Genomic DNA, 144,179 nt, shown 5'->3' on the forward strand with positions numbered 1-144,179 from the left:
TGGATGTCGGCCATCACAGAAGAGAGACCCTTGTGATCTCTCAGTTTTATACCGAGTATGACGTATACGGGATAGAATGTTCTGTTGGTCAGTTTGGGGTCACTTGTCCTGTTCGTCCCTCCCTGAAGGTGCGACCCTTCTTTGTCTTTCACTTAAGGCACCCCACCAGCTCCAGGGAACTCCGAAATTTCATAAGGAGATGTTCTAATGATAGTGAACTATATTTAGACACTTTTCTTTGTATTTACTTTCCTACTGACTGGAATAAAAGAATTTGCAAAAATTTGAGAAGTCTAATGATTTTCTCTGCATTATAGTCCAAGCTTCCAACTTAATACCTCTGTAATACACCGAAGAAAGCGTATACTGAACTCTGTCACATCTAAAGCTATCTAGCCTACTAGCAAAACATCCTACAGAAGTGCATTCTACCTACGCTTACAGAAATGAGTGAAGCTTTTATTCTAAAAATTTTTGTTCAAAACTAGAGTTCAATTAACATACTATTATATTTCTGTAAAGTTAAGTAGAAAACCCTGTAAAGAAAACATTAGTTAAATATGAGCAAGTAGATTAAAATTAGCAATAATTAGTCCAGTGAACTTACTAACATTAACTCACTTTTTCTTAGTGTCAGTTTCATGCTTCTCTTTCTTTTCCTTACTGTTCTCTCCATTCTGTTGTGTTTGGTTGATGTCCTGAGTTTCAGATCCTCCATTTAGTGTCTTTGCACCTTTAAAATGAAGGGGAAAGAATCAGCACTGCGGGAAGCAAGAAAAGCAAAATTCTGTCACTTCCAACACTACAAATATTTTTCTTATAAGCTTGAAATCTACCTGCTGAAGCTATATATAAAAGCAAGAAGAGATATTATGATGACTTTTTAGAATTCAGTATACCTCAATCTCATAAACTGTGTTATTTAAATAAAATAAGCAAACATATAAAATATTGCCGAAGGCTACAGTTTCAAGGTAATTCACAACATATTTTAAGACAAACTCAAGAACACTGGAAAATTAACTTGAGAATTTTTAAGTGTATGACAGTTAACCTGAAGTGATCAGCATATATTTCAAGAGTGGCTAGGCAAGAGGCAGTCCTGGGCCAGAGTTGTAGGAGGAAGCAGCCACTCTTTAATATCCCTTAACAATTTGAACTTGGCTCACAAAGTACTGGAGATTGGATGTAAATGCGAAACTAAAAATTAACTGTGAGGCTAACTGAAATAAATATTTTATTTAAAACACCCCATAAAGTATTAACCATGGACACTCATTCAGTTATTATACTCGTAAAAGTACGCCAACTGAATTGACCTCAGTGTTAATCTTCTTCCTTCCCTACTCCCATGATACAACTTGGAGGATAACTGCAATATAATTGGTTACTAAATAAATCCTACTGTACGATAAAGTTCATTAAAAAATATGGCACAAACATAGCTGGTAACACTTCAGCCTCTGTGGTACTATAGTGAAGTCACCTGGGAAGAGTGGGATGAAGTACACTAACACCTACCTGTTAGATCTTTTTCCTTTTCTATTTTTTTAGTTGGACCTTTCTTCCAATGTTCTTTGGGCTTTTTGGTTTCCTCATGCTGCTTCTGCTCAGCAAGTGATTTATTTAGTACCTGTGAAAGAACAGAATCTCCTTCTCCAACTAGAAACATGGTCTTGAACTTGTTATAGAGCATTGTAGACTTTTCCATGATAACTTGGCTAACTTTGAACTTCCGTATCTGAAAATGAAAAGGTAAAACAGTCAACTCCACTTTATATATATACAGACCTACTTAATCTCATTAAGTGCTATATAAAATTCTTAACTCATAGAATCATAAAATCATAGAATCATAGAATAGTTTGGGTTGGAAGGGACCTCAAAGATCATCTAGTTCCAGCCCCCCTGCCATGGGCAGGTACACGTCCCACTAGATCAGGCTGCTCAAGGCCCCATCCAACCTGACCTTGAACACCTCCAGGGATAGGGCATCCACAACTTCCATGGGCAACCTGTGCTGGTGTCTCACCATCCTCATGGTGAAGAAATTCTTCCTTATGTCTAGCCTAAATCTGCCCCTCTCCAGTTTATACCCATTGTCCCTAGTTCTATCACTTCAAGCCTTTGTGAACAGTCCCTCCTCAGCTTTCTTGTAGGCCCCCTTCAGGTACTGGAAGGTTGCTATAAGGTCTTCTGAGAGTCTTCTCTTCTCCAGGCTGAACAAACCCAACTCTCTCAGCCTGTCCTTGCATGGGAGGTGCTCCAACCCTCCGATCATCTTCGTAGCTCTCCTCTGGACCCATTCCAACAGTTCCATATCCTTCTTATGTTGAGGATTCTGGAACTGGAAACAATACTCCAGATGAGGTCTCACAAGAGAGGAACAGAGGGGCAGAATCACCTCCCTTGACCTGCTGGCCACGTTTCTTTGGATGCAGCCCAGGATACGGCTGGCCTTCTGGGCTGCTAGTGTACATTGCTGGCTAATGTCGAGCTTCTCATCAACCAGCACCCCCAAGTCCTTCTCTACAGGGCTGCTCTCAGTCACATCATACCCCATCCTATACTGAAATCGGGGATTGCCCCGACCCAGGTGTAGGACCTTCCACTTGGCCTTGTTGAACCTCATGAGGTTCTCAGAGGCCCACTTCTACAGCCTGTCCAGGTCCCTCTGGATGACATACCATCCTTTCTCTGTGGCAACTGCATCACTCAGCTTGGTGTCATCTGCAAACTCACTCTGGGTGCACTCAATCTCACTGTCAATATCATTGATGAATATATTAAACAGCACCGGTCCCAGTACGGATCCTTGAGGGACATCACTTGTCACAGATCTCCATCTGGACTTTGAGGCATTGACCACTACTCTCGGAATATGACCATCCAATCAGTTTCTTATCCACTGTACCATCCACCCATCAAATCCATATCTCTCAAATTTAGAGAGGAGGATGTTGTGGGGGACTTTGTCACAGTCTTTACAGAAATACAGATAGATCACATCCGTTGGTTTTCCCGTGTCCACTTCTGTGGTTACCCCATCATAGAAAGCCACTAAGTTGGTCATACAGGAATTGTATGTTATGTTTAGACTTGAAGTGAAACACACTCCAAAGTAATAAATGAATTTGATGTCAATTAAAAAAAAAGTTTTCCTTTTGATGTTACTTTAAATGAAGTTGCAAAACTCACCTTCTTTAGAGTTAAAATCATCTCCGTGTGTTTTTGAGCTTGCTGCATTGTGACCTGAAGGGAAGCAAGCTCATCAAGCGCCTCAATACACCTGTTCACATTCTGTATATAAACAAAATTTTTATTTGAAAACATTGTTTAAATGCTAACAACTAATCTTATAAAATCTTCTAAACCAGGGAAGAGTAAGAGTATATCTCTGTGAGCTTTTATTTCAAGGATTTTTACAGTTGAAGGGAATTTGCTATCTGGGGCTCAGCTGACAGAAAAATATTTAAACTGAGCCATTTTTCTGAGGTGAAAATGTTTACATTTGATATGAATTACTTTGAAGTCAGAAATTTTTTATAGAGTTAGGAGTTGGCTGTTTTATTCTTTAGCATGACAGCACAAACTCATAGACTGAGTTGAAACTACTCACTACTACTCATGCTCTTAAATGCAGAAGCCACTGCAGTGTTTGATGTGAGAGTTCTTTGCTTAAACTAGTAGTTTCTCATTACACAAAGAGCCTTCATGAAATAAAAGTACTCTCAGATGCCAAATCCCTTTGAACACTTTTCACACAATAGCACTCTGAGAACAGGTGAGCAATCAAGAAAGAAGTTTTCCAAACCAGGTCTTGCAAATTAAAGAATTCCTTTACTTCTCAAGATATATTGTTTAATAAATCATACTTCAAACCTGAATTGTACGCATGCATCCATGAAAGAAAATACTTACTAGATTATCAATTTTGAGTGAGTTTTTAATTTCTGCATGTATCCTTTGAAGCCTTGAATCCATCGATATTTCTAAAAGTCAGAAATAGAAGGCATGAATATTTAATAATCTCATGAGATATTTTTGTAGAAACATTTCTACATATATGAACTTGAGATACAGAAGGCAAAAATCTATGTGTAGGCAACATATATTAAGTTTTCCTAAGGTGCATTAAGGTAGCAAAAAGCTACATTTAGCTTTTTTCTTTAACTGGACACACAACAACAACATGGATTTACAACTGATCATTTTTCTGCTGTAATATACAACTGTCACCTTCTAGAAGTTAACCCAGATTAAAAGAAAGTTTCAATAAATAGAAAACATTGGGAAAGTGTAGAAGCTTTATGGCATGAGGATTCCTGAATATTAATGCATTGGATTTCAGAGATTTGGACACAGTCATAGTCCAAATCCATCTGAATGAAGTAGTTCACAATGCATGTGCCCTAACAACCAGTAAAGACAAATGAATAAGTTGATTTTTAACTTATAGATGCTAAAGGTATGTATTGGGTTTATGGGGAAGGTTTATGTAGCGGGGGGGGGCTGCAGGGGTAACTTCTTTGAGAAGAGACTGGGGCTGTGCCTGTGCCGGACAGAACTGATTCCAGCCAGCTCTGCAATGGACCCACTGCTGGACAAAGCAGAGCCAATCAGCAAAGCTGATGGTGCATCTGTGAAAATGTATTTAAGAAAGGGTTAAAGAAAATGCACCACAGCAGAGTGTATAAGGAGGGGGGGAAACAAAAAAAAAAAACCAAAGGAAAAAAATCCAAAACAGTGTGAGAAACAATCCTGCAAACACCAAGATCAGTGAAGAAGTAGGATGTGGCAGGTTGACCTTAGCTAGCTGCCAGGCGTCCACCAAGCCACTTTGCCACTCCCTCTCCTCAACAGGACAGTGGAAGAAAGTATGAAAAAAAGTTTGTGGGTCAAGATAAGGACAGGGAGATCACTCAGCAATTACTGGCACAGAAAAAACAGACTCAACTTAGGAAAGATTAATTTATTTTATTGCCAATCAAATCAGAAATTTCAGAGTTCTTTGGCTATGACATCTGCATAAAGTTGCCAAATTAAACTGTTCTGGTCAAACATTCATAAGTATGCTTGAATTTTTACATGCACATTTCTTAAAGTACTTCTTTTGTCAGTGCTCACAGACTGGTTTTGTACAGCAGTATTCATTGAGGGAGGCTATACGGTCAGCAGTGTTCTCCTTAATTTGTTGTGGTTTGAGCTAAAGTAGAATCAGTTTTCTAGCTCCAGCTAAGTCTTGCCTAAGTAACTTCATTTTCTGAAAGTTAACTGCATGTTTTTCAAACAGTGTTTCTCTCTATCAGTGGGGCACTGGTATGCAGAAAGGCCATTGCTTATACTTATTCCTGTAGAAACCAAGGCCATCCTCGAGCTGGTGGGGTGCCTTAAGTGAAAGACAAAGAAGGGTCGCACCTTCAGGGAGGGACGAACAGGACAAGTGACCCCAAACTGACCAACAGAACATTCTATCCCGTATACGTCATACTCGGTATAAAACTGAGAGATCACAAGGGTCTCTCTTCTGTGATGGCCGACATCCAGTGAGGACCCCATCTGTCTGTTTGCCTCTGATCCCGGATCCGTGCATTCCTGAATTCAGTTCCTGTGTCTAGCTCTCTACTGCTGCTGACCCCTTCCCTGACTTGCTCTGCAATGTCTGTGGTGACATAGTCATCGAGAAGTGGGAGGAGCACAATTTCATAGATCTGTATATATTTTATTATTATTATTTTCTTCGTATGGTGAGGCACTGGCACAGGTTGCCCAGGGAAGTTGTGGCTGCCCCATCCCTGGAGGTGTTCAAGGCCAGATTGGATGGGGCCTTGAGCAGCCTGGTCTGGTGAGAGGTGTCCCTTCCCATGGCAGGGGGGTTGGAAGTGGATGAACTTTAAGGTCCCTTCTAACTCAAACCACTTCCCACGTGGTGCATTCCTTCAGGAATGGACTGCTCCAGCATGGATCCCCTGTGGAGCCACAGGTCCTGCCAGAAGACCCGCTCCAGTGTGGGCTTTCCACGGGGTCACAGCTTCCTTTGAGGCACATCCACCTGCTCTGGCATCATGAGGTCCTCCATGGGCTGCAAAGGGACAACCTGCATCACCATGATCTTCACCAGGGGCTGCAGGGGAATCCGGCGCCTGGAGAACCTCCTTCTTCTCCTCCTTCTTCCCTAACCTTGGTGTCTACATTATCGTTTCTCTCTCATTTTTCTCATTGCTCTCTCTCTCACAGCTGCTGTGCAGCATTTTTTACCCTTTCTTAAATATGTTTTTACGGCGATGACACCAACATTGCTGCTGATTGGCTCAGCTTTGGCCAGCGGCGGGTCCATCTTGGAGCCAGCTGGAACTGGCTCTGTCTGACATGGGAGCAGCTCCTGATCTCTTGTCACAGAATCTATCCCTGCAGCTGCCCTCCTCGCCCATCCCTGCTACCAAAACCTTGCCAGGTAAAGCCAGTACAGAGGGGAGGGAGGTGCTTCAGGTGCCAGAGCAGAGAGTCCCTTGCAACCCGTGGAGCGGACCATGCCAGAGCACATATCCACCCTGCAGCCTGTGGAATGCTCATGCTGGAGCAGGCTCCAGCTAGGAACTGCAGCCCACAGGAAGGACTCATATTGGAGTAGGAAAAACTGTGAGGAGGAAGGAGCAGCACAGATAAGTTTAGATATGTACTTCTTTAAAAAAATTCAAGATAGTAAAAAATATCTTGTACTTATATATTTTGTGTATGTGTATATATATGAAGAATATTTCATATTCTTTAAACTAACCTCTCTTCTTCTCCATCCTCTTAACTTCTGATTTCTTACCTTCTTTATTTTGCCTATTAAAACAAGAAAGCATTTTTACAATGCTGTCATCCAAGGTCTCGAATCTTTTTTTTATTGTTATTTTTTAAATGAGATGCCTTGAGGTATTCAAACTGTGTGTAAAAATGCAGAAGTCAAATTCTGTTTTCTTCAAAGACCAAAATAAGATAAATAAATTTATTTATTAAGATACTGCAGATAAGGAATCCTCCAGAATAGCAAGCAGACTGTTTCCCCTTGAAGTAGCAAATGAAAGTCTTATTAAACTGTAAACATTAAGATAAAACTGTGTATGAAACAAATTGACAGAAAGAGAACATTGTAAGGGGACTCGAATTTAAAACTGACATTCAGTAATTATGGGAAAAAGATCGATTATATGGCAAATAAAATAACTGTACTAAAACTACAGAAAAACGTAAGCTATAAATATGCCACAAATTCATAAAATATTTTTATTCAGAAAAAAAACCAAATAAACCCTGTTTATCAAGTCTGCAGTCTTGTTTTATCATAGACTTTAAATCCCTTATTTCAGTTGGTGTATTCCACCATTCTGTAAGTTTTTCCAAATGTCATAAAAATAAGCATCCATTAAATAAAAATCCTGCATGTATATCAGTTTCCAAACTCCTGTCATATTTTATTCAGATGCTGAATCAGGCTTCTGAAAGCTTACAATTATTATAAAATTCTGCAGAATTTTGTAAAATGGGGGAAAATTCAAAGATCAGCCTTTAGCTGAACTCCTTTCTTGAAGTGCAACTTTTTTTTTCTTCAAGTATTCTTCTTGTCAGTCCTCACAGATTGTTTTTGTCCAGCAGTATTTGCTAGAGGAGGCTATACTGTCAGCAGTGTTCTCCTTAGTTTTAGAAGCATGAAAGAGTCTGAGAGACTTGTGGTGTCCAGCATTCCTTTTGGCTTCCTGGAAGCTAAAACTTTGTATATAAATCTGCGGGACATGTTGACTATTAATTGCAACAGGGTAAACTTAAGTTACGTTTTATCTCTTCTTTTAGATGAATGGGAATTTGATTTTGCTCCAGAGGTAGTCTTGGAATTATTGGTTTAAAAAATGTCCTTTGGGAGTTTTCAGCTAAATAATGATAATTGCAAATATTTGTTTTGCCTGGATGTGTGACATACTAAAGGAGTACCTTTTATAAATAAAAGATCAGTGCAGGTTCCAAACCCAAGTTATGCAACACAGCATTGTGCTTAATTGATGAGTTGTTCAAAAGCTTATCTTCTCCCTCTACTCTGTCCTAGTGAGGCCCCATCTGGAGTACTGTGTCCAGTTCTGGGCTCCTCAGCTCAAGAAAGACAAGGAACCATTGCCTAAACTAACGTTAGTTTACAGGCTTTGCAGTAAAAGTCCGCTTGTAAGCTTACCACTCTGACTAAACTGGCACACCTTTCATGCTGAGAAATGCATATGCTGCACATGTAAAAACTCGAACAATCTGCAACCTATATTTCTGTCATGTGAAACTTGCTCACAATTTCATACGTAGTGTTAAGTTGTTTAAAGAAGAGACCATTAAGCAGAGTAAAGATGAGTGAAACATGAATTTACAAGACACTCGTAAGCACTGAGCATTGCATCTGAGCAAATGGTTTGTAAACGTCTCCAGTTCTGTATTTTAAATATTGCTGTAACTTTACTCCATTTGTAAGCTAGAGATATGATGCTTTCATATCTTTTTTAATATGTGCTTGAACAATCTGATCCCATAGCTAATCTTGCTTTGAGTAAAGTTGAACTTAGATGACCTCCTGAGGTCCATTTCAAACTGAATTATTCTATGATTCGGTGCCTCCGAGAAAATAATGTATTCCAAGTGATTGTGCTTAAGAACTACTTCCAAATGTGCCAATAGGCATATATGATGTTTCCTTAATTTATCTTTTTAAAGTTTGGGACGTGTTGAATTATTCATTGGTACTAAGAGAAGCTGTAATTGGTAATGCATGTTAAATCAACAAAAGTCGACGTCTTTTTCTGCAACATTTTTCAACAAGCTTCTTTGTTTCTTTTTACCAACTGAGAGGATAAATAGCTGAGGATGTTGGCTCAAATTTGGCAGTAGACTGTGGAGCAACACAGTTGTACCTGCACAGATTCACATTCTTTAAGCAAGGCTGTGTTTTATGTGCAAAGCACTGAACTGAGTTTGCTTAACAAATATTAATGAGGTAGCTAGCTAGACCAGAAAAATGGAAAATAATTATTACAAAAAAATGAAACAAAAAATTCAATTTATAGCCATTATGCTGACAGAGGAAGTTGCAAGAAAGCAAAAAAAAAACCCAAAAAACTTTCCACATTTTATCAATATTAGATTTTGTGCTTAATAATTAGGCATAATCTAAACTATGCACAGTCACTAAGATAAGCTACTCCTCCTTCCTTTTATTGAAGTGGAGCTCTGTATAGCTCCCTAGATGCAAAAAATATGAAATCTACTTAAAAGTAAAGAAGACTTGGCTCTCATGAGACCCCATTTGGAGTACTGTGTTCAGCTCTGGGGCCCCCAGCAAAAGAAAGACATGGACCTGCTTGAGTGGGTCCACAGGAGGGCCAAGAAGATGATCGGGGCACTTGGAGCTCTACCCCCCACCCCGCCCCCCATGAGGACAGACAGAAAGTTGGGGTTGTTTAGCATGGAGGAGAGGAGAGGAGAGGAGAGGAGAGGAGAGGAGAGGAGAGGAGAGGAGAGGAGAGGAGAGGAGAGGAGAGGAGAGGAGAGGAGAGGAGAGGAGAGGAGAGGAGAGGAGAGGAGAGGAGAGGAGAGGAGAGGAGAGGCCTTATAGTGGCTTTCCAGTACTTAAAGGGGGCCTACAGGAAAGATGGGGAGGGGCTCTTTATCAGGGAGTGTAGTAAGGGGTAACAGTTTAAAGCTGAAAGAGATGTTTTAGATTAGATATTAGGAAGATTTTTTTCTCCCGTGAGGGTGGTGAGGCACTGGCACAGGTTGCCCAGAGAAGTCGTGGATGCTGCCTCCATGGAAGTGTTCAAGGCCAGGTTGGATGGGGCTTTGAGCAACCTGATCTAGTGGAAGGTGTCCCTGCCCATCACAGAGGGGGCGGAACTGGATGATCTTTAAGGTCTCTTCCAATCCAAACCATTCTATGATTCTACAATAACCAAAACACACACGGCAATTTATTGCAGAAATCAAAAAGCTGTCAGATTTACATAATTATATATTAAGAACTGCAGGAACAATAAAAACAATTTAGTGTCTTTGGGCTGTTGTTAAAGTTTAGGTTTGCCCCAAGGAAGAAGTGTGTTTAGGTTTCTAGAGAAAGAATAACTGACAAGGAAGAGACTAAATCGCCTGGAGGAGGGGAGTAAATAAATCTAGATTCTTGTTAAAGGATAGAGAAAAGTTATCATTTTATTGTTATAGATGAAGGGGACCATTTTCTTCTCCTAATTCCCAGAATTTTTACCTTATTCTCCCCCTTCTTCCTTCTTCCCAAGGACTGTGTGAATGGGAACATCTCGAACGGTGGTGGCTTCTTTGCCCACTTATGGAATAGGTCTTGAGAATGGGTCAGATTGATTTCTTCCTGCTGTCCCAACCCCCTAAGTTTCTGACAGGATCTTCTCTCCATGCTAATGCTTGGTTCATTTGGGATAATTTATCTTCTGACTGCAAACTGCTTGCTATTACTCTACTGGCTTTGTAGAGGCAGAGTAGTACAAATCAACTTCTTCCTTGTTCTGTCTTGATAGTATAACTCTGTCCTACTGTTAGGAAATCTAAGTCACTGAAAGACTGGCATCACTTAATTTCCGGATTCAATTTTTCCCATCCTCCCACAATACTACATATTGACTTACAAGAGCTTTTTTATTCTCCACTTAAATGATACTTGGGGAAAAAAGAGACAGAGAGAGGGCACAGAACACAGTGCAAACTAATTGGGAATTTTGTCAGGTTTTGTGCCTCTTAGTTTCAAAGTACTACCACAACATACAGACGCTATGTATTAAAACATACTCACGGCTCAGATTCCTTTTGCTCCTCTTGCTTACACTTTCTTTCTGCCAGTTCTCTCTCATATTGGCCTTGTAACGTGCCTCTTCTATGAGCGCCTTGAAAGTTTCTCCCTCCTCTTTTCTTCTGTTTTTATTTAGGATTTTAGGGTGAGAAGAGAGAAGGAGTCTTTAGATTACTGGACGTCAAAAACATTACTAGTTAAACCTACCTGCTCTAAATGTCTACACGTTATTGCTCTAGTTCGTGAAGCACCCTGATGAGAGTTAGCGTTCTTCTGTAACTAAATCCAAATATTTTATACGAAGAGAGGAAGCTGAATTTTATTAGTGCTTTCTCTCAGATATTCAGAAGAATATCCCAAACACCAAAAACCCCAAGGTCATTCCCAAATGATCAGCTAGAAACAGCTTCCTATCTCTCAAAAATATATTTCACTGACCCCACAGATTCTCAACACTCAGGGAAAAAAATATGCATTCAAGTAAGCATATTAAAAATAAAAAGTATTAGATTTTTTTCCTTTGTAAATATCTAAAAGTTATTGAAAGGATTATTTGACAGAAAGTAATTCTGCAGCTTCGCGTTTCCAAGAAATGTATCTATACTAGCCAGACACAAGGCACCAACACTTAATAGACAAAACTGAAGACCTAGTATTAGCTTTAAGAAATATTTTCATTGAACTACTGTTCTTTACAATAAGTAAGTCAATAAAGAGCACTATACTTTATCATCTTCGTGTTCTCCTTCATCCTCTTCAGAATCAGATGCTGATGCAGAACCCACTTGGGAAGTATTTCTCCTTTTTGGTTCAGTCTCCCTCTTTGCTTCTCTTCTGTCAAATTCCTCCCTCGATTTGTCTTCTTCCTTCTGACTCTCCTCATCTTTTTTCCCTTGTTTTTTTGTCTTTACTTCCAATCCTTTTTTCTTTGTCTTCTCCTCTTCATGAACACTAAAACACAGTAAATTATTTAAGTTTCATATTCATTACCTATACCCAGTTAGTTCAGGTTGAAAGGGGCCTCTGGAAGTTTCTTCTCCAACCCCTTGCTGGGGGTGGGGTAGGAGTGTGTGTGTCAGGCCAAGTTACTCAGGGCTTTCTTCAGTTTGGTCTTGAAAACCTCCGAGGATGGAGACTGGACAACCTCTCTGGGCAACCTGCCCTACTGCTTGACTGTCCTCCGGGTGAAAAAGTATTTCCCTATATCCAATCTTATCCTCCCTTGTTTCAATTTATGCCCATTGCCTCTTATCCTCCCACCATGCACCGTCATGACGAGCCTGGCTCCTTCTTCTTGTAGGTATTAGAAGGCTGTTATTAGATCTCCCCCAAAGCCTTCTCTTCTCCAGGCTGAACAGACTTAGTTCCCTTAGCCCTTCCTCATAGGACATATGTTCCTCTGACCAGCTTGGTGGTCCTCTGCTGAACTCGCTCCAGTTAGTCGGCATCTTTCCTGTACTGGGGGACCCAGGATTCTAGATGTGATATAAGTGCTGAACAGAGGGGGATAATCACTTTTCTCAATCTACTGCTGTGGTGGGTTGACCTTGGCTGATGGCCAGATGCCCACCAAGTTGTTCTGTCACTCCCCCTACTCAGCAGAACAGGGTGAGAAAATAAGATGAAAAACTCATGGGTCGAGATAAAGGTGGTTTAATGAAAGAAAGCAAAGGCCAGCAGGCCACGTCCAGACTCTTCCTGGGTAGTAGGGCCTCAGCACACATAGCAGTTGCTTCAGAAGACAAATGCCTTAATAATGAATGCCCCTCCTCCCCCTCCTTTCTCTTCGCTTGTATTGCTGAGCACGATGCCATATGGTATGCAATATCCCTTTGGATATCCAGTTTGGGTCAGCTGTCGCAGCTATGTCCCTTCCTAACCTCTTGCCCACCAGCCTTTGGGGAGATGGAGGGGGTGGTGTCGAGACAGCCTTGATGCTGCTGAGCACTGCTCAGCAGTAGCCAAAACATTGGTGTGCTATCGACACCGTTATAGCTACAAATGCAAAGCACTATGAGGGCTGCTATGGAGAAAGTTAACTCTATCCCAGCCAGACCCAATACAACTGTGTATGCTCCTGTCCATACAGCCCATGATACTGTTGGCCTCCTTTGCTGCCAGGGCACACTGTTGGCTCATTGTCAGCTTTCTGTCTACCAAGATCCCCAGGTCCTTCTCAGCAGAGCTGCTCTGCAGTCAGTCCCCAGCCTGTACCATTGCCAGGGGCAGGACTTTGCATTTGTGGTGGCTGGATTTCATGAGGTTCTTGTCAACCTGTTCATCCAACCTGTGTAGTTCCCTCTGGATGGCAGCTGTGCCCTCAAGTATATTGACTGCTCTCTCCTCCCCCAAATGGATGCAATCTGCAAACTTTGGGAATGAACTCTATTTCCTTTATGAGGGCTGAAGTTTCGCCAGCCCAGCTGAAGTGCATTTACACCAATGCACGCAGCATGGGCAATAAGAAGGAGGAGTTGGAAGCTGTTGTAGGGCAAGGTGACTACGATGTCGTTGCCATCACGGAAACATGGTGGGATGACTCGTATAACTGCAGTGCAGCCATGGGGGGGGGGGGGGGGGGGGGTAGGAGAGGAGGCAGGGTAGCCCTCTATGTTAGAGAGTGCTTTGATACCCTTGAGCTCAATTACAGTGAGGAAGGGACTGAGTGCCTATGGGTTAAAATCAGAGGAGCCCACAAGAAGGCAGACATTGTGATGGGAGTCTGTTACAGACCACCCAGCCAAGAAGAAGCAGCTGATGAGCTCTTCTATAAACAGCTGGGGATAGTCTCTAGATCGCTACCTCTTGTCCTTGTGGGAGACTTCAGTCTTCTGGATATCTGCTGGAAGTACAATACAGCAGAAAGGAAGCAGTCTAGGAGGTTCCTGGAGTGCATGGAAGACAACTTCCTCACACAACTGGTGAGTGAGCCGACAAGGGAGGGTGCCCTCCTGGACCTGCTGTTTGTGAACAGAGAAGGCCTTGTGGGGGATGTGACGGTTGGAGGACACCTGGGACAAAGTGATCATGAGATGGTAGGGTTTTCAGTTCTAGGTGAGATGAAGAAGGGGATTAGCAAAACAGTCACATTAAACTTCCAGAGGGCAGACTTTGGACTGTTCAGAAGGCTGGTTGGCAAAGGCCCAACTAGAAATCAAATTGGCTAAGTCTGTGAAAGATAATAAAAAATCTTTTTACAAATACATTAACAAGAAAAGGAGGACTAGGGAGAATATTCAGTCCCTATTGGATGCAGAAGGAACAACAGTGACAAGGGATGAGGACAAGGCTGATGTACTCAATGCCAGGAGTACAAACCCAGGAGTTAGAGGAGCAGAATGAGGCTCCCATGATCCAAGAGGTGGCGGTTAGAGACTTGCTTGCCCACCTAGACACCCACAAGTCTATGGGGCTGGATGGGATCCACCCAAGAGTATTAAAGGAGCTGGCGGATGTCCTTTCCAAACCCCTTTCCATCATCTTCCAGCGGTCCTGGCTGACTGGGGAAGTTCCACTGGACTGGAGGCTGGCTGATGTTGTGCCCATCTACAAGAAGGGTTGCAGGGAGGATCCGGGGAACTACAGGCCTGTCAGTCTGACCTCAGTGCCAGGGAAGGTCATGGAACAGGTGATCTTGAGTGCTATCATACAGCACATGCAAGAGAACCGGGTGATCAGGCCCAGTCAACACAGGTTCATGAAAGGCAGGTCCTGCCAAACTAATCTGATCGCCTTCTATAACAAGGGGACCTGCTTACTGGATGAGGGAAAGGCTGTGGATGTAGCCTTCTTGGACTTCAGCAAAGCCTTTGACACAGTTTCTCACAGCATTCTGCTTAGGAAACTGGCTGCCTCTGGCCTGGACAGGCGCACCCTCTCCTGGCTGGAAAACTGGCTGGATGGCTGGGCCCAAAGAGTGGTGGTAAATGGAGTTAATCCCAGCTGGAGGCTGGTCACAAGTGGTGTCCCCCAGGGCTCAGTGCTGGGTCCAGTCCTGTTCAATATCTTTATCAATGACCTGGATGAAGGCATCGAGTGCACCCTTAGCAAGTTTGCAGACGACACTAAGCTGGGAGGAAGTGACAAACTGCTGGAGGGTAGGGAGGCTCTCCAAAGGGATCTGAACAGGCCGGACTGCTGGGCTGAGACCAATGGCCTGAGGTTTAACAAGGCCAAATGCCACGTCCTGCACTTGGGGCACAACAACCCTATGCAGTGCTACAGACTAGGAGATGTCTGGCTAGAAAGCTGCCTAGAGGAGAAGGACCTGGGGGTGTTGGTTGACAGCCGACTGAACATGAGCCAGCAGTGTGCCCAGGTGGCCAAGAAGGCCAATGGCATCGTGACTTGTATCAGAAACAACGTGACCAGCAGGTCCATGGAGGTTACAGTCTCTGTACTCGGCACTGGTGAGACCGCACCTTGAGTACTGTGTTCAGTTCTGGGCCCCTCAGCACAAGAAGGATGTTGAGGCTCTGGAGCGTGTCCAGAGAAGAGCAACGAAGCTGGTGAGGGGGCTGGAGAACAAGTCTTGCAAGGAGCGGCTGAGGGAACTGGGGTTGTTTAGCCTGGAGAAGAGGAGGCTGAGGGGAGACCTTATTACTCTCTACAACAACCTGAAAGGAGGTTGTGGAGAGGAGGGAGCTGGCCTTTTCTCCCAAGTGACAGGGGACAAGACAAGAGGGAATGGCCTCAAGCTCCACCAGGGGAGGTTCAGGCTGGACATCAGGAAAAAATTTTTCACGGAAAGGGTCATTGGGCACTGGAACAGGCTGCCCAGGGAGGTGGTTGATTCACCTTCCCTGGAGGTGTTTAAGGGACGGGTGGATGAGGTGCTGAGGGGCATGGTTTAGGGAGTGTTAGGAATGGTTGGACTCGATGATCCAGTGGGTCCTTTCCAACCTAGTGATTCTATGATTCTATGATTCTATGATTCTAACTTGACGAGAGTGCACTCTGTCGCCTCCTCCAGGTCATTGATAAAGATGTTAAGCAAGACAGATCCCAGGATAGACCCCTGCAGTATTCCACTTGTTGCCAGCCTCTAGGTAGAAAACAACCTATTAACCCCCATCCTCTGAATCCAATCTTCCAACCAGTTTTTTACCCATCTCTTTGTCCACCCACCCCAACTGCAACATCCAGCTTATACTGAGTACTACAAGGAAAATGCTGGGCAGGAACTCAGTAATTCACGACAGTTCATCAAATGCAACCACTTAGTTTACAATAAAGACAGACATTTTATATAAAAAGCCAACTCACATGTTGGTCTCTGAAGGACAAGGTGTTTTCACCAATTTGGGTCTCCCTCTTGGTTTTGGAACCTTTACTTCAGTAGCTAATTATACAAAAAGAACACGTTAGTCTACAGCTACCACCTGTTCCTTATCTAAAAGGATTGTTTCTCATGTCAACACATAGAAGCAACAATTGAGGCAAACTTAGTAGGGTAAATGCTCTATTTTAAAAAAAAATCAACTGTTGGAATTGTGTATCAAAGTTTAATCGATAAAATTTAAAATCTCAACCAACACTTTGGTAATTTAAGATAGCAGTCTAAGAGGTTTAAACCATCTGTTCCTGGGACTTTTCCACCCAGTGTACTCAGGATGGCCCTTCCTCATGTTACACAGCTCATAAAAAAAAAAAAAAAAAAAAAAAAAAAAAGCCTGAAACAAGAGAATAATGAGTGGAATACTAAGATAATAATAAGGGGGGAGAACTTAAGTAGTTTAGTGTGCTAATCTAAACTCAGTCTATTTATTAGTAGTAGTTTTAAGAGCTTCATGGAGCTTCCACCCCTTCCCCTGAGAGTAAATCAGCATCAAGAAATTCTGCCACCACACTGAGGCATACAGCACAGTTCCACATTTTGTCAGTTTCACCATGTTTCAGCGTAAAAGTGAGCTAAATAGTTTATCCTCCTTCTTGATGTTTATACCCTTTGAATTCTGTAAAATGAAAACACTTAGTATGCTGCCACTGTGGACTGAAATTTATGGAACATACTTATCTGTTGTCCCCAGTGAACATATTAACGTGAGAGAATGCTGCACAGTATATCACAGAATAGAATCATAGAATCATAGAATGGTTTGGGTTGGAAGGGACCTTAAAGATCATCCAGTTCCAACCTCCCTGCCATGGGCAGGGTCACCTTCCACTGGATCAGGTTGCTCAAAGCCTCATCCAGCCTAGCCTTAAACACCTCCAGGGATGGGGCAGCCACAACTAGCAACACATTTTCCATAGGGTGACAAACACGTCTAGCGGTGCCAAAGCATCTCTTGTAAAGGTCCTTTCCTGCTCTTACGGACAATAGCCTGTATAAACACAATTAATTTGAAAGATCAATATGATCCCACACAAACTAAAATATTTTGAAAGTTCATTTAATAAATATACTGAAAGTGGGTGGAGCACTAAGGTAATACTTTGTTTCCTCACATCTAGTCTTAAATAGTTTGTCTTGGGAGCTAACTGTGGCTGTGCTTTCTAAAAGTTATTTGCATAATGCTACCAGATGCAGGTGAGTATAAAGTATTAAATTATCTGTTTCCCAGACTAAATGCTCATATAGCATATTTAAGTGCTCCAATAACTTCTCCCATGTCAGCAGTAAAGAAATTTAAAATGTTTCTTTCAAGAATACTTGCAAACTTGCCATAAAAATTACAATTAAATCATTGGTACTTTCACAAACAAGTACTGCAGAACTATTAGGAAAATCTTTTAAATTACAAGCTTCTTCTAATAGCTATGTTTTCTTCTCAGTTGTCTGTCGGTCTACAGAGATTGCCTTTAAACGTCTTTTTAGCAAAATCTCTCCAGCTCTTCACTTGTTTTTACTGTCCTCTGAGCTCTACCTATAGACAGTCTCCCTCTCCCCATTTATTTAAAACTTGTTTTGTGGATATTCTATCACAACTTAAGTAACAATTTTATACATCTTTGATTAATATAAATCTTTGTGAAGCCACAGTGAAACAGAAGTCTTATTGCGTAGTCTGTAAGTTAGCAGAATCCTATGGAGGCTTTCCTAAAGGTGATACTTGCAAGGGGATACAATGATCCTTATTTCAGAGGACCCAGCATAACCATAAACATTTTAAGGCTCTTTATGTGCTAAATTGCTAAATACCTCAGGTTGCCAAGTAGGATCGTTTAGATCTGTGTGCATGTGTACATATATATATATATATATATATGTATGTATATACATGGAATTTTGCACATTAGGACATATTCTGTAATACTCTGGAGATCTGGGGGCAATAAATCCTCCGACAATCTCTATTAAGTTATTTTGTATGGGGAAAAATTAATAAAATTCCTTTCTGTTTAAACTTACCTGCTGGTCTTCCTCTTTTAGGGCTTACTTTTTGAGTCACAGCTACTGCAGTTGCTACCACTGCAGCTTCCACAGCTTCAGCTTGTTTTTTCAGCCTAATTTTAAAAAAGCAATTCACAAATTAAAATCATAGACCTTCTCCCCATAAAGCAGCTATTTCTTACTTACTTCCTAAAATATTGCATAAAATACATTTCTAAACTGCTAAAAAAATAAGCAAACTAGTTTAGTAGAGTGAGGATGCATAAAAATCCCAACAGTTTCTGGATAAAAATTCATAAATATTTGAGACAAAGCACTCTGTTTCATAAGAGGGAAAGTAAACCTTAAATGATTGTTGCAGTGGTCACTGCAAACAACTTGGAGCAATATGCTGCAATCATTCAGGTTTTATAACTCAGTGGAAGAAATCCCATGTTGACTTGAGCTCAGTTGGGGGGGGGGGGGGGGGGGGAGATGGGACACAGTCCTCTCAAGGAGAGAAGCTGGCATCACTAACTGCTTCAGTCTTCCAAATTCATCTGCTGCTGAATGTGATTCTAATCTTATTCCAGGTCAATGAATTTTAAAATAAGACTTATGTCTAAGATTCTTTCTATAGCTATTAATGTTGCTTTATTATTTTTCTAGAACATCAGGTGAAGAGAGAGAGCTTGAAAATCCAAAGGAATCTCTTTGAAAAGAAATGATGACACTGGAGTATTTTTTTTAATACAAAATATAAGTTATTAAGCTTTGCATTTGTAATCTACGGATCAAAAGTTTTAAAAATTTTATAAGCATAGCATTTTAACATTAAATTTTGTGGAATAACAGCGCCTTTACTCTTCATTTGAAAAAGTATTTAAATGCTTTGCTGATGGTTTTATCCAGTATTAATAAGCAATACACATCTCAAAATCCCGTTCAGAAAACAGGAGACAGAGTTAGAGCATGTTTTAATCTGACTTCTGTATGTTTGTCCAGTTAATACCAGGAAAGCATGTAAATAGTTTTTCAACTCCTTAATTGTTTCATCTGTATAAAACTGACCTGTTAGTGTGTAGTTTTTCAACATGTGTCAGGATGGCTTTTTACTGTGCTTTGTACGAGTTGGAAATGTTGTTTTTATAGTGGTTAATGTTAAAGTTTGATTTTGTTCTTGTAAAACGTTGTACCAAGTGATGCTATGTACCAATTTATGCTGCGTGAATTCTCATAGTATGCTTTTGATATTATAGATGTCTTACTAGGAAGAAATCTGGTGTTTTCACTGAACCTGTTGGTGATGCACATTGTTTAGAATACAGTCTTGAATGCTTTTTAAAAAAAAATTAAAGTCTTTAAGAATCAACTTCTTTGCATGAGTTTAATGCTCAAATTGTAGAAAACTGCTGTCAGAAGTGGGATCCGAAGGAAGCTTTGGGCTGTGAAAAGAGGGCTGTAGAGTTGTAGTGCATCCATCCAACAAATGTCTACAACACAGAGACCACTTACAGCTGCCAAATGTGTTTGCCCGAGTGTAATCTTGCAGATCTTGAGGGTGGGCACTTGGGGGTAAGAGTCTGGCAAGAAGTATGTTTAGTACTCCTACTTGAGGTAGGTAGGACATTTTGAAACTTGTTCTAACGTAAGAACGAGGGGACCTGAAAAGTGACTCCCGAACCTCCGTTGCCTGGGTAGGATGAGGAATGGGTGCCTTTGGCTCAGTGCCTGGCTTGGATGAATCCTCTAGTGGCTTGGGAACTGAAACCCAAGCACCCGGTGGGTGCCTTGCTGCTGGCTGGGGTCAACCCACCACATGCCTACAAGGAATGGATGAAAAATGCACCACAATGATGTGGGGGTGCGCCTTTGCATGCTGGCCTCTTTTAGAGTGGAGTTGTAAAGGCCAGATGCGAGTGTGAGAGGCAGAGAGCCAAATAGCTGCACTAGAGCGTGGTAATGGCTTACTTAGCTGGAGTTGCCCCCTTAGTCCAAACTGGGCAATGGAAGAGGAAGGGAACAAAATTATTAATGCAAATGAGGGTGTGGGAGGCAATGACAGTGTCAGGGATCATGGTGGCCCATACACCTCTGGGGGTACATTGGAAGAAGAGGAAGAAACTGAAACCATATTATCTTTACACAGTGCTGATTTCTGAGACTATTGGGTCTGGCCGGGACAGAGTTATCTTTCTCTGTAGCAGCCCTCATAGTGCTGTGCTTTGTATTCATAGCTAGAAAGAGGTTAGGAGGGGACATAGCTTCTGTTGCTGAGCCACGATGTCATATGGTATGGAATATCCCTTTGGTCAGTTGGCATCAGCTGTCCCACCTGTGTCCACTCCCAACCTCTCGCCCACTCTCCAGCCTACTTTGGGGCGGGGTGGGGGGTGTGTTTGGAGAGACAGCCTTGATGCTGCGCAAGCGCTGTTCAGCAACAGCCAACACATTGGTGTGTTATCAACACCATTTTAGCCACAAATGCAAAGCACAGCACTATATGGGTTCTATGAAGAAAGTTAACTCCATCCCAGCCAGACTCAGTATGCCAGCACTCCAGGCTCAAAGCCTGTAGGACCCTCCCTAGATCCAGAGATCTATGGCCGTTCCAATTGCTGATTCTAGGACCCTCACTTGCTCCAGTCTCCAGTAGCTGACACCACAAGCCAGGGGCTCCCACACCCTTGGTCTGACTCCAGTAAATCCACTCACAGAGGTTGTGCCAGTAGGTGGCACTTAGCCCCTGTAGCACACATACACAGGGAGTGAGATAACAGAGAGAGAGAGAGTTAAGAAAAGATTTATTAAGAAGATAGGGCAGACTGTGGTGATCAGGAGCAGGGCTCAGCCAAGTGTACTGACCAGCCCATTTTACATGCGACTGGCTCCTTTTATACCCTTTTACATCTAACCCTCCCTCTTTGTTCCTCCCTGCTCCCCCTTCCCCTGGACATTGTCTCATCAGCTGGAATAGTCCCACTGACCCTCTCCTGGACTGTCTCCTGGACCCACAGGTTTGCATCCTTATCAGTTGCAAAGTCCTGAGTTTGCCTGCAGTTCCTTGATAGCCCATCAATTAGAGTGAGTAACCAGGTTTGTTTCTGATTATTGTCTTTGTTAATGCTAATTGGTCAGATTTAATTTTTTTTCAGACTATGTATATTGCCTCCCTCTCTTTCCTTATCATGCACCTGAAAAAATAAACATTCTCACACCTCACATATCCCTACCAATTAGGGGGACTAACCAAGCTTGTTCTTATCAGACCTTCCCTTATGATATGTTGGTCAGGTTTGTCTCTGTATATTCTTCTTTATGGCTCCTTTGACCAGATACCCTTAAAGGAACAGACATGCTCCTTCCACATATCCCTATAGACACACCTTTGGTACCTCAACTACCTGGTCTCTCGGAGGGAGAGTCAGTAGTAGGACTGCTACTGGCATCGCCTCAATCAGTGCTAGTGGCAACCCAAACAGTACACCGACAGTAATATTGAACCAAAAGGGATTTGCTTGGTCTCATATACAGTCTTGTCAAAGAGATTGAAAGTCAAGGGGTGGTTACTTGAACCCATTGTCCCAGATGTGTCTCCTCCCAACTTCTTGTACATCCCCAGCCTACTCACTCGTGGGGTGGTGTAAGTGTGGACGTCAGGTGTCCACCAAAGCCACTCTATCACTCCCCTCCTCAGCCGGAAAGGGGAGAGAAAAGATAACAAAATGCTCGGGGGTCGAGAAAAGGACAGGGAGAGATCACTCAACCATTATCACCACAGGCAAAACAGGCTCAACTTGGGGATATTAATTCAATTTATTGCCTGTCAAATCAGAGTAGGATAATGAGAAATAAACCCTAAATTTTAAAACACCTTCTCCACACCCTTCTCATCTTCCTGGGCTCAACTTCACTCCCAACTTTTGCTGCCTCCTTACCGTGAGCAATAAGTGTTCAAGGCCAGGTTGGATGAGGCCTTGGGCAGCCTGATCTGGTGGGAAGTGTCCTTGCCCATGGCAGGGGGGTTGGAACTGGATGAACTTTAAGGTCCCTTCCAACTCAAACTATTCTATGATTCTATGATTTCTTCACAAACTGGGGGACCCTCGTGGGTCCCCCACAAGGTCACAAATCCTGCCAGCAAACCTGCTCCAGTGTGGGCTCTTCTCTCTCCATGGTTTCACAGGTCCTGCCTGGAGTCTGCTCCAGCGCAGACTCTCCATGGGGTCACAGCCTCCTTCGGGCACGTCCACCTGCTCTGGCATGGGGCTGCAGGTGGATAGCTGCTCCACCGTTAACCTCCATGACCTGTAGGGGGACAACCGGCCTCACCATGGTCTTCACCACAGGCTGCAGGGCAATCTCTGCTCAGGTTCCTGGAGCACCTCCTCCCCCTCCTTCTTCACTGACCTTGGTGTCTGCAGGGTTCTCAGTCCTCTCTTCTTACTGCTGCTGATGTTGTGCTGGTGGGTTTTGGATTCTTTTTTCCCCTCTTAAATATGTTGTCAAAGAGGCACTACCACCATCAGTAATTGGCTTGGCCTTGGCCAGTGGCAGGTCCGTCTTGGAGTTGGCTGGCATCAGCTCTATCGGACAATCTATTGGGAGTCTTCTAGCAGCTTCTCACAGAAGCCACCCCTGTAGCCCCCCTGCCACACAACCACAATACAGTAGGAAGAAGCAAAGGCCTTGATGCTGTGTAAGTGCTGCTCAGCAGTAACTAAACCATCCCTGCATTGTCAAGAATGTTTTCAACACAAATCCAAAACATAGCCCCATACAAGCTACTATGAAGAAATGTCCCAGCCAAACTCAGTATAGTTAAGAATCTGTTTCTATCTTTTCTGGAAAAAGCAATGTTAACTGACTATTTTGGAATATCACATAGGGATGTGCCCTGATGCAGTCTGATCATGGGTGGCAAGGTGCGTGGGAGAATATGGGCAGGTAGCTAGAGCCGTTTTCAGCTCCGATGGTCTGGGACTTCACTTCCAAACAAGTGTGGAATCTTGATGAAGTAACAGAACACTTGAAAAAAGGATGCCCTGGCTAAGCCAGAGAGACACAACTTCTCACACTATTACTGGGGCCTGGCCTATGCCTAACTGAGCCACTGTGCAGCACCCTCAAGGGGGCGATAGGGTCTCTGGACATTGTGGCTAAACCAGAGACTCAACCCTCAAATATATCAGTCACCTCAGTAGTCAAGAAGAAACAATGGAAAGGGAAGTCACCCCGGTTAGTAAGGGAGGAAGAAGCTACTCCTAAGAGGGAGGAGGAGAGGAAGAATCAGAAAGGCAGAATGTTCTGCAGCAGAGCAGTTGCAAGAACAGGAGGGGGAAGAGACTGAAATCATAAATGAGACAGAAACCACCCAGTCTCTATCCCTGAGTGAGCTGCGAGATATGCAGAAAGATTTTGGCTGTCATCCATGCAAGCAAATTATCACCTGTTTGCTCCGATGCTGGGATATTGGAGCCAACAGTCAGGAAATAGAGGGCAAGGAAGCCCAGCAGCTGGGATCCTTCGCTAGGGACCAGGATATCGACAAAGGGATCAGAAGAGGGGCAACAATCCACAGCCTCTGGAGGCACCCTCTGATGAGCGTGAAAGCAAGGTATCCCCTCAAGGAAGATCTTGTAAACTACCGAGGCAAGTGGTCACCACCAAGGGAAGTATCCAGTATCTGAGGGAATAAGCTGTGGTGGAGGTGATCTACAGCAACCTGGACAATGACCAGGGATCCAAAGCCCCGGATGAAATCCAGTGCACATGATCCACGTGGCAGAAGTTTGTACGGAATGCACCAATGTCATATGGTAATGATGAGCAAAAAAGACAAGGGGGGTTGGGAGTGTTTGCTAGAGCTTGGCGTTGTTCGCCTTGAAGACCTTGGAAATTGATAAGGAAGGAACCAGCTAGCAGAAGTTTACTGATAAATGGACATTGGAATGCAGAAAGCTGGAAAACAACCAGAAGAGACTGCTTGTGCACAGTTCAAGGAAAAAACCTTTTTGTTCATCTCATCAACAGAGACTTCTTACTTCATCCCTAAGACCCCAGCCCACGACCACCAGGAGGCACTACGCAGGCGCAAGACTGCAGCGAACTTTCCAGAACTAATTATAATACAAAGCGGGGAAAGGTTATGAATATGTAGTAGGCGCTTATAACTATGCATGTCTTTACACTGTAAGTAGCTGTTTGTTAAGTCATGCGGTGTGCAAGCTAGGAGGAGAACCCCCTTGCACCCCAGCGCTGGAAATAAACATACCTGCTTTGTAACTCATTTTGGGTTATAGGGTTTGATTCCGCAAAACAATTTGGCACCCCAGATGGGACACCCTCTCTGCCCGGCTGCAGGATCGGTGGGGAGTGGGACATTCTAAGGCACGCCCTGGTAAGCTGTTTCTCTGGAGAATCTCCTATCTCTACCCCATCGCTGCGGGGGGAGAGACGGCCCATCATCGGGCAGACCAGGTAGGTGATATGGTATGATAATTTGGATTTACCTGCAGGGAAGGAGGGGACGAGTCTGTAAATCGTGGATGGGACATCTCACGTGATGATGAAGGGTTAGGGTCACTTTGCTGAGACCCCGTAAGGCCGTGAGGGGGGATATGAATCCCCTACTTGTGCAGGGCGAGGAGGTGGCACTGCCCGCCTCTGGGTAAAATAGCGAATTCACTGCTGTGGTCTGGTATGGGTGCTCCCTGCTGTGATAGCAAAGCACCAGGTAAAATATAATTCCAAGATTCTCGTTAGATGGAGACGCGGAGTGAGGGATTATGGTATAATCCCAAGATTCTCGTAAGGTGGTGAACGCAGAGTGAGGGAATATGGTATTATAGATAGATAATATTATAGTATATGATATTATTATGAATTGGGTACTCCTTGCTGAGGAAGCAGGAGTGCTGCATATGAGGTAGCTATCATCTTCTACACCTGTTGCAAATCTTCAGTATTGGTATCGTGTATATTTTAACATCGTTAAGAGCTCATTTTAAACTTCTCATATGTTGTGGAGTGTTTGTTTGTGGTTTGTTTGATCAGAAAAGGGGCAACAATCCACAGCCTCTGGAGGCAGCTTCTGACGAGTGTGAAAGCAAGGTATCCCCTCAAGGAAGATCTTGTAAACTATCGAGGCAAGAGACAACTACTTTGTGTGTTGTGTATGGACACCCACCATCTTCTGGACCCGCACGGACAAAGAAACACATGCTGCTACATGTGGAGCTCCTAAGGTGGTGACTATCTCTCATCTCTTGCAATTATTTGTCTCTTGTAACTCTTTTATCCTTTCCTGTCTTTTCTCCTTTTTTTCTTTTCTCCTTTTCTCTTTGCAACACGTGCAGCTGCAGCGGGCAGTAGCGGGCGGTTTTGGTTTGATTTTGGGTTTGACTCCAGGAAATATTAGGGCTCTCAGTGCTGTTTCAGGCTCAGTTAAGCAGATTGTTACAGTGCTATGTAATGTTGCCACTGACAGGCTGTTTCGGTCACTTTTGGGGCTGCGGCTTTTCCTGTCTGTGCTCTGTCCTGTGCAGGTTGTTTGATCGTTTGAATCCAGTGTAATCACTTGAATCTAGTGTTTTAAGGGCATGCATCTTATTTAGTAAAGGATATAGCGTACTCCTCTACCTCTGAGTGATTTTTAATTACTCGGGCCCTGTGCTGGGAAAAAAGAACTCACTTCCTTTTAAAGTGGGCCGCGACAAGAAGTATCCTATGTGATGGGTCTGGAGTCTCCATGCATCCTTGGCATAGACTACTTCAGGAGTGGGTACTTCAGAGACCCAAAAGGGTACCAGTGGGCCTTTGGTGTATCTGCCATGAGTATTGAGAAGATTAAACAGGTATCTACCTTTTCCGGCCTCTTAGAGGATCCCTCCATTGTGGGCTTGCTGTGGATCGAAGAACAGCAGGTGTCGACTGCTACCATGATGGCACACAGCAGCAATATCACACCAACCGAGGCTCCCTAGTTCCCATCCATGAGGGTTTTTTGCCATCAACTGGAGAACCAAGGAGTGATCAGAAGACTCGCTCACCCTTTAGTAGTCCCATATGGCCAGTGCAAATGTCTGATGGAGGGTGGAGGCTGACAGTGGACTATAGCGGTCTGAACAAAATCACATTGCCGTTGAGTGCTGCCATATCGAACACGCTAGAACTCCAATATGAACTGGAGTCAAAGGCAGCCAAGTGGTATGCCTCAACTGATATTGCCAATGTGTTTTTCTTGATCCCTTTGGCAGCAGAGTGCAGGCCACAGTTTGCTTTTATGTGGTGGAGGGGTGTCCAGTACACCTGGAAACGACTGCCCCAGGGGTGGAAGCACAGCCCTACCATTTGCCATGGACTGATCCAGACTGCACTGGAACAGGGCACAGCCCCTCAACACCTGAAATACATCGATGACATCATTGTGTGGTGCAACACAGCAGTGGAAGTGTTTGTATTTCCTTCTGAAATATGGTTTTGCCATAAAAGAACGCAAGGTCAAAAGACCCGCACAAGAGATTCAATTTTTAGGAATAAAATGGCAAGATGGGCATCATCATATCCCAATGGATGTGTTCAATAAAATATAAGCTGTGCTCCCACCAGATACCAAAGAATAAAAAGCCCACAAGCTTTCCTAGGCATTGTGGGCTTCTAGGGAATGCATATGCCAGGTTACAGTTAGATTATGTTTTCCCTCTATTGAGTGACCTGAAAGAAGAACAGCCTGCTACACCCTGCCTGAAAAGGAGATACTAGCATCATGTGAAGGGAGTTCGAGTCCATGTTTCACAGTACCCATGTCCGAAAGGGAAGTGCCCCTGAAGAACAAGTCAAAAACCATCAAGTGGACCAAGATGTTCAGATCACCACAATCGACAAAGACCTGGACTGGGAACTATTTGTAGCTCGATGGGCTCATGAAACATCAGGACATATGCGATGAGATGTCACGTATAGTTGGCCAAGAGACAAGGGGTGGACTTGTCTAAAGATTCTATTATACAAATAACAAAGGGCTGAAATTTGTGTGCTAGTGAAAAAGCTAAACAACAAAAAATATTGAGGCATGGAAGATGATATTTAAACCACCAGTTTGGAGATGCGTGGCAAGTAGACTGCATCAGACCTTCGTGCAGGACTCTTAAGGGGCATTGATAGGTCCTAGCCATGGTAGAAATGACTACAGGCTGGCTTGCGACTTACCCAGTGACCTGTCACTGCTAAAAGCACAGTAGTGTTGAAAAACAAATTTTGTGGAGACATGGTACACCTGAAAGAATTGAGTCTGACAATGGCTGTCATTTAAAAAATGAAATTATAAAGTTGGGAATAGCCCAACATGGAATTGTTACCTTTAAAAACTGGTAACACCTTAGTTGGCTAACAAACTCACCACTATTATTAGCAATATTAGTACACAATTAGATCACTGCAAGTAATATTGGGTTACGATTCCATTGCTTATTAGTAGCATCATTATTGATACACAGTTGCGTTAGTATAAAGAAAACTTATTCAACACACGCATAAGTGCTATTAAGTTGCAATTTTATTGCCTTTCCTCCTGCACTTAGTAGTAAGGCACAAGTCTATCCCTCCATACAAGTTTATTCCTTCTTATTCATCCTCCCACACCAAGTCTTCTGGACATAAGGCCTGATGGAGAGTCTAGCAGGTTGTCCAAGGGGGTTCCCTTCAGTGTCCTGGGGAGCTTGGGTCTGCAGGTCAGCTTCATTACCATCTGCAGGCCTCTGCATTTCTACCACTGCAAAATCCCCCAGTTCTTTGTCCTCCATTTGATTTTATACCGTATTCCCCATTTTCTCTTTTCCCAAACACAACTTTTAACCACCCCTGCAATCTCCTTTTCTCCACCCAAACAAACCCATCCCTAATTAGCTTTTCCTCATTGGTCCAAATTCTGTTACATCTGTACCCAAATTTGGTGCTTCCAACACTGTCACCTAGGCAATTTTGTCCTGATATGGTATTATGACATTACCAATACAATTACCTAGATTAAGGTGGCCTTGCATCCCAAGACTCCTGTACTGAGTCTGGCTGGGATGGAGTTAATTATCTTCATAACAGCTTGTATGGTGCTGTGCTTCAGATTTGTGACCAAAACAGTTCTGACAACATACTCATGTTTTAGCTATTGCTGAACAGTGGTTGCATACCGTCAAGGCCTTCTCTGTTTCTCACTCTGCCCACTCTCCCGAGCGCTTGTTTTGTTTTCTTCCTCACTTCTTCCACTGCTCCTTTGCTTATAAATTTTTATCTTGACCCATGAGTTTTCTTGCTTTTACTCTTCTTTTCCACTTCTCCCATCCCACTAGGGGTAGAGGGTAGTGAGCGAGAGAGCAGTTGGTTGTGCGGTGCTTAGCTGCCTACTGAGGTTAACCCACAACAACTCCCTTCTGACTCTACGGTTCATGATGGTTATATTTCATTTTCATTATATGCTTTTCGGACAGAATTATCTTACTTTAGCCTTGATACCCCTACCTACTCCTAATTAAGCACTAGCAGTTTATGTACCAGAGCAACAACATAACCCAGTTAGTGCTCAAATCATACTTCTGCCCTTGAAGAGCTTTCATCACACCTCTGGTTCCCATCAGAGGCCTTAGCTACTTTTGAAGCCTAATATTCCAGCGGGACCTCTTGCTCAAAGCCGGTCAGAACAGTAGTTGAAGATAAGATTCTGATCATGATAGGCCATGATTGGATGGGAAACATGATTGTTTGGGCTGACACTCCGTTAGGGAAAGGGAAAACATATGGGGGGGGGGGAAGTGTTTGCACACAGCATGAGTAATATTACAAAAAAGAGACATTAAATATGTACCTACACACACACTGACGGTAATTAACCCCCTGCAAATCTCATTATATACAGGAAGATGTGAAAAAGACAACCCTGGGAACTACCAACCTGTCAGCCTCATCTCTGTGCTTGGGGAGATCATGGAACAGATTCTCCTAGAAGCTATGCTAAAGCACATGGGGGACGGGGAGGTGATTAATGGCAGACAGCATGGCTTCACCAGAGGCAAGTCTTGTATGACCAACTTAGTGGCTTTCTATGATGGGGTAACCGCAGCAGTGGACACAGGAAAACCAATGGGTGTGATCTATCTGGATTTCTGTAAAGCCTTTGACACGGTCCCCCACAATATCCTTCTCTCTAAACTGGAGAGATATGGATTTGATGGATGGACTGTTTGGTGGACAGGAAATTGGTTGGATGGTCGTAATCAGGGAGTAGTGGTCAAGGGCTCAAAGTCCAGATGGAGGTCCATGACAAGTGGTGTCCCTCAGGGGTCCATACTGGGACCAGTGCTCTTTAATATCTTCATCAATGATATTGACAGAGAAATCGAGTGCACCCACAGCAAGTTTGCAGATGACACCAAGCTAAGTGGTGCAGTTGCCACAGTGAAAGGACGGGATGTCATCCAGAGGGACCTGGACAGGCTGGAGAAGTGGGCCTGTGTGAACCTCATGAGGTTCAACAAGGCCAAGTGCAAGGTCCTACACCAGGGTCGGGGCAATCCCCAATATCAGTACACAATGGGGGAAGGCCAAGTGTATTCTGGGCCGCATCAAAAGAAGCGTGGCCAGCAGGTCGAGGGAGATGATTCTGCCCCTCTATTCCTCTCTTTTGAGACCACATCTGGAATACTGTGTCCAGTTCTGGAATCGTCAACACAAGAAGGATATGGAGCTGTTGGAACAGGTCCAGAGGAGGGCTATAAAGATGATCAGAGGGTTGGAGCACCTCCCATATGATTACAGGCTAAGAGAGTTGGGCTTGTTCAGCCTGGAGAAGAGAAGGCTCTGAGGAGATCTTATAGCGACCTTCCAGTACCTGAAGGGGGCCTACAAGAAAGCTGAGGAGGGACTGTTCACAAAGGCTTGCAGTCATAGGACTAGGGGCAATGGGTATAAACTGGAGAGGGGCAGATTTAGGCTAGACATAAGGAAGAATTTCTTCACCATGAGGATGGTGAGACACCGGCACAGGTTGCCCATGGAAGTTGTGGATACCCCATCCCTGGAGGTGTTCTAGGCCAGGTTGGATGGGGCCTTGGGCAGCCTGATCTGGTGGGATATGTCCCTGCCCATCATAGTGGGGTTGGAACTAGATGATCTTTAAGGTCCTTTCCAACCCAAACTATTCTATGATTTTATGATTCTATGAATAGAAGCCAGAGGGAAGCAGGTAAAAATAAAGTTTGGTATGTCGGCTATATCAGTGAACACAAAGGGCTTCTCACCAGTATGATGACAAGTCTTTGTTGGACCACCAACTTCACAAGCATTTATAAATTTACCCCAAACAATCTAAGATTAAACTTTAGATATGAGACCCTATCTAACTGAAGAAACACAAACCAACACTAGTGAATTAACCTCAGTATTATCTTGGCAAAGAACATGGTGAACCCCACAATTTGTAACATCACCCTTTGATATGTTTACCATAGGCAAGTGGCAAACTTGACTTGGAACAATCCAGTAAGAGAAAGAGTACCACATCGAGTGGGACTGGAATATAAATTGACACAATACTACCTGTGTGCCTTTTATTATAAGGATTCAACATATCATGTTCCCCGAACAAGGCATCCACAGAAGAACTAAAAGAGACATATCAGGTATGCTAGGACTTGGAGAAGTTGCCCTAAACACCATGCATATCCAAGCCCTCCAAGTCCAGCTGCAACTGATTGGACAACTAACCTCTCAGTGCCTTGAGGGGCTAGCTAAAGCTGCTATACGATTAGAAATGGCTCACCTGCAATTGCACTGAATGGAAAGACAGACCCAGGAAGTCATGAAAAACTTATCTAGGACTATTTCTACTGGTATTCAGAATGACTCTTTGGACACTATCTGCAACGGGACACTTTACTAATAATGTACAAGTATGGTTAATCTGTGAAGGAAAACATTGGGATAGCGGAGCCTGTATGTTACATCTTCCTAATACTTCAGCAGAAGTACTTAGCTGTGAGCTGCACACCTAAGATGTGAGCCTAAGATTTAGGTGGAAAATCCAACCTGTGTGGGCTACATACGTCCAAGGTGTGGAATTACCAGTTATAATGGCTGGTCAGTTATGGATGCATAGCTTGACGTCTCCATGGCTATGAAAAGACAGTGAACAAAACAAAATTGTCCCTGTAGACATTTGAAATAGGGTTCTATGCACTAATAATCACTCTTTCACAGAGGCAATAAATTGCCAAACTCCTTCACATGGATACAATTATTGCATAGTAATTAATGCGTGCATTTAGTCTGTCCTGACCTAAACCATGACATTGCCTCTCTTTCTCTCTGCCCCTCCTTTTGCCCTGTCTCTGTCTTTCCCTTCTCTCTCCCCTTCTCTCTCCCTCTCTCTGCTTTCCCTCTCTCTGTCCCTGATGTTAGGGGTTTCTGAATCCAACAGCCTGAGAGAAGCAAGGCTGCCAAAGTTCCATGTCCCCAGGTCCAACCAGTAGGGAGGCTAAGCATGTATTCCCAGTAGGCACACAAACAAACAGAGGTATACAATACAAATAAACATACACACTGGTGTGGCTACCAGACATCCACTCAGCCACTTTCTCACTCCCTCTCCTCAGCAGGACAGGGGGAGAAAATAAGACAGAAAGGCTCATGGGTCGAGATAAGGACAGGAAGATCATTCACCAATTACCATGATGGGCAAAACAGACTTGACTTGGGGAAAAATTTAATTTAATTTGTTGCCAATTAAAAATAGAGTAGTATGGTGAGAAACAAAGATGAAACTAAAACCACCTTCACTCCACCCCTTCTTCCCAGACTCATCTTCACTTCTTTGTTCCTGACTCTTCTACCTCCTGCCCCTACAAGCGGTACAGGGAGGGGGTGGGAAATGGGGAGTTGCGGTCAGTTCATAACAGTTCATCTCTGCCACACATTCCTCATGCTTTTCCCTTGCTCTAGTATGGATCCTTTCTTCAGGGTACAGGAACAGACTACTCCATCAGGGGTTCCCCACAGGCCAGTCATCCTGCTCTGGCATTGTTTTCTCAGCATCTACCACCCTTAAATATGTTTTCGCAGAGGCACTGTAAAGTCATCTGAGTGGTTCAGTACTGGTGCGTAGTTGGTCCATTTTGTCTGTTGCTAAGCCATCTGGAACTGGATAAGACCTACACAGGGCAGTCCATGACCTCCTCCTACACAGGTCATCCCTGCAGCCTGCTTCCAAAACTTTGCCAATTATGTCTGATACATCTCTCCAATCCTTCCCCTATGTGCTATCCCCTCCAATCCTAACCCTCCCCCCAATCCCAAATCCTCCAAGCCCCCCCTTACCCTACCCACCATCCCCTCCAAGGCCAACCCTTAGCCTAACCTCCAAGTTCTTTAACCCCCAAACATACCCCAGCTGTCAAGTCATCCAAGCCCAAAACTTCAACTAATAGCCAACCCCAACTCTTCCTCTACCTACCAACCTCTTCCAAGCCCTAACACATCCCCTAACTGCCAACCCCTCTGGCTCCAACCCTCCTCCTACCCGTGAAGGACATCAAAGCAAGCTCATCAGTCCCTATAAGCATAACTCTTACCTTGCTAGCAAACTCCTCCAAATCCAACCCTTACTTTGCCTGCCAACTCCTCCAAACTCAAAACCTCAAAAGCCCAACTCTTACCCTGTCTACCCAATCTCAACCCCTACCCTATCCACCAAGCCCTGCAAGCTCAACCCATATCCAGACGGTTAAGCTCTCAAAGACCTACCCTTAAACCTAGCTGCTCGCTCCTCTAAGCCCACCCCCTCCAGGCCCATCCCTTAACCCTAAGTACCAAGCATGCTAAACCCAAACTTTACCCTAGCCACCAACCCCCTCTCAGCCCAACCTCTAGCTTAAACCCCAACTCCTCTAACAGCCAACATCTCCAACCACCAACCCTTGTAAGCCCAAGGCCTAGCCAACCCATCAACCCCAACTTTTACCCTTCCTGCCAACTCCTCCAAGCTTGACCCATACCCTTAGCCTAAAATCCAACCACTCTAACACCAACTGAAAGCAGCTCAAACCCAGCCCCCAGACTAACTCCCAACCTCTCTAACACATGGCCTAGTCCAACCACCAAACTCACTAACACCAACACTCTACCCTAAGCGCACTCCTCTAATCAAAACCCTTACCTCAACCACCAACTCTCAGCCTGATCCCCCCAACTCCTTAAACACCAACACTTTACCCAACCCAAATGCCAACCCCTCTTACCCTGACCCTTCCTCTAACCACCAAACCCTCTAAGCCCAATGGTTCCAAGCTCTGTTTCCAATCCTTCCAAGTTTAACCCTTGCCCTGTCTGCCAACCCCTCACCCTGCCTGTCAACCTGTTGAAGCCCAACCTTTTCCCTAACCTCAAATACTCCAAGCCCAACCCTTTCTATGCCTGCCAACTCCTTCAACTCTACCCCTTCCAAGTACAGCCCTTATCCTGCCCACCAACCCCTCTAAGGCCAAACCCAAATAGCCCAACCCTTACCCTTCCCACCAACCCCTCCAAACCCATTAACCATTCCACATCCAACCCCTCAAAGCAAGCCAAACCTCTCCAAGACCATCCCCTTCAAGTCCAATCCACATTCTATCCAATCCCTCCAGCTCTAACCCTTCTCTTACCCATCCATCCCTCCAAGCCAAATCCTTTCCCTGCTCACCAACCCCAACTCATAATCTACCAGCAACTCCTCTAAGACCAACCCTCACTCTGCACACCAACTCCTCCAAGTCGAAACCCTACCCTACCAGCCCACCCCTCTTATGCTCAACCCTTATCCTCCCTGCCAGTCCTTGCCCACTCCAACACAATCTTGCAGTCAAATTCTCTTGAGCACCTACAACACCTTTTGCAGTAAATTCTTGTCACACTCTGACTCAAGCTCTGGGTTCCCCCCCAGCCAAAACTCACTTCTACTGCTAAGCTCTCATCTGAACTGTGCACTTCTTAAGGGCATGCAGACATTGCCCACACCAACGTAAGTCCTCAGAGCTAAATTCTTTTTCCTGCATACGTCTTGCCCTCTACGGCCCATTCTGTTGCACTCTCAACTGCAGCGAAGCACCTTGCTTCCTCTTGTTTGACAGCTGAAACTTCTGTCTACTACTAAGCGCTCATCTCACTTAAAAAGGGCACACAGTCACTGCCCACACCAACACAAGTGTTCACAGCCATTTTCTCTTTCCTGCCTACAACTGCCTTCTGCAGCTAATTCTTTTTGGTGCTCTGACTGAAGCTCCTCACTCACCAGCCAAAACCCATTTTTACCAACATGTTCTCTTGACTGTGCAAGGACCTGCAGACACTGCCCTTGTCAACACAATATGATATTCACAGCCAAATTCTCCTACCTGCCCACACTTCCCCTCTATGGCTCATTCTTGTCACAGTTCAAAACTCTTGTCTTGTAACCAAAACTCTTGTCTTGTAACCAAAACTCTTGTCTTATAACACAAGAACGGGTTGCAAACAGCAAGTGTAGTTGACAAGAGAACTTGACTGTGAGCACTTGTGTTGGTGTGAGCAGTTAGCTGCATGTCTTTGTAAGGGTATATGGAAGGAGCGTGTCTGCTCCTTTAAGGGTATCTGTTCAAAGGAGACATAAACAAGAACATACAGAGACAAACCTGACTAATACACACACTACAGGTATGTTGGACAGAAAAAGAAGATTGAAGAAAATGTCCCTCTTTCTACATCTTTGTCCACTACACATACTTGTACCCTTGTTAGTACTAAAAGTATCAAAACTAGTTCTAGTTCATACTACTGACATGGGGATGGATGCAATTAGTCCAGTTTTATATGAATAAGGTCAGGCTTAGACTTAAAAAGAAAAATCTTAATTAATTTTAAAGAACTTATGAGAGAAGTTTTCAAGCACCTTTTTCATCTGACCAGAGCTGCACACACCTTACAGATAAAATCATCTTGGGCCTGGAAGCCATTTTGAGGTCAAAGAACCAGAAAGCTTGAATGTTTAAAAAGTTCAAGAATGAGATCTCTCTTTCTGAGTGTCATCTGAGAGGTTTTTGTCCCTTTGGGAAGTTAAAAAAAAAAACCACCCACACAATCTTTTGGCTCCTCAGCATCCCAGGTCGGAGGCTGGATTTTTAATAAGATATTATTTAAACTCATTTTTTTCTAAAAATTGAAGTAATTCTCATAAGGACATACAAATGTTGCATCTTTCTGATATTTGGTATGCTAATGATTCATGGCATAGCACACTAAGGCCATGGTTATATCCTCCTACTCATTTCTGCTGCCAGCACTAATGCAAGTTGAATCAGGAAATGGCTTCAACTTAAAATTAGACTTTATCCCACTTTATTTTAGATCAGCTCCCCAATCTGGCTTTCTGTCTGGCTACGTGAGCATTAATACTTGCACAAGAAGTGCAAGCAGCTGGGACCACTGCTTTCAGAAGAAGGCTGGATTTATACTGCGCTGATGTGACTACACAAGCGTAGCCTCATGAAAAGGGGCAGTATTTCAAGTGTTTGATTTGGCATTATGAACACGTTACAGAAATGTTAGGGGAGGGTAAAAAGAGATTTTTTTTCAGTGGTTTGAAAACAATTTATTCCTTAACATTTCTTATTCACACTAAACCAGGAGAAGATGACAGCTCCCTACTTTGCATCAAGTTCAAACACAGAACTGTGAATGGCAAAATGGCCTCTGGAAAAACAGAAGTTCATAGAATCATACAATGGCTTGGGTTGGAAGGGACATTAAAGATCATCCAGTTCAGCCCCCCTGCCAAGGGCAGGAACACCTTCCACCAGACCAGCCAGGTTGCTCAAAGCCCCACCCAATCTGACCCTGAACACCTCCAGGAATGGGGCATCCATGACTTTTCTGGGTAACCTGTGCCAGTGCCTCACCATTCTCATAATGTAGAATTTCTTCCTAAGGTCTAATCTGAATCTCCCCTCTTTCAGCTTAAAACCATTCCCCCTCATCCTATCACTGCACTCCCTGATAAAGAGCCCCTCCCCATCTTTCCTGTAGGCCCCCATTAAGTACTGGAAGGCTGCTGTAAGGTCTCCCCAGAGGCTTCTCCTCTCTAGGCTAAACAAGCCCAACTCTCTCAGCCTCTCCTAAGCTGAGCCTTAAACTGTGTTACTAACAGTGTTTGTTAAGTGTTTTTTCAGGATAATGAGCTAGCTTCATTATGTGGCATCCAGTGACCTTCTCGAGTTTGACATCTCTAACCTGCAGCCTCTGGGCACGAACCATAGAATCATAGAACCATAGAATAGTTTGGGTTGGAAGGGACCTTAAAGATCATCTAGTTCCATCCTCACTACGATGAACAGGGACATATCCCACCAGATCAGGCTGCCCAAGGCTCCATCCAGCCTGGCCTTGAACACCTCCAGGGATGGGGCATCCACAACTTCCATGGGCAACCTGTGCCGGTGTCTCACCATCCTCATGGTGAAGAAATTCTTCCTTATGTCTAGCCTAAATCTGCCCCTCTCCAGTTTATACCCATTGCCCCTAGTCCTATGACTGCAAGCCTTTGTGAACAGTCCCTCCTCAGCTTTCTTGTAGGCCCCCTTCAGGTACTGGAAGGTCACTATAAGATCTCCTCAGAGCCTTCTCTCTTCTCCAGGCTGAACAAGCCCAACTCTCTTAGCCTGTAATCATATGGGAGGTGCTCCAGCCCTCTGATCATCTCTGTAGCCCTCCTCTGGACCTGTTCCAACAGCTCTATATCCTTCTTACAGTGAGGGGCCCAGAAAGGGACACAATACTCCGGATGAGGTCTCACAAGAGAGGAATAGAGGGGCAGAATCATCTCCCTCGACCTGCTGGACTGTCAATAAACACTCCCAAGTCCTTCTCCACCTGGCAGCTTTCTAGCCACTCTTTCCCTAGTTTGTAGCACTGCACAGGGATGTTGTACCCCAAGTGCAGGACCCAGCATTTGGTCTTGTTGAACCTCAGGCCATTGGCCTCGGCCCAGAGGTCCAGCCTGTTCAGATCCCTTTGGAGAGCCTCCCTCCAGCAGATTGTCACTTCCTCCCAGCTTAGTGTCATCTGCAAACTTGCTAAGGGTGCACTCAATGCCTTCATCCAGGTCATTGATAAAGATATTGAACAGGACTGGACCCAGCACTGAGCCCTGGGGGACACCACTTGTGACCAGCCTCCAGCTGGAATTAACTCCATTTACTACCACTCTTTGGGCCCGGCCATCCAGCCAGTTTTCCAGCCAGAGGCAGCCAGTTTCCTAAGCAGAATGCTGTGAGAAACTGTGTCAAAGGCTTTACTGAAGTCCAAGAAGACTACATCCACAGCCTTTCCCTCATCCAGTAAGCGGGTCACCTTGTCATAGAAGGCGATCACGTTAGTTTTGCAGGACTTGCCTTTCATGAACCTGTGTTGACTGGGCCTGATCACCCGGTTCTCTTGCATGTGCTGTATGATAGTGACATATCCCTCCCCCTCTTGAAGCTGCTGAAGAGGGCTGCTGCCTTTTCTGAGTCACGGGGTGGAGAGGGGCCAGACGGAGGTCTGGTGGCCAGTCCACATCAGCATCCATATCAAACCCCACCTGTGCAGCAAGCATGAGTCAGAGAGAATGAGCTATTATGTCTCTGCCACTCGTTTGCCTATCATGATGACTAAACTGGCACCTGGTCATCCCCTCCCTTATCAGATTTACATCATAGATTTCAGAACAGACTCAGAGGTGATCCTCAAAACAAAAGTATTAATAAGATTTCTGAAAAGAAATCTACATGTGTTGTACTTGGGTGATTTAGACTATGAGTTTTTGTGATGGAAACATCCTTATCTATGACCCTGGATTTTCTGGATTCCTACACGGTTGGTGGGGATTAGGCAATCCACTGTGTCCCATACCATCAGGTGTCACTGACCAAAGGAAAGGAGATGGGCCGACTGGTACCTGAGATGTTATCACTCCAGAATGGACTATAAGAGAATGAGAGGAGCAAGGCTTAATCAGAGCTCCCTCTCAGCTGGTCTGAGATCCCCCACCGACATCAACAATCTACAAACACCAAACACCAGAGCATTTTCAGAACATCTAAAGACTTTATCACCATACACTGTACAGGTCGTATGGTCCCTCACAAATCCTCATAAGATGCTCATATTGGTTAGACTTAAGCTTAATATTCTTGACTTAGAATTGTAACATTATAGGTAATAAACTAAATGTTTAAATACAGTTCTGGGTCCTAATCTGTCTCCCTCGGGGTGTGACAGATAGCACTCAAGATCACCTGTTCCATGACCTTCCCTGGCACTGAGGTCAGACTGACAGGCCTGAGTTCCCTGGATCCTCCTTCCGACCCTTCTTGTAAATGGGTGTAATGTCAGCCAGCCTCCAGTCCAGTGGAACTTCCCCAGTCAGCCAGGACTGCTGGTAGATGATGGAAAGGGGTTTGGCAAGCACATCCGCCAGCTCCCTCAATACCCTCGGGTGGATCCCATCTGGCCCCATAGACTTGTGAATGTCTAATTGGCCAAGCAAGTTTTTAACTACCTCCTCTTGGATCGTGGGAGCTTTGCTCTGCTCCTCTAGCTCATGAGGATGTACACACATGGAACAATTTTCCTTACTATTAAAGAATGAAGCAAAGAAGGCATTAAGTACCTTAGCCTTGTCCTCATCCTTTGTCACAGTTGTTCCCTTTGCATTCAATAAAGACTGGATATTCTTCCTGGTCCTCCTTTTACTGTTGATGTATTTGTAGAAAGATTTTTTTACTGTCTTTCATAGAATTGGCCAGTCTGAGTTCTAGTTTCCTCTGCATGATCTCACTTCATCCCTGTAGTCCTCCTGAGGTCCCTGCCCCTTCTTCCAAAGCTCATAGACATTCCTCTTTAATTTGATGTCCACCCAGATCTCTCTACTCAACCAAGCTGGTTTTTTTTTCCATGATGGCTCTTTTTCCGGCACATGGGGATGCTTGCTCTTGTGCTGCCAGGATTTCCTTCTTGAACAGCACCCAGCCCTTAAGGGCTCCCTTGCCCTTAAGGACTGTCTTCCATGGGACTTTTCTGAACAGTCCAAAGTCTGCCCTCTGGAAGTTTAAGGTGGCCGTTCTACTAACCGCCCTCCTCACCTCACCTAGAACTGAGAATTTTGTTTGTAAAAAAGCTCGTCAGCCTCTTCTTCCTGGCTAGGTGATCTGTAACAGACTCCCATCACAATATCTGCCTTCTTGTGGGCTCCTCTGATTTTTACCCACAGACATTCAATCCTGTCATCACCATTATCAAGCTCGAGGGTGTTAAAGCACTCTCTAACATAGAGGGCTACCCCACCACCTCTCCTACCTTTCCTATCCCGCCTGAAGAGTTTATATCCCACCATAGCAGCACTCCAGTTATATGAGTTATATGAATTTTTCATGGAAAGGGTCACTGGGCACTGGAACAGGCTGCCCAGGGAGGTGGTTGAGTCACCTTCCCTGGAGGTGTTTAAGGGACGGGTGGATGAGGTGCTGAGGGGCATGGTTTAGGGAGTGTTAGGAATGGTTGGACTCGATGATCCAGTGAGTCCTTTCCAACCTAGTGATTCTATGATTCTGTTATTCTATGATTCTATGAGTCGTCCCACCACATTTCTGTGATGGCATCTATGTCATAGCCTCCTTAAACAGCATCCCCTCAGGTGGAACCATGATGAATCCTCACACTATTCTTCTTACCCTGAGAGACTGCTATAATGGATGGACACCCACAATCGTGAACTTAAGGAGCTTTTGTGTGGATAAATCATGAATTTGCAATATATATGTATATTTGAAGATATAAGTAGTAATTAACTGAGCATGACGTAAATGGTATGGAATAAGGGGTGGAATGTTTTGGTTTGAGCTAAATTAGAGTCAGTTTTGTGACTAACTCAGTCACCCCAAGTAACTTCACACTGAAAACTAACTGCATGTTTTTGAGACAGTGTTCTTCTCTAAAGTGATAACATAGGGCATTAGTATACAGAAAGGTCAATGCTGGGGGCGCGATCTCAGATATTTTTATATATGTTATTACTTTCTAATTATTTTCAGTATTATTTCATTTCATATAATTTCATTAAAGCTGTAGTTTTAGTTTCCAACCTGCAAGTCTTTTTCCTCTCATTTCCCTCTCCCCTTTCCTTGGGGGAGGGGGGAGTATGGGAGATGCTTCAGCCCTCTGATCATCTTCATGGCTCTCCTCTGGACAAGGATGTCATGTGGGACAGCATCGAATGCTTTGCACAGATCCAGGTACATGATGTCGGTTACTCTTCCCTTATCCACCAATGCTGTAGCCCACTGTAGAAGGCCACCAAATTCTTCAGGCACAATTTACTCTTAGTGAAGCCATGTTGGCTGTCACCAATCATCTCCTTATTTTCTATGTGCCTCAGTGGAGTTTCCAGGAGGACCTGCTCCATGATCTTTCTGTGCACAGAGGTGAGACTGACTGGCCTGTAGCTCCCCGGCTCTTCCTTTTTTCCTGTTTTTAAAAATGGGGGTTATGGTTCCCCTTTTCCAGTCAATGGGGACTTCACCAGACTACCACGACTTCTCAGATATGATGGACAGTGGCTTAGCAACTTCACCCACCAGTTCCCTCAGGGCCCACAGATGCATCTCATCAGGACCCATGAACTTGTGTACCTTCAGGTTCCTTAGATGTTCAAGTTACTACAACCCTTTCAGATTGAGAGGGGAGATGGTGATGATGCACACAGGGGAAGGTAAAAGCACTATAAACTGACACAATCTATTATTAAAGAAATCAGACTACCCCATAAGAAAATATCTTCCAATCCAGACTCTAACAAGTTAAATATATTTTTACCTTTCTCTTCCTTCCTCTTCTGACAACTTTAGGAATGCATATATCATTTTTTTTCATCACATCCTATGAAGATAAGAAAAATTAAAGTGTTTTAGCAAACATAAGATATAGTTCAAATGATCAAGAATTTCTCAGGGAAATTGCATCACTGAAGCTTCTGATATGTGACTGAGGCAAAAAAAGTTCATCACATCAAGACATTTTCTGTTAATAATTATCATTACATTAAAGTTTGCTCTCTGATGATATCTTTAATTCCCATTATCTTCAATGGATGGTATAAATATATCTGAATATATTTGAAACTTTACATTTTAAACCACTCCCAAAACAGTCACAGTGCTAGCTTCTAAGTATCTGAAGATACAGTTGCAATTCAAAGTACAGAGTATTCAAGTTAACTTCTTTAGGTTAAAAAGAGTATCATTCCACATACTTTCCTACTGAGCTTTTCAAATGGGATGTCTTCTTCTTTGACAGTACCCATCTCTCTGTCTTCTGTAGGTAAATTACTATCCTGTTTACTTGATGACTGAAAATGTAAAAATTAACATGGAGTTAGTTCATTTATAGAAAAACTGAAGTGTTGAAAAGAGGAACTCAATTAACAGACTGCTTTGCACTTTCAGTTTAAGTAGTTTATGGCTATATATGCACATTATGGCCTCAAGCTCCGCCAGGGCAGGTTCAGGCTTGACATCAGGAAAAAAATTTCCACAGAAAGGGTCATTGGGCACTGGAATAGGCTGCCCAGGGAGATGGTTGAGTCACCTTCCCTGGAGGTGTTTAAGGGACGGGTGGACGAGGTGCTGAGGGGCATGGTTTAGGGAGTGTTAGGAATGGTTGGACTCGATGACCCAGTGGGTCCTTTCCAACCCAGTGATTCTATGATTCTGTGATTGCTTTTTTAGATAGACGTCAATCCCCCCAAATCAAACATGTTCATTTTCATATATGTGCCTCTTGCTCTCTACATTTCTTTTGTATTTACAGACAGTTGTCAGAATGGGTCAAAAAATATTGCAACAGGCCATGACGGAACTTAAAAAAAATTTATACCAGCACGCATTTTATCCCATTTTATGTTCATGGTAATATCATCACATTTCTCCATATCGGTACTTCTAAATGTTCATACCAATACTAAAATAAAATCATCTGGACAACAGTTTATCTATGTATATGGATAAGAGTCATGGATCAGAACAAGCAAACAATATGAATGTAAAGGTTACAAACAAAATGCAATAGATTACAAACAGGGCATTTAATGGTTTATGAGCTAAAATTCAGTAACACTGATCATCAGTAACTGGATTTTGACAACACTGTGCTTTAAAAACAACAAAACAAAACATCTTTAAAAAAGCTGGGGTTTGGAGTTACATATTTAGATCTACTTTAGAGATATATCTAAGTTTGATGACCTGCAGTATATTGATGACATCACTATGTAAAGAAACACAGTGGAGGAAGTGTTTGAAAAGGGGAGAAAAATAATCCAGGTTCTTTTGAAGCCTGGTTTTTGTTATCAAACAAAGCAAGGTTCAAGAACCTGCACAGGAGATCCAGTTTCTAGGAATAACATGGCAAGATGGGCATCGTCATAACCCAATGGATGTGATCAATAAAATAACAGCTATGTCTCCACCAACTAACAAAAAAGAAAGCTTTCTTAGGTGTCATGGGGTTTTGGAGAATGCATATTCCAAGTTATAGTTTGATCATAAGTCCTCTCTATCGAGTGGCCCGAAATAAGAATGACTTTGAATGGGGCCCTGAACAGCAGCAAGCCTTTGAACAAATTAAACAGGGAACAGTTTGCGCAGTAGCACTTGGGCCAGTCTGGAGAGGACAAGATGTGAAAAAAAATGCTTTATACCTCAGCCAGGGATAACGACCCCACCTGGAGCCTCTGGCAGAAAACACCTGGAGAGACTCTAAGTCAACCTCTAGGGTTTTGGGATCTGAAGCCCACTACACTCCAACTGAAAAAGAAACTTTAGCAGCATATGAAGTAATTCAAGCCGATTCAGAAGTAGTTGGTACTGAAGCACAGCTCCTTTTGGCACCTTGATTGCCTGTGCTCGGCTGGATGTTCAAAGGAAATGTCCCCTCTACACATCAATCAACTGATGCTACATGGAGTAGGTGGGTCGCACTGATAACACAATGAGCTTGAATGGGAAAACCCAACCACCCAGGAATTCTGGAAGTGATCATGGACTGGCCAGAGGGCTGAAACTTCAGAGTGTTGCCAGAGGAGGTGACTCGTGCTGAAGAGGCTCCACTGTATAATAAATTACCAGAAAATGAAAAGCAATATGCCCTGTTCACTGATGAATCCTGTCGTATTGTGGGAAAACATTGAAGGTGAAAAGCTGCTGTTTGGAGTCCTACACAACAAGTCACAGAAACTACCAAAGGACAAGGTGAATCAAGTCAGTTTGGAGAGTTGAAAGCCATCCAGTTGGCTTTAGATATTGCTGAATAAGAAAAATGGCCAGTACTTTATCTCTGTGTTCACTCGCAGATGGTGGCAAATGCCCTGTGGGGGTGGCTACAGCAATAGAAGCAGAGCAACTGGAAGCACAGAGGTAAACCCATCTGGGCTGCTGAATTATGGCAAGATATTTCTGCCCAGGTAGGGAACCTGATTGTAAAAGTACATCACATAGATGCTCGCATATCCAAGAGTTGTGCCACTGAAGAATATCGAAACAATGAGCAGGTGGACCAGGCTGGTAGAATTGAAGCGGCTCAGGTGGGTGTGGACTGAGAACATAAGGGTGAGCTATTTGCAGCCCATGACACATCAAGACATTTAGGAAGGGATGCAACATACAGATGAGCTCATGATCGAGGGGTGGACTTGACTATTGATGCCATTGCACAGGTTATCCATGAATGTCAAACGTGCACCATACTCAAGCCAAGCAGCTGAAACCTTTCGGGTATAGAGGTTGATGGCTAGAATATCAATATGGGGAAGCTTGGCAGATTGATTGTATTACGCTACCATGAACCTGCCATGGCAAGCGCCGTGGAAGCGACTACAGGATGGTTAGAAACATACACTGTGACCCAAGAGGGAAACACCAGTGGAACACATCAAAGGAATCAAGGTGTGTTCCTCCAAGAAGGTGACATGGATGACAGCTGAGCTACTTAATATCTTATTCACCTCAATCTTTATTAGTAAGACCAGTTGTTCTCTGGGTACCCAGCCCCTGAGCTGGAAGGCAGGAGGAGCAGAATGTAGCCCCCATAATCCAAGAGGAAATAAATGGTTAGCGACCTGCTGCACCACCTAGACACGCACACAACCATGAGGCCAGATGAGATCCACCCAAAGAGGCTGAAGGAACTTGCAGAAGTGCTCACTAAGCCAGTTTCCATCATTTATCAGCAGTCTTGGCTAACTGTGGAGGTCCCAGCTGACTGGAGATTAGCAAATATCATGCCCATCTACAGGAAGGGCTGGAAGGAGGATCCGTGGAACTACAGGCCTGTCAGCCGGACCTTGGTTCCAGGCAAGCTTATGGAGCAGATCATTTTGAGTGCCGTCACGTACAGGATAATCAGGTGATCAGGCCCAATCAGCATGGGTTTAGGAAAGGCAGGTCCTACTTAACTAACTGGATCTCCTTCTATGACAGGGTGACCAGCTTAGTAGATGAGGGAAAGTCTGTGGATGTTGTCTACCTAGACTTTAGTAAAGCCTTTGACACTGTTTCCCACAGCATTCTCCTGGAGAAACTGGCTGCTTATAGCTGCTTATGGCTTGGACAGGTGTACTCTTCACTGGGTGAAAATAAAGGATGGATGGCCAGGTCCAAAGAGTTGTGGTGAGTGGAGTTAAATCCATTTGGTGGCTGGTCACAAGTGGTGTTCCCCAGGGCTGAGTATCGGGGCCAGTCCTGTTTAATATATTTATCAATGATCTGGATGAGAGGATCAAGTGCACCTCGAATACTCTGTTCAGTTTTGGCCCCCTCACTCCAAGAATAACATTGAGATATTTGCAAAGGACAATGATGCTGGTGAAGGGTCTGGATTACAAGTTTTATGAGGAGCGGCCGAGGGAACTGGGATTGCTTAGCCTGGAGAAGGGGTGGCTGAAGGGAGACCTTATCGCTCTCTACAACTACCTGAAAGGAGGTTGTAGCTAGGTGGATGTCTCTTCTCCCATGTAACAAGCAATAGAAGAGAGGAAATGGCTTTAAGTTGTGTCAGGGGAGATTTAGACTGGATATTAGGAAATATTACATCAATGAAAGAGTTGTCAAGCATTGGAACAGGCTGCCCAGGGAAGTGGTTGAATTACCATCCCTGGAGGTATTTAAAAGATGTGTAGATGTAGTCTTAGGGGCATCGTTTATTGGTGAATTGGCAGTGTTAGGTTTATGGTTGGACTAATGATCTTAAAGGTCTTTTCCAACCTCAACAATTACATCAATTCTGTGATTCTGTGATTCTCAGATAAGATCCCCTTAGTACATATAAGGAACTGATTGGGAAAAACTGTCTGGGTTATTCCTTCCTCAGGAAAGGTAAACTTGTTTGTGGGACCTGGATAAGTTTGGTAGGCAATGCAGAAGGATGAGGGAGTCCAATGTGTACCTCAAGGTGTTTTAATTCTGGGTGAAAATAATCCATGATTAGTGTTGCATGGGAATTACTATAGCAGGAACCCCTTGTTGCCAGCCAGACTGGGAGCAAGGGGAGGAGTTCATTGCAATGTTAAACCCTATGACCTGGCCCAAAAGGACCAGGGGTGAAGACTGTAATGGATATATCTTTAAACTGCTATAACCCATATTATGAGTTGCATGTTATAGGAAGCACTATAGCAGGAACCACCCAGACCAATGGAGGACGAGCCTCACAAGAAGCAAGTGCAGCAGTGTCCTGACCTGGGCTGGCTTTGCTGCCCAATAACTCCAAACAACACACCACCTCTCCTGTCCTGAGTGACCACCATATCAGATGGAGCCCAAAGTCATGGACCAAATGAACTCAATGGACATTTTCAGACATTTTACAGACTTTTCACCAGGGTGCTCCATAGACTAAGGGAATAATATCTGGGTATTATATCAAAGGATGAAAAGGGGGGCGGAGGTTAATGAAGATGTAAATGGTATGGAATAAGGGACAGAGAATGTGCTGATTTTGGCTGGGATAGAGTTAATTTTCTTCATAGTAGCTGGTAAGGGGCTGTGTTTTGGATTTGTGCTGGTAACAGTGTTACTTATTAGAGGGATGTTTCAGTTATTGCTGATCAGTGCTGACACAGAGTCAAGGCCTTTTCTGCTTCACACACCACCCTGCCAGCATGTAGGTTGGGGGTGCACAGGAAGTTGGGAGGGGACAGCTGATCCCAGCTGACCAAAGGGATATTCCAATACCACATGACATTATGCTCAGCAATTAAAATAGGGGGGGATTTTGGCAGTGGGAACACTGCTTGGGGACTGGCAGGGCATCGGTCAGCTGGTGGTGAGTGATTGTTTTCATTTGCATCTTGGGTTTTATTTTTCTGCCTTTGATATTCTCCTTTTCATTACAATTTATTATTATAATATTTTATTTCAGTAACTAAACTGTTGTTTATCTCAACCCACGAGTTTTCTCACTTTTACCTTTCCAGTTCTCTTCCCCTCACCCTGTTGTGGAGGGAGTGAGAAAGCAGCTGTGTGGTGCTTAGTTGCCAGCTGGTGTTAAACCATGACAGTAATAGAGGGAAGTGGAACACAGGGGGAGTGAGATGGGGATACAGATGTGAGGAGAAAGAGAGAGAGAAAAGAAGAGAGAGAAACAGAGAGGGAGAAGAGGTGAACACAGAGAGAGTGTGTAAGAGAGAAAGATATGGAGTAAGAGAGAAGGAGAAAGAAGAGAGAAGGCAGCAAAAGAGAGGGAGAAAGGACAGGGAAAAGAGGGAGTGAGGAATAAATACAAGGGGAAAAGATAGGGAGAAAACAAAAAAAGATAATGGAACATGAGAGAGAGGTAAAATAGAAAAGAGTGGGAGAGAGAGAAAGAGGGAAGGAAAGATAGAGAAAAGAAGAAGAGGAGGGGGAAAGGAAGAGGGGAGGGGGAAGGGAGAGACAGAGGACAGGGAAAGAGAAGTGGGTAGGCAAAATGAGTTACTGAGACCAAAAAAAAACAGGGTAGGGGGAGGTGGAGGGGAAACAGAGATGGTGGAGAGAGATAGGTGGGGTAGCACAGAGAGAGGAGAGGATAAGACCAAGACAGAGGGAGACTGAGAGTGTGTGATTGTGACAGGAAGGGCGTACAAGTCTGAGAGATGAAGAGGGGGGCAAAAGAGAAAAGGGAGGGGCTAAGAGTCACACATACACACATAGAGACTGAAAGAGTGATCAAGAGAAACAGAGATGCTGAGCCCAAGACAGAGAGAGAATGAAGACAGGTGGGAGAGGAGGGTACCAAGGGGGTGAATAAGAGAGGGTGAGAGAGTTTTCAAAAGGAAGACCAAGAAAGTTGGATGGGTGAAAACGAGAAAGAATCAGAGAGAGGGAGGGAGTCGGGGGAAGAGGGTCAGAGAGAGAAAGTCTGAGACCAAAAGAAGGAAAGGGAGAAGGAGAATGAATGAATGAGAGACAAAGAGACAGAAATGAAGAGAGAGGAGAGAGAGAAAGAGACTGAGATGGAGAGGGGAGGCACCAAGACAGACCAGGTGACACTAAGAGGGAGAGTGTGAGAGAGACCAAGAGCATGTGAGAGAGACCAAGAAAATGATGGAGGGGAACCCGAGACTGAGAATGACAGAGAGAAATTGAAAGACAGGGAAAGAGATCCCAATAGAGAGAGGTGAAGAGAGATAATGTGAGTGAGGGAGAGGTTGAACAAGGGAGAGGTGCTGAGGGAGGCTCTAAGAGAGAGACCAAGAGAGAGTTTGAGCAGTGGGGTAGACCAAGAGACACTGAGCGATGTACCAACAGAGAGAAAGGCAGAGAGACAGAGAGATCAAGAGAGTGAAACCAAGTTACACGGACAGAAAGAGATGGAGAGACCAAGAGAGAGTATAGGGGAGAGACTGACAGGAAGGGAGACACAGAACGAGATCTACTGTGTGAGCGAGACTGAGAAAGAGAGATGGGAAGAAAGAGACTGAGAGGGAGTCTGGGAGAGGGACCAAGAGAGATGGGGTGAGAGATTGAGGGTGAGGGTGGGGGTAGGTGGAGCCTGAGCACAGTGGGGAGAAAAAGAACAAGTGTGGGGAAAGGGAGCATGTGACAGGGAAGTGGAGTAGGGGGGAGACAAGGGAAGATGGAGGGAGACAGGGGAGATGGAGACAGAGAGGCAGAGACACAGAGTGTGAGAGACAGAGTAAAAGCCAGAGGGCAAGGTAAGAGGGGGAGAGAGATTGAGAGAGTAAGACTTCATGTGAGAGAGAGACACCCAGAGAGACTGACATGGAGAGGCAGAGAAAGAGATAGCGGGGCGAGAGCCCAACAGAGAGAGAGAGAACGAGGACCTGAGGGTAAGATATTAGTTTGGTGCAATATAATTGCCATTTTTAATCATCAACTTTAAAGCAGTATATCTCAGCTTAGAATAAAATTTATTAATCGAAATAAGAACCATTAGAATCTATGCATTTTTGCCAACAAGAAACAAGTCTATTTATTCCAGTAGCATAGAATTATGGAGTCCTGGAACCGATGAATTCTTTGAAGGTGTTTTGAGCTGCTGCTTGGCTGTGGAAAACTTTCTTGTGCAGGAAGTTGTCGAGGTGCTTGAAAATGTGATAATCGATGGGAGAGAGGTCTGGTGAGTAAGCTCAATAATGGCCCTTAATTGGTTGTCATCCCCTTTTGAACTCATACAACAAAATAATGTATGTGTAATATGCAAAAGAATAAACAGTGAAAACAAAACCATTAGCATTAATAAGTAGAGCAAATTTCACACTTAAAAACTGTATACTACACGAACACAGTTAAATAAAAGTTTAATCAAAAAGAAGCATCATAGTTGGCAATTATTTTTGCACCAACCAAGGTTGAAATGATAACTAGCTTGTAGTCTACCACCAGCAGGAGACTGTGAAATAGAGCAAGAGAGATGTGGGGGGATGTGACAGGACTAAGATATTGGCCCATGTTACTTGGCAAAGAAAAAGGTTTTAAGAAAGATTTAAAAAGTTAGGAGGAACAAAAGCACTCTTGACAACATTCATCAATGTAGTATCTAAAACTGTTGAGAATTTAACACCTAGAATAAAAGGACACTGATATTCTATAATATAGTAATTTCCAGAAATTAGTCAGGAATAACTGAGATAATACAGATGTGTCACTATTGTCCTCACCTAGTTTTATGCTATTAGAATTAATTAGACCACACATCACAGCAACACCTTAATGAAAAGAGACCACATGCCTCTCTTCCATACTCTATGTATGTATATGAATGTGAGTGCATGTGTACATCACATGAACAGATCTAAAAAAAATAAGGATTTAAATCTAAAGATATTTGTTATACTGTAATACCAGATGCATAGTGAAGTAGAAAGGTTTTCCCTCTCACCCTTGTAGTAGAGACTATATACAGCAGCAATAAACAGCAGACATTTCAAATAAATGCAGTTGTTGAAGTACAATATATTATAAAAGGACACGATCTAGTTTCAGTAGGATTTTAAAACATACATGCTTATGCAAGCCAAAAAAAAAAAAATTTATCGAAATAAACTAGCATATACCAGTTACCAATAGACTTCATGACAGAAGTTTGATAAGACTATGAAAGCCTTTACATGTATTCATATGAAGATTTATAGTAAACTGACTCTTTTAAAAAAATCTATTTAATGAAAGGCTACTCAGCCTAGATAGAATCTAATGTTGTTGTAGATATTTCAGTCATAGTTGTCACAGAGAGAGCCCCACCTGCTCAAGCTATTAAACAGCCTTCAGAAACTGTGAAACAATGCTAAATCTCAACAGTCATTTCCCATTTCACTTAGCTAAAACTGCTGTATAAGTTTTCATTAAGTGTATTCCGATTAAGAAAATTAGATCTGTAAAGTAATTGTTTCACAAATATTTACAGCACCTGAAAAGCACTACAGAAGGACAAAAATGTTATAATGTTCAAGCCTGAAAATGAGAAAAAAGAACAGTCACAACACTGACACACTGCTAATTTAAAGTAATTAATGACTTTTGCAATACATGTTTAAACTTGAAAGATTTTCTGATAAAACAAACCTAAATAATTTAGCCACTCACTTTGGAAATAACAGACTTCTTCCTTTTGGCTTCTTTTTCTTCATTGCCCTCAGCAGACTCTTGACAACTTCCGCAAATAGTTTCTTTGAAAGCACTGTTAACAGCTGGATGGGACTAGAATACAAAAGCATCGGACTTGAAATCTAAATATCTTCCTAAACTAGAGAACAACGATATTACAAGTTACAGTAAAGCCGCAAGAATGTTAAAACATCTTATCTAATTTATTAATTCTCAATTTAAATTGAGAAGTGACAGTATTTTCACTATCCACCTTTCAAGCTCTCATGCGCTAACAGCTGTTTGTATTTAGGTTATAAATACTGAAGAGGAACATTTTCTGAAGTGCAAACATGACTTATCAGGATATTAGGCCAACAGATGAAGTTACACCAGAAATAAATTCCACCGTGGGGTACCTTTTCTAAACATATGGCAAACTTCACAAGTACATTCTTGTATATACCTATAAACATAATCGGCAATTCATCAACAAATACAAGAAATGAAAGTCCACCATTTAAAACTTTTGTACAGTTTATATTTTAAATAATATCAAAAAGCATGTTTAACATTCTTCCTGGCCAAGAAATCCATTTTTTTACATTAGCTGTCAATACTAAGTGAGCACAGAAAGCAGTTATTCTTTTCCTGAAAACATTAGTAGATTAATATTTCAAAAGCCTGAAGAATTAAAGTTAAAGACATGGAAGTAGAGGAGGAGGAGAAGGCAAAATTACTATTTTTAATTAGATTATTTTTATGAATAATGTTCTCATTATTAAATCTTATCTCTTTTTCACAAAACTGGCAGAAATCCCTCAACTCTTAATTTTTTTCCTCCAATTGAGAAAGTGTCTCTAGATTAAAACTTAAGCCACAAGCTCCCTTTTACCCTCCACCTCCCTAAACAATTGCAGTTACCTCTGCAATGTATAAATAATGCCTTTGGAACATTCTAGCTACTTCTGTCAGCTGAACATAAAATTAAGCTCTCAAAGACTTATCAAGATAAAGTATAATTAGTGAAGGGAGTTAAAAATAACAACAATAAAAAAATCTGTGAAATAAAAATTAATCAACCCCTAGTAATGACCAATGTCTTATCCCTTTACTCTAAGCCCATCTCACATCCAAATTAAAAATTCAGTTATTCTGATACCTCAATCTGAATATTCCACTATTAACTTATTCTGCATGTGGCCAGAGTTCTCTATTCAGCCTTCATTTTCTGGACACTGGGGACAGCTACATTGTCTTCCCTGCTACTGTCCCAAAAACTATGCCTCATTGAAGTAGGTACAATATTTTAAAAAAATAGAAGTGTATATGTAGATCAAATAACATCTTTAATATGCATCTTTTCCTCTACAACACAGATAAAATCCTTGCCAGTCTACTCATAACCACATGTAGTTATTACTGCAGTTATTACTGGCTGTACACAGTCCTACTTAGAATAGTGCTAAAAAAATCCATTTTCTTATCTTGGCAGATTGTCCACATCACTTTTCCACTGACACTTCATTCTCCATGAGAAACTGCATGCCTTTAGCTTTCTTTCACTGCCTACTTTCACCCTGTTTCAGACTCCTCCTCATCAGCTACTGAGGTCTCAGCTTCTGCCTCTTCCACTTTCAACCGATTTTGTTTCTTCATATGCTGCTCCCAAAGTGAGCAAAAGCTTCCTCATAAATATCCACAAAATCACACAACTACCTTGCATCAAAATCTTATTTGAACCTATTTACCTTTCCCCACTAAAAAGAAAACAAAACAAAAAAACAGGTTAAATGTTAATTATACCAGATGCAGACATTATGGCCTATCAGGATAATGAACATACTTCCATGTTTTTTATGCTCCCTTCATTCATTGTTTTCTCTTCAGTTGTAAAGGGCTATCATTCTTTTCTGCAGTTGCAGAATGCCATATGCAATAAAGGTTTTTTGTTTATGATAGGGCTGCTGGGTGCTACTGCAGTGTAAACTGAAATTCTTAGAACTTTACTTCACAAGGAAATGGTGAAAAAGTATATTCACTCCTTTATTCCAAATAGGGAAAAGTACACTTCCCTTGTTAATACAGTCTTTCTCCACTGTCATGAGTGGATCAGCATCTTTCTGTATATGTAAGCAGAGAAAATACTCATCCAGAAAAGAATAACTGATCTGCTGGTCTTATTTCTTTAGCCATATTCTCCTTTAAACTAGGCACACAGTAACTAGAGAAGTCTTGTGAAGCAGAGATTACAATGCAAAAAGGATATCTAATAATTCACATGAAAATAATGAGGAACATTCAGAGAGACCAGTTTTTCTTATTAGTATTACAGTATTATCCAGATCCCCTAGATTGTGATAAAGGCCTTTAGTCTTCACAATGTTCTGAACAGGTAAATATAAACAATATAAGCAAGAAGAGGCCAATTTATTTGTCTTTAGAGTAACTTTGGGGCTTCTGATGGATGAATAGCTATAGCTTAAGCCCAAAAGCTTTATCAGGAGAATATGAAACAGGGAATCGCTGACAGACAAGGACTGATTCAAGCAGGCTATGTGACAGTTTTGGTGGTAATAAGATGCAACATTACTTCCAATAAATATAAGAAGGGAGGAAAATACAGTACACTAAGATATCACATAATGAAATGTTGCAGTGATATTTGTGGAGAGCGAATACTTGCAGATTGGAAGGTGTGATGGATGCATCCACTATGAGTGAGTGAATAGGCATCACTGACAAGTAGGCCTGACTGAAATCAGCCTTGCTGTGCAAGCTGCTGATGAGCAAAAGCAGACAGACGGGGTTGGGAATACTCACTGGAACTTGCGCTACTCGTCAGAGACGACCTTGAAGGCTTTGGAAGTTGATAACAAGAGAAAGCCAGCTAGCAGAAGTTTACTGATAAGCAGGCATTGGAATGCAGAAAGCTGGCTACACTTGGTTCAGTAGTTTGAAAACAACCATAAGGGATTGTGCCTGCGCACAGTTCAAGGAGAAAAAATTCATCCCGAGGAAGACTTCTTACTTCATCCCTGAGACCCCGGCCCATGACCACCAGGAGGCACTACGCAGGCACAAGACTGGAGCAAACCTTCCAGAACCAATTATAATATGAAGCGGGTAAAAGTTATGAATATGTAGTAGGCACTTATAACTATGCATGTCTTTACACTATAAGTAGCTGTTTGCTTTATAACTCATTTTTGGGTTATAGGGTTTGATTCCGTAAAACACTGTGAGAACTGTGCTAGGCTAAATCTTCTCAGGAACTAAGGAGTCTAGGCCGTGTTTTATCAGGAGCCAACAGTACCAGCTTGAGCTGGGGCTAGACAGAACTACAACTACTACAGCTGTGCATCTGCACATACACCAAAGGGGGAATCTGACAACAAGACAATCACTTTACGCTAAAAAAATCTGTAGCCTCCCCAAGCCCATTGTGCTCTCCTGTATGACAGCAGGCTGCACAGCGGGGATATTCCCCTTGAGCAGGGATGCTTCTCAAAGTTACTCCTCGAGGTTCAGAGACCCCTTACCCCACATCTTAAGGAAGCTTTACATAAAGCGCAAGAGCGCTCAGTCCCCATATATAGAAAATCAGGCAGGAAAGGGAAGAGACCGGCATGGCTGAATCGAGACCTGCTGGTTAAACTTAAAAAGGAGATGGAACTGCACAGGCAGTGCAAGCAGGGACAGGGAACCTGGGACGTGTATAGAGACACTGCCCGGTTGTGTAGGGATGAAGTCAGGAAGGCCAAGGCGCAGCTGGAGCTGAACTTGGCAAGGGAAGTGAAGACTAACAAGAAGGGCTTCTACAGGTACGTCAATCAAAAGAGGAAGGTCAAAGAGAACACACCCCCACTGATGACTGGAAATGGGGATCACTTATCAGCAGATAAGGAGAAGACTGAGGTACTTAACAACTTTTTTGCATCAGTCTTCACCGATAACCGCTCTCCTCGCCCCTCCTGGGTCATGGGACAGCAAAATGGTGACCAGGGGGGTAAACCTCCTCCCACAGTAGAGGAGGATAAGGATCGTGAACACCTGAGGAACCTGAACATAAATAAATCTATGGGACCTGATGAGATGCATCCCAGAGTCCTGTCCTGAGGGAATTGGCAGATGTGTTTGCCAAGCCACTCTCCATGATATTTGAAAAGTCATGGCAATCGGGAAAAGTCCCTGGTGACTGGAAGAAGGGTAATGTTGTACCCATTTTTAAAAAGGGTAGAAAAGACGACCCTGGGAACTACCAACCTGTCAGCCTCACCTCTGTGCCTGGGAAGATCATGGAACAGATCCTCCTAGAAGCTGTGCTAAAGCACGTGGAGGACAGGGAGGTGATTAATGGCAGCCAGCATGGCTTCACCAGGGGCAAGTCCTATCTGACCAACTTGGTGGCTTTCTATGATGGGGTAACCGCAGCAGTGGACATGGGTAAACCAACTGATGTGATCTATCTGGACTTCTGTAAAGCCTTTGACATGGTCCCCCACAACATCCTTCTCTCTAAACTGGAGAGATATGGATTTGATGGGTGGACAATAGGGTGGATAAGAAACTGGTTGAATGGTCGTATTCAAAGAGTAGTGGTCAATGGCTCAAAGTCCAGATGGAGATCCGTGACAAGTGGTTTCCCTCAGGTGTCTGTATGGGGACCAGTGCTGTTTGGTATCTTCATCAATGATATAGACAGCGAGATCAAGTGCACCCTCAGCAAGTTTGCAGATGACACCAAGCTGAGTGGTGCAGTTGCCACACTGGAAGGACAGGATATCATCCAGAGGGACCTGGACAGACTGGAGAAGTGGGCCTCTGAGAACCTCATGAGGTTCAACAAGGCCAAGTATAAGGTCCTACACCTGGGTTGGGACAATCTCCATTTTCAGTACACAATGGGGGATGATGTGATTGAGAGCAGCCCTGCAGAGAAGGACTTGGGGGTGCTGGTCGATGAGCAGCTCGACATGTGCGCTCGCAGCCCAGAAGGCCAGCTGTATTCTGGGCTGCATCAAAAGAAGTGTGGCCAGCAGGTCGAGGGAAGTGATTCTGTCCCTCTGTTCCTCTCTTGTGAGACCTCATCTGGAATACTGTGTCCACTTCTGGAATCCTCAACGTAGGAAAGATACGGAACTGTTGGAATGGGTCCAGAGGAGGGCTACAAAGATGATCGGAGGGGTGGAGCACCTCCCATACAAGGACAGGCTGAGAGAGTTGGGGCTGTTCAGCCTGGAGAAGAGAAGGCTCAGAGGAGATCTTATAGCGACCTTCCAGTACCTGAAGGGGGCCTACAAGAAAGCTGGAGAGGGGCTATTCATAAAGGCTTGTGGGGATAGGACCAGGGGGAATGGGTACAAACTGGAGAGGTATAGATTTATAGAATTTATAGATTCCATGAGACCCTCCCTTCAAATGGCCAATCTGCACAAAACATATGGGCGTAAGCCTGGCAAAAGTGAGACTGAATATCTGTGGCATGTCTCCTTAACTGGAGGTGATCAGAGCAAAATGGATGGCTTTGGGGGACCAGCAGTAGCATAATGGACAGGGGGCATAGCCCACTGCTATACCAATAAGATCATTAAGCAAACTTTCTACAGCTGTTACAAAAGCAGCCTGCCTTCAGGCTATGAATGACAGGAGTACATATGGTAATTACCCTATCTCTGCTCCTGCAGACCCCCAAGTCATGAGACCACTGATAAGGGGAGCCCCTGCTGATTTAAAATCCTACCTCATTGCAAAAAGGGATGAAATAAGACAAAACAGAACCAAATGCTCAGGAGGGTCAGGACAGCCAGCCCCGCCTCTGACCCATCCCAAAAGGGCAGATTCAGTGCCTGGCATTGTAAATCATAGTCGAGAAAAGGGGTGGGATGAAGTGACACCAGCAGAGCAATCCCAAACTGATGCAGACAGCAGATAGATCCAGCAAGTAAAACAGACTCCCCAGAATCCCCTATCTCATAAACCCTGTGATGGAAACTTATCAGTGAGATAAAAAAGATAGCCCTCATATTTATGTTCTAATCAGCCCTCAAAAACAACTAGTGAAATTTTTGATTGACACGGGAGCTCAAATTTCAGTACTTTCAAATTTGGATGCCCAAAGAATTAATGTTAAGCCTGGCTGACAAAGGGTTAAAATAATAGGATTTACCGGTAATATGTCCCGTAGCTAAAGTAAACTTGCTATTGCAAGGGGGGGAAAGAATATCAAGACACCAATTAGCAGTAGTTTCAGGGAAGGAAAATGTTCTAGGCTTTGATGGTTTGGGGAACTGTTCATGGTAGAGTTTGGTCTTTTGTTCACCGGGAGTGTACTTGGTTAGCTGAGCGAAAATCAGCAGCTACCTGTGGGCATCAGTGAACTGTCATAGTTTGCTTGCTGCAAGCTGCATGCTGCATCCATGCTGCCTGACTCAAAAATAACTAATGTTCCTCAGTATCCTATCTCTGCAGCTGACCGGATGGATATTGTGGAGATGGTAGCTGACCTAGAAAAAGACACACTATCTCCTGAATACAGTCCCCATATAATTCCCCAGTGTGACCAGTTAAAAAAACAGACAGGAGATGGTGTTTAACCATATAGACTATAGAAAGTTAAATGCAAACACCGCTTCTCTTGCAGCTGCTCCTCCTCCTCAGCTGGACAGAGGTAGAAAAATACAAAAAAATGCTTGTGGGTTGAGATAAGGGCAGGGAGATCATTACCATCATGGGCAAAATAGACGCAACTTGGGGAAATTAATTTATTGTCAAATAAATCAGAGTAGGATAATGAGAAATAAGAAAAAATCTCAAAACACCTTCTCCCACCCCTCCCTTCTTCCCAAGCTCAGGTTCACTCCTGGTTTCTCTACCTCCTTCCCCTGAACAGTGCAAGGGGATGGGGAAGGAGGGTTGCAGTTCATTAATCAACATTGTCTCTGCCACTTCTTCCTCTTCACACTCTTCCCCTGCTTCAGTGTGGTGTCCCTCCCATGGGAGACAGTTCTTCACAAAGTGCTCCAACATGGATCTCCCACGGGTGTGGAGAGTTTTTGTAGAGACATGGCTTGAGGAGAAGAGACGTGAGAAAATACAGCTGGTGAAATAATAACAGCCTCGTACAAGGCCACAGTCTCCCTGAGCAAGAAGTTAGGCGATAACAGGAGATAAAAACAGGACCTAGAAAAACCACAAACATCCTAGGAATGTAGCAATAGAGGCAGGGCTGACACTCTGTATCGGACCAATGATGAGCCTTACTTTTGTAATATGTATGAGCCTTATTACTGCTATTATAAAAGCATGCCTATCGTATCAATAAATCGAGACTTGTTGATCATCATCGGATGTGCTTGTCTCCCGTCGACTCCGTCAAATGGTGACCCCGATGTACCCCCTGGACACCACGGACGACTCCGTCAAATGGTGACCCCGATGTACCCCCTGGACACCACGGACGACCCCGTCAAATGGTGATCCCCGACATGCCGGAGCAAAATGCAGGCATTGAACCACGGACGAGCGACGACAGGGTAAAAGTTCGGGTCCTGAAGCAGCCAGGACGGCAATAAGCGCGAATAAAAGTAAGGTGACCGTATAGACAAGCCTGAGGACGCGCTGTGCTCTGGGTGACCATATAGACGGGCCCGGCCGATACGTGCTGCCGAGACCTTGAGGGGCTGCAACAGCGCTGATAAATTAGGTATGGAAAGGCAAGCAGCATATAATTTATTTACCGCTTTCCTGGAAGAGCGGCGGGTTAAGGGAATAGATTTGCAGAAGGAGTTAACGAGTCTTTTAACATATGGGCATGCTAAAGGCTTATTCATAAATCCGCATACCGTACATGAGCTGACAGAGTGGCGAAAGTTCGGAGATGTGTTGTGGGAGGCTACATTACAGGATGATAAAACGGCAAAAAAGTTGGGAAAGCTATGGAGGGTGGTACATAACGAGCTTTTACAGTACCAGGCAGAAAAGAAAGCAACTGAGCAAGCAACTGCTGCTCACACAAAAAATAGAAACTATGAAAGAGAATGGTCCCAAACTACTCCTTTGCCCCCTACGGTCACACAGGTGGCTTTACCCCCCCCCGCCGCCACCGCCTTCTGGCTCTGGCTCGGAGGCAGCTTCTGAGCCGTCCGCACCCCCCGAAGAGCAGGAGTCGTCCGCACCCCCCGAAGAGCAGGGGCCGCGGCCAAAAGCGCCCCCGGCCGTTCTCCCTCTGGGCAATGAGATAACTCCTGGGGCGGAAAGCGAGTTAGCGGAGGTCATTGCCAGGGAGCGGAGAGAAGCTTGGGCTGCGCTTGCAAAAGACGGCTTGGAAAGGGGAGATCACTGTGCGGTTAATGCAGCAGCACAGCTAGCATGCCCGGTGATCTTCCAGGCTCAGGCAGGTGGAGGACTGATGGCAACAATTACTGCCCTCGATTGGAAATTGCTGTCACAGTTGCGATCTACAGTCAGCCAGTTCGGGGTGACAAGTGAGCCAGTAAAGCAGATGTTAGACTACATATGGGGCACTCAAGTGCTTCTGCCCGCTGATTGTAGAGGAATAGCAAAGTTAATATTTACACAGCATCAACAGCTTTTATTTAATGCACATTGGCAAGCGATTGTTAACGAATGCGTGGCAGTACAGAGGCAGCCAGCAGATCCTCTTCATGGAGTGACAGCTGATGAGCTTATGGGGCTGGGAGCGTTTCTCCGCACGGAAGCTCAGGCTATGGTGGGACCAGACAAGTGCGGAGAAGCTATGAGATTGGTCAGATTGGCTATAGATAAGGTAAAAGAACCTGGAGGAGTACCCTTATATATGGGAATCAAGCAGGGTCGGGAAGAACCGTTTGGTGCATTTATAGATAAGGCTGCTGCCGCAATAGAAAAAGCAGGGGTACCCGAATACATGCGAGGGGCACTGCTAAAACAGTGCGCTCTTCAAAATTGCAATCAGGCTACACGGAGTGTGATTAACACCTTGGGTGCAAATTGGACCATAGAGGAGGCATTAGAAAGGATGGCTCAAATGCCGTTAGGATCACAAGCATTTTTAGTAGATGCTATTAAGCAGCTGGGGCTGGGATTACAGGAACAGGCAAAGGCTTCACAAAATCAGGTGTTAGCTGCTCTCGCACCCCTTCAAGCGTCAGCCGCAGTTAATTCGGCTCCATCGGGAACCCGTACGCGATGCTACAGATGCGGAGGCATGGGTCACATGCGCCAAGAATGCCAGGCTACAGGGATATGGTGCCGAAAGTGCCGTTCGGATACTCACACTACGGGCGCCTGTCGGCTGAGGTCGGGAAACTCCGGCAGGAGCGCGAATTGCAGTGGCCGCGCTCAGACACAAGTCGCCTCTGCAGCTCAACCGACCTTCCCTGCCCCCAACCTGCCACCACAGGGAGCCTCGGGCTGGACTTGGCAGCAGCAGTAGAAATCACGCTAATGACATCGCACCCACAAAAGATCCCAACAGGAATTAAAGGACCTATTGTTATACAAGGTCGAGCGGTGGGTGCACTGCTATTAGGACGATCGTCTGCCTCTATGATTGGATTATTTGTGTTACCTGGTGTTATTGATGCGGACTTTACTGGAGAAATTATGATCATGGTGCATACTCCTTTTCCACCCGTTCAAATTAATAAGGGACAGAGAATTGCTCAATTGGTACCGTTGGAGCAAATGACAAAAGAGATAAAGCCTATAAGGGAACAAGAGAGGGGAGAAAAAGGTTTCGGATCCACTGGCGGCCTGACCTTGCTGACTTTAAATCTTAATGAAAGGCCCAAGAAAACCGTGGAGGTGGAATATCAAGGACAAAAGAGGTCATTTTCAGGCCTTTTGGACACTGGGGCTGATTCCAGCATTATTAGCCCTAATTGCTGGCCTCCACATTGGCCTTTACAACCGGCTGCCACCACAGTGACCGGGGTTGGAGGTTTAACCCTGGCCAGTTGTTCCCCTCCTATCAAGGTGAACATTGATGGAAAACAATTAACAGCTACTTTCTCGGTAGTCCAATTGCCACCTACCGTGCAGTGCCTTATAGGGCGGGACATTCTGACCCAATTGGGAGTGGTGCTAACCAATGAGCACCCTTTGGGGTAGTGGCCGTTGCCTGGACTTTCCCGATACCCATTACCTGGAAAACCAGCTCTCCGGTGTGGGTTAAGCAATGGCCTTTAAAAAGGGAGAGTCTCCTGCGTGCTCATGATCTAGTGAAGGAGCAATACGAACAGGGGCATCTGCGACTATCCACAAGCCCCTGGAACACTCCAATTTTTGTGATCAAAAAAAAATCAGGAAAGTTTCTTTTGTTACATGATTTGCGTACTGTCAATGCCCAAATGGAACCCATGGGGGCTTTACAACCAGGATTACCTAATCCCGCAATGATTCCTAAGGATTGGCCACTACTAATTATTGATCTTAAAGACTGCTTTTTTACTATTGCCCTTTATCCACAAGACATGATGCGATTTGCATTTACATTGCCTGCACTTAACAGGGAGGGGCCGGACCAAAGATTTGAATGGACAGTACTCCCGCAGGGAATGCGCAATAGTCCTACTTTATGCCAAATTTATGTTGACTCTGCATTACAGCCCCTGAGAAAGAGATGGCCAAATGTAGTGATTTATCACTATATGGATGATATATTGTTTGCCCAACCAAAACCTTTTACTGAACAGCAAATTCAGGAGATACGGACTGCCTTGGCACAATTTTCCCTTGTTATAGCCCCTGAGAAAATTCAAACAACAGCTCCGTGGAAATATTTGGGATGGACAATGTCGGAACAAATAGTTAAACCCCAGAAGCTACAACTGCAAACAAAACTCACAACTCTGAATGAGGCTCAGAAGTTACTGGGCGATCTTCAATGGTTAAAACCGATTGTGGGAATACCAAATGAACTGCTGGACGAATTACGCCCACTTCTCAAAGGTACGGACCCAGCAAGACCGATCCGTGTTACTCCGGAACAACAGCACACTCTTCAGAATATAATGGACTGCATTACACAGGGGCAAGTCCATCGGCGAGATCCAGAATTATCCATAGACCTGACGATCTGGAACGGTCCCAAATACCTCCTTGGGGCACTGACTCAATTGCAAAAGAAAACGGGGGAGATAAGGGTATTGGAGTGGATTTCCCCCGCATTACAACAAACCAAAACTCTGGTTCAAAAGGTCGAAATGCTAGCAGACTTAATAAAGAAAGGCAAGGAGAGAATGCTACAAGTAGCTGGAACCGAGCCAGCAGTAATCAGGATGCCAATTAAAAAGGATACCTTGGACTGGTACTTGTGTAATAGCGAGGAGCTGCAGGAGGCACTTTTAGGTGCGAGCTGCCCCATTGAAACAGAAAAGCTCCGGCAGGCGCCAGTTCAATGGATTGGGGAATGGAATTGGATCACTCGGCCAAAACGAGAAAATTCCCCTATCGCAGATGCTCTTACGGCATTCACGGATGCTGGCAGAAAATCCAGAACTGCTGCAATAACATGGCAAGAAAAGGGACTATGGAAACATCAGATTTTACAAGCAGAAGCTGCAGACAGTCTACAGACTATGGAACTTTTAGCAGTAGTATGGGCAATATCACAGCTAAGAGGACCACTGAACATCGTAACAGACTCTTTGTATGTTGCTGGGGTCGTAGCTAGAATCGAAGACGCCTCTATAAAAGAGGTGCAAAACCAGAGGCTGTATGAGTTGTTGGTACAGTTAAAAAAGGCTACAAGGTTAAGGGAGCACGCTTATGCTGTGATTCATATTAGAAGCCATAAATGGGAAACTGGCTTGGGTGAGGGTAATGCTAGAGCAGACAGACTAGTGTCTGTGGCTCAGGGCACTCCACTGCCAGGCCAGCTGCTAGCCAGAGAAGCTCACTCTATGTTTCACCAAAATGCAAAGGGCTTGCACTGAGAGTTCAAAATCACAATGGCAGAGGCGAAGGCCATAGTTAGGGCCTGCCCGATTTGCAGCCATCACAATGGAGGTGGTGGTCTAGGCCTAGGGGTAAACCCACGGGGACTACAATCAAATGAGTTATGGCAAATGGATGTTACGCATGTCCCTAACTTTGGTAGATTGAAGTATGTGCATGTATCTATTGACACCTATAGTAAGTTCATTTGGGCAAGAGCACAGGCAGGAGAAAAGGCTATCCACGTGGAAAGGCACCTATATAGCTGTTTTGCAGTAATGGGGACGCCAAAAAGGATTAAAACGGATAATGGGCCTGCTTACATTAGCAAGAGAATAGAAGGGTTCTTAAAGAGTTGGGGAATTGAGCATATCACAGGCATTCTAAACTCCCCAACAGGGCAAGCTATCATCGAAAGGGCTAACGGCACTCTGAAAAGGTACTTGGCAAAACATGAAAAGATTGCTGATCCCCAGGCAAGGCTATTGAAGAGCTTATTTGTGATCAATCACTTGTGCATATTTGGGGACGCAGAGTACCCTCCAGCAGAACTACATCATCGGCCAAATGAAACTACCGAGCAGAAAAAGGACGTGTGGGTGAAATACAGAGACCCTAAGACAGGGTTATGGAAAGATCCTGCTAAGGTTATGTTTTGGGGGAGGGGATATCTTTGTGTCTCTACCCCTACAGGACCGGTATGGGTGCCTGCAAGGTGGACTAAACCTGTTCTCGATGCAACAACTGCCAAGCAATCTGACGGAGGAAGACAAGAGGAGAATAGAGGAGAAGCTGCCACTGATCCTACGACCGCTGCTGTCACAGTTGAAAAGATACTCGAAAGCCATCGACAGGGTTTTGAAGCACTGCCAGACCTTTGAAGGACTGATTACAACTATTGGACGGTTATCGGAAGTATTACATATGGGGCCAGCGGGTCAAAATTGTCTTGATTGTAATAATCCATGTTGTGCTGCTTGGGTAGCTTTGTATTGCAGGGGCTGCGATAAGATCTTTTGGATAGAACAGTCCCTAGTATGTGACTTATGGTGTAACAGGTGTGCATTTAACCATAACTTTAACAGCTGGCAGAAAGAGCTGCAAGAGCAAACAAGGCTAGCAACAACCACGGCCTTAGCATTTTTTGAAGCACCTGAACAGAAAATATTGGCTTACTACCGTTGGGAATTGGAGAATATTGTTAAAAGGGGTTATAGTTCAAGGTACATCTCATGTTATCTCTGCGAGGTGTAGCAAATTGGTACCCATAACACAGCATTACGTGGTAGGGCCTATAAGAGGAGATCCTGACAGGGAATTGGATCAGTGCTTGAGCAAGTTACAGGAGTTAAAACTGCAACAGCTAGGAACAGTAAGGACTAAAAGAAATAGGGGGAGAAAGGATAGAAGAGAAAAATGAAGCCTGTTTCTGCTGTATTGCTTAGTGCTGTAGTAGCCAGCATAGCAGGAGTTATACGCTTTACACGCTTTAATCAGCCAAGAGATAACATCTGGGTAACATTGGCAAACCAAACTAGTCAATCGTCATTTTGCCTTAGCTTAGGAGGGGTTACTAATCCTTTCCGAACTTGCCTGTTAGGTTTGCCTGCTTGGTCCCCAGGGGAATTTTGTGGTTTTGTGAACGAAAGCAGCCTGTGCAAAAACTTATCGAGCGCTGAGGGCTGTAGCCAGGTGTCTCTTGAGTAGGGAGGTAACCCTCAGATTGAGGATGGCTGCCAACAATGTAAGATCATACTGTCCTTGAACATCACCCTGCACTCTCCCCCAGAAGAATTAGATCTCTTTGGAAGTGCAAATGCCAGTTTATCCAATGTCAAACAGGGGGTTTGGTTCGGTTTTGAGCCACTGAACCTAAAAGACTTTAACAAGAATCGCAAAATTGGGCCAGCCTAGACTTATCCCTGGAATCAGGAACAGTGAATAGCCAGCTTTACTCCCGATGTAACGGTGCCAACATTACGGCCCCGAAGAAATTGCCCCCCAGGATATTTTTAATTTGTGGAGACAGAGCTTGGAATGGTATACCGGCAAAGCCACAGGGAGGACCTTACTATTTGAGGGAATTTATCGTTGTTCCATCCTAATGTATCCTTGTTAGTGCAATGGAGTCAGAGAAAAACGCAGTGTGCACGAGCTAGACTGCGGTCAGATAGGGAAACCCACGTTTTGGAGTCAGATGAACCTTCTTGCTCAGAAAGAAAATGGGGGAAATGTGGAGAGTTTTTGTAGAGACGTGGCTTGAGGAGAAGAGACGTGAGAAAATACAGCTGGTGAAATAATAACAGCCTCGTACAAGGCCACAGTCTCCCTGAGCAAGAAGTTAGGCGATAACAGGAGCTAAAAACAGGACCTAGAAAAACCACAAACATCATAGGAATGTAGCAATAGAGGCAGGGCTGACACTCTGTATCGGACCAATGATGAGCCTTACTTTTGTAATATGTATGAGCCTTATTACTGCTATTATAAAAGCATGCCTATCGTATCAATAAATCGAGACTTGTTGATCATCATCGGATGTGCTTGTCTCCCGTCGACTCCGTCACACGGGGTCACAAGTCCTGCTAGCAAACCTGCTCCAGCATGGGTTCCTCTCTCCACAGAGTCGCAGGTCCTGCTAGGAGCCCGCTCCAGTGTGGGCTCTCCACAGCATCACAGCCTCCTTCAGGCACATCCACCTGCTCCGGCGTGGGGTCCTCCATGGGCTGCAGGTAGATATCTGCTCCACTGTTAACTGCCATGAGCTTCAGGGAGGCAACCTACTTCACCATGGGCTGCAAGGGAATCCCTGCTCTGGTGCCTGGAGCATCTTCTCCCCTTTCTTCTTCATTTGGTGTCTACAGGGCTGTTTCTTTCACATATTGTCACTCCTCTCTCTTCCGACTACTGTTGCATAGCAGTTTTTACCCTTTCTTAAATATGTTATTGCAGAGGTGCTACCGCTCTTGCTGATTGGCTCAGCTTTGGGCAGTGGCGGGTCCATCCTGAAGCTGGATGGCTTTGGCTCTATCAGACATAGGGGAATCTTCTAGCAGTTTCTCACAGAAGCCACCCCTGAAGCTCCTCTGCTACCAAAACCTTGCCATGCAAACCTCAACGTCTTTTTTTATAATGAGGGGCCAAAACTGAACACAGTATTCAGGATGCGGCCTCACCGGTGCTGAGTACAGGTTAGTCCTGCTGGCCGCACTATTTCATCCACTATAGCTCAGTGGAGCTAAACATCACATTAGTGCTAGATGGTTATATTCTAGCTATTAACTAAAAGGGGTAACCAGTCCAGAGTCACCTTGCTGAGACTTGTGTTATTTTCTCTTTCCAGAAACAGTACCAGGAATGCTACCAGAATGTCTCCCTTGGAGATCAGATTGATCATCAGAGGAATATTCACCCTTCTCACAGAAGCAATCATCATCAACGTGAACCAGATCTGATTTACACCCTGACAAGCCGGACACATGGGGTGGAGGCCCTCACTTCTTGTGCTAATCAGTATGGTAACTGCAGTACATTCTGTACCGTATATGTTTAAAAACGCTGGAAATACAGGAATATTGAGAGAAGCAAAAATAAAAACTAAGAATAAAAGCTCTATAAATCAAAGTACTATACAGACACATTTAAAAATTAAGATGTTTAGAACTAGATATGCACTGTACCAGTTTATTTTAAAAAGTGTTCAACTTTTAATAGCTTGTATTTGGTTTATGTGGCATGGTTTTGGTAGCAGGGGGTGGGGGTGCAGGGGTGGCCTCTGTGAGAAAAGGTCAGGAGCTGCCCCCATGTAAGACAGAGCCAGTTCCAGCTGGCTCCAATAGAAATCCACGGCTGGCCAAAGCTGAGCCGATGAACAATGTTGGTGTCACCTCCATAAAAACATATTTAAAAAAGGGTAGAAAATGCTGCACAGCAGCTGTGAAAGAGAGGAATGACAAAAACGTGAAACAACCATGCAGACACCAAGGTCAGCGAACAAGGAGGTGCTCCAGGCACTAGAGTAGATATTCCTCTGTAGCCCATGGAGAAGGCCATAGTGAAGCAGGTTGTCCCCCTGTAGCTCATGGAAGATCATGTGAGAGCAGATATCCACCTGTAGCTCGTGGAGGATCCCATAAGAGAGCAGCTAGATATGCCCTGAAGGAAACTGCAGCCCATAGAGAGCCACTGGATCTAGGCTTCTGGCAGGAACTACAGCCCATGGAGAAGAGCCTATGCAGGAGCAGTTTTTCTGGCAGGAGCTGTGGCCCATGGGGAACCTACACTGGAGCAGTCTGTTCCTCATGGTTTGTATACTGTGGAAAGGACCCACGCTGGAGCAGTCTATGAAGGAGTGTATTCCGTGGGAGGGACCCCATGCAGGAGCAGAACACCATGAGATGGAAGGAGTGGCAGAGACAAAGTGTTATGAACTGACCACAACCCTTATTCCAAATCTCCCCAGCACCACTTGTAGGGGGAGGAGGCATAAGATTTAGCAGAGAAGTTGAGCCTGGGAAGAAGGGAGGGCTGGGGGGAAGGTGGTTTTAGTTTTGTCTGTTTCTCAGTATCCTACTCTATTTTTAATTGTCAGTACATTAAATTGATCTTCCCCAAGTCAAGTCTGTTTTACCTGTGAGGGTAATTGGTGAGCAAACTCCCTGTCTTTATCTTGACCCACGAGTTTTTTTCATCTAAGTTTTTTCCCATGTCCAGCTGAGGAGAGGGAGTGAAAGCGCAGCTTGATGGGCATCTGATGGCCAACTAAGGTTAACCTACCACATAACATTATCCTTGAGTCCTGAAACCATTAACATGAACCCTCCTTAACTTTACTATAACGAAATGGCATCCCCTATTATACAGAAGAGCAATTTTATCTTATTTTGCTGAAAAATTGAGGTAAATTGTAAATAACAATAGCAACATTAGTCCAACTTGTAACTCAGTAATATAGATCAATAAATTATTCCTCTATACCAGCTAAACCATCATTACTTTTTTACAACAATACGACAAAACAGATTAAATTATTCACAGACTTACTTGCTGATGAGAGAATTTCACTTTGGGATTGTTGTCAATTTCCCATAATCCTTCGTTAAAGCCCTTTCTTTTATTTGGTTTGCCATATTTTTCTTTATTTTCATAATAAGGAAATATATCCTTTGGTCCCAAGAATGCCCTTCAAGAGATGAAAAGATTAGTTACCAGAGACATCACATTTTTAAATTGCTACTCTTCAAATTTACTTTAGTGCCAGATGGTATAAAAAAAAATTCATTAACAAGGTATATGAAGTGCAATCAGCAGTGCTGGTACTGAAACATCTTTAGACTTCTAAACTTTTGCTTTCAATAAACCCAGTTTTCCATTAGTGCTACCACACTCACTGCTCTCTCCTAGGTGTTGAGTCTCCAGGCAAGAAACAGTCAATACTATGTCTTGAATGTTATATTTTGTTAAGATCACAATTGACAGAGCCATCCACCACTGTCAAACAGTGATTAAAATCTGAGCAGCTGACTGATGTACAGAAAAAGCCATTGCTTCCTTAGCAAACTAAGCTAAAATGTGAAGAAATAAAGATTTCTTAAATCCTGGAAGCATAATGCAAGATTATGAGTACATGTATAAGAAGATATGGCTTCAAGCCAAAGAAATATTTTTCATAATTATTATAGTAAAACCAATATGTCCGGGATGACAAAACAAAGGTGGGATAGAATAATTGCCTGGATCTCTGTAAGAATGCAATATAGTTTATCCTGAAAGACATAGGAATCTAACAAAAAATAAAAAATATACGACTTTATTAAATGTTTCACATTAAATGCTCAACATTTCTCTTTAAGAATCTTGTATATCCAAATGAAAAGCAGCTTATCAAGAAAAAAATAAATATAAATTTTGCCGTTCAAAAACACTTAAAAAGACCTAAAACCTTTGCTTAGGTTAATAGTGTTTTGACATGAAGTGGCACAGAGTTGGAAACAAACTTAAAGTTTTTTGTATATTCTGTTTTTCTACTGATTAGCTTTTTTTAGTTTAAGTGTGAAGAGAGACATACTCAATAATTTGGCTAGTAGAAGTGTTAAATTGTTCCTTATTTTAATTTTTTTCTCCACCCCTATTTGAAACGGCTTCTTTTTATCGTTGTTTTCATCTACAGAAACTGGCCTCCCCTAAGGCAGTCAAAAAATGCTTCCCCTAAAATCTATACATTATCCATAGTGCAAGTTGCACAACTACGGCCATTAGACTGGCACCTTTTCCCACAAACTGCAGTATCTACACTGTAATTTTTTCTAAGTCAGACCTGGGAAAACAAGGTAATAAAGTACTAAATACCAATATTCTACTTTGTACTGCAGAACATCAAGGCACATGAAGTTTCTGACGTAGTACCATGTCCTCTAGGGTTAGGACTTCATAGTGCAATCCAACTACTGTTAATAGCAAAACAGGAAACCTCAGTGACCAACATTCTCATTTTCACCCCTGTGCCTATATCCAGCTCTGTCTGACAAAGTATAAATCTAAGACCCAATTGCTTGAATTGAAGATGTTGCTATTGGTTTTATGAGATTGTTCGTGGTAAAGTTCAAACAAACAAAAAACCCCCTAAGTTTAATTTCCCCATTTTTTCATCACATCTATAATGAAGTATATGAGACTCTCTATTCATTTAGATAAGATAAACAGAAGTTGCAAGTCACCTAGGAAGCTTAAGCATTTCCTACTCCAGTAGTGTAAAATAATCTAATCTTTCACAGTTGCTATCATCCATCTCTTTGCAGAAGATTGTTAGAGAGCATCCAGTCAGGGATCTACACATTTGCAAAGCATACTTAACCAGAGCAAAAAGAGGGATGGGGGGAAGAGGGAAAGACAGACCAGAGAAAAGAGATAACATTGCTTCTTTTCTTTCCTTTACTCTGAAAGGAAGCATTTTTTTCCACAGTTGTAAGTCTCTATCCACACTGTTCAGATTTGGAGAAATAGTAGGAATTGGTTACCTTGCTAAGGTCATATAGCTTGCTGGGTTTTTGCAATTATATACCCATACACAAGAAGGAGAAAAGGTCAAGGAAACCTAATCACGACAGATATCACCCTGATGTATAGGGTCCAGGGTCTTGAGTCCAGAGTATGACCTTCTGCCTGCCTGTGAGTAGCTAAAATTTGTGATTTACTCACATAAGAAATTCGCATAAAGCTTTTTTAAAATACAAATATCTACCTTATATCTAGTTTTCCTTTAGAAGAGGATAATATTTCTAAAACAAGATGACACCTGGCAAATATCTGGAAAAGAAGAAATAGGCTCTTAGGGTTTTGGGATGGTTTATTTTTTCAAGAATATCAAGAAGCCCCAAATTTAGTTTTTAGTGAAGCTCAGAAGAAAGCAATAATGAAAATCTAAGTACAAGCTTATCCTTTAAAATCACAGAATCATTAATGTTGGAAGGCAACACCTCTGGAAATCATCTAGTTCATCCCCTCCATGTTCAAAGCAAAGTCAACTAGAGCAAGTTGCTCAGGTTTTGAGCATCTCTGATGATGGAGAGCCCACAACCTCTCTTGGCCACCTGTTCCGGAAGAAAGGAAGTACTTTGCAACACTGTAAGATATGAGAGGCACAAGTTCAAAAACATTTTTCAAAGTTATATTCTAAAGAAAACACTGGAAAACTTTGAAATACAGTACACCTGAGTCTACCACATTACCCAAAACAGATTTTAATAAAATTGCTTTGTATGAGTATCAAAGAGTAGGTAATAAGGTAGGTAATAATTTCCCAATAATCTACATGCAATGAAACATGATTTTGGAACCTAAGTAACATTTGAAAAAAAATAATTGTGCTTCTCAAAATTCTACAGAAACTCTTAAGATTGTGTAGAAATTCATTTCTTTCTACCCTACACTTGATCTGTGATCTTCAGGAATGACAGTACAAAAATAGTAGTGCAATCCAGAATGCCATACATACATTAAAAAGGAGAGAAGTAAAAGGGTGCTTTAATTGTCAAAATATCCTCAAAAGGGTACAAACCTACTGAACAGTATAAAGCAAAGGCAAAAAACAGGGATAACAGAATTCAAACCTTGCTTTCTTTCCCCATAAAAGCACAAAAAATAATTAAGCCTATATAGAATTATATGGAGTGCTGTGAACAGTCAATGAAATGCATGGTTACAGGAGCCAAACATACACACAGGTCATTGACAGAGAAGTTACTTCTTAAAAAGAATCAAACAGAATGTAGTGTCAGTGAGAGCCGATAGTGCTTTCTTTTTAATTCATCCAAATACTGTATTTTTTCTATGATATTTATTTTTAAAGATAGGTAGGAAGCACCACCTCAAAAGAGATTTTTATAGATTTCTTAATTGTCTCTGAAGGACAAAAAAAGCTTTCTGCAAGCTATACGAGAAAAGAAATAGATATCAAGACAACAACTAGCTCTGTGATCTGCTTTGCAATACTATTTGCAGCTTATTAAAAAAAGGGAATAAAAACAGCATTTCCCCCACAAGTCAAACAGGAAATTAACACTGAATTAAAGATCTCTATAATCTACAGTAGAACAACATTATGAAGTAGCATGACAAATTCTACTATAACAGACAGGGAATAGCATAAAAACATATTAGAAGTGGGAAAAGTCAAGTCCTTTCAATAGAAATGCTAAGTTCCATTGCAAAATGCTAGTGTTACCAAAAATGTTTCTCTTTCTTGGATGCTTTATATAATAGCAGGCATGAAACTAACAGAGGTGAGACCTTGCACTACAAATTCACCTCTTCACTCTTTCCCAAATCTTTCCCCTCTCCCCCTCAAAGGACTCAAATGCTACTTATTCCATAGTTTTCAGCTTTATTTCATTTTCTTTTAGAACACAGTTTTGAGGATACGTGAGATTATAATTAAAATGTCTTACAAAAGAAAGATAGATATGTCAATCACGCTACTTTAGGTAGGCTGGTTTTTTACTGAGCAGGAAAAACTGCATGTTGCAGGGAACAGTAGACTATATCCACACCATTTCATAGCAAATGTGGAAAGCAAGCTGCCTATCTTGCCACTAGAGATTATGTGTTTTCAAACACACGATGCAAACTGTTAAACTACTGTTAAGACATTCTGCAATGAAAACAATATTCCCTTCAATCTAAAGGACTTACGTTTCATGAGTGCCAAAAAAGAATATAGGCATTTTATTCATAGGAGGTTTTACTGCTCCATCTGGAATTTCATCCACCTAAGAGAAAGAAAGACTAGAATTAAATTTTAGTAACAATTAAAAACACTCTAGAGGAAAACAGCAAAAAAGGGATAATAAGAAAAGGAGGAAGCCTTAAACAAGAATATACAAGGACACAAACCTGACCAATAAATAATAAGGGATACAGTGACCAGAACCAAACCTGTTCACTCACTCTAACTGTTAAGGATATGCAGTGTGAGAATGTTTATTCCAGCAAGGTTATCCAATCAGAGACCTTGTCAGTTGGGAAAATAAGGGAAAGGGGGAAGTCAGAAACAAAATATGCAGAGAGACAGACCTGACAAAACAAACATGGAGAGAGTGAGAAGAAACAAATCTTGCTACTCACACTAATTGATGGGCTATCAAGAAACTATAGGCACCACTTCCAGGAAGATCAACCTGGAATCTAAACTAAGATTATAAACCAGGGAAGATCCTGGACACCAGATTGAGAGGGGTAAGGGAATCAGTAGAAATATGCAAACCCATGAAGGGACATGTTGGGCACATGGAGAGCAGGGAGAAACTAAGAGGGGGGTAAAACCCTTTCTGGGTTAAAAACAGGGCTGGTTGGTGTGCTCCTCTAGCTGAGCCCTGTGCCTGATCACTGGGGCTGCAGGGGTGACCTCTGTGAGAAAATGAGCTGCCTCTGTGCCAGATAGAGCCAGTTCCAGCCAGCTCCAAAACAGACCCCTTGATGACCAAAAGCTGAGCCAAGCAGCAATGCTGGTGGCGGCTCTATGACAACATATTTAAGAAAGGGTAAAGATTTCTGTGCAACAGCAGCTGGGAGAGAGGAGTGAGAATATGTGAGAGAAACAACCCTGCAGACACCAAAGTCGGTGAAGAAAGAGGAGAGGGAAGTGCTCCAGGCACCAGAACAGAGATTCCCCTGCAGCCCACAGTAAAGACAATGGTGATGCAGGCTATCCCCCTGCAGTCCAGTGAGGTCTATGGTGGAGCACATATCCACCTGCAATCCATGGATGACCCCATGCTAGAGCAGATGGGTGTACCCTGGAGGAATCTGCAGCCTGTGGAGACCTCACACAGAAGCAGGCCCATTGCGGACCCATGCTGGAGCAGTCTGTTCCTGAAGGACTGTACCCTGTGGAAAGAACCAATGTTGGTGCAGTTCTTGAAAGATTTTTTTTCCTGTGAGAGGGACTCCAAACTGGAGCAGAGGTACAGTATGAGGAGGAAGGAGCAGCAGAGATGAACTGTTATGAACTGACTGCTACCCCCCATTCCCCATCCTTCCTGTGCCACTTCTGGGTGGAGGAGGTATAAGAGTTAGGAGTGAAGGTGAGTCTGGGAAGAAGGGGTGGGGTAGGGGGAAGGTGGTTTTAGTTTTGTTTTGATTTTGACCATCCTAATCTATTTTTAATTGCCAGCAACAAATTAAATTTCCCCAAGTTGAGTCTGTTTAGCCTGTGACAATGACAGGTCTCCCTCTCTGTATCTTGACCCATGAGCTCTTCATCTCATTTTCTCCCCCTGTCCTGATAAGGAGGGTGAGCAAAATAGTGACTTGGTGGGTTGGCAGCCAGTCAGTGTTAATCCACCATGCCCTGTCCTGTGATGTCAGCTACTAGAGTGGGTGGGGATCATCAGGGTGAGTACCGAAAACCAGCTACTAGGAGGGATCGGCACATTACTTAAGGGGTCAAAACTGGTGGCTGGAGCAGGACTGCAGGTCACAGCTCATGTGTCTGTTGTCAGCTGCTGGGAGGGCAGTGTGTCTATATCTTCCCACAACTGTGTGTGCGTGTATGTGTGTAATTCACTATCAAGCTTCAAGCTGGACTAGCTACTGAGTAGGAAGCTTTGAGTCCGGTCAGGGGTATCACGTGGGTGGAGGGTCTGTGCTGGTATGCCACGGGAGACTTGTGAATATGGAGTGTCTGTGGGATGAATGTGTGAGTGTGTGCCTGTTTGTGTTTACTAGCAAGCACCAAGCTGAACTAGCTGGTGAGTAGGGAACCCATGGAGCAGGTAAGAGGGCAGAAATTTCTATTGAATTTCTATTTCTATCAGCCATAGAGAAGAAAGAGAACTTGGCTGGCTGTATTTGTTTTATGCAAGTCCTATATGTTGGTGCTGTTGAAGGCAGCGCCTTGTCTGCGGCAGGCTGTGTAGCTGACTGTGTCTGTGTCCTGCATGTGTGTCTCTGGGATAAATGCTTGGCTTCACTACTGGTTGAACCTGCAAATGGGAAAGCAGCAGCCTCATCCCTCAGCTTGGGCAAAAACCCTGGGTTCACAGAACTGGGCTCCAGCAGACAAGCAAGAGGGAGTCTTTGGGCTGGAGAAGGCAGATAGATTCATAATATCCTTTAACAGTACTAACCATTGTGAAAAAAAAGAAAACAGCATCAACAATTTTCAAATTACCGTTTACTTAAAGAAAGGACGGAGTATAGGTAAAAAGCAGTATTCGGTTCCTCACAAATATCACCTCCTCCTCACTATAATCTATAGTAACACTTCCCATACCTAGTCAATGACTTACCCAAGCCCAAATGTCATGTTATGAAAAAAAATAGAGGCTGGTTTCATTTTTTTTTAATAATTCTAACATCTGAATATTTTGTCTACAAGCCTGCAACCATGAACTCAAGTAAAGTGCTCACCAAACCTGTCATCACAGAATGTCAAACTCACAGAACGTTTGAGGTTGAAAGGGACCTCTGGAGGTCATCTGGTCAAAACCCCGTGCTCAAGCAGGGTGATCTAGAGCTGTTTACCATGCCCAGATGGCTTTTGAATATCTCCAAGGAAGGAGGCTCCACAACCTCCCTGGGCAACCTGTGCCAGTGCTCAGTCATCCTCACAGTAAAAAAAAAAAAGTGTTTCCTTAGCAAAGTTTGAAGGGGGAAGGGGATAGAACTAGACTCACTAGAGATGAGCCTAGGGGTATCATGCCAATGTTGGGGACTAAACCCATAGCCCAGCTCAAGTGCCTCTACACCAATGCATGACAGCATGGGCAACAAACAGGAGGAGCTGGAAGCCACTGTGCAGCAGGATAGCTATGACTTAGTCACCATCACAGAAACATGGTGGGATGACTCTCATGACTGGAGTGCTGCAATGGACGGCTATATGGTCTTCAGAAGGGATAGGCAAGGAGCAGTGGTGGAGTGGCTCTGTATGTTAGGGAGGGGTTTGATTGTAGAGCTCAATGATTGTGATGTCATTATGGATGAGGATGAGGGGGAAGGCCAACAAGACAGATATCCTACTGGGAGTCTGTTAGAGGCCACTTGACCAGGATGAAGAGGTTAATGAAGCACTCTGTAAGCAGCTGGCAAAAGCATCACAATCACTACCCCTTGTTCTCATGAGGGACTTCAACTTACTGGGCATCTGCTGGAAATACAATACAGCAGAGAGGAAACAGTCGGAAACAGTCTAGGAGGTTCCTGTAGTGTGTGGGAGATAAGTTCCTGACACAGCTGGTAAGCGAGCCTACCGGGGAGGTGCCTTGCTTGACCTGCTGTTTACAAACAGAGGACTGGTGGGAGATACGGTGGTCAGAGGCCATCTTGGGCTTAGTGATCATGAAATAATAGAGTTTTCAATTCTTGATGAAGTAAGGAGTGGGGCCAGCAAAACCACTACCATGGACTTCAGGAACCTGATCTCTAAATTGGAGAGATATGGATTTGATGGGTGGACAGTACAGTGGATAAGAAACTGGTTGGATGGTCGTATTCAAAGAGTAGTGGTCAATGGCTCAAAGTCCAGATGGAGATTCGTGACAAGTGGTGGTTAGGACATACAGGGAGAAAATTAGAAAGGCAAAAGCCCAGCTCAAACTCAACCTGGCCACTGTTGTAAGAGACAACAAAAAATGTTTTTACAAATACATCAACAACAAAAAGAGAGCCAAGAAGAATCTTCATCCTTTATTGGAAATGGGAGGGAACATTGCTACTAAGGATGAAGAAAAGCCCGAGGGTCTCAATGCCTTATTTGCCTCAGTCTTTAATAGTCAGACCAGTTACCCCAGGGTATTCAGCCCCCTGAGCTGGAAGACAGGGATGGAGAGCAGGATAAGCCCCTCATAATCCAGGAGGAATTAGTCAAGGACCTGCCATGTCACCTGGATACTCACAAGTCTAAGGAATCAGATGGGATTCACCCAAGAGTACTGAGGGAGCTGCTGGAGGAGCATGCTAAGCCACTCTCCATCATTTATCAGCAGTCCTGGTCAACAGGGGAGATCCCAGATGACTGGAGGCTTGCCAATGTGATATCCATCTACAAAAATGGCTGGAAAGAGGATCCAGAGAACTATAGGCCTCTCAGCCCGACCTCAGTGCCACGAAAGATTAGGGAGCAGTTCATCTTGAATGTGCTCACCAGTCAAGTGCAGGACAACCAAGTGATCAGGCCCAGCCAGCACGGGTTCATGGAGGGCAGGTCCTGTTTGACCAATCTGATCTCCTTCTATGACCAGGTGACCTGCCTAGTGGATGAGGGAAAGACTGGGGATGTTGTCTACCTAGACTTTAGTAAAACCATTGACACTATCTCCCACAACATTCTCCTACAAAAGTTGGCAGCTCATAGCTTAGACAGGACTACTCTTCACTGGGCAAAAAACTGGCTGGATGGCCAAGCCCAGGCAGTTGTGGTGAATGGAGTTAAATCCAGTTGGTCACAAGCAGTGCTCCCCAGGGCTCAGTGTCAGGGCCAGTCTTCTTTAATATCTTTATCAATGATCTGGACAAGGGGATCGAGTGCACCCTTGATAAATTTGCAGATGACATCAAATTGTGTGGGAGTGTTGATCTGCTTGAAGGTAGGAAGGCTCTACAGAGAGATCTGAACAGGCTGGATCGATGGGTCAAGGCAAACTGTATGAGATTTAAAAAAGGTCAAGTGCTGGGTTTTGCACTTCAGTCACAACCCCATGCAATGCTACAGGCTTGGGCCAGTGTGGTTGGAAAGCTGCCTAGTGGAAAAGGATCTGGGAGTGCTGGTCAACAGTTGGCTGAATGTGAGCCAGCAGTGTGCCCAGATGGCCAAGAAGGCCAACAGCATACTGGCTTGTATTAGAAATAGTGTGGCCAGCAAGAGCAGGGAAGTGATTGTGCCCCTATATTCAGAGCTGGTGAGGCTGCATCTTGAATACTGTGTTCAGTTTTAGGCTCCTCAGTACAAGATTTTGAGCTGCTGGAGCATGTCTAGAGGAGGGCAATGCTGCTCGGGAATGGTATTATGAGGAGCGGCTGAGGGAACTGGGATTGTTTAGCCTGGAGAAGGGTGATCACCTTGAGGAGCGACCTCCTGAAAGGTGGTTGTAGCTAAGTGAGGGTTGGTCTCCTCTCCCAAGTAACTAGTGATAGGACGAGAAGAAATGGCCTCAAAGTTGCACCAGGGGAGGCTTAGATTGGGTATTAGGGGAAATTTCTTTACTGAAAGAGTAGTTAAGCATTGGAACAGGCTGCCCAGGGAAGTGGTGGAGTCACCACCCCGGAGGTGTTCAAAAAACATGTAGATGTAGAGCTTTGGGACATGGTTTAGTAGGCATGTTGGTATTGTGTTGACGGTTTGACTTGATCTTAGAGGTCTTTTCCAACCTTAATAATTCTATGATTCTTATATTCAGATGGAACCTCCCAGTGTTTCCATTTGTGCCCACTGTCTCTGGTCCTTTTGCTGGTCACCACTCAAAAGGGCATAGCACTGTCCTCTTTGCACCCTTCCTCCAGGTGTTTATATACATTGACGAGATCCCCCTGTGATGAATGCACTTAACACCCCAGCAGCGGTTTGGTTCAGGCTCCAGAAGAGGTAAAGGTCTGCCTGCAGCCAGGCCAAGAACTCTAGGAAACCACAAGGAGCAGAGAGAAACACAGTGAACACCAATAAGGAGCCTCATGCATATCCCTATTTAATGCAATTTGAATACGAGTTAGCCATCCAGATATCATATCATGGCATCTACTCATGAAGTTAAACAGAGTGCAGTGGTCAGCATACAAAGTGCTCTAGTATGCAAAGTTCTTGTGATGTTGCAAAGGCTCATCAACTCCTTGGTCGCTAGAAGAACTCTAACCAAGCATGTGGTGAAGGGGTTCTGAGGGGTGGCCGTGCTGAGGCACAATATATCCTGTCCCGTCACATTGGCGAGGGTTACCCAGACATTCTGCTCTTGGGGGGCATGTGTGTTACTGAATCTGCTGAGAGACAAGAAAGGGAAGATGTTAAACACCACCACCACACACACCTCCCAGTTTATTCCCTATGGCGGAGGTGGTGGGTGGGGGCTCGCTCCCACCAGTTCTGTCCAGGAATTGCTATGATAGATTATATCTGATGTACTAAAGTGGCACCTTCAGGAACCATGGCTGTGATCAGGGGTGTCTTTTTTTATTTACTGCTGTATAATCGATAGTCATTCGCCAGCTACCATCGGGCTTTTTTTACGGGCCAAATCGAACTGCTAATAGTTTATGGTTGTCTGGATTTCTTTGTCTCCTCCTGGGATTCAGTATCGTTTCAAGTTGATAATATCAGTGGCTATAGGAGTGTTGGGTTCCTGCAGTATACGATTAACAGTAATTGCTTGGGTATGGAACCACTGCATGGTACCAAAAGCTCACAAAGCCCCATCTATATGCAGTGTGGCTCCCTGTAAGATATCCATCCTCAATATATATCAGACGAACCTTTCCCTACTACTTTTACCATATTTCACATTTGCCCATGCCCTGTATGGCATAGGGTGGACTGCACGTGTGGGCCAGATGACAAGCCCATAAACTTTTTGTACCCATAATATTTTTTATATATAACACACACACATATACTAAACCTGTGTACATTGTCCCTCAATCACACACACACATGACAATAAAACTGCCTGCAGAAATAAACACACAACAATTTTTTTGATAAATTGATAGCTGATGCTCTACCAAAATTTTGAAGGGTTATCTCTTCACACATTAATAAAGCCTGTTTGAGTCTTCCCCAATAATCACTGGTGAGCCCATTATTTTACTCAAATAAAATTGCTCATAACTTGGTATTCCCTTGCAGAGATAACAGGGTTAAGTCCTGCAGACTTAGCGAAGAAACTGAGGAAAAAAAAACTTCAAGGACAGGGAGGAGAAGGGGGGTATTCACACACACAGCTGTAGGGTTTTTGTTTGGTTGGTTGGTTGATTTTTTCCTGAGGCTTTTGTCTCTCTAGCTTAAAACTCTTTGTGGTGGCCACCGTCTTTTTTTCTCAGAATTAGCCAAATTTCTTGACATTATTTAACTTCGCGCTTTGTAACCAATACCCTAGCTAAGGGCGCCCCCTTTTTTTCATGCTGGGTATTTTAACATTTTGCCCTCTGCAGCCTGCCACTCCAAAGATCCCAAATGAATTCACCAGTTTGCAGGCTTGGTGAACGTTTGAGCTGAAAGGTTTCAGAGATGTATTTATAGAGTCCCATCTGGGCTAAACCCCAGGATCTGAGTGTCTCTGAAGGGTGGGGGAATACGGAGTAAAGGAATTAACTTCAACTCTTTCTTCTCTCTGCTTCTTGCCGTGTCTCCTAGCCACCCACACTACATACTTCTCTGACAATGTAGCACATTTCTTTCTCCCCTGTTCCCCCTCCTTTACAGCGGTCATGAAAGCCTGTCGTTGCTCCAAGTGATTAACCTCTAGTTCCTCATTTTCCACCCTCAAGACATCATACTTTTGCTGCCACTCTCTGTTCCTATCCACCATAGTCTTATAAGCGAACAGCAGGCAGCCATCCATCCACCCTGTGTGCCCTAAACGCTCTCGTGAGTGGGTGGTGTCTGTATAAATTCCCCCCAATACTGCAATACTTCTATTGGCTCCTGAGACCCCTATGGTTCAGGACCAATACCTGCACATGTTTCCAGCTTATCCGATAAAGTGCTCCATGGCTCGGTAGTCCAGCCTAGATGCTCCACGGGGGAGCAACAGCCTTTTCTTTCTTTTTGAACATATTAACTACCTACTACCAGACCTCTATACAGCTGTAACAACCGAGCTAAACGTCTATTACAAATAAATATCATGTGGGAGCAGGTTCCTTCCACACCTGTCAACAACAAATAGACATAAATACATAACACCAGTGGCACAAAGAATAAGAAAACACAACAACACGGAGGTGTCCAGCCACAGAGAACACTCTGATTCTGCTCGGACTACCCTTACACCAGACAGCGTCTCTTAATTCAGCTACGCGCCCCACTGATCAAGCCTTGTTCCTTCTGTTACACGGGTGGTATTGCTTTGCACTCCTGGCGATTCATCCTCATCACCAATTATGTATTAGGTTCATCTATAGACACCAGTGTGCATAGACAGGACCACTAAATCATGGTTCAATCAAATATGCTTTATTGCTCAAACACACTATTATACCTTAACCTATTACACTTGACTATGTTAAAACTTATAAACTTACAGACCTGCCAGATGGTGCCAGCTCACCAAGCAGGAGAAGGAGATGGAGCATGGTGACCAGATCATCGGAGTTAATAGGTACTGCACTTCCAGGGCGTCCCCCAGTTCAAAGACATGCACATATTCCTTCTCAGCCGTCACCTGTCCAGCCCAGCTCCTTTTATCCTCCTCTCAGGGACTGCAAAAAGGGTTAGCAGCATCACCCGCCCCTCGTGTGACCAGCGCATGAGCAGGCTGAGTGCCAACTTGTTATTTGTCCCACGCTAACAGCAATTCCGACACCAGGCCCTGTTCTCATAACACCTTTCCTGGCTACTCATGGTCCTTGGGCTCTGCTTCAAGGTCTTGTAAATACCAGGCAGTTCCAAACGCTTTTCTGTTTTTTTCATCTGATTCCCTGCCTGTTATCTGCCTAGTTAAGTAGAAACAGTCACATACTTTCTCACCACAAGCTGGCTAAGAATTGTTGCTTAAGCTAATTCACTACTTCAAAATTCGAGTGTACAATACTTTAATGAGATAGATATATATATATATATGTCATGGCCCACCATAGACCATTATTTATTACCTCTGATACATAGATAAAGCTATTCAGGGACTTGGAAAAATATTTTTATGGTTGTTGTGTATTCAATTAAAATGTGCTTTTCAGGCTTTATAAAAAAAATTTCTTTAAGCTACTGCATGATTTCTGGTTTCCTTTCAAAGCCTTTCTGAGTACTGTAACATAAAAATTCTTGGTGTATTCCAAGGAATCATAGAATCAGAGTAATTTAAGTTAGAATAGACTTCTGGAGGTCATTTAGTCCACCTCCCTGTTCAAACAAGGCCAGCTAGATCAGATTGCTCAGGGTTGTGTTCAGTTGAGTATTGAACACCTCCAAGGATGGTGGTTCCACAACTTCTCTGGGCCCCTGTTCCAGCATTTGACACTCCTTATGGCGATTCTTTTTTCCCTAATATCTAATAGGCATTTCCCATGTTGTTGTCTATTGCCTCTCATCCTATCGGTGTGCACCTCTGAGAAGAATCTGGCAATATTTTCTCTCTATCCTCCAGTAAGGTAGTTGTAGACAGAAAGAAGGTCTCTCTCTAGCCTTCTCTTCTTAAGGCTGAACGAACCCAGCTCTCTCAGCTTCTCCTCATGTCATGTGCTCCAAAGCCCTGACCATGTTGGTGGCCCTCCACTGTATTCGTTCCAGTATCCCAATACCTTTCTTGTAATGGGGAGCCCAAAACTGGACACAGTACTGTCAAATATGGCAAAAAGCCAATGTTAATTTTTATAGTACTCTAAATCCAATCCGATTAGCTCACTTGTGAATCGTAATGTCAAATTTTAAAATTACAAATACAAAATCTCAGCCTGTGATGTAGTATTTAATGGTTACTTCACGTACTTGCATGTTATATTAAAAATCTTAAAAATACTGCCAGAGCTTGTATCTTAACATAAACCTGTAGTTGATAGAAATATGTGTGCATTTTTGTTTAAAAGTTATTATTGATCAAGTATTAGTTCAGGAGAAAAAAGTACAAAGCTGTATATCTTTCTCTGAATTTCCATTTTGCAAATCATGAGCTATGAATTTGCCACTAACTATAACTAGAATGCGTAGTTTCTACTTTTTTTCTTGTGCTGAAGATCTGTATTCTAAATTTAAATTTTCTAGGGATTATGTGTGTTTTAGTCATACATTTTAGCTTCCTTTAGCTTTAATTATGCCTTCACCATCTTGGTTCATCTTATAAATATCTACAAGAAAGAGTCTCCTCTATGTGTCACGTACGCATTTAACTATGATGGTAACATGCCACAAGGCATGATTCCCAGCAGTCATTGGAGCAGCTACTCCTGTAACATCAGAGGCCTTGACCCAGATCAAGCTCCTACTAGTGGATGCAGGTCTGCAGGTCTCAGACTGCAGAAAGTGCCTGGTGCCTCTCACCGAGACTGCGGCAGGGGGAGATGGTCTCCTTACCTGAAGAGGTGTATGCTGGCTGAGGATCTGTGTCGCTGTTTTCCAACAGGAGGTGCTGATTTGTTATAATCCCAGTAAGAAAAGCACACAGACTCTATAAAGTATTGTTCAAAATGCCATTTATCGGCATTAACACTATAAAGAAAAAGAGGATAGTATAGATAACCTTACATCCCTTCATAACGGTAGTATGTGGAAGGAGAGTGACAGATCGCCGGTGAGCTCCATCTGAATCCTCCCTGGACGGCAGCTGGACTGCACGCCAGGCAACTCTCCTCTTTAACAGGATCAGTTGTTTAGCCTAAATAAGTAACCATTTTAAATGGAATAAATCATTTAGAGTTATAATATTGTGTGATTTAGTATGCTGTTTGCTTAGCTTTCTTAGCACAAGTAGCCAGACTTGTTCTGAAGCACTAGGCCACAAGCTGGGAATTCCCAGTGAAAAACTTTCCCAGTGCATACGACCTGTCTAGTCAAAACAAGGCCTCCAGAGTCAACGAAAAAGCAGGAAAATAGAGAGGCTTTAAGGACACAGACCGTCAACATCAGCTGCACCAAGACAAGATAACGACCTGTCTGAAAGATAGCAAAGGAATCCAATGAGGAATGAGAAGACCCCAGACCCAAATATTACTACTGGAACAAACCATTGTGTAAGGGGCAAGTAAATAGCCTGTACGGGTATAATTACCCAGGGATTTTTTTTGGCTCACGTCAGCCCCTCTCCCTGGAGTTGACCATGCTGCTGTACTCTTCTATTAAATTATTTATTTTATAAAATGCAATGTCTGCTTCGCGAAAAGTTGGATTTGAACTCTGGGGTGAACACTGGATGCCCAGATGAAAGGTAACTGAATTGGGGATAAGCATGATGAAACTTTGAAATCTTAGCTAAGTGACACAGAAGATAGGCTGTGCACATATAATGCTTCAGATATAAACACATATAACCCAATTTTCTTCTGCAGGCTTCCTCCATGTAGTCAATAATAGAATGATTGCCATTGAACTCTGTTTTGCATTATTATCTAAATATGGAATTTATCCTAAAAAACCCTCATTTGCAACACCCCCCCATGGTGTCTTCTCTTCTCTAGGCTAAACATCATCACCAGTGCTGAGCAGAGGGGAAGGATCACCTCCTTCGACCTGCCGGCAATACTTTGCCTGATGCAGCCCGGGATACCATTCGCCACCTTCGTGGCAAGGGCACATTGCTGGCTCATATTCAACCTGGTGTCCACCAAGATCCCCCAGGTCCTTTTCTGCAAAGCTGCTTTCCGGATGGGTGGCCACCAGCATATATCGGTGCTTGGGCTTGTTCCTCTCCAGGGGCAGGACTTGGCACTTCTCCTTGTTGAACTTCAGGAGGTTCCTGTCAGCCCACTTCTCCAGCCTGTCAAGGTCCCTCGGGATGGCAGCAACGACCCTCTGGCATATCAGCCACTCTTTCCAGTTTTGGTGCTGTCTGCAAACTTGCTGAGGGTACACTCTGCCCCATCATCCAGCTCATTAATGAAGGTCTTGATCATGACTGGACCCAGTATTGACCCCTGGGGTATGCCGCTCGTCACTGTCTCCCAACTAGACTTTGTACTACTGACTACCATGCGGTCCAATGGCCTGGCCATTCAGCCAGTTTTCAGTCCACCTCCCTGTCTCTTCATCCAGCCCAAGCTTCAACAGCTTCTCTGTGAGGATCTTATAGGAGATGGTGTCAAAGGCCTTCCTGAGGTCCAGGTAGACAACAGTGACTACTCTCCCCTCATCTACCAGGCCAGTCATTTCATTGTAGAAGTTTATCAAGTTGGTCAAGCATAGCTTTCTCTTGATGAAGCCATGCTGACTACTCCTGATGACTTTTTTGTCCTTCATATGCCTGGAAGTGGTTCCCAGGATTAGCTGCTCCATCACCTTCCTGGGAACTGAGGTGAGGCTCACCAGCCTGTAGTTCCCTGGGTCCTCCCTCTAGCCCTTCTTGAAGACAGGAGGGACAACAGCTTTCCTCCAGTCCTCAGGCATGTCTGCCAATCACGATGATCAATCAAACATTATTGAGAGTAGCCTCGCAATGACATCTGCCTGCTCCCTCAGCACCCATGAGTGCATCCTGTCAGGACCCACGGACTTATGTATGTCCAGTTTGCTTATATATTTCCAGACCTGATCCTTTTCCACCAAGGACACATCTTCCTTGCTCCAGATTTCCCCCCTATTCTCTGGAGCCTGGGATTCCTGAAGGCCCATTTTGCCAGTAAAGACTGAGGCAAAGGCGGCATTCAGTACCTCAGCCTTTTCCATGCCCACCAGGTCCCCTGCCCCATTCAGCAATGGGCCCACGTTTTCCCTAATCTTCCTTTTGTTGCCTATGTACTTACAGAAACCCTTCTTGTTGCCACTGACATCCCTGGCAGGATTCAATTCCATTTCCGCTTTATCTTTCCTAACCTCATCCCTGCATGCTCAGAGAATGTTTCTGTATTCCACTCAGGTTGCCCATCCTTGCTTTCACTCTCAGTATGCTTCCTTTTTGGCCAGAAGCTCCTTGTTCGTCCACGCAAGCCTCCTGGCATTTTTGTCTGACTTCCCATTCATTTGAATGGACCGCTCTTGGAGCTTGGAGATGATCCTTGAATATTAACCAGATTTCATGAGTCCCTCTTCCCTCCAGGGACTTTTACAATAGGACTCTTCCAAGCAGATCTTTGAAGGTGCCAAAGTCTGCTCTCCTGAAGCCCAGGACTGTAGTTCTGCTTTTTGTCTTCCTCCCTCCCCTCAGGATCCTGAATCCACCATCTCAGGATCACTGCAGCCAAGGATGCCTTCAGTCTTCAGGTCCCCAATGAGTCCCTCCTTGTTGGTGAGTAGGAGGAGGTCCAACAGAGCACCTCTCCTCATTGGTTCCTCTGTCACTTGGGTCAGGAAGTTGTCATCTGTGCAGTCCAGGAACCTCCTTGGATTGCTTATGCCCTTCTGTGTTGTCCCTCCAGTAGATATCAGGATGGCTGAAGTCTCCCATAAGGATGAGGGTCTCTAAACATGCAGCTGCTCCTAGCTGTCTATAGAGGGTCTGAACTTCTTCCTAGTCAGGTGGCCTGTAGCAGACATTGACTAGAATGTCACCCGTACCTGTCATCTCTTTATTTCTGATCCATTTGGGATCACTACAGGTGTTTTGTGTTTACATCACAGAACCTCGTCATGTGTTTGCTGGCATTGTGTACTCTCCATTTAAGGAGTCTAATTTATCACTAGAATTTACCCCCCCAACAAAACTTGAAAAAATGAACAATATCCTCCATTCCTTACCCCTCATTTTTCCTCCCATATATGCGGTGAGATTACTGTGTTCTGTGGAGGGAAACAGTAGTATGTGGAATGAGGGGGGGGTGTCCTATTAATTTTCTATTTAGATATTCAGATTTTCAACAGAGGATGGGCAGATTCCTGGTTATTTAAGGATGCGATATGCATTTTTCATTCTTTAAACAAGTGTAGTATTTTTTAAATTTAACACCGGAAATACAGATTTTATTCTAGGAAGGAGCGCTTGCCAACTTGGAAATACTTAAAGTATCAGGTATCTCTCATAATTAGAAAGTGAACTTTTAACTCCTTTGGAAAAGTTAGAAGCAAAGTAAGTAAGCCCTCTTATACACTGGACAATGTAAATGAGATTTTTTTTCCTTTCGGAAACTGTCTTATCCCTGCAAGCTGAAAACTGTAGTTGCTACTTTCTTATTTAGAGGAAAGCTATCTTTCTTTTGGTGCCTATTCATTTTACTGTTTATTTGGTTGCTGGTTTTTAAATGTCATCTTCTCAAGTTTTAAATAGTGTGCATGTGTGTGAGGGTTTTTTTTTTTTTAAAGCCAGGTATGAAATTCTTGTTCTGTGATTTGCTTTGTGATTCAGAAAAGTAACTGGCTACCAGTAAAGTCAAATCCTTAAGAAGATGCATGTGAGAGGAAAATATATCATGCTGGATCCAACAGCCCGAGAGAGGTGAGGCTGCTGCCGCTCCATGTCCCCAGGTCCAACCAATAGCGAGACTGAAGGTGTATTCCCAGCAGGCACACCCATACAAAGCACACATATACACTATGTATATACACATATACATGGCCGGTCACAAAGAGCAACACAGACACTCAGAGCACTCTCACAAACACAGACAGCAAGCACCAATGGCCTCATCCTGCTCTCCACCCTGGCTGAGCAAGATGGAGGCCCACTAGTGAGAACGTATATACATGTGTACAAGGTGGATCCCTCCAGAAGCTGGGCTCAGATGCTCAGTCTGCTCAGTAGCTGCCAGCTGTGTATGCATAATGGTGTATGCATATGCAAACATACTCCACTAGAAACTGGAGTAGAGCTGTGGCTTTGGGGGCTCATATGTCCAGGAGCCAGCAGCTGAAGAGACAGAGATCCAGGGCCCAGCTCAACTCAAATTCCAACCTCTTTTATTCCCAGCATGCTATGTAAGCATTGATCCAGCTCTCCTTGCAAAACTCCTTGCAATACCAGCATCTATATGCTGGCAAACCCGATAAGGTCCCAGCCTTGCAAGCCTTGCCAGACAAGGTAAGCCCAGTTTGGCTGAAGAACTTACATACCCAATGGAAAAAGAAAACAGATTCATTATCGGAGCCCAGCTGGAGCATCTGGGGCTGAAAATCAAAAGAAAACATCTTTTATTCAGAAAATATATCTTTGACTGAGAAACTGCAGCGGCAGTTGACAATGCCACTTTTCCAGAGCATATGCGTGCTATGGAAGACCCAATGTATAGCTAGCAAACTCATCACGGCCTGCCTGGTTGATCAGAGATCCCCTCATTGTAGGAGTATAGAAAGAACAAGAACTAAAATAATCCCGAATCTGCAGTGACCTGCAAAACAATCCCTTCATCCATTCCTGACTCTTCTGGTTCAGCAGAGGAAAAAGCTTTGACCCAGGAAATTTATTAATGAGGAAAGGGAGGGGCTGTTATACTGAGTTGTCATCAAAAGATAAAAAGTATTGGCTTCTGGAAGGGTGAGCTTTTCCAGTCACTCAGCTTGTTCCTGGTTGACAGTCCATGCTTATTTGCTAAATTACATGCTTAATAGCCTGACCCCTGAGTACCTGGAAATCATACAATATTTGGCAAAACTGAACTATATCTTCAGTGTGAATAACTCTGGTATTTTAACTGCGTTAAAGATGGCAACGCCTTATTCTTCCAAAGGGCTTTCCTGCTGGTTAGAGCTTAGCAACATCTAATCCAGCGTGAATCATCTCTAGGTGCTGCAAATTCACTACAACTATCTGGACCCTAAATTAAGAAATTAGAGAGGCTAAGGAGCATCAAGGAGTGAGAGATGGAAATAGACCGATGGGATCACACCCTGAGCTCCAAAGCACAAGAGAAGACACAGACACAGGTAAGAGCCCAGGATGAAAAGGATCTGGCATCTTCCCCCACTAAGGTTGTAGGCGAAGGCTCAAAAGGAGGTAGGGAGTGGAAGCATGTCCACCAACGGGGCAGAAAATCAACCCCCTCCTTGCCCACACCACCTCAGGTTTCACTCCACAACAGATTTGAGGCTCTCAGTGTGGAAGACAGACCAGAGGAAAACATGGAGGAAGAAGCACCCATATCAGAGCAGAGTCAGAGACTGAAACGGCGTAAACGTTCCATTGCCACGACTGCCACAAGGACCGATAGGACAGTCATAGTTGTAGGAGACTCTCTATTGAAGGGGACAGAGGGTCCGATATGTCAAGCACAGACCCCACTCACAGGGATGTCTGCTGCCTCCCAGGAGCCCGGATAAGGGATGTAGCCAAGAAACTTCCCAGCCTAGTGAGAACAACTGACTACTATCCATTACTGCTGCTCCATGTGGGAGGGGATGAAGCAGCTGTAAGAAGCCCAAGGGGGATTGCTACTGAGGGAATCAGGGGCCCAGGTAATTTTTAATTCCCTCCTCCTAGTAACAGGTGGTGACATAGAACAGCTCAGACGGGTCCAGTCTGTTAATAAATGGCTCCATGGCTGGTGTCACAACAATAACTTTGGGGTTTTTGATAATGGGATGGCCTACATGGCACCGGGATTACAGGTTTCAGATGAGAGCTACCTTTCTCAGAGGAGGAGGAGGGTCTTTGCCCAGGAGCTTGCGGGGCTTGTAGATAGGGCTTTAAACTAGACATGAAGGGGGAGAGGGATAACATCAAGCTAGCCCTTAACAAGAGGTCAAAGGATGGGTGTCAGGGGCCAGGTGTTAGTGAGGATACTTCTCCAAAACAACTTATAGGTAATAAAGGGTCCACTGGGAAGGTGATGCAACCAGCAGCCCAGCTGAAGTGCCTTTACAGTAACGCACGAAGCTTGCTTGGGCAACAAGCAGGAGGAGCTGGAAGTTACTGTGCTACTTGAAAGCTATGATCTAGTTGCCATCATGGAAACATGGTGGGACGAGTCCCATGACTGGAATGTGGCTATCGACAGCTACAGGCTGTTCAGGAGAGACAGACTTGGGCTTGCTCAGCCTGGAAAAGAGAAGGCTCAGGGGAGATCTTATAGCGACCTTCCAGTACCTGAAGGGTACCTACAGGAAAGCTGGAGAGGGGCTATTCATAAAGGCTTCTGGGGATAGGACCAGGGGAAATGGATATAAAATGGAGAGGGGCAGATTCAGACTAGACATTAGGAAGAATTTCTTCACCATGAGAGTGGTGAGACACTGGAACAGGTTGCCCAGGGAAGTTGTGCATGCCCCATCCCTGAAGGTGTTCAAGGCCAGGTTGGATGGGGCCTTGGGAAGCCTGCTTTAGTGGGATGTCCTTGCCCATGGCAGAGGGGTTGGAACTAAATGATCTTTAAGGTCCCTTCCAACCCTAACTATTCTATGATTCTATGTTTCTAAATTACATTAAATGTGTGATTGTTTAAAATTAAGTTGAACTGAAACTTGTTTTGCTTAGCTTAGCATGAGTGACTGAATTGCGGAGGCCTTAGGCCGCAAACTGTAACTGAACTTTAGTTGAACTTCCGCTTAGTTGAAATAGAGAGGCACTGGGAGTAGTCTTGCACAATGAGATAAACTGGACCAAACCTATGATTCAAGGAAAAGACCTTACAAAAAAAAAAAAAAAAAGAATCTGTTCCATCTGAAGTCAACAGAAGACAGACGAGACCCAGGTGCAAATAAGACAGAAGGATGATGAAACTGCATGAGTAGAAAAAATTCAAAAGATGTTCAAAGAATCACTAGGTTGGAAAAGACCTCTTGGATCATCGAGTCCAACCATTCCTATCTGCTACTAAACCATGTCCCTGAGCACCTTGTCTACCCGTCTTTTAAATACCTCCAGGGATGGTGACTCAACCACCTCCCTGGGCAGCCTGTTCCATTGCCCAATGACCCTTTCTGTGAAAATTTTTTTCCTGATGTCCAGTCTGAACCTTCCCTGGCACAGCCTGACGCCATTCCCCTTGTCCTATCACCTGTCACTTGGGAGAAGAGGCCAGCACCCACCTCTCTACAACCTCCTTTCAGGTAGCTGTAGAAAGCAATAAGGTCTCCCCCCAGCCTCCTCTTCTCCAGGCTAAACAACCCCAGTTCCCTCAGCCACTCCTCGTAAGACTTGTTCTCCAGCCCCCTCACCAGCTTCGTTGCTCTTCTCTGGACACGCTCCAGAGCCTCAACATCCTTCTTGGAGTGAGGGGCCCAGAACTGAACACAGTACTCGAGGTGCGATCTCACCAGTGCCGAGTACAGGGGCAGAATAACCTCCCTGGACCTGCTGGCCACGCTGTTTCTGATACAAGCCAAGATGCCATTGGCCTTCTTGGCCACCTGGGCACACTGCTGGCTCATGTTCAGTCGGCTGTCAACCAACACCCCCAGGTCCTTCTCCTCCAGGCAGATTTCTAGTCACTCTTTCCCTAGTCTGTAGCACTGCACAGGGATGTTGTGCCCCAAGTGCAGGACCCGGCATTTGGCCTTGTTAAACCTCATGCCATTGGTCTCAGCCCAGCGGTCCGGCCTGTTCAGATCCCTTTGGAGAGCCTCCCTACCCTCCAGCAGTTTGTCACTTCCTCACAGCTTAGTGTCGTCTGCAGACTTGCTAAGGGTGCACTCAATGCCTTCATCCAGGTCATTGATAAAGATATTGAACAGGACTGGACCCAACACTGAGCCCTGGGGGACATCACTTGTGACCAGCCTCCAGCTGGAGTTAACTCCATTTACCACCACTCTTTGGGCCCGGCCATCCAGCCAGGAGAGTGTGCACCTGTCCAGGCCAGAGGCTGACAGTTTCTGAAGCAGAATGCTGTGAGAAACTGTGTCAAAGGCTTTTGATGTATTTGTAGAAAGATTTTTTATTATCTTTCACAGAATCGGCCAGTCTGAGTTCTAGTTGGGCTTTAGCTCTCCTGATTTTTCCTCTGCATGATCTCACTTCATCCCTGTAGTCCTCCCAAGATGCCTGCCCCTTCTTCCAAAGCTCATAGATATTCCTTCTTTTTTGATATCCATCCAGATCTCTCTGCTCAACCAAGCTGTTTTTTTCCCCCACCAGCTGCAATGACTGGGCTGTTACTCCAGTCACTGTAGAGGAAGAGTGGCTAAACAAATTGATTGGACAAAAGGTCCATGCATTTCGTGTGAACACCTTGTGTAATAGATTGTGAGGCCCTAAAAGCACAGGGAAACAACCAAGAGGGGTCCCTTGCGGGAAGGTCAGAGCTCGAGCTGAAATAAGCCAACTCTGTGGCAGAACCTAGGGTCTGAACTCTTCTTTGCAGCCAAGGGCTAAGACTAGATCCAGCCACACCTAGATTCCTCTCTGAGGAATAGCTTAGAAACCAAGCGGGTCCAGTCTGAACCTCACAACTCGTCAGGAGAGTCTACCCAGACTCTTCTATAACACTGCTGAGAGTGATGTCATATGGTATGGAATATCCCTTTGGTCAGTTTGGGGTCAGCTGTCCCCTCCCAACTTCTTGTGCACCCTCAGCTTACTCACTGGCGGGGCAGAATGAGAAATAGAATCATAGAATAGTTAGGGTTGGAAGGGACCTTAAAGATCATCTAGTTCCAACTCCCCTATGATGGGCAGGGACACATCCCACTAGACCAGGCTGCCCAAGGCCCCATCCAACCTGGCCTTGAACACCTCCAGGGATGGGGCATCCACAACTTCCATGGGCAACCTGTGCCAGTGCCTCACCACTCTCATGGTGAAGAAATTCCTCCTTATGTCTAGTCTGAATCTGCCCCTCTCCAGTTTATACCCATTGCCCTTAGTCCTATCACTACGAGCCTTTGTAAACAGTCCCTCCCCAGCTTTCTTGTAGGCCCCCTTCAGGTACTGGAAGGCTGCTATAAGATCTCCTCGGAGCCTTCTCTTCTTCAGGCTGAACAAGCCCAACTCTCTCAGCCTGTCCTCGTATGGGAGGTGCTCCAGCCCTCTGATCATCTTTGTAGCCCTCCTCTGGATCCGTTCCAACAGTTCCATCTCCTTCTTATGTTGAGGAGGATACAGAAAATATAGAAAAGGCTTTGACACTGTGCAAACACTGCTCAGCAATAGCTAAACCATTGGTGTGTTATCAACACCGTTTCCATCACAAATCCAAAGCATAGCACCATTCAAGCTACTATGAAGAAAGTTATCCCAGCCAAAACAAGAACAATCTCTGCCCCTTATTCCATACAATTTACGTCATGCTTAGGACCCACACTATCCAATACATCCTCATTAGCCATCACTCCATTCCTGCCCACAGACATCATTCCCTTAGCCTATGGGCCACCCATATAAAATGTCCATTGAGTTCATTTAGTCCAATGATTTAGACTCCACCTGTTATGGTGTTCGCTCAGGACAGGAGAGGCGGTGTGTTGTGTGGAGTTATTGGCCCTCCTCAGGTTGGATTAGTTCATGAAGAACTGTATCCCATGGGAGGGATGTGGGAGCGACACCAAGTATATGGAAGATTAATTGGGACTAAGATAAAGCATGAAGCTGGTACCAAGCATATCAGAATAAACGTGATTAAAAGACTAGGTGGTCCGAACAAGAATCTTGAGTGTGTGAGAAAGCCAGGCTGGAAAAAACCTGCCTGGGAATAAGTGGACTGGAGACGTGACTGAAAACAGTCACGAGAGTATGGGTATGGAATAGACAAAACAAAATATCCTGTTTGTCGTCTTAGTTCGGGAACCGAAGAGCTGTATAAATCTGCTTGAAAGAGAGAAGCCAGTGTACTTTCTTAATTTGACTTCTGTATGCCGTGCTGATTAAAAGAAGATGCTTAGAGAAAACTGCGAGGTCTGCGTCTCCCTCATTGCCACAGAGGGACCCCACTCTGGAGCAGAGGAACAGTGTGAGGAGGAAGGAGCGGCAGAGAAGAACTGTTATGAACTGACTGCAACCCCCATTTCCCATTCCACTGCACCACTCATGGGGCTGGGAGGAGGTAGAAGAGTTGGAAATGAAGGAGTGAATTTGAGCCTGGGAAGAAGAGATGGGGTGTGAGAAACAAAGACAAACCCTAAAACAGCTTCCCCCCTACCCCTTGTTCCCAGGCTCAACTTCACTCTTCCATTCCCAATTCCTCTACCTCCCTCCTGCCCCAAGTGGCGCAGTGGAGATGGGGAATGGGGGGTGGGGGGGTGGTGTCAGTACATAAAAGTTCCTCTCTGCCACTCCTACCTCCTCACACTTTTCCCCTGCTCCAGCGTGGGTCCTCTCTACGGGCCACAGTTCCTGCCAGGAGAACCTGCTCCTGCATGGGCTCTTCATGGGCCACAGTTCCTTCAGGAAATATCCACCTGCTCCAGCATGGGGTGCCAGAGGTTGGTGACCCTGGAGTTATCCAGCTATCCAATACTCCTTGCAATCTTTGGGAGAGAAACGTGCAGCTCAGGCTTGTGACCTCTGCACTCAGGATCCCCAACACACGTGGATGAGCAGACAACTGGCTGAACGGCCAGGCCCAGAGCATGGTAATCAGCAGTACAAAGTCTAGTTGGAAGACAGTGACTAGCAGCGTACCCCAGGGGTCAATACTGGGTCCAGTCATGATCAAGACTTTCATTAATGAGCTGGACGACGGGGCAGAGTGTACCCTCAGCAAGTTTGCAGACAGCACCAAAACTGGAAAGAGTGGCTGATATGCCAGAGAGTCGTTGCTGCCATCCCGAGGGACCTTGACAGGCTGGAGAAATGGGCTGACAGGAACCTCCTGAAGTTCAACAGGGAGAAGTGCCAAGTCCTGCCCCTGGGGAAGAACAAGCCTAAGCACCAATATATGCTGGTGGACACCCATCCGGAAAGCAGCTTTGCAGAAAAGGACCTGGGGGATCTTGGTGGACACCAGGTTGAATATGAGCCAGCAATGTGCCCTTGCCACGAAGGTGGCGAATGGTATCCCGGGCTGCATCAGGCAAAGTATTGCCGGCAGGTCAAAGGAGGTGATCCTTCCCCTCTGCTCAGCACTGGTGAAGCCACAACTGGAATACAGTGTCCTGTTCTGGGGTCCCCAGTACAAGAGAAATATAGAGCTACTGGAGAGTGTCCAGCAAAGAAGATTAAGGGACCGGATCATCTCTCCCATGAGGAAAGGTTGAGGGAGGTGGGACTGTTTAGCCTGGAGAAGAGAAGGCTCGGGGGACCAATGAATCTTAATATCTGAAGGGAGAGTGCAAAGAAGACAGAGACAGGCTCTTTTCAGTGGTACCCAGTGACAGGATCAGAGGCAATGGGCACAAACGGAAACACAGGAGGTTCCCTCTGAACATAACACTTTTTCTTACTGCAAAGATGACTGAGCACTGGCACAGGTTGCCCAGGGAGGTTGGGGAGTCTCCCTCCTTGGAGATATTCAAAAGCCAACTGGATACGGTCCTGGGCAATGTGCTCTAGGTGGCCCTGCTTGAGCACAGGGTTTGGACCAGATGACCCCCAGAGGTCCCTTCCAACCTCAGCCCTTCTATGATTCTAAAAATAGGAAATTTATTGAGTTTTAAGCTTTGTTCAATTTTAAGCCAGAATAATGATTAAATTAGACAGATTGCACAGAATAATCTATCCAAGTAGGTCAGTTTCTTTTTTTTTTATTTTAACACAAAGAAGCCTCTGTAACTCAGAGCCTGTGGAAGCTTCTCAGGTGTGTTAGTTACACATCTGCTTCTTTTTCTTATATCAAGGGGGTCTGTGGTGGTTGCATAATGTATTTGTTGTTGTTGTGAAATTGTTAGCTATTAATGCTTCCTTTCCATGGAGGAATTTAGCATTTATTTAGAACAGCTGGTCCAGAGAAGTTTTTTCTGGATACAGACTAATTTCACCTAGTCAGTGCTCTGTTAAGAGAAAACATTCTTCCCTGGAAGGCTGGCACATAGGCCCTAATTTTTAAGTTTTTCTTTAATTTTTATCAGGAATGCTGATTAAAAAAAAAAAAAAAAAAAAACCAAGCAAAATTATCCCAGAGCAGTGTAACTGTTACAGATATAATTGCTGTAATTATACTGTGTTTCCCTAATATTATATGGAATTCACGCAGCACAGGTCATTAACTTTGACTATTTCTCTTGAAACATTTGAAGAGTTTCTTAATGAACATCACCAAGGCACTGCGTCAGAATATTCCTTCTTGATTAAAAAAAAAAAAAAAAAAAAAGAGACAAATTGTGTTTGGTTATTTTCTTTTTCATTTGTTTGTTGGCAGCTTTACACAAATGGTGCAAATCCAGTATGTAAAATGATTCTGGCACCTTCCATAAATTAGTTGTAATTTTGCAAAGAGATGGTTCTAGCATATCAGTTGTCTTACAGAAATTAGCATTTCTCTGCCCATTATTGCTATTACTTTTTGCATAGATGGTAACGATATTAAACTTCTCTACTTGATGACCATATACATGACTAATTCTCTGAGATGGATTATATGTTCATTTGCAAATATTTCTGTATCATCTATCTTTGTTGAGAAGCTATCTTTGATTAATAATACTCTATTTCAATACAAGCTACAGAGAGGAGTGTTTATATTTAATAGGTAATAGCATTAATTTAAAGTTGGGGAAGGACAAGTAATCAAATTGAATAACGGAGATTCTACATGCAAGGTGCCATTCCACCTCCACACCATTTACATACACTCAGTTTAGTTTATATTGGCAGCATTTCCAACCCCTTGAATAACCCAGGTTTGCTAGGCCAAAAAACATGGCTTAAAGCCACCATACCCCATGCACACGGAAGTTTGGCAACTCAACACCGACTCCTGCCTTGCGTGGTCCATAAGAAGGTATATTGTAGTCCATTTTCTTAAGAATGAACAGTATTCTATATCCATATTTATGTCCATGCATCAAATCTTGTTCCCCTTGGAATTTGCAATGATATTGCCACTGGCTTCAGTGACGCCGTGATTTGCCTATGTGATGCGTAAACTCAGCTAGTCACCACTATCCCAGGTCAAGAAAGCATTTACATGGGTTGAACTTACTCCAAGTCTGTATAAAGATGCTTCCATGAATCTGGAGGTAAGGCCTTTCATTTTCCAAACTCATACACGTGCACAGGTATGGAGCTTCAGTGGAATAATCATGACCTTCAGATAAGCAAGTGTTAAGCGACTGCAGGATCAGGACACAAAGCACAGACCTTTTGATCAGAATGAAAGCACCTTCAGGGTGTCTTACAAAAACAGTTTGATTGAATATCTACTCTGTCCCCTGTTATATTTTTAATTATTTTATATAGACATTGTAAGTAAATAAATGTAAGTTTTCCCTGCAAAGTACACTATGAACCTAGTGAAATGTGCGTGCTCTATACTGCAGTAGCGTTATTGAATTCACTTTCAGAGGAAAACATATGACGGACCTTTCGTAATGACATGGCGGTGTTTGTGCACGATATGACCCAGGCACAATGACTGTCGAGAACTTAGTGCAACCTTCTGGGTGGCACATTTCCCCAAAGGTGGGTCAGTTGGTTTCCTGGGAGCAGCGAAGCAGGATTTGTTCATGTATGAATTGCCTTAGACTAGAACCACCATACTGTTTACTCTGGTATGAATTCAGCTGAGGCCCTTTTCTTTGCACTCTTCTGTGCAAACTGCTGCATTTGTTGGCTGACTTTGTTAGCTGCACTTTGGTGAATCTTGAAGGGAGCAGGGAGAACAGGAAAGGGGACTGGAAGACTGATTACATACTTGCTCCCTCGACCTACTCTACAGAATCATAGAATCACTAGGTCGGAAAAGACTTTGGAGATCATCAAGCCCAACCGTACCTGTCCACTACTAAATCACATCCCTAAGCACTTCATCTACCCATCTTTTAAGTATCCCCAGGGATGATGACTCAACCACCTCCCTTGGCAGCCTGTGCCAGTGCCTGAGAACCCTTTCGGTGAAGAAATTTTTCCTAATGTCCAGTCTGAACCTCCCCTGGCGCAACTTGAAGCCATTCCCTCTCATCCTATCGCCTATCACTTGGGAGAAGAGACCAACACTCACCTTGCTACAACCTCCTTTCAGGTAGTTGTAGAGAGCAATAAGGCCTCTCCTCAGCCTCCTTTTCTCTAGGCTAAACAACCCCAGTTCCCTCAGCTGCTTGTCATAAGACTTGTGCTCCAGAACCTTCACCAGCTTCACTGCTCCTCTCTGGACATGCTCCAGGACCTCAATGTCTTTCTTGTAGTGAGGGGCCCAGAACTGAACACAGGGTCCAAGGTGCAGCCTCACCAATGCTGAGTACAGGGGCACAATCCCTTCCCTGGTCCTGCTGGCCACGCTGTTTCTGAGACAGGCCAAGATGCTGTTGGCTGCCTTGGCCACCTGGGCACACTGCTGGCTCAAGTTCAGCCAGCTGTCAACCGACACCCCCAGGTCTTTCTCCACCAAGCAGCTTTCCAGCCACTCTTCCCGAAGCCTGTAGTGCTGCACAGGGTTGTTGTGTTCCGAGTGCAGGAATTGGCACTTGGCCTTGTTGAACCTCATCCCCTTGGTCTCAGCCCATTGATCCAGCCTGTTCAGATCCCTCTGTAAAGCCTCCCTGCCCTCAAACAGATCGACACTTTCTCCCAGCTTAGTGTCATCCACGAACTTACTAAGGGTGCACTCGATCCCCTCATCCAAGTCACTGATAAAAATATTGAACAGAACTGGACCCAGCAGCGAGCCCTGGGAAACACCACTTGTGATCAGCCTCCAACTGGATTTAACTCCAGTTACTACGACTCTTTGGGCCCGGCCATGGAGCCAATTTTTTACCCAGCAAAGGGGATGCCTGTCCAGGCCACTGGCAGCCAGTTTCTCAAGCAGAATACTGTGAGAAACGGTGTCAAAGACTTTACTAAAGTCCAAGTACACTACATCCAGAGCTTTTCCCTCATCCATTAAGTGGGTCACCTTGTCATAGAAGGAGATCAGGTGTTTAGTTTGGCTGGACCTGCCTTTCATAAACCCTAGAAACAGGAACAGCTAGCTTTAGTAGTCAAGAGTACTCCTTTCAAAACTTAAGATTTGGGGAGGTTTTTTTATCACAAAGTGTCAGTTATTTCACAGTAGCATTTCTTGGCTCTTGTACAATCTCAGAATTTGTTGTGCTAACAGTATAGCAGTCTTCATTTCTAAAGATGAACTTACACTATGAGAAAACTCAAGCACTTCTCTTGATTTATTACAAAAACAGAGTATCAAGTTCTCTATTTGAAAACATCTACATGTTACAAAAAGATGTTGCACTGGATCTGGCTGGGAACTTTCTTCATAGCAGCCTGTATGGTGCCGTATTTTAGATCCGTGGCTAAAACAGTGTTGATAGCACACTGATGTTCTGGCTATTGCCGAACAGTGTTTGCTTTCTCTCTTTTTCCCCACTCTGCCTCCCCACCCCAAATAGGGTAGACATGGGCAAGTATTTGTGAGGATGCATGTCTGGGACAGTTGACCCAAACTGACCAAAGGGATACTCCATGCCTTGTGAAGTCATGCTCAGCAATAAAAAAAAAATGAGAGTTTGATCTTTCCAAAGTAGCCATTGCTTGGAGACTGCCTGGGTGTCAGTCTGCTGGTGGGAGGCGGTGAGTGATTGCTTTGGCATCACTTCTGGGTTGTTTTTTTTTTCTCCCTCTTCTTCACAGTTTATCAACTGTCTTTTTCTTAACCCACATGTTTTTCCTTGTTTTTTTTTTTTTTTTCTTCAAATTTGTCCCACATCCTGCTGTGAGGGAAGTGAGCAAGCAGCTGGTGGGTGGTTAGTTTCTGGCCAGGGTCAACCCACTGCAGACATATAGAAAGCTTTAAAGAGATAAATACTCTCAAAAATTACTGCTCGATTTCAACACAAACCCAATACGTATCTTCACATACGGAATTCAAGCAGCCCTTCCACAACTTAAAAAAACCTAACGACGGCTAATGACTACTAGATGGTGCTATATGTCAAAAAAAGAGACTTATAAAGCACCATAAGCCGAGAACAAACCACAGCGTGGGATCTGCAGTGTAATGCAGAAGTCGCTTTCAGCAACAGCAGTGCTACCACACACATAGACACATACCCACACACACATTGGCAAGACAGAGGCACGACACAATTTATCTGTTTTCTTCTCTATGGGTGTCTGAAAACACTCTTCTTGACACAGAACTGGAAGAGCAGAATAGGTGAGGAGGAGGAAAAAAGGACAGGTAAAGAGGTAGCAGCAGCCTGCACACGGAGGAGGGGAGGAGGGAAGGAGTGTCTTACCCTGGCTGGCCAATGGGGATAACCTTTCATCTTAGCAAAGATCAAGTCTCCGGGTTTGAAATCTCGGCTCATGTTTTCACAGCGATGTGAAATCTGCACTTCCTTTTCCCGCCACCGAGGTGCTTCCAGCCGCTCAAGATCACACTGCTACAGATTAAAAAAAAAACAGGGGATGGGAAGAGGATGCCAAAGAGCGCTCCACCAAGGGTAGCCCCCACCCCACGTCATTACCCTCCTGCCTTGTGGCTAGAAGGATATCGAAACCAAGCTGCCAAATACATTTACATCTACACACATGCGCCCACATCCCCTCCTAGCGCAGACACCACCCAAGCTCATCTCTGACCCCTAGAGACCCCTCTCCACCCATGCGTAGCACCCCCCAACTTCATCCCAACCTGCTTACATTCGCACGTGACTTCCCCCCTCTGCTCGTGCTCTCTCACTCCCCTTCCCCACGCAATCAAGACCACACACAGGCATATGATACGTACTTTGTATAATATACATACATAAATACGAGATATATGTATATATGCACACTCCTCCACCAAAGCTTCCCCGAGGCCAACAGTGCTCCCGCCGTACCATCTGCCCCCACACGTATGCGCATGCGCCAGAACAGGAAGAGGGGCGGAGGAACAAAATTTTGCTTGCCCTTCCCCCATATCTTTAACGGTTGCAGTCTAGTCTTTACCACATTCGTGTCCAATCCCTTCAGCCTTCGGTAGAAAATACCACTACACTCCCTCTCTCCCTGTAGAAAGCTTGTTGATACTAACCGGAGCCAAAAAAAAAAAAAAAAAAAAACCAACAAAGCGAAAGAATAAACAAGCCCTGCTGAAACGAGCTTAATCCTTTCCCTTGTGGGCGTGTAGAAAGCTAAAGGGGGAAAAGAAGGAAGTGGTATTGTCTTCCAGCGTTAGAGAAGGGAAAGAGACCCTAATTTGTGTTCTCCCCTATAGAGCAGATTAAATAGTTCATTCCTTCTTTCGCGGCTGCTGCTTGGAGAGGGGGGAGAGGAGGGGCTGTGATATCTGTCACAGTAGGAGATAGGGGAAAAAAGAGAAGCACTTCTGTAGAGGAGGCAGTGGCGGCTGTATTTTGGTAAGGCGGAGGGAAGAGGCGGTCTGCGTGTACTGCATGGCCTTAGCAAGTTTGACCTGCCTGTGCACGCAGTTACCTGGGAGGGAGCTGCCCCCGGACAGAAGCCCGCGGGAAGCTCCTGGTATCAAGCGTGCAGAAACAGAGAGAGAAAAGTCTGCCGAGAAGTGCTGATCCTGGACTTCCAGGAGGGGGGGAAAGGTTTGTTCTGGCTGAGGTGGCTTCATCTTGGCTTCAGGAGTCTGCGTTATTTCTTCCCTTAGGTATGCAAAGCTGTGTTCCCTGTTTGCCACTTCCGAAGGGCAATGGTTATTGCTAATGATAGTTCAGGTTGGCAATTCACCTCTACTTTGCAAGTACACTTTTGGGGCACTGAGGGGAAAAAAAAAGTAACAGATGGTCTGGGGCCATTGGTAAGAGATGTCCTCCTCAAAGCAGGGTATAATCAGAACACCAACATGAAACTGCACTGCAGGCTTTCCAAAGAATGAAAAGAAAGAGAGAGTCAAGGTCCAACTGGAGTTAAGCAATTATTTCTCATGCAAACATTTTATTTTGGTGTTGGCTCACATGCAGTATAGACTTCTGTGTTTTCAGAACTGTGTGTGACTAATTCTGCTACTATTACATTCATTAGCTGCAATCTGGTAATTACAGAGTTTCATGACTTAGGCCTTCAACCCTTTTCATCAACTTTTTACTTGTGCATGGTTCAGGATGTAATTATGATACTTTTGTACCTTAGATCTTCAAGTGTGTGGCTAGAAAGTTACTCAAAAGGTTGCACATAGTTTGTCCAGAAATGTGGAATGTTTGTTCCACCATCTCTCAAAAGTAAGATGTACTTGCTCAGGAATTACAGAGCATGACATTGTTACAGATCATCTGAAATACTGTTCTTTACTGTTCTTTGTAATCAGTGAGAGAGAAAACTGAAATATGTGTCCTTTAAATATGTGAAGACAGGCTTGAGATGTGATATTCAGTCCTGACTCTGGAATTTCTCACATCTTGTTGGTGCTTAGCTCCTGTGATGTTCTCATAATGATATTTAGCTAAAACTAATGGTATGGTCAAGTTTAGGCTTATTTTTGTGGAGGCAGAAAAAAAAACTCCTATCCCTAACAGAAATACCGAATTCCTAAGGGAAGCACAAGAGTTTATAAAAAAATGAAACATCACTAACACATTTGACAAGGACAAAAAAAAACCCAAACCTGTGTTTTCCTCACCTCCTACGCACAAACGCCTGACCATTTGGGACTCTGTAGTGCTGTGTTTTGGATTTGTGATCAAACAGTATTTCGGCTATTGCTGAGCAGTGCTTGCACAGAGTCAAGGCCTTCTCTGCTCCTCACACCGCCCCACCAGTGAGTAGGCTGGAGATGCACAAGAAGTTGGGAGGGGACACAGCTGGGACAGCTGACCCCAACCGACCAAGGGGATACTCCCTCCATATCCTATGACATCATGCTCAGCAATAAAAGCTGGGGGAAGAAGGAGGAAGGGGGGACATTCATGGTTATCGTGTTTGTCTTCCCAACTAACCATTACATGTATTAAGGCCCTGCTTTCCAGGAAGTGGCTGGACATTTGCCTGCCAATGGGAAGTAGTGAATTAATTCCTCTTTTTGCTTTCCTTGAGGACATGGTCATTTTTTCAGTCTTTTGAAGCTGACTTTTTGAAAATTAATATTTCTCAGGAATTAGAAGACTTGCACCTTGTGCAAGACTTAGGTGAAAATATTTTCTTTAAGGAAAGAACTGATTAAAGTATGCTTGCCGCCAGGAAATGGAAAGAAAGTGTATTAAAATACAATTTAAGAAGTAGAGAAAAAAATAATGAAGAAAATTAAGAAGCTTATATTTTGTTTGTAACCAGGCTCACTTATGCATTGTTAAGTAAACATAAACCTGAAACCAAATAAAACATTCAAGTGCAGCCTCTAATAGAATGGAAAAGTATATATTCTGCAAGCAGTCTTTATGATATAAACTGTACAGTGAAGTAAAAAGCTATATTATTGCTTTTAAATTTTGAGTAGGAGCATATCACTACTTTTTTCCAGCAAAGGGTTTTATTCTGAATGACAATATCTGTAGAGCTTCAAGTAGAGAGTTTGTTGTGGTTTGACCTCGGTTGGTTGCCAGACCCCCACCCAGTCACTCTCTCACTCCCCCTCCTCAGCAGGACAAGGGGAGAAAATAAGATGAGGGCGTTCATGGGTTGAGATAAGGACAGGGAGAGCACACACCAATTGCCATCATGAGTAAAACAGGTAAAACAGACTCGACTTGGGGAAATATATTTTCATTTATTGCCAATTAAAAATAGAGTAGGATGATGAGGGAAGGAGAGGGGGGAAAAAAAACAAAAACAAAAAAACCCAAAAAAACAAAAAAACAAAGGACAAAGCTAAAAGAAGCTTCCCTGCTTCTTCCCAGGCAATATAACTCCTCCATTCCCAACTCCTCTACCTCCACCACTGCAGAGCAGTGCAGGAGGGGATGGGGAATGGGGGGGTTGTAGTCAATTCATAACAGCTCATCTCTGCCACTACTTTTCCTTGGCATTTTTTTCTGCTCCAGCATGGGTCCCCCACAGGCTGCAGGGGAACAACCTGCTTCACTGTGGCCCTCTCCATGGGCTGCAGAGGAATCTCTGCTTTGCCACCTGGAACACTACTTCCCCCTCCTTCTTCACTGACCTTGGTTTTTGCAGGGTTGTTTCTCATGCTTTTTTTCTGACTCCTCTCTTACAGCTGCTGTGCGGTGTTTTACCCTTTCTTAAATATCTTTTCACAGAGGCACTAACAGTGTCGCTGATTGCCTCAGCTTTGGTCAGCAGAGGGTCCATTATGGAGCTGGCTGGAACTGGCTCTGTCTGGCATGGGGGCAGTCCCTGGTCTTTCTCACAGAGACCTCCCTTGCAGCCCCTGCTACCAAAACCTTGCTGCGTAAACCCAATACAGAGCTATTACTTGACACTAGTCCACTAATAAGCAGTAGATTATTGTTGCCACACTTGTTTCACGGAGCCTATATGAGCTTAGAACCACTTCCTCCCCACAAGCAGTTGGTTAGCTGGATCTCGTGTGTTTAAAACAGTAGTTCCAACTGATTTCCTGCAGATGTGGGTTACATTACCTTACAGAGAGGCAATTTGATATCCTGTCTGAATACGAAACAGTTGCTCCTTACTCCTCCCGAGGTCAGAACCATACTGAAATATTGTATTTTCACTCCTCCTGAATTTCAAGCACTGCACGTTATAAGTTAATGTTAAATTCAATTAATATTATGGGTTTGATTTCCCTCTATTAATGCCTTGCTAAAATATTATCTTTATTTAGACTGAAATATTTATTGGCTTTACAGTAATATGTAAGACCTTTTACACGTTATATGGGGTTCTTTTAATATGGGAGGAAGGAAATGGTTGTTTGTCTTGCTGTAGTAATAGAGCTGTATTAGCCTAAATGAGTGCAGCAACACTATTTTGTCTGAAGTAACTTTTGTCAGTTAGTGGATGTGTACTACTGTGCTTTGTTGTTTTTTTTTTTTAAAGATATACGCAACATTTTTGGTAGGTGCTTTAGTCTGCTAGTAAGGTCAAATGCTTGGTAAATTATTACAGTGCTAAACGCTACTGGAATTTGGGAACATGGTATTTAAATCTCTATGAGTCCTTCCATGCTATCCAATAATTTGTCTGGTTTCCTAGAGCAAATACCATTTTCCTACTGATTCAGTTTCAAACTAGTTTTCAGACTGCAGACAGGCAACAGAGAGCAAGCCCCGTTCAGTACTGGGGTTTTCAACATCGAGAAAGTACTGTTTTATTTTTCAGAGCCACATCACAATGTCTTTCAGCTGCATGCACCTGGACAAAGTCAAACAAAATTATTTGTTTGGCATATAATGAATAAATGTAAAAAATACCATATGATTCATAAATAGCAAAAATACAGATAAAAGACATTTGTGCAGATCAGATCACAAACTGAGGATAAAGATCTGTGACTGTTGCTTTGGAGGGTGTGAAAAGTTGAGGAAGCAATTTGCCCCTTCCATTTACGTTTTTGGTCTGTATCCTGAAGGACATTACGATCAGGCTGTCTCTGACTCTACAGCTTAGAAAATTTCAACCCAAACAGTAATATTCTGGTAAAGCTAAAAGCAACAGGAATTAATCTTGAAATAAAAAGTGCCAAGGGACCCGATATAAATATATTTTGTAATTAAGATGTCATGCTTTTGCCTAAGCCCAATTCAGAATCTGAAGCAACCAATTGTTCTTTAAATATAGTATTAGGTATCATGTTTTCCTGAGTGAGAACTACTATCCCTAAAACATGCCTGGTGTTTGGCAGACAGAAACGTATGCATGTGTGTGTATCTATTCCAACAGTTTGGGGAAATAATGGATTTACCTCGTACATTGTACAGGCTCCCTGTATGCATTCAGTAAATGATATGACACAGGCACAATGACTGGCGAGAACTTAGTGCAACCTTCTGGGTGGCACATTTCCCCAAAGGTGGATCAGTTGGTTCCCTGGGAGCAGCGAAGCAGGATTTCATAGAATCATAGAATCACCAGGTTGGAAAGGACCCACTGGATCATCGAATCCAACCATTCCTAACACTCCCTTAAACCGTGTCCCTAAGCACTTCATCCACCCGTTCCTTAAACACCTCCAGGGAAGGCGACTCGACCACCTCCCTGGGCAGCCTGTTCCAGTGCCCGATGACTCTTTCCGTGAAAATTTTTTTTCTGCTATCCAGCCTGAACCTCCCCTGGCGGAGCTTCGGGCCATTCCCCCTTGTCCTGTCCTCAGTCACTTGGGAGAAGAGGCCAGCTCCCTCCTCTCCACAACCTCCTTTCAGGTAGTTGTAGAGAGTAATAAGGTCTCCCCTCAGCCTCCTCTTCTCCAGGCTAAACAACCCCAGCTCTCTCTGCCACTCCTCGTAAGACTTGTTCTCCAGCCCCCTCACCAGCTTCGTTGCTCTTCTCTGGACACACTCCAGAGCCTCGACATCCTTCTTGTGGTGAGGGGCCCAGAAGAGAACACAGTACTCAAGGTGCGGTCTCACCAGTGCTGAGTACAGAGGGAGAATCACCTCCCTGGACCTGCTGGTCATGCCGTTTCTGATACAAGCCAAGATGCCATTGGCCTTCTTGGCCACCTGGGCACACTGCTGGCTCATGTATAAATTTGTTCATGTATAAATTGCCTTAGACTAGAACCCCTCATCTGCAGATCTCGTTAACAGTGAGAACACACACAAAGGAATATTATATAGGCTCATGGAATCATTAAGGTTGGAAAACCCCTCTAAGATCATCAAGTCCAACCGTCAGCCCAACGTCACCATGCCTACTAAACCATGTCCCAAAGTGCTACTTCTAAATGCTTTTCGAACACCTCCAGGTGTTCACACAAAGGAATATTATATAGGCTCATGGAATCATTAAGGTTGGAAAACCCCTCTAAGATCATCAAGTCCAACCGTCAGCCCAACGTCACCATGCCTACTAAACCATGTCCCAAAGTGCTACTTCTAAATGCTTTTCGAACACCTCCAGGGATGGTGAATCCACCACTTCCCTGGGCAGTCTGTTCCAATGTTTCACCACTCTTACAGTAAAGAAAGTTTTCCTAATGTTCACTCTAATCCTCCCTTGACACAACTTGACCTCTCATCCTATCACGTGTTACTTGGGAGAAGAGACCAAGCCCCCACCTCGCTACAACCTCCTTTCAGGTAGTTGTAGAGAGCGATAAGGTCTCCCCTCAGCCTCCTTTTCTCCAGGCTAAACAATCCCAGTTCCCTCAGCCGCTCCTCATAAGACTTGTGCTCCAGACCCTTCACCAGTTTTGTTGCCCTTCTCTGGACACGCTCCAGCAACTCGGTGTCATTCTTGGAGTGAGGGGCCCAAAACTGAACACAGTGTTCTAGGTGTGGCTTCACCAGTGCCGAGTACGGGGGGGGGGGACACGATCACTTCCCTGGTCCTGCTGGCTACACCATTTCTGATACAAGCCAAGATGCTATTGGCCACCTGGGCACACTGCTGGCTCATATTCAGCCATCTGTCAACTGACACCCCTAGGTCCTTTTCCACAAGGCAGCTTTCCAAGCACTCTTCCCCAGGCCTGTAGCGTTGCATGGGGTTGTTGCGACGGAAGTGTAAAACCCGGCACTTGGCCTTGTTGAATCTCATACAATTGGCCTTGGCCCATTGATTCAGCCTGTCCAGATCCCTCTGTAGAGCCTTCCTACCCTCAAGCAGATCAACACTCCTACCCAATTCCGATCAGGGCCTGATCCCCCCTGGTTGTTCTGCACATGCCTGGTGAGCGCACTCAAGATGAACTGCTCCATAATCTTCCCCGCTGCCGAGGTCAGGCTGATGCCTACCTGTTGATTAAATTCATGGTATGCTTTAGACTGACAGTGACACTGTGTTCCACTGTTGTTTTTCACTAGCTAGATTTGCATGATGAAAGCATCTCTTGAAGGGCCTTCTGTTCAGAGCTGGGAGAAGTTCAGTTCTGAGCTTATTCTGAAACAGGCTGTATCACTGCAGTACATAACCTGAACATGCTGTTTTGATAAGCATTTCAAGTAGGGCATGAGGGTATCCACAGATCCAGATGTTGACAAATTTGACTTGTGTTCCAGTAATCTTTGCCTAGTTTGCTTCAGTCTTTTGTCTCCTCACATCCCTCCCCTATCTCCATATATTTGCCTAATCATTGCCTTTATACCGTGGCCTAGATGGATGAGACAGAGAAGTGGGGATAGTTTTGTATGAAAATAATTTCCTTCTATGCACAACTTTGAAGCACTCTTCCACTGAGTGTGGTGTGCTCATGCCTTCAGTCACATGGATGTATCTAGTCTGTCCGCCCCCCGCCTTGTTAGTTCTAAAGAAAGGTGAGTATTGTTTGGGACTAGCCCTCTGTTACTGACTAGACCTCCAGGAAAACAAATTATGAGACAGGAAAATTTTTCTTGGCCACATGCAGGTGTCTGTTTTGCTATTTGCTTGTGATTTCCATTCCTTTTTTTCTCTCCATAGAAAGAGAAAGAAAAGAAAGAGAAAGAAAAGAATTTTTGCCTGTTTTCTTTCTCCTGATTTCAGACAGCCCTCAGAAACCTTACACTTTGATACTCTCTGAATACGACCATCCAACCAGTTTCTTATCCACTGTACCGTCCACCCATCAAATCCATATCTCTCCAGTTTAGAGAGAAGGATGTTGTGGGGAACCGTGTCAAAGGCTCTACAGAAGTCCAGATAGATCACATCCGTCAGTTTACCTGTGTCCACAGCTGCGGTTACCCCATCATAGAAAGCCACTAGGTTGGTCATACAGGATTTGCCCCTGGTGAAGCCATGCTGGCTGCCATTAATCACCTCCCTGTCCTCCATGTGCTTTAGCATAGCTTCTAGGAGGATCTGTTCCATGATCTTCCCAGGCACAGAGGTGAGGCTGACAGGTCGGTAGTTCTCAGGGTCGTTTTTTCTACCCTTTTTAAAAATGGGCACAACGTTACTCTTCTTCCAGTCACCAGGGACTTCTCCCGATTGCCATGACTTTTCAAATATCATGGAGAGTGGCTTGGCAAGCACATCTGCCAATTCCCTCTGGGATGCATCTCATCAGGTCCCATGGACTTATAAATGTTCAGGTTCCTCAGGTGTTCACGATCGTGATCCTCCTCTACTGTGGGAGGGGCTTTACCCCCCTGGTCACCATCTTGCTGTCCCATGATCCAGGAGGGGCGAGGAGAACAGTTATCGGTGAAGACTGAGGCAAAAAAGTTGTTAAGTACCTCAGCCTTCTCCTCATCTGCTGATACGAGGTCACCATTCCCAACCATCAGTGGGGGCACGTTCTCTTTAACCTTCCTCTTCCGATTGACATACCTGTAGAAGCCCTTCTTATTAGTCTTCACTTCCCTTGCCAAGTTCAGCTCCAGCTGCGCCTTGGCCTTCCTGACCTCATCCCTACACAACTGGGCAGTGTCTCTATACACATCCCAGGTTCCCTGTCCCTGCTTGCACTGCCTGTGCAGTTCCCTCCTCTTTTTTAGTTTAACCAGCAGGTCTCAACTCAGCCATGTCGGTCTCTTCCCTTTCCTGCCTGATTTTCTACATACGGGGACTGAGCGCTCTTGCGCTTCATGGAAAGCATCCTTAAATATTTGCGAACTCTGTTCCGCTCTCTTGTCTCGGAGGACCATGTCCCAGGGGGTCCTACCGAGTAACTCCTTGAAGAGCTGTAAGTCTGCTTTCCTGAAATTTAGTGTCCTGACTATACTCCTTGCCTCTCCCATATCCCTCTGGACCTTGAACTCCACCAGTGCGTGATCACTGCAGCCCAGGCTGCTTCCAATCCTAATGTCACTTATGAGTTCACTTGTATTAGTGACCATCAGGTCCAGTGTTGCATCCCCTCAGGTGGGAGTCTCTATCAGCTGGACAAAGAAATTATCTTCAATGCACTCCAGTAGTCCCCTGGACTGCCTACAGCTTGCCATGCTACTTCTCCAGCATATGTCAGGGTGGTTGAAGTCTCCCAGGAGGATGAGAGCTTGCGAGCGTGAAGCCTCCTGTAGCTGGAGGAAGAACACCTCAGTCACTAACCAGAATTTCAGGAATAAAAGTGCAAGTTTTGTAACAAGGCTGTTTGGGTTCTATTACTCTGCCAAATAAGAGGGGGAAGGGGAGAAAAGGTGTTAAGATGTAATCCATTAAGGTGTTAAGATGTTACCCGTTACATCTGCAGTAAATAGTTCAGAAAGAACAGAAAATAATCTACCTTTTGATCCACTACTCTAAGCAGTATAATAAAATAGAGGGGGGAACGTCTGAAGTCTCTAATAAACAATATATCAACTAAGCACTGTCAGGCTTTGTAGAACGCGCCACACCACAATTTATTTAATTAGTATGTGAACTTCATGCTCCTAAGTCTGAAATTGCAATCACATTCTAAAGTTGATTTAAGAATATGCTTTGGACAAGACCAAAGCGCAGCTTGTTAATGACTGATATGATATTTATTACGTACTCCTTTTCTTTGTTTCTCTGGTGTCCCAGTTAGACTGCCTCATTCTGAAGCAGTGACATACAATTAGATTTCAGATAATGAGAATACTCATCATGTTTTTCATCTACCTCTTTGCTGTTGCTCTTATTTTTACATTACATTCTTCATATTCTCTCTTCTCTTCCCCTCCCCTTTATTCCCTGCTGTGGTGTCCACCAAGCCTCTCTATCACTCCTCCTCTTCAGCTGGACAGGGGGAGAAAAATACAAAAAAAAAAGCTCATGGGTTGAGATAATGGCAGGGAGATCACTCACCAGTTACCATCATGGGCAAAACAGACACGACTGGGGGAAACTAATTTTATTTATTACCAATCAAATCAGAGTAGGATAATGAACAAATCTAAAAACAATTCCCCGCCACTCCTCCCTTTTTCCTGGGCTCAGCTTCACTCCTGAATTCTCCACCTCCTCCCCCTGAGCAGCACAAGGGAACGGGGAATGGGGGTTGCGGTCAGTTCATCACACGTTGTCTCTGCCACTTCTTCCTCCTTGTGCTCTTCCCCTGCTCCAGTGTGGGGTCCCACCCACGGGAGACAGTCCTTTGCAAACTTCTCCAACATGGGTCCTTCCCACGTGGCGCATTCCCTTCAGGAATGTACTGCTCCAGCGTGGGTCCCTTGTGGGGCCACAGGTCCTGCCAGAAGACCTGCTCCAGTGCAGGCTCTTCACAGGTACACAGCTTTCTTTTGGGGCACATCCACCTGCTCCGACACAGGGTCCTCCACAGGCTGCAGGGGGACAGTCTGCGTAACCACGGTCTTCTCCATGGACTGTGGGGGAATCTCTGCTTCAGTGCCTGGAGCACCTCCTCCCCCTCCTTCTTTACTGACCTTGGTGTCTGCAGGGTTGTTTCTCTCACATATTCTCACTCCTCTCTCCTAGCTGCTGTTGTGCAACAGTTTTTACCCCTTCTTAACTATGTCATCACAGAAGTGCTACCACTGTTGCTGATTGGCTCATCTTTGGCCAGCAGTGGGTCTGTCTTGGAGCTGGCTGGTACTGGTGCTATCAGACATGGGGGAAGCTTCTGTCATGTTCTCACAAAAGCCATCCCTGTAGCCTGCCCCCCCAAATCTTGCCATGTAAACCCAATACATCTGCTTGTAATTCTGTGGTGGGTTGACCCCACCCAGAAGCTAAACTCCCACACATTTGCTTGCTCAGTCCCCGCCCCCCAGTGGGATGGGGGAAAGAATAGGAAGAGTAAAGGCAAGAAAACTCATGGGTCAAGATAAAAATAGTTTAAGCGAAGGTAAGAGGAAAAAAAGAAGTGATGTAAAGGCAATCACTACCTCCCACCAGCAGGCCAATGCCTAGCCAGTCCCAGAGCAACAGCTACTTTGGAAAGACCATCCCGGGTTTTATTGCTGAGCAGGGAATTATATGGCATATGTGGTGGGATGACCTTGGCTGGCTGACAGGTGTCCACCAAGCTGCTCTCTCATTCCCCCTACTCAGTGGGACAGCGGGAGAATATAAGATGGAGAACTTGTGGGTTGAGATAAAGGCAGTTTAATAAAGAAAAGCAAAGGCCGCACACAGAAGCAACGAAAAGCAAAAAGATTTATCCTCTACTTCCCATCCGTAGGCGATGTTAACTCCATCCCGGCCAGACCCAGTACAGTTTCCTAACTCTACTTCTCAGCTACTGTCTGGAGTGCATTTGAATCACACGCAGGTAAACTATGTAGTCCTGACCTTTGCCTTTGAGATCTATTGCATTGCTTTCACCAGTATGCTTATTAAAATTAGACACCCAAGTTCTCAATTGCAACCACGGTAAAAGTATTGCAGCACCTTAGACGAAAACATGCTAAACCTCTGGTGACACAGGGTTGGGATGTAGAGACAAGACTAAACCATATTTGTGTCCTGTCTCCCACTCCCTTCCCACAGGGCTTGTTAGAGCATACAGAAAATAGGTGGTGACACTGCATAGTGGTTACCTGGTTTGGCCCATAGCAATAAAGGGACTCGGAAGAAGTCTCTTCAGTAACCGTAACTACTCAGTATATTTTCATGATTGCACATAATAAAGGTCTGTGCTTAGGGTTCCTTCTTCATGCTAGTCCTGATGCAAAGAGACTAATCTTAGACACCTCCTGCTCCGAAGATCTCCCAGTCTGAGAAATAGCAGTATAATGATATTGTACAGGGTCTGTACAATAGAATAGAAATATGAGGGAATGCTTTGGCACAAAATGCCGTTGAGCCACACTTTCCAAAGTGCCTTCTAAATCTCTCTCTGCAGTTTTGCACAAGTAAACCTGGTACTTAGATCTCTGCTTGAGCAATTGCCATTTGCAAGGTTTGTTTACAGATGTAAATCCGTCTTTTTAAACGTATGATCATTTAAAGGTTGAAAACTTATGAAAAATTTGGCCCGGAGTTTTACTTATAACAAAGGAGTGCTTTTTTTTTTGGCCATGAGAATTTGTATTTTTTTCCTGGCTCTTGGTTAATTTTTAAAAAAGAATTGCAATCTAATAAAGGAGGTATTTCTTGGTAGATCATTATCTTTTTTTTTTTTTTCTCTCCTCGCTTTGAACTTTTGCATTTGCTTTTTCTCTTAGCAGCTCTTGAGTACAGTCAAATTATATACATGAATGTTATTCAGTCATGTCTCTCTTCTGCCGTCTAAGCATATTATGACTTAGGTCCAGTTGCTGAAGACAATTTCTTGATGCAGGCGATCAACAAGCCAACTAGGGGAGATACTCTGCTTGACCTGCTACTCTCAGACAAGCAAGAACTGGTCAAGGATGTAGAGATTGAGGGCAGACTTGGCAACAGTGACCATGAGATGGTGGAGTTCAGGATCCTGAGAGGAGGGAGCAAAAAGAATAATAGAATTAAAACCCTGGACCTCAGGAAAGGAGATTTATGTGTGTTCAGGATCTGCTTGAGAGGATCCTGTGGGAGACTGCCTTGGAGGACAAAGGGGCCCGAGGGTTCTTTGTGATCTTGAAGGACAACCTCCTCAAAGCACAAGAACAGTCTATTCCCATGTGCAGGAAATTCAGCAAATGTGGCAGAAGGCCAGCATGGATGAGCAGGGAAGTCCTGACTGAGCTCAAATACAAAAGGGAAGTACACAGGAGGTGGAAGCAGAGAGAGGCTACCCCGGGAGTGTGGCGGGTTAACTTTGGCTGGATGCCAGATGTTTAACAAGCTGCTCTATCACTCCCCCTCCTCAACTGGACAAGAGGAGAAAAAGATGACGAAAGGCTTGTGGGTCGAGATAAGGACAGGGAGATCACTCAGCAATTACTGTCAAGGGCAAAACAGACTCAACTGCCACTCCTTCCTCCTCACGCTCTTCCCCCGCTCCAGTGTGGGGTCCCTCCCATGGAAGGCAGTCCTTCATGAACTTCTCCAATGAGGGTCCTTCCTATGGGCTGCAGTTCTTCACAAACTGCTCCAGCATGAGTCCTTTCCATGGGGTGCAGTCCTTCAGGAACAGATTGCTCCAGCGTGGGTCCCTCGTGGGGGATGATAATAGCAATGTGAGAAGTTACAGATTGAACAGTGCACATAGCAATGCAATACGAATCATCCATGGGTCAACTATTTTGCTTTAGGCCTGTTGATCAGGCCCTGTCACTTCACCCATGAGTTTTCTCACTTTTACCTTCCTGATTCTCTTCCCCTGTCCTGCTGCAGGGGGAGCGAGCGAGCGACTGTGCGGTGCTTCGTTGCCAGCTGGGATTAAACTACACCATCTCCCAAGGGGCCAGGCAAGGTAGGCAGCTGTTTAATCTTCTCTGCATCCATGGTGGCAAGACCAAAGACCCACCAGTACCCTTTTGGATTCTTAAAGTACTCTCTTTCGAGATAGTCAGTGCCAAGCATTCACAGGGCCTCCGTGCTGGTCACATTAGGATGCTGCTGCCACTTGATCCCTGACAGTTTTTGCTGCTTTACGTCCCCTTTTGAACTCGTACAACAAAATTGCTTGAATTTGCTTTTTTTCCATCTTTAATTTGACAGCGTAATATAAAAAAGAATAAACAGTGAAAACAAAGCCATTAGCATAAATATGTAGAGTGAATTTTATGCAGTAGTCCTTTGGCCAGTCCATATAAGAGCAGATGTGCAAAATATGCTCTATACCACACCTGGGGAGCATGGCCTCACCTGGAGATTGCTCCAGCGTGGGTCCCTCATGGGGTCACAGGTCCTGCCAGAAGACCTGCTCCAGCGCAGGCTTTCCACAGGTGCACAGCTTCCTTTGGGGCACATCCACCTGCTCCAACGTGGGGTCCTCCACGGGCTGCAGGGGGACAGTCTGTGTAACCATGGTCTTCTCCATGGGCCGCGGGGGAATCTCTGCTTCGGCACCTGGAGCACCTCCTCCCTCTCCTGCTTCCCTGACCTTGGTCTCTGCATCATTGTTTCTCTCACATTTTTCTCACTCCTCTCTCCCTCAGCTGCTCCTACCATTTCTTAAATATGCTTTCACAGAGACACTACCAACGGCCCATCTTTGGCCAGTGGTGAGTCCATCTTGGAGCTGGCTGGAACTGGCTCTGTCTTACACGTGAACCGCTCCTGTTCCGTTCTCACAGAGGCCACCCCTACAGCCCCCGCCCCTGCTACGAAAACCTTGCCACATAAACCCAGTATAGTACCCAGATGCATTAGTTCTTGAGTACTTAAGTGGACACTGGACACTATCTTCTCCGAGGTTCCATACTCACAATAACCCCTGTCCTAGCCTTTCTCCCATCTTTGGATAGGATAGAATAGAATAGAATAGAATAGAATAGAATAGAACACAACACAACAGTTCCAGTTGGAAGGGACCTACAATGACCATCCAGTCCAACTGCCTGACCAATTCAGGGCTGACCAAAAGTTAAAGCATGTTATTAAGGGCATTGTCCAAATGCCTCTTAAACACTGACAGACATGGGGCATTGAGCACCTCTCTAGGAAGCCTGTCCCTGTGTTTGACCACTCTCTCTGTCACCAAAAATCGTGAATAAAATAAAAACGCCTTAATACCAATTTCTGTATTACGAAGCTGGCATTCCTTTATTGACAGCGCTCGATGCACAGAGGATTTATTCCAAGCTATTTGTGCATGCTGGACCCCTCAGCCGGTTCCTCTTTTATTACAAGAAAATATGTATATTCATTAGAATTCCTGGAACAATCATACATATTAACTACATTCCCAGAACTAATTATGATATTTCTCCTCCTCCTTGCACATGTCCAGTTATCTGAGACGGTGGTCTTTGAGGGTCTTGGGTGTCTTGAGCAATCCTTGATGGCCGTCCTCCAACTGAACTTTCCTTTGAAGTCTCCACATATGGCCTGCAAACCAGGTCATCTTGCCCTCTAGCTATTGTTGTTGACAAACTCAACCAGTCTCTGCTGGCTCCACATCTTGCAAGAACTGTTTGTCTCAAGCTTGCTTTGTTTGAAGACTTCAGCTCAAGCCATCTGGTGCCCAGTAAATTAACCAACAGTGACAGCTTACATCTTGCTAGCACCCTGCAAAGTAACTTTAAAGCAAAAATAATCAAGTCATGCAACATCTCGATAAAGAAATGTTTCCTAACATTTTATGCCATTGATGATTGCCCAGTGCTCCAATCTATCTAGATCCCTCTGCAAGGCCTCTTGTCCTTCAAGAGAGTCAACAGCAACTCCCAGTTTAGTGTCATCAGCAAACTTACTTGCGTTCAACTCCTGCATCCAGATCACTGATAAAAATATTGAACAAAAGTGGCCCTAGAATTGAGCCCTGAGGAACACTGCTAGTGGGAGCCCCTTTGCTTTGTTAAGCACTGACAGACAGATGAAAATGCTGTTGCTGCACTCATCCTCTGACCCCTCTGTCCATGTCTCATCACCAGAGTTTCAGAAGTCTCAGTTCCACCATTCACCCCACTGGCAAATGGCTCATACCTCAGCAATGTCATTCCTGGGACACTCCATATGTGCCCCCCCCCCCCCCCTTTAACTGGGTTTACCTGCTCAGCTATTTGCAAGACAGATGTGGACATGGTAGAGCAAGTCCAGTGGAGACTACCAATATGATTCAAGTCTTCAGCACGTGATATATGAGGAGAATCTGAGGGAGCTGGATTTGTTCAACCTTAAGGAGAGATGAAGGGGAGATTTAATTGCTTTCTTTGCATACCTATAGGAGGGAGTAGAGAAGATGGATTCAGATTTCTTGGAGATGCACCAGCATAGGAAAAGAGGCAATGAACACAAGTTGCAACACAGGAAATTCCAATTAAATATAAGCAGAATTTTTTTCCTTGTCAGAGTAGTCAAATACTGAAATAGGGTTGCCAAGAGTCTTTGGGATCTCTGCCCTTGGAGATATGAAAAGTTTGACTGGACAAGGCCCTGATCTAGTTGACCCTGCTTTGAGCAGGGAGGTTGAATAGAGATTTCTTCCAAGATATATAATTACATGATTCTATGGCAAGGAAAGTTGGACTTAATTTGGTCTTAAGAGTTTCTAAAGTTTCAGGACATTTTTATTTGGTCCAAATACGACCTTCACCTCAAAATATTTGACTTTTTTCCTTTTTGTTGGGGTTGGTGGGGAAAAGAAGTTTCTGAAGTTTCCGAATAAATTATTATCGTTGGATATGAATTAATTACATTAAATATTTTTTATTTAAGGCTTTCTGTGCTGTGTATGTAGGAGCTCATATTCAGAACCATCCTTCTGTCTAGCATTCACAAAGAAGAAGTAGGGTAGGCATCAAGCCCTTTGCAGGGGATGACATAGATTTCTTGGGTCTCAGAGGGATACTTGGAAATGAGGAACTCTCAGAAGTTCTGGAGAGCTGTCTGTATGCTACGAATGGTCTTCTCATTCTACTCCCTGCTGAGCTCCGCTGCTCTCTCATCCTGGCCTGAAAGAAGGAGAAGGAAAAAACCCCAAAGCTAACAAAATAAAAACAAAGGAAACAGTGAGTTTGTGCAATAACATCTCCCCCAATGTAGAAATTATATTGGAACAAACTGGATGTGCTGTAATCCTAGAAGCCTGCTTGCACAACCCTGCCTATGACGATCAGTAGAAAGGAATGTGCTAAAGTATCAATGTTTAGACACAAAGGCCTATAGTCAGTTCTTAGATACAAAGCCTTAGTATAAGGCTTCAAGGTTGTGATGTTTTCTGAGAGCTTTGCTATCTCATGAGAATGAGGAGGCTGGCTTGATAAAGTCAGAACCAGGCATGGGAACCGGGTGCGTAGTTTAACAGTGTGACTTCACGATTAGAATATGTTGTAAATATTCTGATTCCATGGAAACATGCACTCTGATTATCTGTATAAATAGACCCTCAGATGTTACAATAAACGAGCAATGATTCATACCTCTGGGAGGACTCGTTCATTGACTCCGGGGCTCCCCTCCCCCAACAAGTGGCGCCCGAACAGGGACCCTAGCGAAAAGCGGTAAGGGTGAATCTTTGACGACGAACCCTAGCGAAAAGCGGAAAGGGTGAAAAACAGGGACCCTAGCGAAAAGCGGAAAGGGTTAAAAGCGGAACCGATAGCAAAAAGCTGAGCCGTTAGCTTCAGGTTTCGGAGCGAAGGCTGTGGGGAGCCGGCAGGGATATCGGCCGCGAGTCAGCGACTGCGGACTGAGGTAGGAAGGGTCGCTACCTCCCCTCTGCTTTTCTTGCTTGCAGACATGGAATCTGCATATGCTGCAGCACAAAAACTGCTATTAGGTATTCTCGCTAAGCGAGGTGAAGCAGTTGCCGAAAAGGCGTTGGTGAAGCTCGTTCAATGGGCTAGGGAGAAAGGATTTCTTGCAAATCCATCTCATCTTTTTGACTGGGCTGCGTGGCGCGCCGTGGGGGATGAATTATGGGACTGCACGATCACGAAAAAGAGCCTTTTGGGGGCTGTGGGGAAACTTGGCGGACTGTCGTTAATGCTTTACAAGCGCTGAAGGCGGAGTCAAAGGTTGCCGCTGCCGCTGTGCGCGCCATAGCCTCCCCCAATCCCCCGGCTGAAACTCATCCTACCACGACGAGTCGTATGAGTGCTTTCTTTGGGGTGAGCCAGAATTACCCAATGAAAAGAATGACTGGGAAAGTTTGTACCAGCGTCCGCGAGCTCTTAAATCCGGCTGTAAAAAAGGGGAATGCGTCTGAGGACATAGACGACCCCAGTGCGCCGGAGGCGCCCGATGTTCACCCATCAGAGGGCGGAAGTGCAATGACACAGGAACCGGAAGTGTCCACAGTAGCCGGCTGCGCTGATAAAGTGCGGGGTGGACCAAGCTGTCGGGCTAAATTATACCCACCTCTTCCTCCCCCTCCCGAGACTGTTGCGTTACCAGAAAATAGTAGCGAGGAATCAGAGGAGGAAGAAGATGGCGTGGCAGAGGAAACACCAGATCTTCGCTGGGAATCAGTTAGTTATGAAGAGGTAAAAGAAATTCGAAAAGCTGTAAAAAGAGAAAGTACTGACTGTTTCGCCGCCAAGCTGCCCACCGCCCCAGTGCTCGAAGCAGCCACCGGCTCCACTGCATGCATGAATAATTCACAGCCGCCACAGGATAGTCCTTTGCCACGAAAATGCTGTAACGACCAAAGACTATTACCTGTTAAACAATTGATACAAACCTTATTTTATAGTATATGTGCATATTTTAAGTGTTGTATGTGTTCGGTACCGTGTATAGTTTAAATATTCATACCATCGTGCTATTCTTATTGACTGGTCGTAAACAACATTGTATGGGTATATTAAGCCAGCTCTCAAAAGAGTGGTTCTGTGTGTGTATGTGTGTGTGTGTTTAAAGCGCTTTAAACGTTTGTAAGATTTGCAAATTGGGTTTTGGTTATAGGAGCTTGAGCCTTTGTTTGTTTCGATTAATCTTAAAAATGCAACTCTGAGACCTTTCAATCTCAAACGTCCACTAAGCCGGCAAACAGGTAGATTTACCTGGGACCTTTGAAGTGAAAGGCTGCAGAGGACACAATTTCAAACTTAAAAAAAAAAAAAAAACCCCAAAAGAACATAGACAATAGAAAAAGAAAATGGAAAAAAACCCCAGCCCTGTGGCTGTGTGTGAGTTTCCCCCCTACCCTATTCCCCCCCCAGCCCTGTGGCTGTGTGTGAGGGGTTTTTTTCCCCCCCATTCCTCCCCACCCTTACTCCTGATATGTGAAGGTTTTTTGTTTTGTTTCAGCTTGGCAGTCCTTATCTCTCTCTAGGGGAGTAACAATTTATGAAGAACACTCTGCATTCCAGTGTCCCTTATAAGAACCGTTTGATGAACTGGCGCTGCAGACATTGAGGGATATGCTGAGAGATAAAGGACTTGTTGTTGCACCTGAAAAAGTACAAAGGTCAGCTCTGGGGAAGTATTTGGGCCGGCGCATTTCTGATGCCCAAATCCGACCACAGAAAATCGAACTGACGACCAGTTTACGAACTGTTAAAGATGTTCAAACGTTGTTAGGGAATATTCAATGGGTCCACCGTTGTGTGGGCATTTCCAACTCTGATATTGCTCCCTTGACTGTGTTGTTGCACAATGCCGACACAGCCTGCAAAATTGAGCTTACCGCAGATCAAAGGACTCTTTTACAAAAAATCAGTTGTCGCTTACAAAATATCTTGGTCATCTTGGAAGATACTGAATTTACCGATATCGCTTTTAGTTTGTAACAATAGCGAATCCCCATATGCAGTCATCTGTCAATGGCAAAACAAAAGAGGGGAATCTGGGAAGGACGGAGACCTGAATGACCCTGCCATTGCCAGTAGCAAGAGAACCGATAAAGCTGAATCATTTTGGGTATTGGAATGGGTGTTTCTGGGTGTGCAGCCAAAAACGAGCATTCAAACCAGACCCAAAGCTGTGGCAGAGTTAGTACGAAAAGGCAGATCTCGAATTATTGAGATCAGCGGTCAAGAACCTGCAGACATTAGCATTCCAGTTAATGCTGTAGACCTAGAGTGGTGGTTACGAAATGTAATACCACTTCAGGAAGCCCTATTAGGATTTGAAGGACAAATACATTCGCAGCAGCCGCAAGGGAAAAAAGTGGCAGATATTGTCACAAAATCAGTGGCTGGAGAGAACGAAAGTCAGTATGCAACCACTGGTGGATGGCCTTACTGTATATACTGATGCCGGAAAATGACTGCATCGTGCTGTTTGTGTATGGCACGAACGTGCTGAATGGCACAAGCATATTTTGGAGGGACAGCCCCAAGATTCTTTACAGACCTTAGAATTAACTGCTGTTGGTTGGGCCCTGTTGAATTGGCTAACCACTCCTCTTAATGTTGTAACGGACTCATTGTATGTAGCAGGAGTAGTCCCAAGATTAGAGGATGCTCTTTTAAGACAGACAACTAACCCAAGATTAGGAGCATTGTTTGTGCAATTACGCTCCACGCTTCAACAACGCACAGAGCCTTGTTGTGTTATTCATGTGCAAAGTCATCAACTTGACGTGGGACTAGGAAGGGGTAATCAGATAGCAGATAGCTTCGTTAGTCCAGCTCAGCATATGCCCCCTATGAACAAATATTTTTTTAACTTTGCAAGAGTTGAAGTCACAGTTTAACATCACTAGTAACCTACCCTTTCAATGGGAAAACGAGAGCGAAGCATTCGATAAATATGATAATTGGGATGACAAACTTCCAATTGGATCCGAACCACAAAAACTTGAACTTGTGGATTCATTGAATGCTATGTATTGGGTTTTTTTTTTTTTGTTTTGTTTTGTTTTGTTTTTTTTAATTTTATTTTATAGGTTTAGCATCGTGGTCTGAGGTATAGAAGGAAAGGAGATTAGCAGACCAAGCAGCACCAATAATAATTAATCCCATGGGGAACAGCAGTGATTGGGAGCGGAAATGGTGAAACATTACAATATGAAATAAAACTCACTCCGCTCCTGGCACTGTATTACCAAGACGATTACCACCAGGATATTTTTGATCTGTGGTAATCGAGCACGGGCAGGCATGCCCTCTAACCCGAAGGGTGGACCATGTACCATTGGTCAGCCCAGTTTGGGCGTTCCATATCATCATCCAAATCAAACTCATCCCACAAGGTGGAAAAGAGACCTGAATTATGGAATTTTTGGGAAAGATTTTTTGCATTTCTTTTGCTATCAGGAGTTGCAGCCATAAAAGCACATAAAAACTTAGAACAATTATTTTGTTGGGTAGTGAAACAAGCCAACATGACAAGTCGAATTTTGTCTGAACTGGCTGACGACATGTCTACCGTGCAGCATACTGTTTCCACTTTACCACTCATTGGATATTGATCTTAACATTTGGAACTTGGGTATCGTCTGCAAGTTCTTTCTTCAACTGTTTAATTGCTCGCCATCGTCGCTGGCTGACCTCTCGCGGTGTTGGCTGATCGAAGCAGGCCGCGTCCATTTACTGGGCACCCCTACAGGTCCGCGATCTGTGGAAACACAACTTATATCCTCTCCCAGTAAAGAAAAGCGGGCTGGGTCCTTCCTGTAAACCTGTGGTAGGATTCTTACACCTGATTCGAATTTCAGAGCTAGGTTGCATTTTTGTATTACTATTGTGTATGACAACAGGAGACTGTTCTAACCCTGCAGACAAACCCAAGTAATTAAGGGTGAACAGCACCTTGCTCAATCTAGTCTGCACATCCCTGTCTCCAGGCATCTTTTGTTTAGCTGGATAATCCTTTAAAGTGCGATTTGCTCTCTCAACGACAGCTTGCCTTGTTGAAAGGTGTGGGATTCCCGTGATATGCTTTACTCCCCATAATTGTAGGAATTTCTGCACCCGTGTTCCTACATATACAGGGGCGTTGTCTGTCTTAATACAATGTGGGACTCCCATTACGGCGAAACAGACTGCAAGGTGTCGGATCACATGAAGTGCCTGTTCCCCAGTTTGCGCTGCAGCCCAAATCATTTTTGAGTAAGTGTCTATGCTAACATGTACGTATTTTAACCGCCCAAATTTTGGTATATGGGTTACATCCATTTGCCAGACCTCACAGGCACTCAGCCCTTTCAGATTAACACCTAAGCCCAGACCTGTTCCATGTGCACTGCATTGAGAACAAGATCTTACAATCCCCTGAGCATCTGCCCAAGTGAGGTCAAACTGTCTTTTTAACGCTTTGGCAGACTGGTGAAACATCTCGTGGCTCTCTCTTGCCTTGGCAAAGGAGCTGACCGGGGCTGAGGTAACGATACTGACTAATGAGTCAGCAACAGCGTTGCCTTCCCCCAGACCCACGGTAGTGCAGTGGCTCCTTATATGTATTGCACAGCACAGTCGTGTTCGGAGCGCTATCGCCTTTTGGATTTGTAAAAACAGTTCACCAAGTCTCTGATTTGCTGGTAGCTTGAGAACAGCATCTTCTATTCTCTGTACTACTCCCACAGCACATTGAGAATCTGGAACTATATTCAGAGGAACATGCAGCCAAGTGGACAAGGCCCAGGCTATGGCTGCCAATTCAAGCGTTTGGAGAGAATCTGTCGTATTCTCATGTATTCTGTGGTCGTTCCATTGTCCATTCGTTTTCCACACACATACCGCCATCCTGCTTTTCTTTCCGGCGTCTGTAAAGACCGTCTGCCCTTTAAGTGGTTGCTGTACTATTTTTGTTTTTTCCAACCATTGATATTGTCCGATAAGCTGTATGCGCTGATCTGTGGGCACTGTGCTTGTTACTTTACCCTGGAATCCAATCAATGCTGTCTGCATGAATTCTGATTTCCTTAATATCCACTCAAAGTCTGCTGTTCTTATGGGCAAACTTATCCACGCTGGTTCCTGACCACATATCTCCTTACAACGCTGCCTACCCTTTTCAATGAGGTGACTGACAATCTCAGTCCTTTGCCATACACTCTTAGGGGCTGTATAAGGCGAAAAAAGCCATTCAAGCAAGGTTAAAGAATTCGAGTCTTTTGAGGATTTTTTCGGTCGCCTGGCATCATTTGGCTCCCTTTGGGCAGGGGACTCTCCCCTTTTTCTTTTTGCCAGGCGGGCCGTTGCAGTAGAATGGCAAAAGGGTGTTGTGAATTGCAAATAAACAGTCCTATAGGGACATCATGTAGCATTCCATTGGCAAAGGATTCCAGGATCTTGTCACTCAGAAATTCCAACACAGCTTGGTGCAGCAGAAGCCGCTCGACGGGTTGGCCTGGGTCTGTCCCACAGAGGAGGGGCATAAAGGGTGCGAGTTGTTCATTTGTTATTCCTGCAATATTGCGGATCCACTGTAAGTCTCCAACCAGTTTCTGAGCGTCGTTCAACGTCTTGACACTAGGTGTCAGTACCAATTTCTGTGGCCTAACAGTCGCACTGGCGATGGTCCAATCTAGATACTTCCAGGGTGCCCGGCGTTGGACTTTTTCGGGTGCTATGATGAGGCCCTTAGAATTAAGCTGGGATTCCAAGCATTTAATAAGCATATCTGTGATAGGTTCCTTCTGACAAAGCAAGATGTCATCCATATAATGATAGATGAGGGTATCAGGGAGCTGTTTATGAATAGGCTTAAGAGCTCAAGAAACAAAGAGTTGACACATGGTAGGAGAATTCTTCATCCCTTGAGGGAGGACAACCCATTCAAATCTTTCCGCTGGTTCAGCTTTGTTTATCGACGGCAAGGTGAAGGCAAAGCAAACGGTGTCTTCTGGTTGTAGCGGGATAGTAAAGAAACAGTCTTTCAAGTCGATTACCAATAAGTGCCAATCCTTTGGCAACATCGTTGGCAATGGCATACCTGGTTGCAAGGCTCCCATAGGCCACATCTGATCGTTTACCTTGCGAAGATCGTGCAGGAGGCGCCACTTCCCAGACTTTTTAGGAATTACAAAGATAGGTGTATTCCAAGGACTGGTCGAAGGTTACTGGCGGGGACAACTGCTGGATGATATTAAAGGGCCTGCCACTTTTGTTGTCTCGCGGGGACCCTTCGCGCTGGCTTTCCTGTTTTTTTGCCAACCTGCATAAATCACCAGCATGATTGCTTTTCTGACAATGGTCACACTACACAGTTGCAGTACATGTCTTTCGGGAATGCCCTTTCCTCCCGCATTTATAGCAACTTCCTAAACTGACCTTCCTGTCTGTTTGTGTTGGCATTCCTCCAATCTTTTGTACTGCCGCGGCTAGAAGGGAGGTGATGGGAGACATGGCAGCTGAAATAGCTTGCGCTATCATTTTTCCTAGCTGGGTACTTTGTGCTCTGCTTGCCACTTCTATCATATCAGCTACCTCAGAAGATTTAGGGAGAGTGGCTAAGGTCACTTTTGTCTTTGGATTGGCATTCTCGAAAGCAAGCAATTTGAGCATGCTTTGCTTTCCAGTTTCATCCATGCCCGTTTGATTTGCTAACGCTGCTGATAATTGGTCGACAAAATGAGTATACGGCTCTGTGAGTCCCGTATGACCAACTTAGTGGCTTTCTATGATGGGGTAACCGCAGCAGTGGACACGGGTAAACCGACAGGTGTGATCTATCTGGACTTCTGTAAAGCATTTGACACGATCCCCCACAACATCCTTCTCTCTAAATTGGAGAGATATGGATTTGATGGGTGGACGGTACGGGGGATAAGAAACTGGCTGGATGATCGTATTCAAAGAGTAGTGGTCAATGGCTCAAAGTCCAGGTGTGAAACAAGGAATGAAAGTGTTAACCAACAGAGGTATTCAGTAACCAGAATTGAAGGCACAGGGTCATCCCTGGTAGCCGTATCCCACAATTTAACTCCTGCAGCTGTTTTGCGGAATCAAACCCTATAACCCGAAATGAGTTATGAAGCAGGTATGTTTATTACGTCCGGTGGGTTCGAGGGGATTAAGCGCTTGTTTTTAATGCTAAGGCGGTTATTAAAAGGGCAGTGGGCAAATGAAGTGCATGTAACAGAAGGATCAACACAAATAGTGGAATTATATGCAGTAGTAAGAGCCTTTGAACGGCATCACAGCCCTTTTAATTTTGTTACAGATTCACAATATGTGGCCAGAGTAGTGCAGCATATAGAAAGAGGATGGTTAAAGCAGGTAAACAACGAGCGCTTGTTTTTAATGCTAAGGCGGTTATGGTTTCAAGTTACAACTAGGAAGGCAAAATTTTACCTGATGCACGTTCGGAGCCACACATCACTTCCAGGGTTTATAGTCGAAGGGAACAGAATAGCAGACGAGCTGACAGCAGGGGCAGTCCAAGGTCCACTCCCAAACATTATTCAACAAGCACAAATATCACATAATTTTTATCATCAGTCTGCCAAGGCACTGCTTAAGCAATTTAAAAAATCATTAGAATTAGCCCGAAACATAATGAAAACGTGCCCAGACCGTCAACAAATAACACCATTACAGTCTGGAGGAGCCAACCCAAGGGGACTAAGCACTTCACAAATTTGGCAAACAGACATTACACACATACCCGAGTTTGGAAGATTGAGATATGTTCATGTTTCTGATGACACATATTCAAATGCGATATGGGCAAAAGCACATACAGGGGAATCTTCAAAGGAAATAGTAAAGCATTTTGTCAATGCATTTGCAGCCTTGGGAATTCCCACACAGGTAAAAACAGATTGTGGACCAGGATAAATAAGTGGTAAACTTCAGAAATTTTTTCAAACCTGGGGAATAACACATATCACAGGCATACCTCATTCTCCACAAGGACAGGCGATACTTATCTGATGATATTTTTCATCAGATGCTGAAAAGTATGTTACTAAAACAAAAAGGGGAATGAATGTTGAAACACCTCAGAACAGATTAGGGAAAGCACTGTACGTATTACATTTTTTAAATGTGTGAGAAAATCAGGGAGTAGAACAATCACCTATAGTAAGGTATTTTTTGTCTTTACAAACAGAGGATCAAGAACTCAACAAGGAAGGAGCCGAGGTGTTGCTAAAATCTTTGGAATCAGGTGGATGGGAAGGTCCATATCAGTTAATAACATGGGGCCGAGGATATGCTTGTGTTTCCACAGGCCAAGGACCCAAGTGGGTGCCAGCGCAGTGCGTCCATCCGTATTTGAGCAGAAATGGTAATCAGGATGAAGATGACATCAGTGATGCTAAGCTGGACAGCAGTAATGCTGGGGATAAGTAAAGTCATCGGAGAAGGGGACGATCTTTGCATGCATTTGCCAGTGACTGTAATGACGGCATGCAGTTGTGGAATCACGGAGAGATGCGACATCGGAGATTCTGGCACGGTTGATGGGTGACGTCGATTCTGCAGGACATGCGACGCTGCAGGGTCGTGCGAGAGTTGACTTTTGTTGCCAGCGAATGAACATGGATGTGAGGATTTTGAGGGACCGTGTTATGTGAATTGGAAGGAGTGTGTTATGTGAATTTGGGTGGCCTTTCTCAGTCGGTTTATGGGGCTGCATCGGCACTTATGGACGGAACAGAGGGTTTGAAGATGGATGATGGTTTTTTTTTAGGTTGGAAAACTTGTTTGGAGGATAGGGATTGATGGGCTGGCTAAAAGCTTTAATCACAGAATCACAGAATCACAAGGTTGGAAAGGACCCATTGGATCATCGAGTCCAACCATTCCTAGCACTCCCTAAACCATGTCCCTCAGCACTTCATCCACCCGTTCCTTAAACACCTCCAGGGAAGGCGACTCGACTACCTCCCTGGGCAGCCTGTTCCAGTACCCAATGACTCTTACTGTGAAGAATTTTTTTCTGATATCCAACCTGAACCTCCCCTGACGGAGCTTCAGGCCATTCCCTCTTGTCCTGTCCCCTGTCACTTGGGAGAAGAGGCCAGCTCCCTCCTCTCCACAACCTCCTTTCAGGTAGTTGTAGAGAGTAATAAGGTCTCCCCTCAGCCTCCTCTTCTCCAGGCTAAACAACCCCAGCTCTCTCAGCCGCTCCTCGTAAGACTTGTTCTCCAGCCCCCTCACCAGCTTCGTTGCTCTTCTCTGGACACGCTCCAGAGCCTCAACATCCTTCTTGTGGTGAGGGGCCCAGAACTGAACACAGTATTCGAGGTGCGGTCTCACCAGTGCTGAGTACAGAGGGAGAATAACCTCCCTGGACCTGCTGGTGACCCCATTTCTGATACAAGCCAAGATGCCGTTGGCCTTCTTGGCTACCTGGGCACACTGCTGGCTCATGTTCAGTCGGCTGTCAACCAGCACCCCCAGGTCCTTCTCCTCCAGGCAGATTTCTAGTCACTCTTTCCCTAGTCTGTAGCACTGCACAGGGATGTTGTGCCCCAAGTGCAGGACCCGGCATTTGGCCTTGTTAAACCTCATCCCATTGGTCTCGGCCCAGCAGTCCAGCCTGTTCAGATCCCTTTGCAGAGCCTCCCTACCCTCCAGCAGATCGACACTTCCTCCCAGCTTGGTGTCATCTGCAAACTTGCTGAGGGTGCACTCAATGCCTTCATCCAGGTCATTGATAAAGACATTGAACAGGGCTGGACCCAGTACTGAGCCCTGAGGAACTCCACTTGTGACTGGCCTCCAGCTGGAGTTAACTCCATTGACCACCACTCTCTGGGCCCGGCCATCCAACCAGTTTTCAACCCAGAAGAGTGTGCGCCTGTCCAGGCCAGAGGCTGACAGTTTCTGAAGCAGAATGCTGTGAGAAACTGTGTCAAAGGCTTTACTGAAGTCAAAGGCTTTACTGAAGTCCAAGAAGACTACATCCACAGCCTTTCCCCCATTCAGTAGTCGAGTGATTTTGTCATAGAAGGTGATCAGGTTAGTTTGGCAAGATCTGCCTTTTGTAAACCCATGTTGACTGGGCCTGATCACCCGGTTCTCTTGCATGTGCTTCATGATAGCACTCAAGATTACCTGTTCCATGACTTTCCCTGGCACTGAGGTCAGACTGACAGGCCTGTAGTTCCCCGGATCCTCTCTGCAACCCTTCTTGTATATGGGCACAACATCAGCCAGCCTCCAGTCTAGGGGAACTTCCCCAGTCAGCCAGGACCTCTGGAAGATGGTGGATAGGGGTTTGGAAAGGACATCCGCCAGCTCCTTCAATACTCTTGGGTGGATCCCATCCGGCCCCATAGACTTGTGGGCGTCTAGCTGGGCAAGCAAGTCTCTAACCGCCTCCTCTTGGATCATGGGAGCCTCAATCTGCCCCTCTAACTCTTGGATTTGTAAACAGAAGGAACAACTTTCTTTGCTATTAAAGACTGAGGCGAAGAAGGCATTAAGTACCTCAGCCTTGTCCTTATCCCCTGGCACTGTTATTCCTTCTGCATCCAATAGAGACTGGATATTCTCCCTCGTCCTCCTTTTCCTGTTAATGTACTTGTAGAAAGACTTTTTGTTGTCTTTCACAGACTTGGCGAGTTTTTTTTTCTAGTTGGGCCTTGGCCCTCCTGATTTTTTCCCTGCACGATCTCACTTCGTCCCTGTAGTCCACCCAAGATGCCTGTCCTTTCCTCCAAAGCACATAGAGCTTCTTCTTATTATTGACACCTCTTGAGATCTCTCTGCTCCACCAAGCTGGCTTTTCCCCCCGCCGGCTCCTTTTCCGGAACACAGGGATGGCCTGCTCTTGAGCTGCTAGTATTTCATTTTTCAAGAGCGCCCAACCCTCGTGGGCTCCCTTGCCCTGAAGGACTGTTTCCCACGGGACTTTGCTAATCAACCTTCTGAACAGGCCAAAGTCTGCCCTCTGGAAGTTTAATGTGACTGTTTTGCTAACCCCCTTCTTAATCCCACCTAGAACTGAAACCCCTATCATCTCATGATCGCTTAATCCCAGGCGTCCTCCAACCGTCAAATCCCCAACAAGACCTTCTCTATTCACAAACAGCAGGTCTAGGAAGGCACCCTCCCTTGTTGGTTCGCTAACCAGTTGTGCAAGGAAGTTGTCTTCGATGCACTCCAGGAACCTCCTAGACTGTTTCCTTTCTGCTGTATTGTACTCCCAGCAGACATCCGGAAAGTTAAAGTCTCCCACAAGGACAAGAGGCAGAGATTTAGAGACTGTCCCCAGCTGTTTATAGAAGAGCTCATCAGCTGCTTCTTCTTGGCTGGGTGGTCTGTAACAGACTCCTATCACAAAGTCCCCCTTCTTGTGGGTTCCTCTGATTTTAACCCATAGGCACTCGATCCCATCCTCACCGTAATCCAGTTCAAGAGTATCAAAGCACTCTTTAACATAGAGGGCTACCCCGCCTCCTTTCCTACCCTTCCTGTCCCGCCTGAAGAGTTTATATCCCAACATAGCTGCACTCCAGTTATATGACTCATCCCACCATGTTTCCGTGATGGCAATGACATCATAGTCACCTTGCCCTACAACAGCTTCCAGCTCATCCTTCTTATTGCCCATGCTGCGTGCATTGGTGTAAATGCACTTCAGCTGGGCTGATGAACCTTCAGCCCTCGTAAAGGGAAGAGAGTTTATTCTCGATTGACTGGTCCTTGGAATAACTAATTCCACAGACCCAGTTTCATCCTTACTGTCCCCACTTGTACTCGCCCTCACTTGCCCTGTTGTGGTGTACTGGTGGTCCTCTCCAGCATACCATTTCTCAGTCGCCGGTGTCCCACTTCCAGGCTCATTCCCAACTAGCCTGGTCTCCTCCCCTTCCCCCTTCACATCTAGTTTAAAGCTCTATTTAAGAGCCTAACTAGATTTTTAGAGATAACTTTAGTCCCCCTTGGAGACAAGTAAGACCCATCCCTAGTAAGAAAACCTGGGGGTGGGTGGGTCACCCCATGATCAAAGAAGCCAAAGCCTCTCTCCTCACACCAGGCTCGGAGCCAGGCATTAATCATCTGTATGTTCCTGACCTCCTGTTCCATATTCCTTAGTATTGGGATAGAGCTAAACACCACTTGTGCTCCAGAGCCCTCCATCATCCTCCCTAAAGCCCTGAAGTCTCTTTTGATGGCTTTCAGCTTTCTGCGCTGTAAGTCATCATTACCTATTTGAAATACTAACAGGGGATAGTAATCCGTTTCCTTCACCAAGGAAGGGAGTTTTCTATTGATATCCCTCACTGATGCCCCCGGCAAGCAGCAGACCTCCCTGTGGAGCGGGTCCGGTCTGCAGATGGGTCCCTCCACTCCTTTAAGAAGGGAATCCCCTAAGACGATCACTCTCCTCTTTTTCTTGACAGAGGATGTTTTTAGGGCCCTCCGAGGATGCTGGAGCCTAGGGAATCAAAGTCACTTTTCTTTCTGTTAGTATATTTCTATGCATAATCACATGTTTGCTGTACTTTTTGTGAATTGCACAACGAGCAATTGATAGTTGCTTGAAGGCTGTGATGATTGTAAACAAAGAAGAGGGAGATGTGGGCATAAAAGATTCCACTACCGCACGTATGCTAATGGAAGCAGCCGATGCCTTAGCATACCCATGGTATCACCAGCAAGCACGGAGCCAGCAGCCGAGGCCCTGAAGCTTGATAGAAGACCTTGGAATCGTTAAAAGAATGTGCAACTCCAAGTAGAAAACCAAAACATGAAGATAAGGACCACAGCTGCAGCATTAGTCATTGCTCAGTGGAAATTCACTGGGGTAGATAGATGTTAGCTGGGTACAGAGGGACTATATAAGCTTTTGCCTTTTCACATTAAAGCGATTTTGTTTGTCACCCCCAAACGAAGTCCGTGCCTTTATTCGCTACAGTGAATGAATTCCTTATTTTGCTTTGCTTGCATGTACAGCTTTTGCTCTGCCTATTAAACCGTCTTCATCTCAGCCCTTGAGTTTTTTGCACTTTTACCCTTCTGATTGTCTTCTCCATCCCATTGTGGGAGGACTGAGAGACTTTCCAAGAGGGATGAGAACCTCTCCAGTGGGTTCCACTGAATATTCTCCACAGACTAGACAGCCCTGTGCTGAAGATGTGGGAGCTGGTCCCAGGGGATCTGAGTTCAAATGTGCTTTCTAGTCTGCCTGTATTTCTTCAGCTACAGAGATGAGTGAGAGGGGAAGTTGCCCAGGTGTGTGATTATTCCCCTCTCCTGTCACCTAAGGTGTGTACTACATGAGGTGATGCAAATGGGCTAGGGGAGGAGTTATAAAGCAGGTATGTTTATTATGTCCGGCGGGTGCGGGTGCGAGGGGGTTAAGCTCCTCCTAGCTCGCACATCGCATAACTTAACAAACAGCTACTTGTAGTGTAAAGACATGCATAGTTATAAGTGCCTACTACATATTCATAACTTTTCCCAGATTTGTATTATAATTAGTTCTGGGAGGTTCTCTCAGTTCTTGCACCTACGTAGTGCCTCCTGGTGGTCATGGGCCGGGGTCTCCGGGATGAAGTCAGCAGTCTTCCTCAGGATGAACTTTTTTTTCCCTCGAACTGTGCGCAGGCGCAGTCCCCTTCTGGTTGTTTTCCAGCTTGAGATTGCTGATGCTGCATTCCAGCTCCTCTTATCAGTAGAACTCTGCATATTGGCTCTCCTTATCAGCTTTCAAGGCCTTCAAGGCCTTTACCAACGAACAGCGTGAGTTCTAGTGAGCAAGCATTCCCACCCCCCCCGTCTGCTTTTGCCCATCACAGCATTCCAGACTTCTGTATCATAGTATAGTTAGGGTTGGAAGGGATCTCAAAGATCGTCTAGTTCCAACCCCCCTGCCATGGGCAGGGACACCCCACTAAAGCAGGCTGTCCAAGGCCCCGTCCAACCTGGCCTTGAACACTTCCAGGGATGGGGCAGCCACAACCTCCCTGGGCAACCTGTTCCAGTGTCTCACCACTCTCATAGTGAAGAAATTCTTCCTAATGTCCAGTCTAAATCTGCCCCTCTCCAGTTTGTACCCATTCCCCCTCATCCTATCACCACAAGCCTTTACAAATAGCCCCTCTCCAGCTTTCCTGTAGGCCCCCTTCAGGTACTGGAAGGTTGCTATAAGATCTCCTCTGAGCCTTCTCTTCTCCAGGCTGAACAGCCCCAACTCTCTCAGCCTGTCCTCATAGGGAAGGTGCTCCAGCCCTCCGATCATCTTTGTAGCCCTCCTCTGGACCCGTTCCAACAGTTCCATATCCTTCTTACGTTGAGGATTCCAGAACTGGACACAGTATTCCCAATGAGGTCTCACAAGAGAGGAATAGAGGGGCAGAATCACTTCCCTCGACCTGCTGGCCACGCTTCTTTTGATGCAGCCCAGGATACGGCTGGCCTTCTGGGCTGCGAGCGCACATTGCTGGCTCATGTTGAGCTTCTCATCGACAAGCACTCACAAGTCCTTCTCTGCAGGGCTGCTCTCAATCACGTCATCCCCCATCGTGTACTGAAAATGGGGGTTGCCCTGACCCAGGTGCAGGACCTTACACTTGGCCTTGTTGAACCTCATGAGGTTCTCACAAGCCCACTTCTCCAGTCTGTCCAGGTCCCTCTGGATGACATCCTGTCCTTCCAGTGTGGCAACTGCACCACTCAGCTTGGTGTCATCCGCAAATTTGCTGAGGGTGCACTCAATCTCGCTGTCAGTATCATTGATGAAGATATTGAACAGCACCGGTCCCAGTACGGACCCCCGAGGGACACCACTTGTCACGGATCTCCATCTGACGTGCGGAATCAAACTTCACAACTTAGGAGAGTTATACAGCGGGTATGTTTTACTGCCATCTGGGGTGCAAGGGGGAATTTCTCCTCCTAGCTTGCACACCGTATTGTCTAACAAGCAGCTACTTATAGTGTAAAGGCATACATATTCATTAACGTGGGCTAGGTCATTACAATTAGTTCGCTAAAAGGGCGTTACTATTACAATTATTTCTGTTATTCCATTATCATAAGTCCACTCTTCGCCTTAGCTCAGTTGGCTGTGTTTCAAACCACAGAAACGGTTAGCCTTGGACAGTCTCCTTTCTTAGCGAAGCACAGCTGCACAGCTTCTGCCTGTCAGTCTACACTACAGCCTGGGGAACTACAGGCCTGTCAGTCTGACCTCAGTGCCAGGGAAAGTCATGGAACAGGTAATCTTGAGTGCTATCATGAAGCACATGCAAGAGAACCGGGTGATCAGGCCCAGTCAACATGGGTTTACAAAAGGCAGATCTTGCCAAACTAACCTGATCACCTTCTATGACAAAATCACTCGACTACTGAATGGGGGAAAGGCTGTGGATGTAGTCTTCTTGGACTTCAGTAAAGCCTTTGACTTCAGTAAAGCCTTTGACACAGTTTCTCACAGCATTCTGCTTCAGAAACTGTCAGCCTCTGGCCTGGACAGGCGCACACTCTTCTGGGTTGAAAACTGGTTGGATGGCCGGGCCCAGAGAGTGGTGGTCAATGGAGTTAACTCCAGCTGGAGGCCAGTCACAAGTGGAGTTCCTCAGGGCTCAGTACTGGGTCCAGCCCTGTTCAATGTCTTTATCAATGACCTGGATGAAGGCATTGAGTGCACCCTCAGCAAGTTTGCAGATGACACCAAGCTGGGAGGAAGTGTCGATCTGCTGGAGGGTAGGGAGGCTCTGCAAAGGGATCTGAACAGGCTGGACTGCTGGGCCGAGACCAATGGGATGAGGTTTAACAAGGCCAAATGCCGGGTCCTGCACTTGGGGCACAACATCCCTGTGCAGTGCTACAGACTAGGGAAAGAGTGACTAGAAATCTGCCTGGAGGAGAAGGACCTGGGGGTGCTGGTTGACAGCCGACTGAACATGAGCCAGCAGTGTGCCCAGGTAGCCAAGAAGGCCAACGGCATCTTGGCTTGTATCAGAAATGGGGTCACCAGCAGGTCCAGGGAGGTTATTCTCCCTCTGTACTCAGCACTGGTGAGACCGCACCTCGAATACTGTGTTCAGTTCTGGGCCCCTCACCACAAGAAGGATGTTGAGGCTCTGGAGCGTGTCCAGAGAAGAGCAACGAAGCTGGTGAGGGGGCTGGAGAACAAGTCTTACGAGGAGCGGCTGAGAGAGCTGGGGTTGTTTAGCCTGGAGAAGAGGAGGCTGAGGGGAGACCTTATTACTCTCTACAACTACCTGAAAGGAGGTTGTGGAGAGGAGGGAGCTGGCCTCTTCTCCCAAGTGACAGGGGACAGGACAAGAGGGAATGGCCTGAAGCTCCGTCAGGGGAGGTTCAGGTTGGATATCAGAAAAAAATTCTTCACAGTAAGAGTCATTGGGTACTGGAACAGGCTGCCCAGGGAGGTAGTCGAGTCGCCTTCCCTGGAGGTGTTTAAGGAACGGGTGGATGAAGTGCTGAGGGACATGGTTTAGGGAGTGCTAGGAATGGTTGGACTCGATGATCCAATGGGTCCTTTCCAACCTTGTGATTCTGTGATTCTGTGATTAAAGCTTTTAGCCAGCCCATCAATCCCTATCCTCCAAACAAGTTTTCCAACCTAAAAAAAACCATCATCCATCTTCAAACCCTCTGTTCCGTCCATAAGTGCCGATGCAGCCCCATAAACCGACTGAGAAAGGCCACCCAAATTCACATAACACACTCCTTCCAATTCACATAACACGGTCCCTCAAAATCCTCACATCCATGTTCATTCGCTGGCAACAAAAGTCAACTCTCGCACGACCCTGCAGCGTCGCATGTCCTGCAGAATCGACGTCACCCATCAACCGTGCCAGAATCTCCGATGTCGCATCTCTCCGTGATTCCACAACTGCATGCCGTCATTACAGTCACTGGCAAATGCATGCAAAGATCGTCCCCTTCTCCGATGACTTTACTTATCCCCAGCATTACTGCTGTCCAGCTTAGCATCACTGATGTCATCTTCATCCTGATTACCATTTCTGCTCAAATACGGATGGACGCACTGCGCTGGCACCCACTTGGGTCCTTGGCCTGTGGAAACACAAGCATATCCTCGGCCCCATGTTATTAACTGATATGGACCTTCCCATCCACCTGATTCCAAAGATTTTAGCAACACCTCGGCTCCTTCCTTGTTGAGTTCTTGATCCTCTGTTTGTAAAGACAAAAAATACCTTACTATAGGTGATTGTTCTACTCCCTGATTTTCTCACACATTTAAAAAATGTAATACGTACAGTGCTTTCCCTAATCTGTTCTGAGGTGTTTCAACATTCATTCCCCTTTTTGTTTTAGTAACATACTTTTCAGCATCTGATGAAAAATATCATCAGATAAGTATCGCCTGTCCTTGTGGAGAATGAGGTATGCCTGTGATATGTGTTATTCCCCAGGTTTGAAAAAATTTCTGAAGTTTACCACTTATTTATCCTGGTCCACAATCTGTTTTTACCTGTGTGGGAATTCCCAAGGCTGCAAATGCATTGACAAAATGCTTTACTATTTCCTTTGAAGATTCCCCTGTATGTGCTTTTGCCCATATCGCATTTGAATATGTGTCATCAGAAACATGAACATATCTCAATCTTCCAAACTCGGGTATGTGTGTAATGTCTGTTTGCCAAATTTGTGAAGTGCTTAGTCCCCTTGGGTTGGCTCCTCCAGACTGTAATGGTGTTATTTGTTGACGGTCTGGGCACGTTTTCATTATGTTTCGGGCTAATTCTAATGATTTTTTAAATTGCTTAAGCAGTGCCTTGGCAGACTGATGATAAAAATTATGTGATATTTGTGCTTGTTGAATAATGTTTGGGAGTGGACCTTGGACTGCCCCTGCTGTCAGCTCGTCTGCTATTCTGTTCCCTTCGACTATAAACCCTGGAAGTGATGTGTGGCTCCGAACGTGCATCAGGTAAAATTCTGCCTTCCTAGTTGTAACTTGAAACCATAACCGCCTTAGCATTAAAAACAAGCGCTCGTTGTTTACCTGCTTTAACCATCCTCTTTCTATATGCTGCACTACTCTGGCCACATATTGTGAATCTGTAACAAAATTAAAAGGGCTGTGATGCCGTTCAAAGGCTCTTACTACTGCATATAATTCCACTATTTGTGTTGATCCTTCTGTTACATGCACTTCATTTGCCCACTGCCCTTTTAATAACCGCCTTAGCATTAAAAACAAGCGCTTAATCCCCTCGAACCCACCGGACGTAATAAACATACCTGCTTCATAACTCATTTCGGGTTATAGGGTTTGATTCCGCAAAACAGCTGCAGGAGTTAAATTGTGGGATACGGCTACCAGGGATGACCCTGTGCCTTCAATTCTGGTTACTGAATACCTCTGTTGGTTAACACTTTCATTCCTTGTTTCACACCTGGACTTTGAGCCATTGACCACTACTCTTTGAATACGATCATCCAGCCAGTTTCTTATCCCCCGTACCGTCCACCCATCAAATCCATATCTCTCCAATTTAGAGAGAAGGATGTTGTGGGGGATCGTGTCAAATGCTTTACAGAAGTCCAGATAGATCACACCTGTCGGTTTACCCGTGTCCACTGCTGCGGTTACCCCATCATAGAAAGCCACTAAGTTGGTCATACGGGACTCACAGAGCCGTATACTCATTTTGTCGACCAATTATCAGCAGCGTTAGCAAATCAAACGGGCATGGATGAAACTGGAAAGCAAAGCATGCTCAAATTGCTTGCTTTCGAGAATGCCAATCCAAAGACAAAAGTGACCTTAGCCACTCTCCCTAAATCTTCTGAGGTAGCTGATATGATAGAAGTGGCAAGCAGAGCACAAAGTACCCAGCTAGGAAAAATGATAGCGCAAGCTATTTCAGCTGCCATGTCTCCCATCACCTCCCTTCTAGCCGCGGCAGTACAAAAGATTGGAGGAATGCCAACACAAACAGACAGGAAGGTCAGTTTAGGAAGTTGCTATAAATGCGGGAGGAAAGGGCATTCCCGAAAGACATGTACTGCAACTGTGTAGTGTGACCATTGTCAGAAAAGCAATCATGCTGGTGATTTATGCAGGTTGGCAAAAAAACAGGAAAGCCAGCGCGAAGGGTCCCCGCGAGACAACAAAAGTGGCAGGCCCTTTAATATCATCCAGCAGTTGTCCCCGCCAGTAACCTTCGACCAGTCCTTGGAATACACCTATCTTTGTAATTCCTAAAAAGTCTGGGAAGTGGCGCCTCCTGCACGATCTTCGCAAGGTAAACGATCAGATGTGGCCTATGGGAGCCTTGCAACCAGGTATGCCATTGCCAACGATGTTGCCAAAGGATTGGCACTTATTGGTAATCGACTTGAAAGACTGTTTCTTTACTATCCCGCTACAACCAGAAGACACCGTTTGCTTTGCCTTCACCTTGCCGTCGATAAACAAAGCTGAACCAGCGGAAAGATTTGAATGGGTTGTCCTCCCTCAAGGGATGAAGAATTCTCCTACCATGTGTCAACTCTTTGTTTCTTGAGCTCTTAAGCCTATTCATAAACAGCTCCCTGATACCCTCATCTATCATTATATGGATGACATCTTGCTTTGTCAGAAGGAACCTATCACAGATATGCTTATTAAATGCTTGGAATCCCAGCTTAATTCTAAGGGCCTCATCATAGCACCCGAAAAAGTCCAACGCCGGGCACCCTGGAAGTATCTAGATTGGACCATCGCCAGTGCGACTGTTAGGCCACAGAAATTGGTACTGACACCTAGTGTCAAGACGTTGAACGACGCTCAGAAACTGGTTGGAGACTTACAGTGGATCCGCAATATTGCAGGAATAACAAATGAACAACTCGCACCCTTTATGCCCCTCCTCTGTGGGACAGACCCAGGCCAACCCGTCGAGCGGCTTCTGCTGCACCAAGCTGTGTTGGAATTTCTGAGTGACAAGATCCTGGAATCCTTTGCCAATGGAATGCTACATGATGTCCCTATAGGACTGTTTATTTGCAATTCACAACACCCTTTTGCCATTCTACTGCAACGGCCCGCCTGGCAAAAAGAAAAAGGGGAGAGTCCCCTGCCCAAAGGGAGCCAAATGATGCCAGGCGACCGAAAAAATCCTCAAAAGACTCGAATTCTTTAACCTTGCTTGAATGGCTTTTTTCGCCTTATACAGCCCCTAAGAGTGTATGGCAAAGGACTGAGATTGTCAGTCACCTCATTGAAAAGGGTAGGCAGCGTTGTAAGGAGATATGTGGTCAGGAACCAGCGTGGATAAGTTTGCCCATAAGAACAGCAGACTTTGAGTGGATATTAAGGAAATCAGAATTCATGCAGACAGCATTGATTGGATTCCAGGGTAAAGTAACAAGCACAGTGCCCACAGATCAGCGCATACAGCTTATCGGACAATATCAATGGTTGGAAAAAACAAAAATAGTACAGCAACCACTTAAAGGGCAGACGGTCTTTACAGACGCCGGAAAGAAAAGCAGGATGGCGGTATGTGTGTGGAAAACGAATGGACAATGGAACGACCACAGAATACATGAGAATACGACAGATTCTCTCCAAACGCTTGAATTGGCAGCCATAGCCTGGGCCTTGTCCACTTGGCTGCATGTTCCTCTGAATATAGTTCCAGATTCTCAATGTGCTGTGGGAGTAGTACAGAGAATAGAAGATGCTGTTCTCAAGCTACCAGCAAATCAGAGACTTGGTGAACTGTTTTTACAAATCCAAAAGGCGATAGCGCTCCGAACACGACTGTGCTGTGCAATACATATAAGGAGCCACTGCACTACCGTGGGTCTGGGGGAAGGCAACGCTGTTGCTGACTCATTAGTCAGTATCGTTACCTCAGCCCCGGTCAGCTCCTTTGCCAAGGCAAGAGAGAGCCACGAGATGTTTCACCAGTCTGCCAAAGCGTTAAAAAGACAGTTTGACCTCACTTGGGCAGATGCTCAGGGGATTGTAAGATCCTGTTCTCAATGCAGTGCACATGGAACAGGTCTGGGCTTAGGTGTTAATCTGAAAGGGCTGAGTGCCTGTGAGGTCTGGCAAATGGATGTAACCCATATACCAAAATTTGGGCGGTTAAAATACGTACATGTTAGCATAGACACTTACTCAAAAATGATTTGGGCTGCAGCGCAAACTGGGGAACAGGCACTTCATGTGATCCGACACCTTGCAGTCTGTTTCGCCGTAATGGGAGTCCCACATTGTATTAAGACAGACAACGCCCCTGTATATGTAGGAACACGGGTGCAGAAATTCCTACAATTATGGGGAGTAAAGCATATCACGGGAATCCCACACCTTTCAACAAGGCAAGCTGTCGTTGAGAGAGCAAATCGCACTTTAAAGGATTATCCAGCTAAACAAAAGATGCCTGGAGACAGGGATGTGCAGACTAGATTGAGCAAGGTGCTGTTCACCCTTAATTACTTGGGTTTGTCTGCAGGGTTAGAACAGTCTCCTGTTGTCATACACAATAGTAATACAAAAATGCAACCTAGCTCTGAAATTCGAATCAGGTGTAAGAATCCTACCACAGGTTTACAGGAAGGACCCAGCCCGCTTTTCTTTACTGGGAGAGGATATAAGTTGTGTTTCCACAGATCGCGGACCTGTAGGGGTGCCCAGTAAATGGACGCGGCCTGCTTCGATCAGCCAACACCGCGAGAGGTCAGCCAGCGACGATGGCGAGCAATTAAACAGTTGAAGAAAGAACTTGCAGACGATACCCAAGTTCCAAATGTTAAGATCAATATCCAATGAGTGGTAAAGTGGAAACAGTATGCTGCACGGTAGACATGTCGTCAGCCAGTTCAGACAAAATTCGACTTGTCATGTTGGCTTGTTTCACTACCCAACAAAATAATTGTTCTAAGTTTTTATGTGCTTTTATGGCTGCAACTCCTGATAGCAAAAGAAATGCAAAAAATCTTTCCCAAAAATTCCATAATTCAGGTCTCTTTTCCACCTTGTGGGATGAGTTTGATTTGGATGATGATATGGAACGCCCAAACTGGGCTGACCAATGGTACATGGTCCACCCTTCGGGTTAGAGGGCATGCCTGCCCGCGCTCGATTACCACAGATCAAAAATATCCTGGTGGTAATCGTCTTGGTAATACAGTGCCAGGAGCGGAGTGAGTTTTATTTCGTATTGTAATGTTGCACCATTTCCGCTCCCAATCACTGCTGTTCCCCATGGGATTAATTATTATTGGTGCTGCTTGGTCCACTAATCTCCTTTCCTTCTATACCTCAGACCACGATGCTAAACCTATAAAATAAAATTAAAAAAAACAAAACAAAACAAAACAAAAAAAAAAAAACCCAATACATAGCATTCAATGAATCCACAAGTTCAAGTTTTTGTGGTTCGGATCCAATTGGAAGTTTGTCATCCCAATTATCATATTTATCGAATGCTTCGCTCTCGTTTTCCCATTGAAAGGGTAGGTTACTAGTGATGTTAAACTGTGACTTCAACTCTTGCAAAGTTAAAAAAATATTTGTTCATAGGGGGCATATGCTGAGCTGGACTAACGAAGCTATCTGCTATCTGATTACCCCTTCCTAGTCCCACGTCAAGTTGATGACTTTGCACATGAATAACACAACAAGGCTCTGTGCGTTGTTGAAGCGTGGAGCGTAATTGCACAAACAATGCTCCTAATCTTGGGTTAGTTGTCTGTCTTAAAAGAGCATCCTCTAATCTTGGGACTACTCCTGCTACATACAATGAGTCCGTTACAACATTAAGAGGAGTGGTTAGCCAATTCAACAGGGCCCAACCAACAGCAGTTAATTCTAAGGTCTGTAAAGAATCTTGGGGCTGTCCCTCCAAAATATGCTTGTGCCATTCAGCACGTTCGTGCCATACACAAACAGCACGATGCAGTCATTTTCCGGCATCAGTATATACAGTAAGGCCATCCACCAGTGGTTGCATACTGACTTTCGTTCTCTCCAGCCACTGATTTTGTGACAATATCTGCCACTTTTTTCCCTTGCGGCTGCTGCGAATGTATTTGTCCTTCAAATCCTAATAGGGCTTCCTGAAGTGGTATTACATTTCGTAACCACCACTCTAGGTCTACAGCATTAACTGGAATGCTAATGTCTGCAGGTTCTTGACCGCTGATCTCAATAATTCGAGATCTGCCTTTTCGTACTAACTCTGCCACAGCTTTGGGTCTGGTTTGAATGCTCGTTTTTGGCTGCACACCCAGAAACACCCATTCCAATACCCAAAATGATTCAGCTTTATCGGTTCTCTTGCTACTGGCAATGGCAGGGTCATTCAGGTCTCCGTCCTTCCCAGATTCCCCTCTTTTGTTTTGCCATTGACAGATGACTGCATATGGGGATTCGCTATTGTTACAAACTAAAAGCGATATCGGTAAATTCAGTATCTTCCAAGATGACCAAGATATTTTGTAAGCGACAACTGATTTTTTGTAAAAGAGTCCTTTGATCTGCGGTAAGCTCAATTTTGCAGGCTGTGTCGGCATTGTGCAACAACACAGTCAAGGGAGCAATATCAGAGTTGGAAATGCCCACACAACGGTGGACCCATTGAATATTCCCTAACAACGTTTGAACATCTTTAACAGTTCGTAAACTGGTCGTCAGTTCGATTTTCTGTGGTCGGATTTGGGCATCAGAAATGCGCCGGCCCAAATACTTCCCCAGAGCTGACCTTTGTACTTTTTCAGGTGCAACAACAAGTCCTTTATCTCTCAGCATATCCCTCAATGTCTGCAGCGCCAGTTCATCAAACGGTTCTTATAAGGGACACTGGAATGCAGAGTGTTCTTCATAAATTGTTACTCCCCTAGAGAGAGATAAGGACTGCCAAGCTGAAACAAAACAAAAAACCTTCACATATCAGGAGTAAGGGTGGGGAGGAATGGGGGGGAAAAAAACCCCTCACACACAGCCACAGGGCTGGGGGGGGAATAGGGTAGGGGGGAAACTCACACACAGCCACAGGGCTGGGGTTTTTTTTCCATTTTCTTTTTCTATTGTCTATGTTCTTTTGGGGTTTTTTTTTTTTTTTCAGTTTGAAATTGTGTCCTCTGCAGCCTTTCACTTCAAAGGTCCCAGGTAAATCTACCTGTTTGCCGGCTTAGTGGACGTTTGAGATTGAAAGGTCTCAGAGTTGCATTTTTAAGATTAATCGAAACAAACAAAGGCTCAAGCTCCTATAACCAAAACCCAATTTGCAAATCTTACAAACGTTTAAAGCGCTTTAAACACACACACACATACACACACAGAACCACTCTTTTGAGAGCTGGCTTAATATACCCATACAATGTTGTTTACGACCAGTCAATAAGAATAGCACGATGGTATGAATATTTAAACTATACACGGTACCGAACACATACAAACACTTAAAATATGCACATATACTATAAAATAAGGTTTGTATCAATTGTTTAACAGGTAATAGTCTTTGGTCGTTACAGCATTTTCGTGGCAAAGGACTATCCTGTGGCGGCTGTGAATTATTCATGCATGCAGTGGAGCCGGTGGCTGCTTCGAGCACTGGGGCGGTGGGCAGCTTGGCGGCGAAACAGTCAGTACTTTCTCTTTTTACAGCTTTTCGAATTTCTTTTACCTCTTCATAACTAACTGATTCCCAGCGAAGATCTGGTGTTTCCTCTGCCACGCCATCTTCTTCCTCCTCTGATTCCTCGCTACTATTTTCTGGTAACGCAACAGTCTCGGGAGGGGGAGGAAGAGGTGGGTATAATTTAGCCCGACAGCTTGGTCCACCCCGCACTTTATCAGCGCAGCCGGCTACTGTGGACACTTCCGGTTCCTGTGTCATTGCACTTCCGCCCTCTGATGGGTGAACATCGGGCGCCTCCGGCGCACTGGGGTCGTCTATGTCCTCAGACGCATTCCCCTTTTTTACAGCCGGATTTAAGAGCTCGCGGACGCTGGTACAAACTTTCCCAGTCATTCTTTTCATTGGGTAATTCTGGCTCACCCCAAAGAAAGCACTCATACGACTCGTCGTGGTAGGATGAGTTTCAGCCGGGGGATTGGGGGAGGCTATGGCGCGCACAGCGGCAGCGGCAACCTTTGACTCCGCCTTCAGCGCTTGTAAAGCATTAACGACAGTCCGCCAAGTTTCCCCACAGCCCCCAAAAGGCTCTTTTTCGTGATCGTGCAGTCCCATAATTCATCCCCCACGGCGCGCCACGCAGCCCAGTCAAAAAGATGAGATGGATTTGCAAGAAATCCTTTCTCCCTAGCCCATTGAACGAGCTTCACCAACGCCTTTTCGGCAACTGCTTCACCTCGCTTAGCGAGAATACCTAATAGCAGTTTTTGTGCTGCAGCATATGCAGATTCCATGTCTGCAAGCAAGAAAAGCAGAGGGGAGGTAGCGACCCTTCCTACCTCAGTCCGCAGTCGCTGACTCGCGGCCGATATCCCTGCCGGCTCCCCACAGCCTTCGCTCCGAAACCTGAAGCTAACGGCTCAGCTTTTTGCTATCGGTTCCGCTTTTAACCCTTTCCGCTTTTCGCTAGGGTCCCTGTTTTTCACCCTTTCCGCTTTTCGCTAGGGTTCGTCGTCAAAGATTCACCCTTACCGCTTTTCGCTAGGGTCCCTGTTCGGGCGCCACTTGTTGGGGGAGGGGAGCCCCGGAGTCAATGAACGAGTCCTCCCAGAGGTATGAATCATTGCTCGTTTATTGTAACATCTGAGGGTCTATTTATACAGATAATCAGAGTGCATGTTTCCATGGAATCAGAATATTTACAACATATTCTAATCGTGAAGTCACACTGTTAAACTACGCACCCGGTTCCCATGCCTGGTTCTGACTTTATCAAGCCAGCCTCCTCATTCTCATGAGATAGCAAAGCTCTCAGAAAACATCACAACCTTGAAGCCTTATACTAAGGCTTTGTATCTAAGAACTGACTATAGGCCTTTGTGTCTAAACATTGATACTTTAGCACATTCCTTTCTACTGATCGTCATAGGCAGGGTTGTGCAAGCAGGCTTCTAGGATTACAGCACATCCAGTTTGTTCCAATATAATTTCTACATTGGGGGAGATGTTATTGCACAAACTCACTGTTTCCTTTGTTTTTATTTTGTTAGCTTTGGGGTTTTTTCCTTCTCCTTCTTTCAGGCCAGGATGAGAGAGCAGCGGAGCTCAGCAGGGAGTAGAATGAGAAGACCATTCGTAGCATACAGACAGCTCTCCAGAACTTCTGAGAGTTCCTCATTTCCAAGTATCCCTCTGAGACCCAAGAAATCTATGTCATCCCCTGCAAAGGGCTTGATGCCTACCCTACTTCTTCTTTGTGAATGCTAGACAGAAGGATGGTTCTGAATATGAGCTCCTACATACACAGCACAGAAAGCCTTAAATAAAAAATATTTAATGTAATTAATTCATATCCAACGATAATAATTTATTCGGAAACTTCAGAAACTTCTTTTCCCCACCAACCCCAACAAAAAGGAAAAAAGTCAAATATTTTGAGGTGAAGGTCGTATTTGGACCAAATAAAATGTCCTGAAACTTTAGAAACTCTTAAGACCAAATTAAGTCCAACTTTCCTTGCCATAGAATCATGTAATTATATATCTTGGAAGAAATCTCTATTCAACCTCCCTGCTCAAAGCAGGGTCAACTAGATCAGGGCCTTGTCCAGTCAAACTTTTCATATCTCCAAGGGCAGAGATCCCAAAGACTCTTGGCAACCCTATTTCAGTATTTGACTACTCTGACAAGGAAAAAAATTCTGCTTATATTTAATTGGAATTTCCTGTGTTGCAACTTGTGTTCATTGCCTCTTTTCCTATGCTGGTGCATCTCCAAGAAATCTGAATCCATCTTCTCTACTCCCTCCTATAGGTATGCAAAGAAAGCAATTAAATCTCCCCTTCATCTCTCCTTAAGGTTGAACAAATCCAGCTCCCTCAGATTCTCCTCATATATCACGTGCTGAAGACTTGAATCATATTGGTAGTCTCCACTGGACTTGCTCTACCATGTCCACATCTGTCTTGCAAATAGCTGAGCAGGTAAACCCAGTTAAAGGGGGGGGGGGCACATATGGAGTGTCCCAGGAATGACATTGCTGAGGTATGAGCCATTTGCCAGTGGGGTGAATGGTGGAACTGAGACTTCTGAAACTCTGGTGATGAGACATGGACAGAGGGGTCAGAGGATGAGTGCAGCAACAGCATTTTCATCTGTCTGTCAGTGCTTAACAAAGCAAAGGGGCTCCCACTAGCAGTGTTCCTCAGGGCTCAATTCTAGGGCCACTTTTGTTCAATATTTTTATCAGTGATCTGGATGCAGGAGTTGAACGCAAGTAAGTTTGCTGATGACACTAAACTGGGAGTTGCTGTTGACTCTCTTGAAGGACAAGAGGCCTTGCAGAGGGATCTAGATAGATTGGAGCACTGGGCAATCATCAATGGCATAAAATGTTAGGAAA

At 44.7% G+C, this 144,179-nt stretch overlaps 1 protein-coding gene across 1 annotated transcript; it reads right to left on the reverse strand.

Annotated features, from left to right (window-relative positions):
* Positions 1-617: 617 nt before the first annotated feature.
* LOC128850257 (lens epithelium-derived growth factor-like) lies at positions 618-99,326 on the reverse strand. The gene is made up of 17 exons (XM_054053260.1): positions 99,279-99,326; positions 98,736-98,879; positions 71,444-71,520; positions 67,298-67,436; positions 50,315-50,428; positions 41,488-41,583; positions 41,052-41,114; positions 33,531-33,543; positions 18,183-18,263; positions 16,094-16,169; positions 11,554-11,779; positions 10,832-10,950; positions 6,779-6,831; positions 3,922-3,992; positions 3,199-3,300; positions 1,522-1,741; positions 618-733 (listed from the first exon to the last, which is right to left on the reverse strand). The coding sequence occupies exons 1-17, from the start codon at positions 99,324-99,326 to the stop codon at positions 618-620; spliced, it is 1,758 nt and encodes a 585-aa protein (XP_053909235.1).
* Between the last annotated feature and the right edge of the window lie 44,853 nt (positions 99,327-144,179).

The sequence above is a fragment of the Cuculus canorus genome, chromosome W (genome assembly GCF_017976375.1).
Source record: "Cuculus canorus isolate bCucCan1 chromosome W, bCucCan1.pri, whole genome shotgun sequence".
Lineage (NCBI taxonomy): Eukaryota > Metazoa > Chordata > Aves > Cuculiformes > Cuculidae > Cuculus > Cuculus canorus.

Coding starts and splice junctions, on each gene's coding strand:
- LOC128850257 (XM_054053260.1), bottom strand. CDS start 99,326: ATGGTACGGCGGGAGCACTGTTGGCCTCGGGGAAGCTTTGGTGGAGGA. Junction 67,437..71,443: donor TTTTTTGGCACTCATGAAAC/GTAAGTCCTTTA, acceptor CATCTCTTGAAG/GGCATTCTTGGGACCAAAGG. Junction 11,780..16,093: donor TGTCCTTCAGAGACCAACAT/GTGAGTTGGCTT, acceptor ACTGTGTTTTAG/TGTTCATGAAGAGGAGAAGA.